The following is a 144,179-nucleotide window of genomic DNA, read 5'->3' as shown; positions in this document are numbered from 1 at the left end:
CTGTTGTTCTCTCTCTCTGTCTCTCCCTCTCCCTCTCCCTCCCCCTCCCTCTTTCTCTTTCTCTCCCTCTCCCTCTGTGTGTGTGTGTGTGTATTCCTGTTACACTGTTCTTTGTGTTGTGTCTCCTGTGTTGTGATAGTTTTACTGTTGTGTTTTTGCATACCGCTTGGAATTTTTAAAATGTGAAGCAGCTTAGAAAATGTTTTTTAAAAAAATAAGTCAATTGCTCCCATTAACATTCAACACCAAAAGTCCCAGAGGAATTTTGGGGAGAATTTGGAGGAGTAAATTGTTTCTAGTCCTAGTCAGGGTGTCTGTGTCAGGAGTTGCATCTGCAATCCTTTGTAGCCAACTCCTTTTTCACTAATATCCTTGGTTCTCCCCTCCGCACAGGGCACTGGAGTTTGAAAAACTGCAACAAGTTTTATTTATGGAAGGTGTTGAGTATTGAGTCAAAGGATTTTATATCTGCATTACTATTGTCTGTATGTGCTTTAGGGTTAAGTAACTGCCTTTTGGTTCCAGAAGGTACAGCTACTATTGGTTCATTTAAGCTGCTGTATTTGGATCCTCTGTCTTATTGGTTTCCTCCAAAAGGCAGCACTGTGATTGCCTGATATTGTGCCCTCCAAAATGTATCCCTTTCTAGCTAGTCCCCTGTGCCTATAAATGTAGCCTTCCTGCCCTCAGAGTCAGTCCTGTTTTGCCCTGAATAAAGAACTGTTCTATTGAAGATGCGTATCTGGACTTCTTAAGCCACGACACAACAGAAGGTGATAGCTAACTACATGATTCCATTAAATGTGTAGTTTGGCTTTGCACATGATCATTATTTTACTTCAAACAAGGGAGAAGGAAACTCAGAACCCAGGAGCCAGATGTGAACCTCCAGTCCCCTCAATTGTTGGTTCTTATATTGACATCTCTCTCTCTTTTGGCGATCACTTGTGGCTGAGTGAGTTTGTCTTCTATGAATGCAGTCTTAGCAGTGTGTCCATAAATGACAGTGGAGGCCAATTTTGTATCTGCACATCCTTCCACAATGGGGACATAGGTTTCCTGGCAGGAGTTGATCACGATTAGGATTTGCCAAATGTGCTTTACTCAGGGGTCAGCAAACTTTTTCAGCAGGGGGCCGGTCCACTGTCCCTCAGACTTTGTGGGGGGGGGGGGAATATATTTTGAAGGAAAAAAATGAACAAATTCCTATGCCCCACAAATAACCCAGAGATGCATTTTAAATAAAAGGACACATTCTACTCATGTAAAAACATGCTGATTTCCGGACCGTCTGCGGGCCAGATTGAGAAGGCAATTGGGCCGCATCTGGCCCCCGGGCCTTAGTTCGGGGACCCCTGGTCTTACTCTTAGTTAGTTTCTCCCTTTTGTTCTGAATTCGTGCTTCTTCAAAATCCATGGCGCCTTTAGTAGAGGCTGTTCTTCAATTGGAGAGCTCGCAGGCCAGTGTTTCCCAATTTTTGGTGCTTATACTACTTTTTTAAAAGGTTTGCCTTAAGAGTGTATTTAAACCTCTTTTGTTGTCCGCCAGTATTTCACTTTCCATTCTTAAGTTCGGAGTAGAGTAGTTGCTTTGGAAGACGCTAATCAGGCACCCAAACAATATGGCCAGTCCAACGAAGTGGATGTTGAAGAATCATTGCTTTGACACCGGTGATCTTTGCTTCTTCCAGTACACTGGCATTCCCTCGCCTGTCCATTTAAATAGTTTCTACATGTAGATAAACTCCCAGAACCCTTATTTTCCCTGATCTTCATTCCTCATTCTGAGGAAGGGCTGCACTTCAGTGGCAGAGCTTCTTGGGTTGGGAGATATCCCTGTTTGAAACCCTGGGGAGACTATTGTTGTGGCCTGGCCCAGCAGACTCGTCTTACATCCTTATGCCAATGAGCAAAGAGAATATTGAGCAAGTTGGGCCAATGCCAATGAGCAAAGAGAATATTGAGCAAGTTGGGCCAATGATCTGACTCAGTTTAATGCAGTGTAAACCAGCTGGCAACTTCTGAGGCAGCTCCACAAGCTATCAATACTTATCTGATTTATTTGCTGCTTAAGCTCACATCCTGCCTTTCCACCAAAAGATGCTGCCCCTTATCAGGAGGCAGTGTAGAAATTAAATAAAATTTGTGCTCCCCTGAAATTAATCCCATATAGCTTGCCTCACGCCTAGTGGCTCAGAGTACCGGAGAGAGAGAGAGGAAACGTCCCATGTGAACATAAGGTAAAGCTGAAAACTCATCCCTCAACCACTTTCCTTACTTGAACACTTCTTCCCTGTTTCTCCAAAAATAAGACGTAGCCATAAAATAAGCCGTAGCAGGATTTTTAAGCATTCAAGGAATGTAAGCCATACCCCAAAAATAAGACATAGTGATAGGTGCAGCAGCAATGCCGGCCGTGGCTGGCAGGAGGAGGAGGAGGAGGAGGAGGAGGAGGAGGAGGAGGGGGGGAAAATAAGACATCCCCTGAAAATAAGCCATAGTGTATTTTTCTGAGGAAAAATAAATATAAGACGGTGTCTTATTTTTGGAGAAACACGGTTGATTTCATCCAGATTGTTGGCTGTTGTTTCCATTTACTTCTCTGCAAAATGTGCCCAAACATTGGACGGGGGTGTAAGATGATAAGCATAGGTATAAAGTGAGTAAAACTCTAAAATGTTTTTTTAATATGATACCACTAAGCAACAAATGTATGGCATTATTGGAAAGACCAGCACAGACAAGCCCTGGAGGTCATCAGGAATCCATCCCCCGAGGCATGGAGTGTGGGTTGGGTGTCCTGCTATCTCCCCAAACCTCATCTTGAGAGAAGGCTGCTGCTTTAAAAAATATCCACAAAAAAACTGGGCTGCTGTCAGCAGCACGGCAATGTCCACTTGCTCACAGCATGGTGACCATGATAGATAGCACTGTGTGACTCGGGGATGCGTGGCTGCCATGCGTGCCAGTTGGTATTAACTGTTCGGCTCCTCCAAAAGATTGATTTCTGTCCTGCTGTTAGTACAGAGGAAGCAGCGAGACAGGGCAAAAAGCAATCAGACTCCTTCCTCTTGGCGTTTTTCTCTGGCTTCACTGACTATTAAAATAGTCAGGGGAGTAGGGAGACAAGATGTTCACCCAGGAGGCTTAAAGTGGCTCTTGCATTTGTTCGCTTTGTAAAAGGAAAATATAGATCTGGTGCAGGGCAGAACCCTAATACAAATGCCTCTCCTCCCCCCCCCCTTTTCCCCCAGGAAAGGGCTGTAGAAGAGCACGTGATTTGCATGCAGAAGGTAATTTTGTTCCTCGGAGGCCAGAATAATGTGACTGGTCCTGGGTGTTACATGCCTTGACTTGTGGGGTGGTTTTGTTGTTTAGTCGTTTAGTCGTGTCCGACTCTTCATGAGCTCATGGACCAGAGCACGCCAGGCACTCCTGTCTTGCACTGCCTCCCGCAGTTTGGTCAAACTCATGTTCGTAGCTTCAAGAACACTTTCCAGCCATCTCGTCCTCTGTCGTCCCCTTCTCCTAGTGCCCTCAATCTTTCCCAACATCAGGCTCTTTTCCAGGGAGTCTTCTCTTCTCATGAGGTGGCCAAAGTATTGTAGCCTCAGCTTCAGGATCTGTCCTTCCAGTGAGCACTCGGGGCTGATTTCCTTCAGAATGGATAGGTTTGATCTTCTTGCAGTCCATGGGACTCTCAAGAGTCTCCTCCAGCATCATAAATCAAAAGCATCAATTCTTTGGCGATCAGCCTTCTTTATGGTCCAGCTATTGCATTTTGATACTCTGCCCCCAAAAAGCAAAATGTATTGGGCCAGCCCTGCCTATCACTGAGCACTTGTGCCTCTTCCTTTGCCCTTCTGACCCTTGGAGTAACTGATAGCACCAGAAGGAATTCTGCTTTTGCATCATTCAGGGAAATCTCTGTATATGACATAATTGAGCAACTGCCCAAGCTGAGGAGGATAACTTCCATGCAGTCCTGGAATGTCTCATTCGCTCCATTAACTCTAAAGCCTGGAAGTCACGGTCCTATGCGTGCTTCCCTGGGTGCAAACTCCACTGAACTCCATCAACAAAAACCGATGTTCCTCCTTTCTCATAGTGCTAGAACTCAGAGCCATCCACTGAAGCTGAACTTTGGTAAATTCAGGACGCACAAAAGAAAGTGCTTCTAGACACAAGGCATAGTTAAATTCTAGCAACAGCTATCAATTTGGTTGGCCTTAAAGGAGATTTAAACCAATCCATGGGGGATATTGATGGCTACTTAGCATGGTGGCTATGTTCTGCTTCCGCTCTTGTGAGTAATCCTGAATGCACTGTTGCATCGGCACAATGAGTCAGTGCATCTGGCTGTTAGCCAAAAGGTTGGTAGTTTGAGCCCACCCAGGGGCAGCTGCGGGCAGGATTCCTGCATGGCAGGGGGCTGGGCTGGATGACCCTTGGGGTCCCTTCCAACTCTTCAATTCTATGCTATTATGAATATAAATGTAAGCAAGCAAAGTAGCACCCACAAAGGGAGAATTAGATGCATGCTTATCACCTCCATCTCAGTCAACGGGCTAGGAGTTGTGTGTTTTAAAAAAGCAGATAAAAGATTAGACCACATCTATAAAATTGATGCAGGTTTTATAATGCATATTATAAACCTTCAGAGTTACAGGTAGGTAGCCGTGTTGGTCTGAGTCGAAGCAAAATAAAAAAATTCCTTCAGTAGCACCTTAAAGACCAACTAAGTTTATATTTTGGTATGAGCTTTCGTGTGCATGCACACTTCTTCAGATACCCTGAAGAAGTGTGCATCTGAAGAAGTGTGCATGCACACGAAAGCTCATACCAAAATATAAACTTAGTTGGTCTTTAAGGTGCTACTGAAGGAATTTTTTTATAAACCTTCAGAGGATAGTCTTTCTGTAGTGCTCATTTTGATTATCTGGTAGTTTTATTATAATATATAACAGTACCAAAACAATGGTTGCTATTCCTCTGTTTTTTTTTATTGCTGTGCTGACAACAACAGCAAGACCCAAACAAAGGTGGTAAAGGTGGGCTATACATTTATAAATAAATTAGCAGCATTTTCCCATGTAATGATGTAAGTTGTGCAGAAATGCTTCGACAAGCCACTTCCATATATTATAGGGCACATGTAAATATGCAAATCAAAGGAAGGTCTGAACACTTCTGAGCAGCCCTTATGATGGCCTGACAGCTATGTTTTTCTCTGGTCTTATTAAAGGCATTTGGAAAATTAGCCTTTATCTTAATGCAGGGAGTTGACTCATATAGGTGGACCCAGCTCAAACTTTGGCGTCATTTCCTCTTGCGACCCCATGTGACAACACATCAAGAAGGCTTTCATGGCTGCTTGTTGGCATCCTTTAAGGAAAGGTTAAACCAGCTGGGTACGTTTAGCCTGGATCAATAAATAAATAAAAGATGAAGGGGAGACATTTTTGAAATTATTTTTATAAGAATATTTCTAAACCACTAGGTCAAAATCTCATGTAATAAAAAACATGATGGCCACCTTCAAATTTCTGAAAGGCTGAGAGTGGAAGGGCCAGTGGACAGAAATGGCAGGAAGTTATTTATGGCTACACAAGAGGACAGGGGTGGGAACCTTTGGCTCTCCAGATGTTGCTGAACTACAACTCCCATTATGTCAGGAGTATGGGAAGGAGTCAGGCTCTGGGGCCTGTAGTGCTTTGCAGGACTGGGGCCTGCCTCAGCTTGTGCTGGAGAAGCAAGGCGTGGTCACACAGGTGGAGACCTCAGCTTGTGCTGGAGAGGCAAGGAGTGGTCACTCACGTGAGGCCACTTGATACCTCACTGCACCTGGTGGCAGGAGCTGGGAGGGATAAAAGCTCAGCATTTCCCTTCAGCTCTTTGCCACAGCAACGCTTTCCCTGCCTGGTTGCATCTGGCCTCCTGCTCCTTGGACCCTTGCCTTGCCGACGCCTTGATTCTTGCTCCGTGGACCCTTGCCTTGCCGACATCTTGATCCTTGCTCCGTGGACCCTTGCCTTGCCGACGTCTTGATCCTTGCTCCGTGGACCCTTGCCTTGCCGACGTCTTGATCCTTGCTCCATGGACCTTCACCTTGCTTCTTGTTCCTTGAACCTTCGCCGTGCTTCTTGTTCCTTGAGCCTTCGCCTTGCTCCTTGTTCCTTGGACCCTTGCCTTGCCGATGCCTGGATCCTCGACCCTTGGACCCTTGCTTTGCCTTCGCCTTGCTCCTCGACCCGTGGACCTTTGCCTTGCTTCTTGTTCCTTGAGCCTTCGCCTCGCTTCTTGTTCCTTGAGCCTTCGCCTCACTTCTTGCTCCTTGGACCTTCGTCTCTGCCTTGCTCCTTGACCCTGCAACTGCCTGCGGCTGGTCCCTCAGCCCTGCACCTGTTCCTGCTTCTACTCCACCATCTTGCCTCTGGTCCTGACGCCCGCCGACCGGACCGTGACACATTAGCCCCAGCAAGCATGACCAGTGTCAAGGGGCTGTCAAGCGGGCCCAGGTCAACCACAGGGCAGGCAAGCACAGGAGGCACGGAATGCAATTAGCTTTTTATTAACGGAAAATAACAACACAATAGAGTCCTCTGGTTTGTCTTAATCCAGCTGAAATGTTGCTGGAATTGACCACTAGCCCAGCCCTTCCTCCTCTAGCCTCTCACTCTGGATCCCTCCCAAGCAGACGGGTGGGCACAACAATGTGAAGGGCTTCCCTGGATCAGGGTAGCAGAGGGGGAGGCAAGCCAGCAGGACTGGGACTGCCCTGCTTCTGGGTAGCAATGGCAACCTCTGAGTCCTCTCTGTCTGAGTCTGCACTCACACTCTCGGCCTCTACCCCGTCCTGGAAGACCCTCCTTCTCCTCACTGCCCCCCCCTTGATCGCCCAAAACCCCTGCTTCTAGCACCTCCCAGCTCCTCCCTTCTGTAAACTGCTCTTCCTTCGGTGTCTCACCACCACGATCCAGGATTCTAAGTCATCGTCTTCTGTGTTCTCCCCTGTGGCATGCAGTCCCCTTGCAGAAGGAAGTGAGGCCAATTTGAGCTGCTCAGAGCTTTGTCAGCAAAAAACAGTGCGCTGGTATTTGTCTGATGCCTGCACCTCTCAGAGGACCTTTCAAGCTTTATTAGTGACGGGCGGGGGGGGGGGGAGCTAGTGCCATGAAAAACAAATAATTTGAAGGGGGCAGCGAAACAGCCCTTTGGCAGAAAAACGAGAACTGCTTGAGTTGTGTCATGGATCTAAGAGTACATCCAGACTGTCACAGTTTCTGGGTGGGATTCAATCGCAAGCTGGCAAATGCAGGTTGTGCTATTAAAGCTGATTGGGTGCTTCCCCCCCCTCCACCCCCACCCCTGAGATCAAACCTTTTGTGATAAAGAAATAATTGCAAATGGGCACTGGAAACTGTAGGGTAAGACTTACTTCGAGATTATTATTATTATTATTATTAATTTATTTATATCCCACCCATCTGACTGGGTTACCCCAGCCACTGTGGGAGGCTTCCAACAAAATATAATGGGGCAAAGGTAAGATACCAGTGTGGTGTAGTGGCTAAGAGCAGTAGACTTGTAATCTGGGGAACCGGGTTCGCGTCTCCGCTCCTCCACATGCTGCTGCTGGGTGACCTTGGGCTAGTCCCACTTCTCTGAAGTCTCTCAGCCCCATTCACCTCACAGAGTGTTTGTTGTGGGGGAGGAAGGGAAAGGAGAATGTTAGCTGCTTTGAGACTCCTTCGGGTAGTGATAAAGCGGGATATCAAATCCAAACTCTTCTTCTTCTTCTAAAGGTAAAGGACCCCTGACAGTTAAGTCCTGTCGCAGATGACTCTGGGGTTGCAGCGCTCATCTCACTTTACAGGCCAAGGGAGCCGGCGTTTGTCTGCAGACAGTTTTTCCAGGTCATGTGGCCAGCATGACTAAGCCGCTTCTGGCGCAACGGAACACCGGAACAAGAGCAGTGCACAGAAACACTGTTTACCTTCCCGCCAGAGCAGTACCTATTTAAGCATGAAACCAATTGTGAATATATATATAAACAGACAATTAAAATTCACAATAAAACAACTTTTTCAAAGTATTAAATTAAACTCCCACAACTAAAATGTGCAATGAAACAAGCCCATTAAAATAGCAAAACAATTAAAACAGTTAAATTAGGAAGACAGAGGCAGGGTAGATAGCCTTATATACCAAGCAAACAACAACAACAACAACAACTTGGGAGCTTAGCTGAGTTCTAACTATGCCTTCGTATTATCCTTGGCATTTCTGCACAGTCATTGCGCAGGAGACCAGGATAGAACAAAACACTAACTTAGGAACTAATTCATTGCCTTTTAATTAACGTTATATACTTATAGAATATTAGGAAGGGTTTCCTGGCTCCTCCAATTCCCAGGCTCCCGCTTGTATTTGGGGTAAAGCCCAGCTTTTACCGCAACTCCTGGATTTTATCCAGTGTTGCTTGATTAAGAAAAAGTTTTGAGACAACAACCAGTTTGGAAAATAATTCCAGAACATCAGTTTTTAAGAAGACAACTCTATGGAGCTTGGCTTAATATTTTGTAGCTGAACGCTTCATTTTTTAAAAAATTAAATAATAATAATCCCCATTCTGTTGTTAACTACAATGGATGCCACAAGCAGATGGTAATTAGTATGTTTGTGACATCAATTTAAGTGCCTTATTTGTGGGAAGCAAAGAAGAAACTACCATTTGTTCTCAGTAAACAGGTTACAATAAGAACAACCACATTAGCAATCAAAGGTTTGGGCCATTGCAAACAGAGAGAGCATCTTGGAAGACATTTATTCAATGGTGACTGTTGTGTTTGTCCGTTCTGTTGCTGCAATTGGGCTAGCCGGCCTGATTGGAAGAGACTGCTCTCTCTCCTTGCCCTTCTAATCCAATTTTGTGTTGTGCTTCAGTCACAGGGCCGGGCCTACCATTCAGCAGGTTGATGCCATCCCCTCCAAGGGTTCCAATTTTCCACAACAGACCCGGAAATACAGAAGCCATCCTGGCTCCTGCTTTGATCCCAGGATGTCCCTATTTCCCCTGCCACCAATGAGCTCGGGGAGAAGGGTGATCCAGAGCTTGTCCTCAGCAATGGCAGCTCATATCAGCTGCTGGAGAGCTGGCAAGGAGGAGGAAGAGGAGAGGCTGCCGCTGCCAACCCCACATGACGTGCTGGATCCAAGGGGCAGGCAGAGGGCAGGAAGAAAGAGGGAGCAGAGTGGAGCTCGAGGATTTAACAAAAATTAAAATACTTTGTCCGTCCGCATCTAGTCTTTCCCCTTTCTGAAATTTATTTATTTATTGGTGTGTGTTTTTCTTTTTCTTTTTTGTAGATCGACCAAAGAATAAAATAAATAAAATTGGGATTAAGGGGTTTTCTCAGGATGGTGGAGGGTGCTGTGTCCCGTTGGTGTAGTGCTGACGGCGATGGACCTTCTTCTGATAGCAAGGTGACACACACAAAAAATGGGGAATCAAGGAGGGTCAGTTGTGGGGAAGGTGAGAAATGTCTCTATTTTCATCTGAGGAACGTTGGCAAGCATGTGATGCAGTTGTCATCATCAGGTGGCTGATGCTGTTGGGTAAAGAGCAGTCGTGAAGTGTTGGAGAACACAAGTAGAGCTCTGTTTGATCAGGCCCATTGTCTTACAGTGGCCAACTAGATCATAGCTGTCAACCCTCCCATTTTTTGCAGGAAACTCCCTTATTTCAATCCATTTCCTGCTGCTATCCCGGATCGTTAGATATCTCGTAATTTTCCCGGATTTCAAAGGAAGCAGCTCCTCTCCCACTCCCTCCCTGCTGGCCAGGGAGGCTCCACTTGGCGTCCCACCCCCCACGAGCGAGCAGCCAGCCGCTGCCCGGTAAAATGTCTCACTCGGCAGCTGGCTGCTCGCTCACTTGCCGAGTGCTGCCGGAAATCGCCTCTGTGCATGCCCGGGCATGCGCAGAACCGATTTCCGGTACCGCTCTGCCCATGTTTGGGCACCGGAAATTGCTTCTGCGCATGCCCGGGCAGAGCCGGCACTGGAAGTCGCTTCTGCGCATGTCTGGACATGCACAGAACCGATTTCTGGTGCTGCGCCGCTGGGTGAAGCTGCTGATCCCTTATTTTCCAATCCGGAAGTTGACAGCTATGCAACTAGATACCTATGGGAAGCCCACAAGCAGGACCTGAGGACAGAGCTGCGTGTCAGGGAACCACCAGGGATCAGCAGAGAGCCTGAAGGATCGGAGTGCGGGATCTCAGACGCTGCCAGAGCCCCAGCACCAAGCACCTGGCAGCTTCCTCCGGAAGCCGGGACTGAGGCTCAGGAGGAGATGCAAACCCTTAGAGATGTTGAGGAGATGGGGGATCCAGAGGGAGGGCTGCAGAGGGCGGACCAAAGCACTAAGAGGAGGAGGCTCAAGGAACCACAGCGCCGGTCCCTCAACTGAGTAGCTCTAGTGGAGAGGGTGCTCCACCAGCACCCTCACCCAACAGAGGAGGGGGGGAAGAGGAGGGACCAATGGAGGGGGTTCAGGGTGCCCCAGGGGTTATGCTGGCAAAAATCGAGAAGGGGGGCGCTTCCGGATTCTGAATCGGATTAGTACAGTCATGCTTTTTGTTGCTCTGTCTTGTACATATGTACAGTGGTACCTCGGTTTAAGTACAGTACACAATTGGTACTGGAAGTCTGTACTTAACCTGAAGCGTTCTTAACCTGAATCAAACTTTCCCATTGAAAGTAATGGAAAGTGGATTAATCTGTTCCAGACGGATCCACAGAGTACTTAAACTGAAAGTACTCAAACCGAGGCGTACTTAAACTGAGGTGTGACTGTATATAATAAAACCCTGTAAAAACCAAGCACGGGGTTTGGAGCCACTTACTTGCGAGGAAGGTACACACATCATTACACTGTGTGTGTGTCATGCAGCCAGCTCTGAGCTGCCTAAGCTAGCTTGCTGGCCTCAGGGGCCAGTTGGGAACACTGCCGCCGCTGGATTTAGCCACCAGTGCACTCATTCATCTTGCTGCATGTGGCATTTTAAAGAGTAGGTGGAGTGTAATAAGCATGAGTTGCATCCAACAGTGGTTTGGCACTGGGACAAGGATGGAGAAATTTTTTTGGACCCAGGGCCAGAGGCAAAAGTGGGTGGAGCAACAGGTGTACAATTTTACTTTTGTACATTAGACTGGTTTCTATGCGCATTCCACATCCAAGCAAGCAAGAGTCATTATCAGAGTTCAGCCAGGCAAATGCACTCGGAAAAGTCAGCCTCCAGTTTTCTTCCATCCTGCCCACACACTACAGCTCTTCCCCATCACAAGCTGCTCCTAAGTGCTGGAAGACCTTCTGGAATAGTGCAGCAAATAGTACAGAGATCTACAGCACTGGCAAAAACCAAGGCACATTGTCTTGTATGGATGGGTTTGCTTTTTCCTGCTGCAAAACCACCAGTGGATTAATGTTGTTGTTGTTGTTGTTGTTGTTCAACAGAGCTTACCTCCGGCTGCACTTCCTGTTCAAGCCAATGATCTCAGCAGTTCCCACTGCAGGACCCAGATGTGGGTAGAGCTGCCCAGGATCCAAGAACTGGCATCGATGCTCTGCGCTACTACCAATGTCGGTCGCAACTTGAGACACTGTAGCTTGAGCTAATTGGCAACACTGACAAGCCAAATGCCAACTCTATTGGGATCCAGTCAGTTTGAAGATCTGGTTCTTAAAACAGAACATATTGTTTCTCCTATAAGAGACCCAAGTCTCGGAGGGAATGTCCAATTCCTGCTGATGAACCTGAACAAAACCCAACTTTGCTAGTCCCAACAGAAGTACTTCATTAGGCACACAAATTATGAATGGCTTAATTACGTTCCTCTAAGTCTAGGGTGGTGGGTCATTGACTGCTTTTCAAAAGATTAAAAAGGAATATTGAACTGCGGGGAGAGAAAGTATCTTTTTTAAACTCGGTCTTTCATGAAAACTGCACACAAAAAAGAACATTCCAAATACAGCTATCATTTTCATATATAGCTTGCAGCTGTGATCTTTACTTTCAAAGAAACACATTCCTATTGTAATCTACTTTGGAAATGCTGTTACTTTCTAGTTTAAAAACTTGGTTTCAAAAAAATTATCTCCTTTCACTAAGGATTTGGGAGTTCAGTGTTTAAAACAGAATCATTTTCTACATTTAGAGGAGATGGAGGAACATGTTCCTTCAGATAATGTTGGACTGCACAATTTGCGATTCTTCTCCCCGGCCAGATATCCCACACAGCACTCAACAGGAGCTCTCAAAACTATAAAAATACTATCTGTCTGATAAGGATGTGGGGAAGGGCTGTAGCTCAGTGATAGAACTCATGCTTTCCACACAGCAGGTTCCAGGTTCAAATCCAGCTATGGTGGCTAATGTGCATTCGGAACTGGTAGGGAGGAAGATAGGGATGACAACAGTAGGTGGAGTAAGAGTCCATTATGGTGGGAGCTGGAGTCCAATGATGCCTGAAGGGCAGCCCAGGTTCCCCATCTCTGGTTAACAGAGTTCGTTTTCTTTCTTAGCTTTCTTTCTTGTGCTTTCATTATTATTTTTGTTGGAAGCCTCCCAGAGTGACTGGAGCCACCTAATCCAGGGGTTAGCAAACTTTTTCCACAGTTCCTCAGACCTTGTGGGGGGCTGGACTATATATTGAAGGGGGAAAAATGAACAAATTCCAATGCCCCACAAATAACCCAGAGATGCATTTTAAATAAAAGCACACGTTCTACTCATGTAAAAACACGCTGATTCCTGGACTGTCTGCAGGCCGGATTTAGAAGGTGATTGGATCTGGCCTCCAGGCTTAAGTTTGCCTACCCATGATCCTAGTCAGATAGGTGGCATATCAATAAGTTATTGTTATTATTATTATTATTATTATTATTATTATTATTATTATCATCATCATCACCACCACCACCACTACCACCACCATCATCCTTGACAGAGCTACCATTAAGCGACAAAGAGAGCAGAGTACTGGGCCATTAGGTAAAGGCAAAGGGACCCCTGACCATTAGGTCCAGTCGTGACCGACTCTGGGGTTGCGGCGCTCATCTCGCATTATTGGCCGAGGGAGCCGGCGTATAGCTTCCAGGTCATGTGGCCAGCATGACAAAGCCGCTTCTGGCAAACCAGAGCAGCACATGGAAACGCCGTTTACCTTCCCGCTGTAGCGGTTCCTATTTATCTACTTGCACTTTGATGTGCTTTTGAACTGCTAGGTTGGCAGGAGCTGGGACCAAGCAACGGGAGCTCACCCCGTCACAGGGATTCGAACCGCCGACCTTCTGATCAGCAAGCCCTAGGCTCTGTGGTTTAACCCACAGCGCCACCTGGGTCCCCTACTGGGCCATTAAGAGCAATGTCCAACGAGGCCTTACAAATAGCGGAGGAGAGGAGGCAAGCAAAATGCAAGGGAGATAGGGAAAGATACAGGAAACTGAATGCAGATTTCCAAAAAACAGCAAGGAGAGACAAGAGGGTCTTCTTAAATGAGCAATGCAAAGAAATAGAGGAAAACAATAGAATGGGGAAAACCAGAGATCTGTTCAAGAAAATTGGAGATATGAAAGGAACATTTCGTACAAAGATTACCATAATCAAGGACAAAAGTGGTAAGGACCTAACAGAAGCAGAAGACATCAAGAAGAGGTGGCAAGAATACACAGAGGAATTATACCAGAAAGACATGGAGGTTTTGTACACCCCAGGTAGTGTGGTTGCTGACCTTGAGCCAGACATCTTGGAGAGTGAAGTCAAATGGGCCTTAGAAAGCACTGCTAATAACAAGGCCAGTGGAAGTGATGATATTCCAGCTGAACTATTTAAAATTTTAAAAGATGATGCTGTTAAGGTGCTACACCCAATATGCCAGCAAGTTTGGAAAACTCAGCAATGGCCAGAGGATTGGAGAAGATCAGTCTACATCCCAATTCCAAAGAAGGGCAGTGCCAAAGAATGCTCCAACTACCGCACTATTGCGCTCATTTCACACGCTAGCAAGGTTATGCTTAAAATTCTACAAGGCAGGCTTAGGCAGTATGTGGACCGAGAACTCCCAGAAGTGCAAGCTGGATTTCGAAAGGGCAGAGGAACCAGAGACCAAATAGCAAACATGCGCTGGATTATGGAGAAAGCTAGAGAGTTCCAGAAAAACATCTACTTCTGCTTCATTGACTATGCAAAAGCCTTTGACTGTGTCGACCACAGCAAACTATGGCAAGTTCTTAAAGAAATGGGAGTGCCTGATCACCTCATCTGTCTCCTGAGAAATCTCTATGTGGGACAAGAAGCTACAGTTAGAACTGGATATGGAACAACTGAGTGGTTCAAAATTGGGAAAGGAGTACGACAAGGTTGTATATTGTCTCCCTGCTTATTTAACTTATATGCAGAATTCATCATGCGAAAGGCTGGACTAGATGAATCCCAAACCGGAATTAAGATTGCCGGAAGAAATATCAACAACCTCAGATATGCAGATGACACAACCTTGATGGCAGAAAGCGAGGAGGAATTAAAGAACCTTTTAATGAGGGTGAAAGAGGAGAGCGCAAAATATGGTCTGAAGCTCAACATCAAAAAAACCAAGATCATGGCCACTGGTCCCATCACCTCCTGGCAAATAGAAGGGGAAGAAATGGAGGCAGTGAGAGATTTTACTTTCTTGGGCTCCTTGATTACTGCAGATGGTGACAGCAGTCACGAAATTAAAAGACGCCTGCTTCTTGGGAGAAAAGCAATGACAAACCTAGACAGCATCTTAAAAAGCAGAGACATCACCTTGCCGACAAAGGTCCGTATAGTTAAAGCTATGGTTTTCCCAGTAGTGATGTATGGAAGTGAGAGCTGGACCATAAAGAAGGCTGATCGCCGAAGAATTGATGCTTTTGAATTATGGTGCTGGAGGAGACTCTTGAGAGTCCCATGGACTGCTAGAAGATCAAACCTATCCATTCTGAAGGAAATCAGCCCTGAGTGCTCCCTGGAAGGACAGATCGTGAAGCTGAGGCTCCAATACTTTGGCCACCTCATGAGAAGAGAAGAATCCTTGGAAAAGACCCTGATGTTGGGAAAGATGGAGGGCACAAGGAGAAGGGGACGTCAGAGGACAAGATGGTTGGACAGTGTTCTCGAAGCTACGAACATGAGTTTGACCAAACTGCGGGAGGCAGTGCAAGACAGGAGTGCCTGGCGTGCTATGGTCCATGGGGTCACGAAGAGTCGGACACGACTAAACGACTAAACAACAACAAATACTGTCCTTCCCATTCCCCTGCCTTTCAGTAGTGGACATAGACAGAAGAATTGGGAGGGGGAGGTTGCCAGGGTTACAGGGGACATGATGTCACCATAGGAAGGGGGGGAGGCATGGCAGTTGTCCCAGTTCATAGTATCATAGAGTTGGAAGGGACCCTGAGGATCATCTTGTCCAACCTGAATATGCAGCTGTCCCATACGGGGATCGAACCTGCAACCTTGGTGTTAGTAGCACCACACTCTAACCAACTGTGCTATCCTTCATTTTGTGGGTTCCGTTGAAGACCAAGGCTATAAACCAAGGATGGGGGAGTGTGTGGCCCTTCAGAGGTTGATGGACACCAACTCCCAGCATGGCCGATCATCAGTGATGGATGATGACATAACCATGCATGCCCTTGAGTGGTTGTGTGAAACTTCCATTGTCTTTTTTTGACACTTGTTTAATTTCCCAACCCTTTGAGAGTTTGCTTCTGCTTATCCATAGACATATGTAAATGAGTCAGAGTGATTCAGTCGTCCTTGTGAAGTGCCTAGCAAGACGTGCCATGCTGTCACCATGAATGTGGAGGGGGGAGGAAGTGAAGTAAATGCTAGCTGAACCCGATGTCCTCATATCTTACTTCACAAACACACAATGAAGCGCTGCATTCAAGTAGACTTGAAGGGTCTGAACCCGGCATTTCATGACTCACATCCACCTCTGATTTTATCGACAGCACCTTGGATTGGAGATTTTCTTTTCTCTGAAGGCTCTGTAGGAAAGGTGGGAGCATGCTATCAATTAACTTACGGAAAGCAACACGACCAGGCTGTAAAATTGAATTTTGCTGGCCTAGTGAAAAGAAGCAAAAGCAGGAAGATTGGCTCTTTGAAAGGGAGCAGGAATGGGATAAGGGAGGGTTTCAGGTCCCCAAACCATCACTTGAAAAATTAGTGGTTAGACAGGAACAACAAAGACAACTAAAGGCAGAATCTTTTGAGCTGGTGCATTCAATCAATCATTGGTTCATTTTATTTGTATGCCACATTTTCACACACACACACACACACACACCCTGCTCAAAGCAGCTTACAACAAAGAAACGAGAATGCATTTCAAACAAACATTTCCAAAACAATGTCATAATAAAATAAAAAAATTCCTTCCACAGCACCTTAGAGACCAACTAAGTTTGTCATTGGTATGAGCTTTCGTGTGCACGCACACTTCTTCAGATACCAATGTCATAATAAACTAGCAAAACTATAACGTAGCAAAAATAACACAGCAAAAATGAAAATATAACATAACAACATTCAATAAACCACATTTCAATACTATGAAACCGCATCTAAAAATCCGTAAGTCAAGGAAACCACATCTAGCCACGAATGGATTTTCCATTCGGATGTTGAAAAAATCGTAAGCGCGTGGCCACTTTTTCCGCTCGTAAGTCGAAAACATCGGATGTTGTGTAGTTTGTAACTCAAGGTCCCACTGTATATTGCAAGATTACTTAAAACAGCATGCAGCACCCAACAGCAAAAATAACAAGGGAGCGTCACAGTTTTGCCTTAGTCCTGGAAATAGCCCTCCCTGTAAATACCCCCACCATGAGGTTAGTGGCCATGGCCTTTTCCAAGTGTCCAATTCAAACTCAAAAGAATCCCTTGCCTGCCGCTGCCTTCTTCACCTCACTGCTCCGAGACTTACCTTGGCAGCTTCAGCATGTAAAATGGCAGGCTGCCATGGACCCAGAGGTCCCCAGCAATCGAGACTCGCAGTCAGCTCAAAACTGGGCTCATATGTACCAGATCTGCAATCTGTCCGTAGATTAGGTTGGTTGAAGAATATGTGATGGTATCCCTCTTTAAGATTCATCCCATTCGTGACAGTAATGGGTTTTTGTTTTTATTTTCTGCATTCAAAGGTATTCACAGCCGTTTATTTTTATTGTATCAGCCTGGTGTGTTGTTGATAGCCCAATAAATGAATAAATATGGTGAGCCACAGGTTCCCTATCCCTGGCCGAACCCTATGGTTTGAAACTGGAGCTAAGGCACTGCTGCTGGCTTTTTTATTATTTTATTAAATCCTCAGCAATCACAGCTCTTGAGGGCTTAGGAATTAATTTAAAATAAATTGGACACTCGATATTTTTCTCTAGGGAAAGACACCCGTGAAAAGCAAATGACTTCAAAATATTTGCTTTTGTAACTTCCAATTGCAGCACTAACCTCAAAGATTTTCTAACAATGGATGCTCCCAAATGAGTATAAGATATGATACAATGAAAGCCAGTGTGGTGTAGTGGTTAAGAGCGGTAGACTTGTAATCTGAGGAACTGGGTTCGCGTCTCCGCTCCTCCACATGCAGCTGCTGGGTGACCTTGGGCTAGGCACACTTCTCTGAAGTCTCTCAGCCCCACCCACCTCACAGGGTGTCTGTTGTGGGGGAGCAGGGGAAAGGAGATTGTTAGCCGCTTTGAGACTCCTTCGGGTAGTGATAAAGCGGGATATCAAATCCAAACTCTTCTTCTTCTCTTCTTTTACAATGCTCAAAAGTTACAAAATTGATTGCCTTTAACGGAAGAACCTACACACAGCTCCTGAACCTGATTGGATGAGGCATGGATCTTGTTATTATACAAGAGAAACGAAAGCTGCATTCTCTGTTGAAAGAGCAGGAATTGAACTTCTGAGGAATCTGTGTGGTTGTTTGTAAAAGCACCCAATAATTCCTAGTTCTGTCACAAATATCTCATCAAATCAGGATTCAGCTGATGAGTCAGAACAATTTATCTAATTCTATAACTCACGTAATAACTGCAATTATCACTTGAGCATCTGAATGGATAGGGCTGCAGTAATCAGTAATATTCTAGTATGTTGCCACAGATCTTCACTACTTGATCAATGGTTACTTACTGAATTTTCTTATGCAACTGACCAACATAGCACACCTAGTCCAATTTCTCCTTGTCCACCATGCCTACAAAAGGAAAAACAAAATAAAAATAAAAATAGATATAAACTATATTATATATAGAAAAGGGGGAGAAATGAATGAATGAATGAATGAATGAATGAATAGCAAAGCAGACTAAGGCCACATCTATACCAGACATTTAATCACAAGAGCAGGCGCCAGCAAAAATCACGATACAGGAAAAATCTCGAAACTAGCAAAGCTCCATCCTTATTTCAGATATTTGATATACTGTATAGATATATTGAGATGTTTATCACAGTGTTGAAGACCAGATATTGCCCTGCCCTACAACACACCCAGTGTACTTTATTCCCACTTTTGAAGAAGGGGGGTGGGAAGAGATTGGTGTATAATTGCTGCTTTTTGATGTATGTTGACTTCACTGCAGTTGTGGGTTTCAAACTACCTGAAAATTAACTCCATGTGCTCTCCCATAACCCTTCCTCCCAAACTAAGTTTCTTGAAGGTAGGAAGTTTAACAACCACCCCACTATTGAACAAATAAATATTTAGATGTGGCCTCTCAACGGGGATAAATAAGCACACCTTCCTTGGATTATTGACATTCCTTCATGCAAAAACCGTCTGATCTCAAAATTTTCTGTCCTTTTGGTCCACAAGGTTGGAAAACAAAAGGATCGGGAAAGGATCAGAAGGCAGAATCAATGTTCTGAAATCTTCGCATGTCAGAGCTGGAGAACAGCTGGAGAGGAGTCAGAAACCAGGAACCCTGGACAGTAGGACAAGGCAGAAGGGCATGTCAGATCTGAAAAGGAAGGCAGGGGAGGAGGCAGAAGCAAGCAGATACAGTAGTCGGAAAACAGGGCAAAGGGATAAAAGGAATAACTGGAACATTGGATAATTTAATAGCTAGCCTAGGTGGGTAGAGTCCAGGACCTAAAGGTACTTCACTATAAGAGCTGCAACTTGCTGTGCATCTGCTCGTCACAAGGCAACCTGTTCCCAGAGTTGCCCCATGAGTGGAATTGCTCATGACAGCATAGTGTAATATGTAATTACTGTTGGGATCCCAGAAGCCAATACCCAAGTTTTGGGCATGCATTCTTTGTTGAGAGAATCCCAGCAGAGGTTTAACATTGCAAAACATGCAGCAAGGGAAAGCGTGGACATTTAGGCTGTAAAAAAATCTTTAAAATGTGCCCTTCCAGGGAACCCCAACACGGCCACCTTTTAAAAGTTCTTTCCAAACTGTTACACTTTCCTAGAGATAGACCACACATTTTGTAAGCTGCAAAATGGTTTCTAAGCTATTGGTATAGATCAGGCATCCCCAAACTGCAGCTCTCCAGATGTTTTGGCCCACAACTCCCATGATCCCTAGCTAACAGAATCAGTGGTCAGGGATGATGGGAATTGTAGTCCAAAACATCTGGAGGGCCGAAGTTTGGGGATGCCTGGTATAGATAGAAGAAATGGCTCATTTCAGACGCCATTCTGGTCTGAAACAAAGGAGGCTGGTGAAAGCGATACAGCTGGCTCAGAGCTCCTTACATACCGATATTCACATGGAGACTGCAATAACAAAAGGCTTGGCTACCTATTTTCTCCCAAGGTGTGGGGAAGTGGCATAGGCTATGCCTGGCAGGACAGCTTACTCTATGGTTTTAACCCCTTCATGCATTCTGAGACTCAAGCATGCTGGTTATTTATAACAGAGGCATGTTTCTTGCTCTGTTCTGCATAGACAGTCAGCTCTTGACGATTCACACAAGCTGTTTCACAGGCTATAAGGTTAATAAATCCTTGCCAACTGCAGCAGTACAAGCCATTTCTTCCCATCATTAAACTGCTGCAGCCTGTGATGCTACCCTATTTAATAGTCATTAGAGCTGTCTTTTGATAATTGTTACACCATGGAGCTGTAGCAGAATCTTTATTAATTAGCCCATTACAGGATCAACAAAAACGACTTCAGTGTTATTCTGAGTGGGCGAATTCTCTCCTCCCCCCTCCCCCTTCTCTTTATTGAAATCCAGGCGTTGTTAGCATAGTAAGCAACAACAAAAAAGTAGGGCATAATTTAATTCTAGATGATGAGGCTAGCAAATATCAAAGCCCACAAGGGAGTTGTGTGCCACAACTTGTATCAGAATCCCCCCAAGCTCTGCTGTTAAATCCTTAGAGAAATCTAAATTGCGATGCAGGTGGTATTCCTACTGTCTAGTTTGTTCTGCTCATTTCCCCAGGTGATGCTGTTCTCCATCTATTCTCTTTCTATCTCCCACAGTGGCAGCAAATATCCATCACATACATACAATTTATAAGGGAGTGGGTGGCGCTGTGGTCTAAACCAGTGGTCCTCAACCTTGGGCCTCCAGATGTTTTTGGCCTACAACTCCCATGATCCCTATCTAGCAGGACCAGTGGTCAGGGATGATGGGAAGTGTAGTCTCAAAACATCTGGTCTAAACCATTGAGCCTCTTGGGCTTGCCGATCAGAAGGTCGGCGGTTCGAATCCCTGCGACGGGGTGAGCTCCCGTTGCTCGGTCCCAGCTCCTGCCAACCTAGCAGTTCGAAAGCACGTCAAAGTGCAAGTAGATAAATAGGCACCGCTGCGGCAGGAAAGTAAACGGCGTTTCCATGCGCTGTGGTTTCCGACCCAGTTTTCTGTTGCACCAGTAGCGGTTTAGTCATGCTGGCCACATGACATGGAAAGCTGCCTGTGGACAAACGCCGGCTCCCTTGGCCTGAAGTGAGATGAGTGCCTCAACCCCATTGTCTGGATTTAACTGTCCAGGGGTCCTTTACATTTTTACCTTCTTTTTAAAGGTAAAGGTAAAGGGACCCCTGACCATTAGGTCCAGTCGTGACCGACTCTGGGGTTGCGCACTCATCTCGCATTATTCGCTGAGGGAGCCGGCGTATAGCTTCCAGGTCATGTGGCCAGCATGACAAAGCCGCTTCTGGCAAACCAGAGCAGCACATGGAAACGCCGTTTACCTTCCCGCTGTAGCGGTTCCTATTTATCTACTTGCATTTTGACGTGCTTTCGAACTGCTAGGTTGGCAGGAGCTGGGACCAAGCAACGGGAGCTCACCCCATCACAGGGATTTGAACCGCCGACCTTCTGATCAGCAAGCTCTAGGCTCAGTGGTTTAACCACAGCGCCACCTGGGTCCCATCGCCATCTGGGTCCCTTTTTACGATTTATAGATTTATCTAGGATTTACAGACTTTTGTCCCCAAATGAGATTTATAGGCATCCCCACACAAACATTGCATTCATCTGAAAATCTGTGGCTCGAAGAAGAACACAGGTGTCTGCTTGGAGCTGTTGCCAGACCTTCTGCTTTGAGCCAAGATGGGCAAAAACAACAACAAAAAAACCCTTTTTTATTTGAAGCTAGATTTCCAAAGGTTTGATTCTTTCAACTTACATTCCTAACTTACAAGTCTGTCTTCAACTGTAAGCAAGTTGGGCTTGTATTGATTCGAGTTTCTGCTCTGTTTTCTTTTTTTAAAAAAACTTTCAAGTACTTATCTGTTATCTTTCATCAGTATTGGTTCGACAATCCATGTCACAGGGATGACACGAACTATCTCAGACTAATCATTCTGTACCTCTGCTAGGGCTTGTCAGCCTCCCTTAATTCAGTTACCTCTGGGATGGCATGGTATTTTCACTTAGGAAACAAATTGATTGGGCTGTCAAGTTCTGTAAAATAATTTGCGAAGCTTTCTCAGGGCTTCCCATCACTGTTTTTCTGATTTTTTTTAAAAAAAAATGGAGAAATGCTCTAAGACTCTTTAAAGCTCTTATGATTGTCAGGGAACAGTTTCACTCCAGATATCTCATCCATGAGTCAGTCATCAGATCATAATCTCCGGAATAGATCGGTAATACCTCTGCTGTGTGGTATTCCCTCTAGTCTTTAAAATATGGTAGGAAGATGAATGAATGCAAAAAAGGAGTTTCAGTAAAAAGGAAGCATATATCAGGCATCCCCAAACTTTGGCCCTCCAGATGTTTTGGACTACAATTCCCATCATCCCTGACCACTGGTCCTGTTAGCTAGGGATCATGGGAGTTGTAGGCCAAAACATCTGGAGGGCCGCAGTCTGGGGATGCCTGCCATACATTAACATGACCTCTTGGTAAATTACGGAGATGACTTCAGCGATCTTCAATGTTGGGTCTCCAGGCGTTCCTGGACTACAACTCTGGAGGGTAGGACTCGAACCAATGGATTCAAGTTACAAGAAAGAAGATTCTGACTAAACATCAGGAAGATCTTTCTGACAGTGAGAGCTGTTTGACAGTGGAACGGTCTCCCTCTGGAGGTTGTGGACTCTCCTTCCTTGGAGGTCCACAAGCATTCTCAGTGCAGACTTCTTTTTTTGCTGACAGAGTATACACATCACTACAGGAATGTTATTTAAATGTCTATTACCTCATTGTGGAAAAGTAACATACAGTGGTACCTCGGTTTACAAACTTAATCCGTTCCGGAAGTCTGTTCTTAAACAGAAACCATTCTTAAACCGAGGCGCGCTTTCCCTAATGAGGCCTCCCGCTGCCATTGCCCTTCCACCATTTGACTTCCGTTCTTAGACTGAGGTAAAGTTCGCAAACCGGGACACTACTTCTGGTTTTGCGGAGTTCGTAAACCGAATAGTTTGCAAACAGGGCTGTTCTTAAACCGAGGTACTACTGTATAGGGACGCAGGTGGCGCTGTGGGTTAAACCACTGAACCTAGGGCTTGCCGATCAGAAGATCGGTGGTTCGAATCCCCGTGACGGGGTGAGCTCCTGTTGCCCGGTCCCAGCTCCTGCCAACCTAGCAGTTCGAAAGCACATCAAAGTGCAAGTACGGTAGATAAATAGGGACTGCTCTGGCGAGAAGGTAAACAGTGTTTCCGTGCACTGCTCTGGTTCGCCAGAAGCGACTTAGTCATTCTGGCCACATGACCCAGAAGCTGTATGCTGACTCCCTCGGCCAGTAAAGCGAGATGAGCGCAACCCCAGAGTCATCTGCAACTGGACCTAATGGTCAGGGGTCCCTTTACCATTTACCTTTACCACTGTATAAGGTAAAGGTAAAGGGACCCCTGAGCATTAGGTCCAGTCATGACCGACTCTGGGGTTGTGCGTGCTCATCTCGCATTATTGGCCGAGGGAGCTGGCGTACAGCTTCCAGGACATGAGGCCAGCATGACAAAGCCGCTTCTGGTGAACCAGAGCAGCACACGGAAACACCGTTTACCTTACCTATTTATCTACTTTGACGTGCTTTTGAACTGCTAGGTTGGCAGGAGCTGGGACCAAGCAACGGGAGCTCACCCCGTCGCAGGGATTTGAACTGCTGACCTTCTGATCAGCAAGCCCTCTGCTCTGTGGTTTAACCCACAGTGCCCTTACCATTGTATAAGTAAACGCAACTAATCAATCATTAGGCTGAGGTGGGGTTTTTTCTCCCATAACTTTCAAATTAGGGAGGGGAAACTGTGGCCCTTCAAATGTTGCTGAGCATCGCTATTCCTAACCACTGTCATGCTGACTCAGGGTGATGGGAGCTGGGAGCCTGACAACAACTGGAGGTTATTGGTCCTTCAATCTTGTTCCAAGCTGCGTGCCGATTAGTTGGGTGCCCTGCCGAAAGTTCCTTATTCAGCTTGTTCTTGCAGCTCACTTCTCTTCCCCCACAGCTCCTTGAGGATGAAAACCATCTTTAAAAAAAACGCAGGCGATTTAAAATGCCTTGAAGCAACCCAGAGGAGAGACTTCAAGAAAAAACAGGCACCCTCTGGGTATGTGGGTTTCTAAATGCCTTGTCTCATTTGCAGCAAATATCAATTCCTCCAGGAACGCCCTTCAGATAAGTATTTGCATAAGTAGCCTGATAAAACATTTTCAGTCAATAGAAAGTTGCCTGGAGGGGAGGGGAAGGGGGGGGGAGAACCAGCTACTCAGTCCCTTTCATCCTTCTTGAAGAACTTGTCAGAGCTGCTAGTAAGAGAACCACTAAAAGCAACAACGGCAAAATTCCATCCACCCCCCCCCCAACGCTTTTGTGAATCACATCGCTCCATGAACAATGAGAATGCACCACTACATCTGGTGTATGTATAAAAATTTGATAATAGTGTCATTAGCTTCACTCAGAGAAGAATTTGGATTTGGATTTGATATCCAGCTTTATCACTACCCGAAGGAGTCTCAAAGCAGCTAACAATCTCCTTTCCCTTCCTCCCCCACAACAAACACTCTGTGAGCTGAGTGGGGCTGAGAGACTTCAGAGAAGTGTGACTAGCCCAAGGTCACCCAGCAGCTGCATGTGGAGGAGCAGAGAGCGAACCCGGCTCCCCAGATTACGAGTCTACCACTCTTAACCACTACACCACACTGGCTCTCAGAGGGGAAACCAATCTCATTTAGCATCGAGCTACGGCACCGCAAAAATATTTTGTGTTTCCAACAGGTAGCACCTTTGAGGAGTAACCTGGGTCTCGAAAATTAAATCAATCCTGGGCTGCTCTCAGAACACACTGTCTGGAACCTCCCCAATGCCACATCCCCAAAAGAGACTTTCTTTTTTGTGACAAACAAGCCAAAGGGGGGGGGGACATTCCACTTTCTGGATTGCTGTCATTTGTTTCCCCCTTTTTTTTGCCTCGTCTCACTAAACAAGTATTGAAAGTCGATCATCACCTACGACGTTGGTGAAATTGAGCAGAAGCGGACAGAAGGTTTTGCACCGCTATCTGAAACACTTCCATCTCAGAAACTAGTTTGGATTTATAGATAGTTTTTGTACTCAAGGTCTGCTTTAAAAGCAAGATCGAAAGGAGTGTTCGCCAAAGAAGAAGCAGCAGCAGCAGTGCTGGAGTCAAAGGCATCTCTCCCAGCCAGCCTTCAGCCGGCCTGCCCAAGATGGATCTGTCCTTGTTCTCCTATCCCAAGCCTCCTGCAAAAAAAGACCCTAAACTCTTCCTGTGACAACACACCTTTTACCCTGGCAACCTTCCACATGTCCTGTCTCTCTTTACACCTCAGAGCAGCTAGGACGGACAGTTCTCTTGCATTGCCAATGGCCCTCACTGGCCCTGTATTTTTTCTTAAGGGCCCTAGCTTGTCCAGGTCATTTAGCACAGGCTAGCTCAGGAATTCCTCTGCGGCTTGGATTTTCCCTTCCTATCCCAAAATAATCAAAATCCCATCCATTTATTAATTTATAGAGTTTAGCAGGGTTCCACCCCACAAAACCTATAGCAACGACTCTCGCCTTCCCGCCAGTTTCCCCCATAATCTGATATAGTTTCCTGATAAAGGCTAGCTGTCACAATTTTTTTTACTGGGAAACTCAGAACCCCCTCTTTCCCTTAATATATATATATATATATATATATATATATATATATATATATATATCTCTGTAGCCATGGCCCTGGGGGAGGAGGGAAATAGCAATAACAAGGCAACTCTGATTAATGTTGTAGGTACAGTAACTTTTCCAATTCACATAACGCAAAGAGGAATGGGATTTTAACATATTCCCCATAGTACAATGTCACTGCGGGGTTCCGACATGGGCTGCTCCTTTCTTTCCCCTGTTCAGTCATGTTGCATACCTTTTACCGATCTAAAATTTCATTTGAAACTTTTGGATTGATTCAGCCCATAATTAATCGTTACAGGCCTGACTGGGAGAAACACACACGAAAAAACGTATTCCGTAACCAAAACTGCAGCTTTCCTTGCCAGCATGGTGTCATCTAAGAAGCTTCTCAACAAGAGAAAATTGTGGGATGTTGGAGAGAATGCCTGCTTTGGAATAGATTTAGGACAACACTGTGTAATTCAGAATATATTCTGAGGTTTAGCTTTTTTTTGCAGATCACCTCTCCAGGAGCTCAGAAAAGCACCAGGTTGGAGATATGGAAATGCTGAGCTGAAATACTTGTGAAGCAGGATTAAGAATCTCTTTTTTAAATTATTTATCCGGAGGCACTATTGCAACTCTTTGGGCAGAAATGGATTTTTAAAAAAAATTAATAAAACATGGAATGCTCGCAGGTAAACAAAAAGCCAGCTGGGAACTTTCCATTTCTTCAAAACTTGGCGAGGGAACAAAACAGATCTAGCAGCAATTTTTATGTGTGTATAGGGGAGGGAGGCAGCTTAAAGTGTTTACAGACCAATATTTTTCGAGGCTGCAAAAGATTTATTCGTGGTTCCTTTCCCAACCGTGACTTGGATGCTGCCAGAAACGGCTGAGATTGTGTCTCCCCCCCCAAACCACACACACACACACACACACACACACACACACACACACACACACACTTTAAATTCAAAAATACAAACATCGAGTTCATTTTCTAACATAGGTCTATTACATAAATTGCCTCTATTGAAATAAAAATGTGGATCATTACTCTAAACTTCTCTTTACTATATATGAATGCAGTTAGAAAATTTATATTCTAAACATTATAAATTCCCACAAACTCCCCCTCACCCGTGCGTGATGTCAAAGTTTTACTTCTTCCATCTTGTTGTGTTATTTCGATTTAGCAATTGTTCAGTTATCCTATTATTCTTTTCTTACTTACCCCTGTGAGTTTTAGAGCTTAAAACTGCAAAAAAATAATAATAAAAAAAAAAATCTCATCTCCAGGTAATAAGTGCACCCTTCTCAAAACGATTAGTTTAAGCTCCTAATAATTTAAATATTTATGCCTGCAAGTGGAGATGGAAGATGAAGATAGGGTAATTTATGACACGATGTGTATTCTTCACTAATATAAAAACCAGGGAGAAAAAAACAAACCACTTACAACTAACAGGCAATAGACTTACTCGTTTTTATCCACTGATTCATTGTTGCCCTGAAGCTCTTAAGATCCATTTTGCATTTAGCTGATAATGCACGCCTTACACAAATGGGCAACAAGCGACGTGAGCTAATCTTGTGTGGAAACCTGCCCCCCCCCCCGGTTTCTCAAACGTTTTCTTCCCCATGAAAGAGGCTCCTGATTTTCTGCCTCCTTAGCAAGGTGCCTTATAATGTCTTTATAACATGGATGGGAAGCTTCAGTTCCAGGGGCCGATTGCATCTCTGTCTGGCCCTTGGGATGCTCTAGAGCAGACACCCCCAAACTCCGGCCCTCCAGATGTTTTGGACTACAATTCTCATCTTCCCCGACCACTGGTCCTGTTAGCTAGGGATCATGGGAGTTGTAGGCCAAAACACCTGGAGGGCCGCAGTTTGGGGGTGCCTGCTCTAGAGGCTACACCTCCTTCCTCTCTCCTCAGGCTCCACTCCTCACCAGTCGCCCTGCTTCTCTGTGTGTCCTGTTGCCTGGCTGGAGTCCTCAAACTCAGATGATGACTCCTTCTCGCCTGGATGGAGGATGGAGAGGGGTGGGTGAGCATGGGTGGGTGGAAACTCCTCTTCTCTGCTGCAGAGAATGACAGCAGAATGTTCCGGAACAATCCACTTGCAACTCAGGAGCAAAGCGACAAAAATTGAGGGGCGGCATACCAGCATCCAGTTCTTTCCTGCTCTTTTCAAGCGGGAATTGCGAGGTAATGGAACCTTTGAGAGAGCCAGTGTGGTGTAGTGGTTAAGAGCGGTAGACTCGTAATCTGGGGAACCGGGTTCGCGTCTCCGCTCCTCCACATGCAGCTGCTGGGTGACCTTGGGCTAGTCACACTTCTCTGAAGTCTCTCAGCCCCACCCACCTCACAGAGTGTCTGTTGTGGGGGAGGAGGGGAAAAGAGATTGTTAGCCGCTTTGAGACTCCTTCGGGTAGTGATAAAGTGGGATATCTTCTTTGGAAAGGTTTGGGGAGCAGCAACGTTGTTCGGCGATGTTCGATGTTGTGCCACACCGCACAATACCGGTGTGAACGAAATGTGGCACAGCATGGCAGCGCATCGGTCAAAAAGCCAGTGTTTTCTAATGCAACAAGTTATTGCAGTGCAAAAGAAATGTTAGGAAATGGGACAGAAGCTAATGAAATACTCCGCATGTCTCTTTTCCTACAGGAAGCAAGGAGAGGGTTGCCATGGACAAGAGTGAGGGAAAGAGCCCATGTACCAGTCGCCTGGTTTATAGTTCGATAATCTAAAACAAGTTTGTTCCCCCCCCCCACTCGAATAAAAAATATGAAAAAATGGGTGGAACGTAACAGTGTGGTTGGAGGAGGCTGGCATCAAAACAACTCTCTTGCAAAAAGGAAGAAAGACCCTTTGGAAGGGAAAAGACAAGACCATGTCGCTGGGGGAAACCAAGAGGCTCCAGAGGCTTTAGCAATATAGCAGCAGCTTGTTCTATCTGCACGTTTCTGCTGTGAGCTCACCCAGAATTACTTCCCCAGAGCAGCAAATAACCACCGGGGAGTATCAGCAGCCAGCCAGCCCTACGGTATGTCCTGAAGATTCCTTCCCTCCTGTGTACACAATTTCCAGAGCAAGGCAGCTTTTTGGCAGTTATTTGCCATGTTGTTTCAGTGTCAGAAGTTGCTCGTCTCTACCTCAGAACAGTGAGGTGTGCTGTCTTAAAGTGAAAAAACAGGGGTGCTATTTGTGTAGCTGTAGCACCTTTAATGGTCCACCTCCGTCTGAGAGTTTCCTCCACCTGGGTGACCTCCTTTCGCTTAAGACGACAAGCAGATACACACCACACATTGAAAGCACACCAAACAGGCATTTAAAGGACATGGCCTCAAAGGATTCTGGGAGCTGTAGTCCCCCCCCCTCACAGAGCTGCAATTCCCAGCATCTTTCACAAACCACAGTTCCACAGCTGGGGAAGGCTGGTCTGACTTAAGCTACACCTGTTGCATGTTGTATTCATTTAATTCTTCTTGAGCCCCTCGAGTATTATCTTAAGAGCAAAAGAGTGGCCATTGTGTGTGTGTATTTTAAAGGCATTTTATAAGAGTTTTGACATTGCAGTGGATGTGGTTGAGATTACAGAATGTTTGCTGCTCGCTTTCCAGCAATATTTACCATCAGGCAAGGTGATTATGGACAGGATGGAAGAGAAATTGCGCAAGGGCTATAGACAGAACAGACCACTATTTGAAGGCTCCGAACGGATTCAAGTTACCAGAGAAGACATTCCGACTAACCATCAGGAAGAGCTTTCTGGTGGCAAAAGCTGTTCTGACTCTCTCGGAAGGTGAGAGGCTTTTAAGCAGAGGCTGGGTGTTCATCTGTCGTGGATGCTTTAGTTGAGATTCCTGCATTGCAGGGGTGTGACTAGATGACCCAACTCTACAATTCTATGGTTCTAAGGTATCTGCAAATGGCAACTTTTTTGCCTCAAAATATTGTCAAATGACGGGCCAGTCCTACGGCTGAAAAGCTACCCTAAAATATACCGGTACTGGTTGCTTACTTTGAAGGTCTATACCGTGCATCCCCCAACTTCGGCCCTCCAGATGTTTTGGCCTACAACTCCCATGATCCCTAGCTAACAGGACCAGTGATCGGGGAAGATGGGAATTGTAGTCCAAAACATCTGGAGGGCCGAAGTTTGGGAATGCCTGGTCTATACTGTCTTCCAATCAAATGATCCCAAAGGCAGCTTACAACCAACAGGTAATCTCTTTCTCTCTCACTCATTCACACATGAATAGTTATTAGTCCTCTGGATGACAGAGGAATCCAGAACGTGTCGCCCTTTGGGTCTGGAGCTGAGTGTCTTTTCAGGCAGGGAAGAGGGAAGCCAACTCCGTCAATGGATGTGGCCAGGCTGATCTCTTCCCTTTCCACAATATTCTTCCCTGGGATGACAGGGGTGCAACCTCACAGGAAGCTAACTTCACACAGTGAGTCAGACCACTGGCCCATCTACATCAAAATGATGTCCACTCTTGATGGCCAGCAGTTACCCCAAGATTTCAGAAAATGGATTTCCCAGTCCTGTAGTTGGGAGATGGTGGGGACTGAGCCTACGACCATCAACCCAAGCCTCTGCCATCAGCCAGACTGCCTCTCCCAGTAGACCTTTGTCCCTTGACTGGCGATGGAGGCCATAGCATGCATCCCTTCCCCATTGCACCCTGAAGGTCCGTCATGAAAGGAAAGGAAAGCAGATCATTGTGTTTCCATTTTTATTTGATACAGGCCAAGTAGGGCTACCGAACACATAAACTCACAGCCCTCTGGCCCAGCATCTGTGAACAAGCTACATTAAAACAGCTCAGAATATAGCCCACTTAAATATAAATTCCCATATGGCATATAAACATAATTCAATTGTATTCAATGCTTTGCGAACATAAAAAAAACACACACACACACACCAGCGGAATAGTTTCCATTCATCTTACTTGCGGGTGATTATTTCTGTTCCAATCTTTAAATACATGTCAGAGTCAAGTTCTACAGTCATTCATTAGTGCCATCTGCCTTCATCTAAGCATCTCATCTCGTTTGTAACATCTTTTAAAAAATTTTTTACTACGTCACTATTTCATTTTAAAAAGAATATTTTTGCTACATTTAAAGATCTTTGGCAAGTATTCCCCGGAACTTTTATTTTGTACATGCCAGCTGCTCTGGTTTCAATGCCTTTAGACCAGCTGAAGCCCAACGCACAACACTAGAATACAAGAGTAGTGCCATCGACACAAGAGGCAATACACCTGTGCAAAATCTGCTGTCAATCAGCAAACCCAGAAGTAGCCAGGTCCTACACAGTAGGAAATACACTGAAAAATACACAGTGCGAACACTTTAAATATTCGCACCTACAGAATGAACTCCCAGGCGCCACACGGTTTCGAATTAAGCCATTTCTGTCGGCATTTTCGAATACGCTAGGCGGGAATTAAGGAGAGGAGTCCCTCACACCTCAGGCGGTGCCCAGGAAAGCAAGCCTGACCAGCTGGCCAAGCAAGGGGAATAACCAGATGAGAAAGCATTTAAGCTTTGCTGGTAGGGCGGAGAGTCTGCCACACACTCCTGCCAAGGTTGTCGGCATGGAATCCTCCCAAGGGTCAGGGACTAAACGCTCCCGATGCCCTGGATTTTGGAAGAGGGAGTCTATTTTACAGCGGAAGGTGCTGGGGATGCTCAGGTCTTGAGAATTCTCCCCCTAGCCCTGTTTACAAAAGGCACTTGTGGACTTACCAAACATGACTTTCTCGGCCTCGCCATCCAGGTTGTGTGGGCCAAAGACTACTGCCAGCCGAGCATTTAAGGGCTCAGGCCTTTCAGTGCATTAGGAGCAGGCTTTGCGCATCCGTCTCCAAGTGGGATTTATGGGGCAGGGAACAGATTAGCCAAGTGGATCCGGCAGCTTTATATCCCCTGAAGCCACACAGAGGCTTGCCAGAACCACGGGGCGAGGGAGAAATTAAACTCGGCACTGCCTTCGCTAGAGTTCTCAATCTGTTTTAAAGTCTTTGCCCAGCAGGGGTAAGCCAACAGAGTGCGCTTCAGGTGTTGCACCCCACCCCACATCTCCCCTGGCCGTTGGCCACTCAGGCTGGGCCTGATGGGAGTTATAGTCGGACAATATCAAGAATGCACCATGTCGGCAGATGCGCAGAGTAGCCGAGACGAGGGCTGAAGTGAAGGAAACGTCAGCCAACCTGAGGTTCTGAACATTAATCGGCTGTGTTCGGGGTGGAAAAGAGAAAAGGTCGGATTTCAGGATCAAAGCAGGGGAAGCATGGATCTCTCCCCATATGCCGCTTAGCTGCCAGCAGCAGCCCTAGATGCAGAGCACCTGGGGAGCAAAGTGACACTTTTGCTCATGGTGGGCATTCTACCAGCTCCGCAGGCTTTTTCCGGGATTGCAGATCTAGGATTAAAGAAGCGCACAGATCTAGTGGGGAGAAAGCATTTTCGCAGTAACATGCATTTTCACCAACTCAGTACAAAGCGGTTGCTTTGCAAACCAGGGTTTTTGAACCATCATGCGTGGTGACGTGTAGCCTCCAGGTATCTTATACAAACAGCCCGGGGGAAGAGCGTGAGTGGAGGCAGGGAAGAAGAGTCAAAAACATTGATGCTTTATGTTTTTATCACGCAGTGCAGGGTTTCCCAAAAACTTGGGTCTCCAGCTGTTTTCAGACTACAGTTCCCATCATCCCTAACCACTGGTCCCTCCTAGCTAGGGACGATGGGAGTTGTAGTCCAAAAATAGCTAGAGACCAAAGTTTGGAAAAACCTGGTGTAGTGGTACGCATGGAATGAACAACATTAGTGCCGCTGTTAACTGTTGCATAGGCTTTTTTTCATTTAAAAAGTGCAGGACCAACACGACTATAGTTTTAAATGCAATTCAACACACACACACACACACACACACACACACACACACACACACACACACAGGCAGGGATCCTGGACAGGACTTGAAGCAGGATGACTACAGAAGCCCCACTCTGTGGCATGTAGTGTGAGCACTCAATTCATACACACAGAATTCACACACTCCCCCAGTTTTAGGAGGGGAAAGGGTCACATGAATCAGGCCTACACTCAGGTGGGGGAAGGTGGCACAGATCCTGGGGGCCAGGATAAGACCCCCTAGCTGGATTTTGGTGTGATCTGGCTTTTTTTTTTAATGAAATAGGGGGTTCCATCTCAGCTGCTGATGAAGAGAAGTTAAAGGGGCCTGTAATATAGAACACCCCCAACGTCATTTGAACAGGGCAAAAATCTAGCCAGTGTCTTCCTGGGCAAGCTTCACTGAAATTAAAAGGGATCATTTCCATGGGAGCTTACAGAAAAGGAGCTTCGAAAAGTATGGAGAAGAACACTGATCTCAGCATATAAACTGGCTGCACTCTTTAACAGGATTACAACAAAGGAGAGATCTTAGGAAGGACGAGTGCAGCCCCAAGTTAAGAGCCCTTCAACATCTGAAGTCTACGTAGTTTCAACACAGTTCAAAACTCTAGACTCCTTCCAATTATGCCCAAGGCGTTTACATACAATCGAAAATCGTTTCCTCAAAGCAGAAGTGAGTGGAAACCTCGTGAACTTGTGTTACTGTTGTTTTTTTGCTTAAAGTAGAATACTGGAGAAATATCTCCTTCGCAATGTACAGCGCTCAAGTACAAAATATAGGAATTCCTCTATAGTGTTAGGAATAAAATAGAAAAAATATACAGGAGCTTGCAAGTTTGTCGAGTCAAAATTCAAGTTACGACGGAGAGAGAGAGAAAAAAAAACATTTAAAACAGGCTTACATGGGTACTCATAATTGTGGTTCTGCTCCACTAAAAATAACTAAGCAGACATTGCACGTGCAAAATCTCATCGCAGCAGAGGTTATTTTTGTTGTTTTGCGTAAACAGGTTTTAATATCTTCATCACTGCAATTGAAGACACGATTTTGACACATTTGGTCTCTCTTTACCCCATGCTATGGAACCTGTTCATTTAGTTATACTTCATTTCATGGCCAGGGAAAGGCAACTGCAGGGAGGAGCTAGCTCAAAACCCGGCCCCTGGTGGAGCAGAAGCTACTGAGTTGGTGCCTGTGGCTAAGCCCCATAACCAACGCAACAGAATTCACATTTTTAAAGCACATCTGTATTCTCTCAACTGCTGTGGGGCTTGAGACGGAGAAGATCTTGGACAGGCAGATTGTGGCCAAACAAGACAATGAACGGGAAAGTCGTTGGTTTGTGACGGCCAAACATGGTGTCAGAATAGTGTTTTGCTCTCTGGTCCCATTTGCAAAGAAACATGTGGAAAGCCATAAGGCTTTGAAACAGTGCTCTTCGCGAGGTCAAATGGGAAAGGAAGGAATGCAAAGTCCTTGGGCCCGAACAACTTGCACGTTGGGACAGGAGTGGCTTTAGGTTCTCCAGAAATGCACCTGACAGGCTCCCATCTCCAAACCTTCACATTCAGAATTTTTTGGTTCTCAAAGGAGTCCAGAACGAGGAGCTCCGGAAAGTTCATACTTTTCCAAGGTTAACTGGCGTTCCGGCCAAGTGCGAAACATTGAAAGAGCCCGGAGGCGGCTCTGTAGCGATGAGAGAAATCAAAGAAGCCGGATAAACTATCTCTTTCACGGCCACGTACGTTCCGGTTACGAATCCAATCACCCCCATGGAGGCGATGCAGACGTCTTTCAGAAGCATCCACAAATTTTGCTTCTCCTTGTAAAATGTGAGGATTTCGACCAGCGGTGGCAGGATCAAGGCCAACGTGCTGCTGCTGATGGCTCCGACGAGAGAGATGACGATGTCCAGGCGAGGGACTGAAACAGCCAGAACGCCTAAGAAGAGAGGAATGGGAGAGAGGGGCATGTTATTTTCAACTTTAAAATAAGGTATCTACGTGAAACAGAAGTGAACAAGTTGGAGCTCTCAGAGCTGAAGGATTCTGGGGGGGTCTGAGAAAGCAGAGCTAATTCACTGCCAATAGCCTTAGGCTGGATGAACCTGTCAATTTTCCTTTCTTATTTTCCCATTGTAGGGTTCCATTTACCATATTTCCACATCAGTTTGCAAAATAAAAATCCTCACAAGAATTCGCCAACGTTTCCCCTAACACAATCACTTCTGCAACGGATTTTGCCTGCTGCACACATCTTTTCTACTAAATCTTCTCTAGCAAAATGCACATTGTATCTTGGCTACATCAATACATGCATTTTTGTGCATATTCTTGGGTCGCAGAACTGCACTGCAAAATTTGGAGAACCATGAATTCTGAAGGATGCCTAAAGTTTTTGTTCTCCTCACATTGTTTCCAGCAGTATGAATTAGGTCGACTTGCATTAAAATGCGAACTAAATTTAATTACTTCGTCATCCCTACCACTGGACGGCTAGCAGACAGCTTCTTTCCACAGAAGGACACAGGTCAAATGGGACCATTCCATAGAAATGTGCAAGACTTGACGTTAGAAGGAAAAGTCTCCTGACTCAGATGTTGTGGGGAAACAGATCTGGGTATTATCGGCGTATTGTAAGTGCCTCCGCTATGGAGGTGAGAGGAGATCACAGAAATGTTTATTTCTCTCTGCTTTATGGAAGAGACAGACAGACAGACCAAACGGCCTTTGGGTGGTTCGATGGAGGAGTGGAATTCTGTTGCTTCAATTCAAAAGAAATACCAGTCCAAGTGTGTTAAGCCTGAAGCCATATTTAAGTCTACAAATTATGCCCCACAGGAAGGTGGTAAACACGCCAATATATGACGTACTTAAATTTTAGATAAATCCCACTTTATCTCAGATGTTTGATGTGCAGAGTGTAGAAATGCAAAACCAAGAAAGAATCCCACCAACAATAGCAAATCCAGGGCACACCATGTATCCCAGCTCCACAACATTTAAAATCCTAGCTATATCATCCCCACCTCTGGGTAACAAATTTGACAAGCAATATTTGATAAACCGTCCCCAAATCTCTTACCCTTCTCTGCTGGGAGGGAAAAAAAGATTATCAGCATCAGCATTTTTTGTACGGTACTGTCATGATTCAGATGTCTGTATAGCATGAAAATTATACAAATTGCCCCAGCAGGTGAACATCAGTTATAAAGTAATCTCAGCCTCTTTTAATTGGGCATGAAATCAAGGTTTTTCTATAAAATGAGAAAATTCATCACGAAGTGCACTTTGCTAGCACATTTTTAATTCCGTTCTCCCTCCACAGAGTTTGGGGGCAATGTGCAGGGATCTCTCCAGCAACTGATTCCTCACGACAACCCTGCGGGGTATAGCAGCAACTGGAGCAAGGTCACCTAGCAAGCTTAAATGGGTGGGGGTTGAAATTGAACCCAGACCTTCAGATACACCAGTTCGCACCTTTCGGTGCAATGTAACTTCCAAAGCAAACCGCTACGCATAATGACCCATCTGCAGCCGATATTACTATGCAGAAGCCTTGAGACTCAATACATATATTTGGGGAGGGAGAAGGGAAAGAATGGACGCCGGTCGAACAGAGGGCAAGCACTAGGAATTTATGAATGAAACCGTTATACACAGCGTCGTTTGAGCCCAATAGCGTAGCCCCTCCAAGGCAACTTAACAATTGTTAACTGTTGCAATAAATTCAATTAAATCTGAGAGCACCGAACAATTTTTAAAAACTAAGGAGTTGTCTTTTTCACCACAACAGACTAACAGTGCTAGTAAAAGGTAAAGGTAAAGGGGCCCCTGACCATCAGGTCCAGTCGTGTCCGACTCTGGGGTTGCGGTGCTCATCTCACTCTATAGGCCGAGGGAGCCGGCGTTTGTCCACAGACAGCTTCCGGGTCATGTGGCCAGCATGACAAAGCTGCTTCTGGCAAACCAGAGCAGCGCATGGAAACAGCGTTTACCTTCCCACCGGAGCGGTCCCCATTTATCTACTTGCACTTTGATGTGCTTTTGAACTGCTAGGTGGGCAGGAGCTGGGACCGAGCAACGGGAGCTCACCCCGTTGCAGGGATTCGAACCGCCGACCTTCTGATCAGCAAGCCCTAGACCAGGGGTCCCCAGACTTACCGAGCGGCGGGCCGGTGCCCGCCGCGCCGCCCGGTGGGCCGGACGGCAGGGGAGTGCGCGCGCAGCGGGCCGGAGGGCGGGGGAGTGCGCGCCTGTGCGCATGCGCACACGCACACGGGCGGGGAAAAAATCGCCGAAAATCGCTTGTGCGCATGCGTATGGGCCTCCCCCGACCCGGAAGTGCACCAGAAATGACCTCTTCCGGGTCGGGAGAGGCCTGTACGCATGCGCACAAAGGATTTTCGGCGATTTTTTGCCGATTTTTTAGATTGTCGCTGCGCCGCGCGCCGTGAGAGCGGGCGGCGGCAGCGGGCGGCGGGGGTCGTCGCGGGCCGGATTGGAAGGCCGATTGGGCCGCATCCGGCCCGGGGGCCGTAGTTTGGGGACCCCTGCCCTAGACTCTGTGATTTAACCCACAGTGACGAACCCTCTCTAAAAATTTCTCAAGAGAATGCACTGCAGTTTTCCTAAATACATTATCAGAATCAGAAGGCTGTTGCCAAATCATTTCCTGGGTTCGTCTGAATAAATGTGGCCTAGTCAGCACTCCCTGCTCAGGACCTGCTCAATCTCACGGGTCCCTTAGCTTTATCAGGAGCAATGGCAGCAATGATTGGGGGGGGGGGGACTGGCGGCCTTTGGACTTCTAAGCCCTTCTTAAGGAGATGTCTCAGGTTCTAGACCTGGCAGTGCTATGTTCTAGATCTGTGTTTCTCAACTTTGGGTCCCCAGCTGTTGTTGGACTACAACTCCCATCGTCCCTAGCTAGCAGGACCAATGGTCGGAGATGGCGGGAGTTGTAGTCCAACAGTATATGGGGACCCAAGGTTGGGAAACGCTGCTCTAGATAGCTTTCCCTCAGACATCTCTCTCTCTCCCTGACCTCAGACTCAAGTCAAACTTGAAAACACAGGGGGTTTGGAAACACGGGGGCAGTAAGGCTTCCCTTCTGTGAGGAAAACAGGAGCAGCCATCAAGCAAGTGCTGAACCAGCATTGTTACAAGTCACTTTTAAAAAAGGAAGGACTTAATTAACTGCAGAAGTAATTACATAAACAAGTTTAATATAATTAATTAGAGTAGGGACCTGCTATTCCCAGCAGGACTGCAGAATGAGGCCAGAGATGACTCTCCTCTGCCGTTACATCGCTAACTGGAAACGGCGCATTCCTGTTTCACAATTCGCAGACCCCATGTTTGCGAGCGACAGGACCAGAAATCTGCAACAGGGAGCCCTCCCATCTGCCATAGATATTTTCTTCTATGGTCTCTGCCCAGCTGGAAAGAGACCCTCCTTTGGACTAAGACTTCCCAAACTGGCTGCCTTTTCGGAGTGCTGGTAGCAGCTGTGAGAAATCTCTTGTCTCTCATGCCCTGACCTCAATTGGGACCTGGGCCAAGCCCAGAGGATCTCCCACAGCCCCTCTCTACCTGGGTCTAACGGTGACACAGGAAGATATGTGTCAGGGGGCGAAAGACATAGGGATGTGTAAGCAGGTGGGCTAGTCAGTTTGGTGGGTTTGCAAAACTAATTCGCTTCTGTTCTCTCTCAGACTTGTGATAAATAATCTGAGGAGTGGAGTTCTGAGAGACTAGCTCCATGAGGCAAGCCCTGTTTTTATATTCAGGTTAAAAACAAACAAAAAGCAAGTGTCTTTTCTGGGTTTTGTTCCCAAAAAAGAAGGGAAGCCACAGCTCACCCTAACAGTACCTCTAAGACTTGTCCTTTCCTAGTGTTCACAAATGTGTTCTTTTACATTGGCAAAGCAAGCAAAAGGGTCAAGCAAAGGAAAATGGTTTAAAAATGCAGTACTGTACTTATCTTCCCAGTTATGAAGAGTAATCGCCAAGAGCATGCAAGGGATAGAAAGCCATTTTTCAAGGCTCATAACAGATTGCTTTAGATACAGCCCCGTACCCCACGCACCACCAAAACGTTCACTTTTCATTTTTATTTATTTGCACCTGTCCCCAAAAGATAGAGGGCGAATAACATATTTGTTATCTGTTGCTGAAAGCAAATTACCACAATTCATTACAAAACATTACCACTGGGCATTGAAACTAGAACCAAGGTTGGCATTTGACAGATGGAACAAATAATCAAGCCAGTTGTGGCCAAAATGAAAATCAAATGCAGCCTTGGAAGTTAGCTGGGGGAAAAATGGGAGCAGATTTCAAAAAGTTTCATGAGCCTGATTATTATTACCCCAAAATGTGCAACGTGAATAATGATAAAGGGTGTTTATCTCTTGATAAGACCAAACTCTCAAGAAAGGACAAATCAGAAGTCCCTTACCTTGCACATCGAACCACCTTGCACAAAACTTTAGCGTTAAGTACAGAAGAACTACTTTTCTGGATAATATCAGTGCTCAAGCATCTAGTCCAGTACTTTGTTTCCCAACAATCAAGCACGGCATGCAGTCAACAGCTCTGGCCACACTAAAATATTTACTCCTCCGAAGAAAAAGATTCCATTTAGCTGGACAAATGTACAGTGTGAGATAGGGACAGAACAGAAGAGGATGTGAATTCTGCACAGGTGCCGCTGTTTACGTTGCAAAGGAAAGACATTCTCCCCATCCTTCAAACGTACTGCCTTTACTTCAGGCGGAGCCCCAACACTGAAAATATGTTAGGGATGGGGAAATGGATCCAGCCGGTGGGCCAGATCCTTACCTCCCCCCATCTCTGTGGGCAAATCTGGCATGTGGTCAATCACTTGACATGACAATGATCCATTTTTTGCAATGAGTTTTGCAACCATTGTGGCTTTTGTAGCATTCTGCACAGAATCCCCCCACAATGATCTGACCACTGGGGTTTGCTCGCAAGGGCCTTGCAGGCCCCCAAAATCAGCTGGTCATCAGCACTTTGCCCCCTTTTGGTCCAGCTGCACCGTTGCCTGCCCCACACTTATAGAATCATGGAATTGTAGACTTGGAAGGGACCCTGAGGGTCATCTTGCCTCCAGTAATGCAGGAAGAAACAGGAGAAAACAAACTTGTTCCATCCTCCATGGCACAGCTTTTTTTAGATATTTGAAGATGGCTATTGGATTTCCTCTCCTCTTATCCAGGCCGAACATACCCAACTCCCTCAACTGTTCCTCATCAGGCTTGGTTTCCAGACCCATGATCAACCTGGCTGGCCTCCTCTGCACACATTCCAGCTTGTCAATATCCTTCTTAAGTTGTGGTGCCCAGAACTGGACACAGGACTCCAGGTGGGGTCTGAGCAAGATGTCAGGTATAGAGCAGGTGTGTGTGTGTGGCTTGGTCAAAATGGCCTCATAGGCCAAGTTCTTGGGAAGCTAGTTGAGCGTTATTAGGCCTGCGGGGCCAGGGACTCCCCACCAAGGAAGCTGAGTTTCATCGAGCTCCGTAACTTGTCTTCAGGACAACATGCAGCATTCAAGCCCAAGATGTCAAAAGGAGGAGGAGGAGAAGCCACCCACATAATCTATATTCTCTTTCAAGATTACAGCATCTTTGTTAGATGTCCTTCAAAGGGAGTAAATGAATTCAATCTGCTCCACTTTTAAATATTCAGTACTATACATTTATTCCATAAGTACTGTTCGTGTGGGGGCAGAGTGACAGTGAAAAACACCTCCAGCAGGAGTTATAATTACCATCATTTATCCCTTAGGCTTCTTACATTATCATTTCATAACCAAAAAATTTACATCTCTTCCTATTAGGGGTAATTAAAAAGAAGCCAATAACAGGAGAACAGGGGATTAAATTTTTTAAAAAAGTATTCTACCCAGTTCTCTCAACAGCAGAGGATTATTTATAAGAGTAGCCAGAAAAGTGATGTTGATAGTTGTGGATAATTTATTTTCTCTAATTGCCACCTTAGGAGTAATGTGTATTTAATAAGATAAGAAGATTTTTTTAAAGAGTTCTGAAACATGAAGGACTTCTCTGGGAGCCTCTGGCAAGAACCCCCCCCCCCAAAAAAAACCTTATTAATTCTCAATTAACCTTCAACTCTCTTCGCTGTCACTCTGAGGAGTCCATTAAAAAAATGGGGAACACAACTACGCCAGCGGCCTCTTGGGGCATTCTGTCGGAAAAGCGGCACGTCATGACTTACGACGGATTGAAACACTGCTTTGTTACACCGGTTTGAAAACAAACAGGCAAATCAATATGCATTTGTTCTTAAGGGTGTGTGTCAGTTCCGCGTGTGCCCCAAATTATGAAGCAAATTGGTGAATCGGAGAAGGTTCAATATCCAATTATGGCATCCCACTTGCACAACAAACTCCAGAGGGTTGAAAGATCTCTACAGAGCTGCAGGACATTATGGCAGGAGGAGTAGGAAAGGAAACCCACGGCATCCACTGGCCCAACACTGGATCTTGCCCACGCAGTTCAAACCTAGGCATGTTTACTCAGAAGGAAGATCCCTGGCATTCAAATGGACTTATTCTCAGTTAAGCATGCCTGTGAGTGCAGCAGATTTCTGCAGTTCAGTTGAATAATACCCTAGTGGCCCACAGGTTGGAACCAGCCTCCAAAGGACACCCACCCCAGGTCCCCCTACCACACTTTAAATGAAGCTGCAGTACAAAGTTTGTCTGAACTTTGGTCCCCTCACAGGGCTACGATTGCCACAATTTGCCAGGAAGGGGGATTTGACTGTTAAACCACACAGAGAATTATAGCTCTGTGATGGAAACAGGGGTCTCCTAACAACACTCAGCTTCCTAACAAGCTACAGTCCACAGGATGTTTCTGGGGGGGGGAGCCATGATTGTTTAAAGTGATTTGGGGTAACTGTGCCCCTGAAGGACCAGGTGTGCAGCCTGGGAGTCATTTTGGACTCACAGCTGTCCATGGAGGCGCAGGTTAATTCTGTGTCCAGGGCAGCTGTCTATCAGCTCCATCTGGTACGCAGGCTGAGACCCTACCTGCCGGCGGACTGTCTCGCCAGAGTGGTGCATGCTCTGGTTATCTCCCGCTTGGATTACTGCAATGCGCTCTACGTGGGGCTACCTTTGAAGGTGACCCAGAAACTGCAACTAATCCAGAATGCGGCAGCTAGACTGGTGACTGGGAGAGGACGCCGGGACCACATAACACAGGTCCTGAGAGATCTACACTGGCTCCCAGTACGTTTCCGAGCACAATTCAAAGTGTTGGTGTTGACCTTTAAAGCCCTAAACGGCCTTGGTCCTGTATACCTGAAGGAGCGTCTCCACCCCCACCGTTCAGCCTGGACACTGAGGTCCAGTGCCGAGGGCCTTCTGGCGGTTCCCTCATTGCGAGAAGTGAGGTTACAGGGAACCACACAGAGGGCCTTCTTGGTAGCAGCACCCGCCCTGTGGAATGCCCTTCCATCAGATGTCAAGGAAATAAGCAGTTATCCTAATTTTAAAAGACATCTGAAGGCAGCCCTGTTTAGGGAAGCTTTTAATATTTAATGCTGTATTGTTTTAATATTCGATTGGGAGCCGCCCAGAGTGGCTGGGGAGACTCAGCCAGATGGGCGGGGTATAAATAATAAATTATTATTATTATTATTATTATTATTATTATACTGTTTAATGCATAGTGGCCTCATTCCTACAATTTCCTTTCCCCACAAGCACCTTTATGCAGATGCAATCAATTAACTGATGAACTGGCAATCTCCTATGATGTGTAAACTAATATTTCTTTAATTGGACAGCAGCCCCAATATATTTATCTCGTTATATACAGATCCTGCCTTTCTCCAGTAGACCTCAAACTCCCATCCTCGTACTGACCAGACCAAGACTAGAAACTGGGTTTCAGAGGCCTCATTTTCATCAACGCAATGCAAGAATTTATCATTCATGGCAACTACCAAAGAAAGCAGGAGTTTATGGTTCCAATGAGAGACATAAATTCAATACCAGTGTGCCCCATTTTCAGTCTCTGGATACAAACTTTGTGTAGCCAAAAGGGGAATCTCACATGTACAAAAACAAGAAACTAGTACACCCACACTCACACAAAGAGCAAACCTTTAAAAGAATTTCTAACAGCTACCTTGGCATTAGAAACATTTAAGCTTCCAATCCCTTCTTTAAAAGGAATTTCTTTTTTTTTTAAAAAAAAAAAGCACCACACAACATCAGAAGGCCCCGAAGAGGCAGGTTTTCAGATAAAATCTTTAATTAAAGTTTAATTTAAATCTAGTATTATATATTTACTTTTCCTGAATAATTAATCAATGAACAGAAAAAGGTAATAGGATTTTGCTCGCTCTCTCGCTCGCTCTCGCTCTTTTTGCTGATATAAGAGACTCTGAAGTTCAATGTCAACATAAAAGGACACGTTAAAAGGAGACAATTACGCCAGTGTTTGGTTTCAGCATGGGTGTTTGAATACTGGGGAAGTATCGGCTTTAAAAGGTCTCAAGGGTTGCTGGAGATTATTAGCTCTGGAAACCCTGCTATTACCAAAAAGAAAAGAAAAAAAGAGTGGGGATGACTCAGCAAGACAAGAAGAGTACGGGTCCTTCAATATGGCCTCCCAGGTCCTCAACACAGGGAAACAGAAACAACAGGAAACCCACCCAGCTCCTGGGGAGTCACACTCACAACCAGTAGGTTGCATTCACCTTGGTGAGTCATAAAATTGTGCAGGGCTATGATAACTCAGGATCCAGGTAGATGTAGAGTGCTTGGTTGTTGTTGGCATCTGTCTCAGGAGACAACAGAGGAGTGCGCCTGTCAGGGGGACTCAGGGACCCTCCCCCAGTCATCCTGACCAGCACTTCACCTAGTGACAGCACAAGCAGCGGGTCAGGAGGAGGGAATGAGGAATGGAGCGGAATGGAGAGGGGGCTCCAAGACGTATCAGAGCCTCTGCACTGACCCAGCTGGCCAGAGGAGGAAGGACAGCGCAGCAAGGTGTCGGAGCCTCTGCAACGCTCCAGCCAAAGGACGGGAGAAGGAACGCAGCCAGGGACGTAGCCAGGATGAAAATCAGGGGGAGCAAGGGGCGGACCAAGGGGCGGGGGGAGGGGCCACAGCAGGGCAAGGAAAGCTCCCTTTTCCCTTGCCAGTTTTCCCTCCTCCCGCCCTGGCGATGGCGGAGGGGGAGGAGGGGATCGGAGCAGCCCAATTTCGGGCTGCTCCGACTCCCTCCTCCCCCTCCGCGATCAGCAGGCGCAAGGGGGCGCCAGGATCAGCCTGATTTCGGGCTGCTCTGACTCCCTCCTCCCCCTCCGCGATCGGCAGGGGCGAGGGGGAGCCAGGATCAGCCCGATTTCGGGCTGCTCCGATCCCCTCCTCCCCCTCTGCAATCGCCAGGGCAGGTGGAGGGAAAGCCCCAGAGCCGCGCAAAGCGGTTGCCTGGCTTTCCCTCCGCCCGCTCCACAGCCAGCCAGGGAGAAGGGAGATGGCACCGGGCGGGCAGCGGGGCAGGCTGGCCAGCGGCCCTGCTTCTAGGGGGGGCAATTGCCCCCTCCTGCCCCCCTGCCTACGCCCATGAACGCAGCCCCTTCCGGCGCCCACGTTGGGTCATGCACCCAGACGTAGGGGAAGGGGGCGGCGTTTTGGGGTCCCCAGACTATTATGCTGGCGCAAGAACAGACAAGAGCCATTGATTCTGATTCTGAATCAGACTAGGCAGTCATGTTTTCTGATGTCTCTGCACTGTAAATAGTACGCACAATAAAGCTGTTAAAGACAGAGCAGACTGGAGCGTCTTTACTCGAGAGTAGCCGCAACAATCCCCTGACAGCGCCTTTGGGGTGAAGCCAAACTGCTGGAAGGTTACAGCACCTGCTGTGGCTGTAGAGACGGATATGGGAGAGACATGTAGGGTTGCAAGGATAATAAAATCAGACAGGGTTGAGGAACCTGTGACCCCCTAGGTGTTGTGGGACTCCAACTCTCGTAAGCCCAGCTAATTAACTAAGAAGAAAAAGGCAGCTAGGGAGGGCTTGTGGGAAAGCCAGCCTCTTGCAAAATAGCCCTTTCTAACTTTTTCCAAAGGGAGGAAATGCATTATCTAAGAGGATTCGCATTTCAGATACTTTTGCAAGGATCTTAAGGGCACGTGCAATATTATTTCTAGCACCCTCCTGCATGGCTTGGGGATGTTATGATATGAAGGAAGACAACAGAAGATTAGAAGAATAGCAAATGTGACTTCAGGCATGTTAGGAGAAAGCGAACGCCATAAACCCAAGTTGTTTCCACCACACGCCATTAAAAATAAAACAAATGAACAGAGGTTTTGAAAATCAGTTTTGGCAGCCTGGTAACCAAAATTCTCACAGCTCTTACAAGGCTTATATGCAAGTACTGAATAATATCAGAGATATGCCTAGAGACAAATGTTTGTTAAAATATTTAATGTTTCCACACCTAACTGAATCTCCTTAAAAATGCAGAAAGAATGAACCGTTTTCATTTAAGATGCAGCTAGTCAACAGTGTGCAAAAAAAAAAAAAAAAAAACACCAACCCAACTCTTCAGAATATGAATTCTCCTTCCAATGGCATACTGAGTCATTGGCAGAACTGAGTTGTACACAGATGCAGAATCAGCACCCCCCTTCTGTCTTGGCTTATGCAGAGGGTAGTACTAAAAGGGCAGAAAGATTTCATTCTACAGTCTTTATATTTAACTGTCAAAGTGGGGAAGGGGAAGGAGAGAATATCAAGTGGGGAGGGGGAAGGAGGGTAACATCAACATGTGGAGGGGATCGGTATCTCTATCTCTGTATATATATATCTATGTTTGTGTGTGTATTACTTACAATTCTCTTGCATGCTTGTTATTTACGATCTGCAGCCTTGACTTTTACAAAGTTAATTAGGACATTAAAAAAAAACAACACACACATATACACACAACGCATTGTGTGGTGGGGAAAATCTGTGGACAGGATTCACCTAATGAGAACCTGTGCAAGGACTTCTGCTCACACATAGGGGCTTACCCCCTGCAACGCCCCCTGAAATTGGAAGCGGGGGGCAGTCAGGAGAACCCCCAGAATAGTTCTCAGGGAGAGGAGAGAGGTGGGATCAAGATGTGATGCTTGCCCAGATGCAATGTTGCATCACTGTATTCTACCCTGTTAGATTTTGTCCAAACCCACAGACTGAGTCACGTGGCACTTGCAACACCCCAAGACAGTGAGTCTGTAACGGGATCGAAATGTCTACAGGATTTTGTCTAGCCACAACCTAGTTTATCCTTGCCAGCTTTGATCAACTCATTAAGAATCAGGACACTACGAAACTGAACAGCCTCCTCTGTGTATCATAGAAAATGGAACTGTGCCATCACATTCAAGGGGTGGTCTTAATATTCAGGGTTTTGCTATTGTGCACCAGCTGACTGTGCTCTTCCCATGTAGCCTTTGCAAACCCACCAACTCACAGCAATAAATTTTGGGCTACAGTTCTGACAACACAGAGGTAAAAAAACTTTGCTGAAATTTCACAGCTAAGCAACATGCCCCTCAGTGGCATGTACCAGGTTGAGCACCAATCAATAAGCTTCACCATCACTCCATCATTTCTAAGCCCACCCTTGAACGGACTTCAATAAACAAACAACAATTTCAAGCTTACCTGTGCAACAGCTTAAACTCAGCTATGCTTTGCAAAGGAAGAGTGTCTTATGGAATCGCTTTGAGCTTAAAATTCACTTCCACCAGTACTCAAGCATGTACCGTGTTTCTCATATTATAAGACATGTCTTATATTTATTTTTTCCTCAAAAAAACACACTATGGCTTATTTTCAAGGGATGTCTTATTTTTTCCCTCCTCCTGCCGTGGCCGGCATTGCTGCTGCGCCTATCACTATGTCTTATTTTCGGAGTATGGCTTATATTCCTTGAATGCTTAAAAATCCTGCTATGGCTTATTTTATGGGTATGTCTTAAAATATGAGAAACAGGGTAGTTTAACTACTACAGAGTTGCTGCAGCACAGAACCGGGAAATACAGTCAAATTAAAGCTAGCTGATGATCATAGAAATCCAACATGGTGAACACTTTAAATGGAAGAACAGTTAATCTTATGGCTCTAAACAGCAACTTGGTGTGTTTCTGGTACAATCCATTTACAGAGTTTCTAAGAACCCAATAACAAAAGAGGCAATAGCATTACTTTTGATTTGGATAGCCAATGTCGAGTTCCTATGAGTGATACTGGACCAGAATTTCCATTATCCATAGCTGCCAAGTTTTCCCTTTTCTCACGAGGAAGCCTATTCAGCATTAGGGAATTTCCCTTTAAAAAAGGGATAACTTGGCAGCTATGCCATTATCCCAACTACTGACCAGGCTGGCTGGGGCTGGAGAGTCCATCAGCACTGGGGGTGCATCATGTTGGCTGCCCCTGTCCCACTGGATTGGGTAATTAGACCTCTGTTCAAATGCCTACTCAGCCTTGCATCTCACTGGGAAAACCTTTGACACGTCACCCTCTTCCAACCTGGCTAGGCAACAGCAAAAATGGACTATGACAGGTCTTTTAAGTGAGAAACTGTTTCTTGATTTGGTCATGGCAAGGTATGTCTTACATTTATTGTCTTTCATGCCACCTTCTTCATCGCCTGTAGCATACCACCAACAAAATACAAAAGTAGGGGAAATGTTTTTTTAAGCTTCTGCTCTACGAGGCACAACATACTGCTCTTGACCTTCACTTGGGAATTAACCCTCAAACTCTGCTAACGATCCAGAGCAGCATGGAGCTATAACAAGAACATGAATTTTCCAGACTACAGAATGGCAATCCATTTTAAATGGCTTGCTATCGTTTATGCCCTGACTCAGAAAATTGCCATGGCATGCGACGCATATTACCCTGCACGTGTACGATACTGTCAACATTGCACAGCAACAACCATGAATTAATCTGGCTTGTGCCTTTCATGCACACTTTCAAACACAAGGCATGTTGCAGTCTTGATAGAAATTCAAACAAGTGTATTACATTCATGGCCTTGGGCTGGCCACCCAGGGAACTACAGGGCATCGGGCTGTAGCTGCGCATGGCTCAGGACTGAGTACCGTGTTTCCCCCTTTTTAAGTCGTAGCCATAATATAAGACATAGCAGGATTTCTAAGCAGTTGTGCGATATAAGCCATAACCCAAAAATAAGACATAGTGATAGACCCTTCCCCCCTCCCGCCAGCCAACTCCCCCCCATAAAAATCTCTCCCCATTTTACTGTCGCTCCAAAGACATGTATTTCTTTTAAAAGCTTGTAAAAATGCACCGTAGAGCCGTTGCTGCAGCCTCGTGATTTCCCCTCCCGTTTCTGTAAGCATTTTTTTAAATACAGTACCTGTAAAAGGATTCCAAAATATTTTTTTTAGCTAGGCTGTGTGAGCTCTACTTGGTGAAGAGGATAAAAGTGGCATTTGCGGTGGGGAGAAGATGAAAGCACGAGGAAAAAAAGAGGGGCGATTGAAGACGCTGCCTTCCCCTTTAAGGAGAGACTCTGTGTTCGCGTCTCTCTCCCCCCCCCGCCTGCCTCTCTCTCTCTCTCTCTCTCTCTCTCTCTCTCACACACACACACACACACACACACACACACACACAGCCCACCTCTCGCTTCCCCTCCAGCTTTCCCCCTTTTAATAGCCTTTTAAAAAGTGAGGCTTCTTTTTTCTTTCTATTGCTTGTCTGTAGAGCTTCCCCTTTAAGGATTTGTACCGGTACCGGGATCGCTGCCGGTGGCGCAGTCCTTGCCTTGGGGATTAAGGACTTTCCCCTTCTCGCTGTTTAGGAGCTGCTAAACACTGCCCTACACCCTACACAAAAGTTAACATTTTGTGGGTAAGAGAAACACGGACGGGTTGTTAGGACCAGCAGATTATCTCACCCCGCTTTCCTGCTGGCTCAATTGCTACTTAATTGCTACCATTTACCATCTTAATTGCTGCTCAGCTGGCTTCTTTGTTTTCTACAGTATCTCAGCCGGTAGCCTCTTTGCTATCAGTGCTACAAAGTGCTACATTGTTGGAACTTTCCCTCTTAAGTCTTGGGCAGTTGGCTGGCTGGTAGAAATCCTTATTTGCGTTACGTATAGGCTACTGCTACGACTGCATCACACAGATAGATTCCATTATACTGTACTGGTTTAAATTTAAGAAGCTCCAGTGTAGCAGATTGCTATTAAGTGAGTCCCCACCTGGGAGGAGAGAGAGAGAGAGCAGCCCTTCGGAGGAGCTCCCTCCCTCCCTCACAAACATCCCAGGGCCGGGGAGAGAGGGCTGGGCCAGCGATGCACACACCTCCCTTCCCTCAGACTCCCTCTCATGGAGCTTGGTGGTGGCTGTTGCCCGTCATTTTCTTTCAGTCAAGAGTCCTGCCCCGCAGGGAGCCAGTGAGCAAGAGGGGCACTGCTCCTGATGTAATAAAAATACCGGTAAGACATTCCCTGAAAATAAGCCACCCAGTGTCTTTTTGAGGAAAAAAAGTTATAAGACGGTGTCTTAAAATGTGGGAAAGACGGTAGCAAGTAATGGACTGCTAATACCAGGTTCCTATAAGCGAGTCCAGGCAGTAAGCACAGATTCAGGACCTTGGAAAGCTCCCAGGCAAGAAAGATGTTTCCATGGTGATCTGAGCAACCCAAAACATCTCGTGAGACTCCCAGTCTTCTGCTAGCAAGTGTTTTTTTAAAAAACTATCATAGACTTGGCGGACAACCTTGCACACTGGCACTCCTTCCATCTTCCATCTTCTCTAACAGCAATATAGAGCAAAGGGCCTTGCAGCTGCAAATTTTTGCTTTAGGAACCCCAGCTCCTGAAAAGCAGGACAGCCTATGGAATGGTGAACAAGTGCTCTCCTTGAACCGCCTAACTTGCCAGGAGAGCTCCCTTACTACAGCATCATAGAACTGGGGCCACAAGGATCATCTAGCCCAACCCCCTGCAAGGCATGAATATTTCATCCAACATGGGCTTCGAACCTACGACCCTGAGATTAAGGGGTCTGTCTCATGCTCTAATCAGTTGAGCTGTCTTTATGAATTATTTTGCATCAGCAAAAGAAAGACAGCCTAGGAAGCTGCCTCATATTATGCCAGACCATTTTTCCATCTAGCTTGGTATTTTCCTAGCCCAACTGGAGATGCCACGGATTGAACCATCGAAAGTATGTACTCTACCACTGAGCCTAATGTTCACCATTCTTCTGGGCCCCTCACTATGGAAAGCAAGCACAATCCAATACTGAATGAGTTACTGTATATTCTGGTGTATAAGACGACTGGTCGTATAAGACGACCCCCAACTTTTCCAGTTAAAATATAGAGTTTGGGGTATACTCGCCGTATAAGAAATACAACCCGGCGTATAAGACGACCCCCAACTTTTGAGAAGATTTTCCTGGGTTAAAAAGTAGTCTTATACGCAGGAATATACAGTATTTTCAGTATGGAAAAAAACCATTGTCCACGAGAAACTTGACAGTGAAGCACTCTTTCCCTGTGTGGAAGAGGACAAAATGCTTCCAGCGCGAGCCAGTTCATATTTTTGGCTTCCCACTGTATTAGCTTACAACGGTTGTTGTATAAATAGCTTAATACAAAAATAGATTATCTGAGGCAGTAAATGTAACAAAATCCATAAGGTCTCTGCAGCTTTCTTGGGTAACCTTGTTTGTTGAAGCTAGACTTTAATAAGCTGTTGTGGTTATTTTCGAACACCCCTCCTGTCCTCTGTGTAACCTTACATCTCTTTGGACTCCCTTGCCAGTCCACTCAGCTGTGTACACACTCATGTTGGAGAAGGGAAAGTGTTACGTGTCCCTCCACAAAAAAGGAGAGGGGAGTATTTAAAGAACTGAACTGCTGACTCCCAGTTCCTCAGTTATTTAAAGGCAAGATTAACTTTGTACCCACACTTAGGGGCAGTGTGTAGCTCTGCAATCACGGGTCTTAAGAGGCACACAACACTCTTAAACCCTCTGGCACACTGACTGCGTAGCATTCCAGATAACACCACACTACCAAGCGGGGAGCCACCACAGAAAAGGCCCATTCTCGTGTTGCCATCTCACGTGGTGGAGGCACACAAAGAAAGGCCTCAGATGATGATCACAAGTAAAGTATTGCAGTCTGGAGCCATTTAAGGCTTTGTAGGTCAAAACTACATTTAAGGCTTTGTAAGCCACCTCATGAGAAGAGAAGACTCCCTGGAAAAGACCCTGATGTTGGGAAAGATTGAGGGCACTAGGAGAAGGGGACGACAGAGGACGAGATGGCCGGACAGTGTTCTCGAAGCTACGAACATGAGTTTGACCAAACTGCGGGAGGCAGTGCAAGACAGGAGTGCCTGGCATGCTCTGGTCCATGGGGTCACGAAGAGTCGGACACGACTAAACGACTAAACAACAACAACAGGTCAAAACTAGCACTTTTAATTGGGCCCGGAAACTAATCATGCACAAATGATAAAAAATTTCTCCAATTTAGTTAACAATCAATGTGCTACTACCTAGGACCTCTCCCCCCCACCCCCAATAGCTGTGTGCCAGTGGACATGGACGATGTAAATTAAAGTAAATTAAAGAGTGCCTGGGTCAGGGAGAGGGATCAGCCAACAGTGGCCTTTTCACTGAAATTTTTTATCTCCAGCAAAAACAGAAGGTGAGGGTAATCAGTGATCTCTTGGTTAGTCACCAAGGAAAACTGGAAAATACAGCTACAAAGAGAGAAAGGGAGGAGGAATGGTATTTACAAGTTAACCTTTATTCAGAGCAGACCTTTTGAAATCAATGCACCAAAGTTAGCCATGGCAATTACACGAGTCTAGTCTGAGTAAACGTTATCTGAATTCAACGCCAGGCTTTCAATGGAATCTGAGTTGAGCAATATATGGGCCTTCTGGTCTAAACCTGAAAAAGCCCCCCCCCCAAATGTAAAGAACTGCCAGAAGACCCCTATTCAAGCCTTATCCTGAACCCTCCAGACAAAGAGCCCCAACACTGTCCTGTCTCCTAGGCATCTCAGTCTGTTTATGGCCCCCCTTCCCAAGCTAGTGCTCTCCAGATGTTCTGGAGGGCCATTTCCATTGTCTATGACCACTAGCTGTGCTCGATGGGTATCGTGGGACTTTGGGTTCAAAACATCTGGAGCAAAATGGGCTGGGGAAGGCGGATTTAAGGCATGGTTAATTCCAAGATAAGACACAAATGAGGAAGCTTTCTTCTATGTTTAACCCCATTCATTATTATGTAAGAGTGAAATAGTTTCAAGCTGGCTTGTATATCGTATTACAGAGCACAGTGCTAAGCTTATTTTAATGCTTCGAGGCATTTTTTAATGTAATTTTTGGGAATATTGTTAATGTAATATTACACCGTTGCTGGTAGTTTTTAAATTAGCAGCTGCAAGCTGACCTAGACCCTTGAATGTGAGCAGGGTAGAAATGATCTGGAATGAGAAAGATAACTCTACCTTCATTTTATTACGCCTCGAGGACATAGGCAGAGGCATTTTCAATTCTTCTTTGAGAGACTTCTAAATAGTTATTTCCTAATTTTTAAATCATACAAGTCCCTGTGTTAAATATTTAAATATCCATAAGCACATTTTATCAATCCCCCAAGCCCACCCCTAATTGATATTTCCTCTAGGCAATAAACCTATTCCCACAGGATTTCATGCGAACAATTTATTTTTCTAGATCCTTTAGAATCCTCTGAACATCGTATCCGGCTTGTTATCATCGCTTTTGGGTAGCAACGTCCAAAAATGAGAGCCAGTGTGTTGTAGTGGTTAGAGTGTTGGCCCAGGACTGGGAATCCAGGGTTCAAATTCCCACTCTGGAATGAAGCTCACTGAGTGACCTTGGCGTAGTCACTGCTTCTCAGCCTAACCAACCTCCTCATCCAGTTCCTTCACAAGCAATCTGAGGTCTTGCCTATCTTTGCTCCGCCCTCTTCATACCTCTCCTGGTCCTGGGAAACTGGGAGAGTGGAGCTTGTTGCAGCAGGAAGGGGAGACAGCCTGGCTTCCTCACCAACCCGACTCAGCTCTGCCTCTTCCTCCCCCCCTCCTGTCAAGCCTCTTAGAATCATAGAATCATAGAGTTGGAACACACAAGGGCCATCCAGTCCAACCCCATGCCAAGCAGGAAACACCATCAAAGCATTCCTGACATATGCCTGTCAAGCCTCTGCTTAAAGACCTCCAAAGAAGTAGACTCCACCACACTCCTTGGTAGCAAATTCCACTGCCGAACAGCTCTTACTGTCAGGAAGTTCTTCCTAATGTTGAGGTGGAATCTTCTTTCTTGTAGTTTGAATCCATTGCTCCGTGTCCGCTTCTCTGGAGCAGCAGAAAACAATCTTTCTCCCTCCTCTATATGACATCCTTTTATATATTTGAACATGGCTATCATATCACCCCTTAACCTTCTCTTCTCCAGGCTAAACATACCCAGCTCCCTAAGCCGTTCCTCATAAGGCATCGTTTCCAGGCCTTTGACCATTTTGGTTGCCCTCCTCTGGAACACGTTCCAGCTTGTCAGTATCCTCCTTGAACTGTGGTGCCCAGAACTGGACACAGTACTCCAGGTGAGGTCTGACCAGAGCAGAATACAGTGGTACTATTACTTCCCTTGATCTAGATGCTATACTCCTATTGATGCAGCCCAGAACTGCATCGGCTTTTTTGACTGCTGCATCACACTGTTGACTCACGTCAAGTTTGTGGTCTACCAAGACTCCTAGATCCTTTTCACATGTACTGCTCTCAAGCCAGGTGTCTCCCATCCTGTATTTGTGCCTTTCATTTTTTTTTGCCCAAGTGTAGTACTTTACATTCCTCCCTGTTAAAATTCATCTTGTTTGCTTTGGCCCAGTTGTCTAATCCGTTAAGGTCATTTTGAAGTGTGATCCTGTCCTCTGGGGTATTAGCCACCCCTCCCAGTCCTCTGGTTCTGGACTGTTCTCTGCCACAGCCTCTTCCTGCTCACTAAGCCCTGTTACCTCTTCAGCAGGAGTAAGCTAGGCTACAGTCCTTTCCTTGGCACCTAGTTTTCCATGGGCAAGCAACAGCAGTTCGACCGTGCCATCTCCCCCTTGCCATCAGAAATGGAACAGTTCAGGAAACATTTCACCGCGTGATCTCTCGCTCACGTAGTTCAGGTCTTCAACACAGGAAGTTCAGCTAACTTTCTTGCTCGAGATTCTCTGCGGCAGTTCAACTGAGGTTCCCAGCGCAAGTGTGTAAGAGAACAGAATCAAGACAAGGTTTCATTTCCTCCTGCGGCAATATGCAATTAAAAAAAGGAGCAAGGAGGGAGTGTCTGAGGGGGAGTTGCAGAGGCAGCGATATGAAGCTTCCCGACAGGCTGTCAAAGAGTCCGTGGCTCTAGAAGATTGTATCACCTCCTGTGTTTCTGTGAAGATTTAAGTTTCTCTCTCTTCTGTATTTCCCCATATTGTTTTTTTAAAAAAATCCCCCATTGCACCAACCTCCCACCCCACCCCCTGCCCACGGCATGGCCATTAAGAGGAGATTGGAAGTTATAGCTTCCATTTTTGTTTATCCACAGTTTAGTGTTAGGTCCAAACTTCTAAACTGTGGTTAATCTGAACTATGGCTTCCTGAAGCAAGTCAGTTCAGCTATTGGTAAGTAGTTGCACATAACCTTGCTCACATCAACTTGCAGAGAAAGCCAGAAGCGTGAAGTTGCATAAATGCAGAGGCTGCAAAAAGGAGCAAGGCACCAATCTGGGTATTTGGCAGCAACATCCCACCCCCGCTGGAAGATATGAAGCACCGACTAAAAGACAATCAAGTTACATTTGCAAGAATTCTCCCAGATACATTAGAAAGTCTAAGTTGATTATGTCTCAAGAGCATTGCCCGGAATTGCAGATTATGAGAAGTATTCAAAAGCAGTGACAAATGCTTAGAGGTGCGCCTTCTCTCTCCCCCCTCTCCCGAAACATTTAAGGGTTTCAGCTATGCAACAAAAGCATTTCTTAACTCTCTGGAGAAGAGTATTTATATAGCTCTAAGTGTTTCAAACTGAAACTGAAAATTGAAACAAACAGGAGCTGATCACTCACTTAGAGTTTCACCTAAGATACTAACAAAAGCAAAAGCTGACAGGGTCAATTTGTTTGGTGCTACAAAACAGCATGCAAGTTTTTTTCCTGTTTTTTAAAAAAGTGGAACCTGTAAGAAAATGCTGCAGTGCAGAGTGTGTTCCTGTTCAAGGTTGCTGCCAGCCCGCCAGCCCCTTTTCCTGCAGATGGTGGCAGGCACGGAATTAACTCTTGCCAAAAGTACACTCACAAGTTAGGAAAAGGGTGTGCACCCGATGAGGCTGTTCCTGCAACAGAGGCCCCACCCCTGACCTTGGCTTAGGTATCTCTTCCACCTGAGCTGCACGCAAGCAGGTGAAGACTATGCCTGCATGTAACCTTCTGCTCCTCTCGCTTCAATCCTCTACTGGTCCTGGGAGACAGTGGAGCAAGAGAGGTGAGGGCAGCAGGAGGAGGCACGGAAGCCCTAGATTCCACACTAACCTGGCCTCTCTCTCCCTCCTCCCTCACCTGTTCTTCACTCTCCAGTCCTGCAGCTTAGAATCATAGAGTTGGAACACACCACAAGGGCCATCCAGTCCAACCCCCTGCCAAGCAGGAAACACCATCAAAGCATTCTTGACATATGCCTGTCAAGCCTCTGCTTAAAGACCTCCAAAGAAGGAGACTCCACCATACTCCTTGGTAGCAAATTCCACTGCCGAACAGCTCTTACTGTCAGGAAGTTAAATAATAATAATAAAAAAATTCCTTCAGTAGCACCTTAAAGACCAACTAAGTTTTTATTTTGGTATGAGCTTTCGTGTGCATGCACACTTCTTCAGATACAGTGAAATGGAAGTTTCCAGGCACTTATGTAGAGAAGGGGTGGGGATGGGGAGGGGGGATCACTCAGAAGGGTGGTGGAAATGGGTGATTGACTGACTGATAGCTGTTGATGACCGCAAACGACTGCAAATGGTTTTGCATGAAAAAGCAAGGGTTGAGATGGCTGAAGATCGCTTATCATGTATAATGAGATAAGAATCCGATATCTCTGTTCAAACCAGGTCCCTCCATGGTTTTGAGCTTGGTGATAAGTTGCAATTCAGCAACTTCTCTTTCCAGTCTATTTCTGAAATTCTTTTGTAGTAAGACAGCTACTTTGAGATCTTGTATAGAATGTCCTGGGAGTAAATATACTTTTCCCAAAAGACCAGAGGCCTTTCTGTTAGGACTGATAGGCCAAGAGATAACTAGGGAGGATAGTACCCTTTTCTTATATGCGACAACCGCGGCGAGGACATTATTAGCCCAAAAATGGAAAACCCAGGACTTACCGACAATTGGAGACTGGCAGACAAAGATGATTGAATATGCAGAATTAGCGAGACTGACTAGCAGGATTCGAAACCAGAGGGAGACAAGGTTTCTAAGGGATTGGAGTAAATTTGTGGACTATATGGAAATGAACTGTAAAGGTTTAAAGACACTTGCAGGCGTGAAATAAATCCTACGAATTGACCCTAAAGATTAGATACAAAGGAACTGCGAGATAAGAACTGATTAGAAAACCTTTTGAGGGGAGGGAGGGAAGTCAAGCTCGGCGGAGCATGTTTTTTGGGGATGTTTGTATTTTTGAATGTTTGTTTATGTGTTTGTTTGTCTTGTATAATGTTTTAAATGTGTTTATTTTGGAAAATTTAATAAATAATTATATAAAAAAAATAGAATGTCCTGGGAGATTGAAGTGTTCTCCTACTGGTTTTTCTGTCTTCTGGTTCCTGATGTCAGATTTATGTCCATTTATCCTTTGGCGTAGGGTTTGGCCTGTTTGTCCAATATAGAGAGCTGAAGGGCACTGTTGGCATTTGATGGCATACACAATGTTAGAGGATGAGCAATTAAATAGTCCTGAGATGGTATGTTGGATGTTGTTGGGGCCAGTAATGGTGTTGTCTGGGTGTATGTGGCAGCAAAGTTGGCATCTGGGTTTATTGCAGGCTCTGGTACCAGTGTCCATGTTAAGTCTGGTGGTTGTATTATTGTGGGTGAGGAGTTGTTTAAGATTGGGTGGCTGTCTGTAGGCAATGAAAGGTCTTCCTCCCAGAGCTTGAAAAAGGGAGCTGTCATTGTCCAGGAGAGGCTGTAGATCTCTGATGATGCGTTGTACTGTTTTAGCTTGGGAGCTGTATGTGATGACTAGTGGTGTTCTGTTATTTTCTTTTTTGGGTCTGTCTTGCAGCAGGTTCTCTCTAGGTATCTGTCTGGCTCTGTTGATCTGTTGTTTAACTTCATCAGGTGGATATTTTAGTTCTAAAAAGGTTTGCTGTAGATCTCTTAGGTGAGATTCTCTGTCTGTAGAGTTGGAACAGATGCGGTTGTAACGTAAGGCCTGGCTGTATACGATGGATTGTTTGGTATGTTTGGGATGGTAGCTAGAAGCATGTAGATATGTTTGTCGGTCAGTTGGTTTTCTGTATAAGGTGGTGTCTATATGTCCATCCTGTATTTTTATAGTAGTGTCCAAAAAATGTATTTCTTGCATAGATTGGTTCATTGTTAGGTTGATGGTGGGGTGAAAGTCATTGAATGTCTGGTGGAAGGTTTCCAGGGTCTGTTGTCCATGTGTCCAGATAATAAAAATATCGTCAATGTATCGCAGGTACAGGAGAGGTTTGAGTGGGTAGGAGTTAAGGAAACGTTGTTCTAAATCTGCCATGAAGATGTTGGCATACTGTGGGGCCCTGCGGGTGCCCATGGCTGTGCCGCTGATCTGGAGGAACAGGTCATCACCAAATTTGAAGTGGTTGTGGGTAAGGACAAAGTGGCAGAGTTTGGTAGCAAAGTCCGCTGTGGTTTTATCTGAAATGGTGTTCCTTATGGCTTGTAAACCATCATTGTGTGGGATGTTGGTATATAGAGATTCCACATCCATAGTGGCTAGTATAGTATTGTTAGGAAGATTGTTCAAATATTGTATTTTCCTCAGAAAATCTGTGGTGTCACGTACGTAGCTGGGAGCACTGATAGCATATGGTTTCAGAACAGAGTCCATATAGCCGGAAACAACATTAGGAAGAACTTCCTGTTGTCAGGAAGTTCTTCCTAATGTTGAGGTGGAATCTTCTTTCTTGTAGTTTGAATCCATTGCTCCATGTCCGCTTCTCTGGAGCAGCAGAAAACAATCTTTCTCCCTCCTCTATATGGCATCCTTTTATATATTTGAACATGGCTATCATATCACCCCTTAACCTTCTCTTCTCCAGGCTAAACATACCCAGCTCCCTAAGCCGTTCCTCATAAGGCATCGTTTCCAGGCCTTTGACCATTTTGGTTGCCCTCTTCTGGACACGTTCCAGCTTGTCAGTATCCTTCTTGAACTGTGGTGCCCAGAACTGGACACAGTACTCCAGGTGAGGTCTGACCAGAGCAGAATACAATGGTACTATTACTTCCCTTGATCTAGACGCTATACTCCTATTGATGCAGCCCAGAATTGCATTGGCTTTTTTAGTTGCTGCATCACACTGTTGACTCATGTCAAGTTTGTGGTCTACCAAGACTCCTGCATCTGGCTCTCATCTCCCGCTTGTTAAAAGTCCCCCCATTTTGCCAAGTCAGCCTCCAACCCCAATTTCTCCTGGTGCCCAGGGACGTTTTACTTTAGAGCAGTGTCTCCCAAACTTTGGTCTTCAGCTCTTTTCAGACTACCATCACTCCTGACCACTGGTCTTGCTAGCTAGGGATGATGGGAATTGTAGTCCAACTAGCCGGAAACCAAAGTTTGGGAAACACTGTTTTAGAGAAAAGGCAAGGTGGCGTGTTAGAAGTTCATGACGCCCGGGGTCGCTTTCAACTCAATTCTATTAACAGTGAACAAACTAGTTGGTATATAGTGTGTACACACACACACACACACACACACACACAGAGAGAGAGAGAGAGAGAGAGAGAGCACCTTTACTTCCATTATTGGACCACCACATGCATCTGCAATCAGTTTCAATATTGCTGTTACGATGCTGAGAACTTATTCCACATTACAACTCAGCCGTCTATAAATTTACACGTGGGGCCTCTTTTCAGGGGCTACACTGGAAAAGACCCAAAGCATCTGTCGCCACTTTGCCAACCTGAGAACAATCTCCTGACACAAAAGCCAAGCTTGCAACTGAACTGAGATGTTACTCCTCCACTGGCGAAACCAACAATCCCACCCTCCTCATAAACAGACAACAGAGAAACTACAGCCCACCCTCCTCCCGAGCTTAATTGATGCTACTGGGCATCTCTATATCTGGAAACCGCTCCGTATATTTTAGTTAAGTATAGAGGACCAGCCTCAATTGCTCAACAAGCCATAATCAGCATGTTGAGGAGTTTCCAGTTGTGCCTGGGCTTCTCTCTCTCTCTCTCTCTCTCTCTCTCTCTCTCTCTCTCTCTCTCTTTGGAATACTGCATTTCCACGCAACAGCTGCATGGTAGAAACAATACTGTATAGAGAATGCTGTGGATAAACATTTTTTTTTTTGAAAAAGGAAAAGGAGCTGTTTCAAGGGTTGGCAGAGCAGCTCGGCATTAAATGATTAATGTACCCTTTTGGAAACCCAAGGTGCTGCACAAACAGAATGTCTCATTACGACACCCCCCGAGGTGCTAAGTTATTGCGTGGAAAACACCAAGGCAAGAGAGGCAGAAGGGCCACAGCTGAGTGACAGAGCAGGTGCTTTTGAAGGCACAAAGTCCCAGGCCAAATCCCTGGTATTTCCAGTTAAAACCTTCCAGGCAGCAGGCGATGGGAAAGACTCTCTGCCTAGACCCTGGGAACACAAACACAAACACACACACACTGTGCAAATGCAACACTCAGTTGGATAGCTCAGTACAGAGGACATGCTCTACATGCAGAAGAGCCCCAGACCCAATGCACATCATTGTAGGTGAGAGATGGTGAGACAGATATTTCTCTGCTGCAGACTAATCAGTGTTAGAAACTCAGATATAGAAGCTAGGTAGGTGCCAAATGGCTCCTTAAAGCAAGGTTACAGTGGCCAAAATAGAATGTCTACTTGCCATTTGGGGGCAAGACAGCTCTAAAGTCTTGTTTTTCAAATGATGGGCTGAGTGTGATTGATCCAGCGAGTTCAGATGACAACCTTCAGCTAGGATAAGAACTTTGAGAACTTAAGAAAAGTCACTTGATCCACATATAGATTGGCCTGTTCCTATCTCTTTTTCTTAATGGGGACTGTTCCTGCTCAGACTGCGCAGAAAAAGCGGTTTGGCTCCAGAAACTCATTCCAATTGCAAAGATAAAATGTAACTGAGAGAATTCTACAGGATGGGGTATTAGTGTGTGAAAACAGTCCAGATCCAACGATCCCCAGATGGTGCAATGTCAGGCGCCATCCTGCCACCCAGGCAGGAGCAAAATGCGCATGGCACCTGGCTAATTTCGAACACCGGCTGCAGACCTTGGACAGTTTCTGGCCAGTAAGAGTAGAGGACACTGGGCAAGAATCAGTACAAGGCAGCTTTATATGCAGATACCAAGCCCTAGCTCACCTGCCTTCGCCATTGCTGCCGCCACCCTTGCCCTCTCTCTGGGTAATTACATATTTTCCCTGCATTTGGCTAAAGAACCCCCTATTCTTACTACTGCCTCTAGAGAGGATGACAGACGTAGGAACTAAATCTGCTTAGAGTACTCCAAGGCCCCATACCAAGCAAAACTGAACTATCAACACCTGGCAATAAAATACGCTGAACGCCTGGGTTTTTGGTGAAATAACTGATGGTGTCTGTGTGTCTGTGTGTCTGTGTGCGTTTAAAGCCACTGAAATGCTGCAACGAGATCAAACTCACACCAAATTAGAACTGATTCTTACCCATACTGTGGAGTCCTCTAGAGCTTTAAACGTGACGCATTCGAAGAGCTGGTTTGCAGTCCTCCTTTGAGGACTTTTCCTGAAGTTTCGATTTGTATGCCGCCAGCTGTGCCAAATAATAAATTAGCTTGGAGAGTTTTATACAGTGAGGTGGCTACATCCCTTTTCCTCCACATCGCCTGTTGACAACATTAAAATTTTAACTAAGAGAGTAATTATACAGTCTGTGCCCCTCAAGGAAAAGGCAATCCAACCATAACTGGTAAGGCACAAACAACTCATTTTAATGTGCATCCAATGAAGATTCAGCTTCTGGCCATTAATAATAAAAGGCATGGTAATAATAAAAGGCATACATGATGTTTCACTGTAAGCTTTTTCTCACATGCAGAAAATTAAACATGAAAATGCTTAACTCCTTTGCAACGGAAGTTTGCAAACTAATGCGTATTTTTAAAATCTGAACTGCAGGTAGCCAATGCGCAGATGGTCAATTTGAAATCTGGGTAAGAGTCATGGCCTGGTTCACATGTCATGCTAAGTCAAACCATGGTTTTGTGTGAATGTGCAAGCAGACAGGCTCCAGGACAGAAGAACGTGGCTGCTTGGCTCCTCTTCTGCTTATTTTGGGCTCATGATTCACTGGTTCAGCTTACCCCAGACAAACCACAAGCTGTAATACCTTGGGCAAACCTTGGTTACAGCTTGTGGTTAGTCTGGAGAATGCTAAACGATGGCCCCATACTAAGACAAACCATAGGTTAATACAGTGCAGCAGTTACGTACACTCCATCTGCTCTGCCGAGAGACACCAGCTTCGTTTGTCTAATTCTCTCACTAATTCTCTCACTAATTTCCATTCTAGCTGGCCATTATGTTTAACTTTGAAGAACTGGTGTCTGAGCTCAACTCATTTTCTTCTTTCCTCCTCATCCCCTTTTTCCTTCTGTATTGTGGCTTTTAGCCTATGGGCAGGGGCTGCCATGTTCTGTGCTGATCTTCAGCCACGTTTTTCAGCTGAAGAACGCTTTTAAAACCAACAAGATGTCTCTCCGGTTCTTGAGACTCTGCGAGGTTTCGTACAAGCTTCAAGCAAGATCTCGTGGTTCCTCTCACACGTCTGGAACAGAGCATCTTGGTAGTAAGGGCCAGTGGTCAACTGACAGGTGGATTTGCAGACCCCTTACTAAGACCAGTGAATTTAACTGAACTGTTGGTCACTCAGCTTTTCAAATATGCTCCACACATTGCTGAAAACTTCTTTTTTAAGTTTAAAAGTTCCACTGAAACTTTTCCACATCGGCTATTAAGTGCGCCCCTATCAGAAATGCCCAAACCACAACCAGCCAAATTGCAAGTTGTGTACATTTTTAAAAACGAATCAAAATGTGTTATTAGAGGCCGTCGAAAGCATTCTGAGAGAAGTGCAGGGATGAGGAGGAGAAGCAAACAGCTGCAAGAACTGCCAAGAGAGTAGGTACAACCCTTAAGGTATCTTCAAGATTTGGCCTAATGCTTTATCTTCTTTAAACAGCTCCCCAGCAGGCTGACTTCTCTCTCCTGCAAGGCTAATATAAACATGGGAGGTGGGATCCAAATCCAAATTAAGTCCTGGGATAAGCCGCCCAAAGCAGTGTGCTTGCAATCTCTAACGCTCCCCGAAAGACAAAAGCATTATTCTTACACATGCACCTGTTGCATGAAATGTTAAAGGGAGCATATCGTTAAGTCAAGCTAGCTAACTTTTCTGCGGCAGCCAGCATTCCATGAGAAAGGCTTAATAAATCGAACAGAAAAACCAAGCTGGGCGTGGAGGCATCTCGGCATTTAATTACCAACTTTTTAAAAACACTCGTGACACCTTAGGCTGCCGTCTTAACCACTGGCCTGCAGCAGGAGGTCTAGGTGGAGTGGCATTGCCACTGCAGCATCCACCACCCTGCGAATTGTACTGGCCAGAGATCATAGAGCTGGAAGGGACCCCAAGGGTCATCCAGTCCAACCCCCTTGGCAATGCAGGAATCTCAACTAAAGCATCCATGACAGTTGGCCACCCAACCTCTGCTTAAAAACCTCTAAGGAATCATAGAATCATAGAGTTGGAAGAGACCACAAGGGCCATCCAGTCCAACCCCCTGCCGAGCAGGAAACACCATCAAAGCATTCTTGACATATGCCTGTCAAGCCTCTGCTTAAAGACCTCCAAAGAAGGAGACTCCACCACACTCCTTGGTAGCAAATTCCACTGCCAAACAGCTCTTACTGTCAGGAAGTTCTTCCTAATGTTTAGGTGGAAGGAAGGAAGGGAGGAGAGTCCACCACCTCTCTTGGGAATCTGTTCCACCGCTGAACAGCTCTTACTGTCATAAAGTTTTCCCCTGAATGCTTAGTCAGAATCTCCTTTCTTGTAAGATGAAGGGGGGGTTGTCTGTAGGAAAATGCCCCTTTGCTGAGCCAGCTCCCAGGCTGGTGCAATATAGCAGCCCGGATCGGCTGGCTCAGGACCCAGAGGATTGTGTGTCAGCACAGCTGCGCCCCCAAAATCTCTGTTTTTTGGGGGGGGATCTGCCAGTGGTAGTTTCCACTCATCTGCTGCTTGGGCAGTTGCACTGGGCTGCTCACAAGCAGTGGTGGATCTCAATGACAGCAAAAGCCAGCAGAACCAGCCAGGGCACCTCCTGTCAGTTTGCATTTCTTGGTGCAGGAAGTATTGAGCTGATGTGTAGAGATCTTTCCTATTCTAGTTAATTCCAGAGGTTCTGGAAGCTCCTCTGCATGAAAGAAACAAGCTGAAGGTTCATGATGTTTGGGTTATTCCTTCAGAGAAGCCGAGTACAGCTGGTTTAAACTGGTTCTTTCAGTCAAGGTCATGCTCACAATAATAGTGAGGCCAGAAGGAGCCTGGGTTTCACTTTCACTTTCAATCTCTTCTCCTTCTGATGTGGTGTTCTGCTTAGTGCGAAGGTTTAGACTTATTATAAGTTATTGTAAGTTTTAAGTCAAGTCTGCTGCAACTGGATTTCTTATGGACAGCGCCAACCCTGAATGTATTGGATTTGTGACCGTTATGCTCGCTTGCCTTCAGTAGCAGTAAAGCTCTGCTGGATGAAATATTATTTGCCTCCGGTCTACTTTTTGGGAATCCTGCAACGTGTTTAAGTTGTTACTCTGCTAACTATACGTCTGAGTTCTGCTCTGGATCAATATTGAGTAGAATTTCAATGACACCTCCACCCCATCCAAATCCCCTACACAGCATAGAGAATCTGAATCATGAATTACTCTGCCCATTAATTACTAAAGGCTGCAGACCAGTAACTCAGGTGTCTCTGCACAGTTCCTATAATAGGCAACTCAAGAGATTAGAGATTTATAGGAGGTGCAACAGCTGAGACAACTAGATTTGTTGGCAGATCCCTATAGGGTACGGAAGACCCTTCTCCGTAGAATCTTGCAGAGATTCCAATCGATGTTTGAATCAAGACTCCTTTAAAAAAAACAAGGATAACCTGCCAAAAGAAGCAGAAAGAAAGTGTACAATAGGGAAAATGAGTGTGGAGTTTGGCATTGCTAAACTGCCATTAAAGGATAGGAATTTGCGCTGGAGAAAACAAAACCATGCAATTACGTTGTAAATTTCTGCTATTTCACACAGCAGAATGTCTGGCGAGAGATGGCATTAAAAAGCAGGCTCAAGAGATAAATACCGTGTAATCAAATGGTGGTTAAGTTGAATGTCGAATAATTAACACTGCCCTTAATACAGCTGAGAGTCACAGTGATTTCTTCGTCCTCAGCGGTGCAGAACATAATCTACAATTCTGAGAGATTTGTAGCACCAAGCAAGAAAAGTAAACCAGGAAACTCAGAAGTCTAAAGGGCTTTGGAGCCATGGATTTTCAAACTGAGTATTGGGGGGGACTGGCGGTCTTCAGGCGCTTAGCCTCCTATTCTTCCGATTGTGGAAGTTTATGGCTCAGTAGTGGCAGATAAGATTATCCTGGGTTTGGTCCAATATGACCTTTCACCAGGCAGCTAAAAGAGCCAAGAATCTCCTGATTCTATGAATGGCATATTCCTGTGTAAAAGGACACTTTTCCGCACCACAGGTCGATCACCCTTGAAATATATACAAGGCAGAGGAAAGATAAAATGGATTCTTCGTGTAGATCAACAACAGTTTGACGTTTCCAACAACCAAAGTGAGACCAAAGCATGCTCCATGCTCCAAGGCAGGAGTATGCCACGAGGCAAGTCAATATGGAAGTCTTATTAGATACTGGAAAGATCGAGAACCCCTACTTAGGTAGGATATGGGGTTCCTTCGTTATGCAATCCTTCGTTATTTTGCATATGCAAAGTATAAGAGCAAGCAATACTCAAGTTGACGGGGTTTTTTATCTGCATAAGCACGGAGGACTAATCCACAGCCTCCAATCCTGCTTCTTGCATGCTCACCTAAGATAACCACCAATCCGAAGAAGAATTTGGCAGGGAGTCAAAAGAAACTACTGTGTGGGAGAGGGGGAAGAGAAGTATCTAAAGCAGGAAGAGATTAGAAAAATCAGATGGGGAAGGAAGGACACTGTCCAAGCATGTCAAAATGCCTTTCTAATCCAGCCAACACAATATTCCAGAAGATTCAAGCTGGCTCAATACGTTAAATGCATGAGACCTGACAAAAGACTGCCTTGTATCAAAATTGAAGGCACTCGTTGCCCACCATGGGTGCTTTTCAGAACTCAACACCACTTTATTCAGTGAGTTGAGAAATTCATTAGCAACATGAGAAGCTGCCTCATTCCCTTAGGGTCTCAAGTCAAGGGTCTTACTATTTATTTATTTATTTATTTATTTATTTATTTATTTTTGCGCCCAGCCACTCTGGGCGGCTTCCAACAAAATATTAAAATACAAGGGTCCGTTAAACACTAAAAGCTCCCCTAAACAGGCAGATGTTTTTCTCTTTGACATCTGGTGGGAGGGCATTCCATAGGGCGGGTGCCACTACCGAGAAGGCCCTCTGCCTGGTTCCCTGTAACTTGGCCAAACTTGATTTATGTGGCAATAGAGAGAGGGGCAATTTCAAGCATAACTTCAGACAAGTGCACTTATTTACAGCTTGGCGGGTCAAAGCTCAGTGGTGGCACTTGCATTCAGAAGGTCCCAGGTTCAATCCCTGGATAAGACTGAGTTAAGTATGTTTCCGAGCACAATTCAAAGTGTTGATTGCTGGCCTTTAAAGCCCTAAACAGGCTTGGTCCACTATACCTGAAGGAGCGTCTTCACCCCCATTTTTCAGCCCGGACACTGAGGTCCAGCTCCGAGGGCCTTCTGGCGGTTCCCTCGCTGCGAGAAGTGAGGTTACAGGGAACCAGGCAGAGGGCCTTCTCAGGCCCCTGCCCTGTGAAATGCCCTCCAATCAGATGTCAAGGAAATAAACAACTATATGACTTTTAGAAGACATCAGAATGCCGCCCTGTTTAGGGAAGTTTGATGTTTGATGTTTTATTATGTTTTTAATATTCTGTTGGGAGCCACCCAGAGTGGCTGGGGAAACCCAGCCAGATGGGCGGTGTATAAATTAAACAACAACAACAACACATAGACTCCACCAAACTATTTGAGAAAGTCTACATCTAGGGACGCGGGTGGCACTGTGGTCTAAACCGCAGAGACTAGGGTTTGCCAATCAGAAGGTCGGCAGTTCAAATCCCCGCGATGGGGTGAGCTCCTGTTGCTCGGTCCCTGCTCCTGGCCAACCTAGCAGTTCGAAAGCATGTCAAAATGCAAGTAGATAAAGAGGTACCACTCCGGTGGGAAGGTAAACGCCGTTTCCGTGCGCTACTCTGATTCGCCAGAAGCGGCTTAGTCATGCTGGCCACATGACCCGGAAAAACTGTCTGCAGACAAATATCGGCTCCCTCGGCCAGTAAAGCGAGATGAGCGCCGCAACCCCAGAGTCGTTCGTGACCGGACCTAACGATCAGGGGTCCCTTTACCTTTACCTTTACCTTTACATCTAGTTTGGTCTCAAGTTCTGACACAAAACAAATCTCTCACAAATTCGCTGCCCACAGTGTAATTATTCAAGTTCTGAAAGATCTTTACACCCTTTTCTGCTCAACATTCTTTTCTTTAGGTCATTCATCTGTAAACAAAATGAATTCTATTCCCACTACAGATGCCAGCATAAAACGAGCCGTCAAAAATGAGCACGGCCCTTCCATTGACATTTCCTAGTTGCCTCCCACTGTTGCACAGATGAATTAAGTTCTCTCAAGGACTTTAAACTGAAGCCTCAATGCATACTGGTTCCTATTTACATCCATATCCCAAGCCTTTTATTAAATGGAACCTCAAGTTTCCCACTCCAGCAGTAAAATAAAATAAAAATCCTGCTGCAGTTCATAGTAAGATTTACGGGTTTAAGTACAAGGGATGCCCAGACATCCATTTATATGTGAAAAAAACTTACTGATTAAAAATAAATAAGATATCTGGTGCCTTCCAGATATTGTATTAGAACTCTGTGCTGCATGGGGCTGATGGGAATTCTTGTCCAAAACAAGCTGGAGGGCACCAGGCTGGGGAATGAAGTCCTAATTTCCCATATTTTCTACCCTTCCACAAATGACAGGCACAAAGTGATTTCAGCATCAGTGCACACTCCCTGCCTTTAGTTTGCCTGAGACCATATTATACAGGATTTTAATATCCTCCCCTCCTCACATCCCTAACCAGCATTAACTGCTGGTTGCGCAGTTTGCTAATTAAAATACATGAACAGAACAAATAAAAATTCATGATAAAAATTCTGCCAAGGCAAAAGTAGCACTGAACAGCTTTCAAAACTTGATATACCTGGACATTCATGCTGCTTCCAAGGGATGTAAACTGCTTTAGAATTCCCCTTTCCTCAGGCAACAATTCTTAAATAAAATTTCCTTATACAAGCTCAATTCAATTTTTAAAAAAATCCCACACCAATTTCTTTTAAATATGATTAGCTAAGCTTACATTTATGGGGAGAAAGTTACTTCCCCCTCCCAACTTTCCAGTAAGCAAAGCATGCATTAAAAAAAAAATTAAAAATATGCCTGCATCTTGAAGTTTCAAGTGCTGAGCTGTGTTGAAAGTATTTAGATTTTTACAGAGAAAGAGAATTAAAGAACTTAGGCGGCACATTTAATAACAGTTAAGGAAACAAAGGAGGTGGAGGGGGGAGGAGAGAGCGCTAGGATGCATTTGTAGCGGAGTTGATTTGTTGTAAACAAATCTAAGGGTGCAAATTTGAGGCACAAGAATTCATAATTTCACATATTCGCTCAGGGGGTCTGAACTGGCAGCATCTGACCAGGAAGGAGAGACAAGGGGGTAGGGTGTTTCCACAGTGCACAGCTTGATGAAAATGTTGACCCAGTGTGCAACGGCTGCTCAGAAGGCAAAACCCATGCTAAGGATTATTGGAAAGGGACTGCAAACAAAACTGTCCGTATCATAATGCCATTACGCAAATTAGGCAACATCAATAGTATTATTAAAAAGGCCCACCAGAGGTTGCATTTCTTGCGTCAACTAAGAAAATTTTATTTGCCCCAAGAAGTGTTGATCCAATTTTACAGAGGTACCATTGAAACTGTTCTCTGTAATTCTACTACTGCCTTGTATGGCACAGCCTCCAAGATGGACAAGAAAAGGCTCCAACGAGCAGTAAGAATTGCAGAAAAGAATTGCAGGAAGCTCTTGCAGCCAATTGGAAGCCACGGAAGCCCCGTCAGATGTTCGGGTTCCAAAAGAACGCTTGCAAACTGGAACAATCACTTCCGGGTTTGCAGCGTTCGGGAGCCAAAAGGGACGGAGTTCCAGGGCATTCGGGATCAAAGGTATGACTGTATTTTAAAACATGCAAAAGTTAAAATACTGTAACAGATTAGAATGACACAATTTCACAATGGCTACCACCAGTTGCTGGGAGCCACAAGTGCAGGGGAGCACTCAGTACCTATTTATGGGTTTCTGACTGGTCACTGCCAAAAGATGACACTGGACTCAATTGTGCTTTTGGCACAACCCATTTATTTTTGAAACATTTAACCCACCAAGGTAGCTCTCAGAAAAAGAATTTATAAAACAAAACAAAAAAATGCAAGTTGGAAAAATAGTGCTGGCTCATGGTTGCACTAAATAAATGCCAAAGTAAGTTTCTGCAGTAACTCAGCAAAGTAACTCAGCAATGGCCAGAGGATTGGAGAAGATCAGTCTACATCCCAAGATCAGTCTACATCCCAATTCCAAAGAAGGGCAGTGCCAAAGAATGCTCCAACTACCGCACAATTGCGCTCATTTCACACGCTAGCAAGGTTATGCTTAAAATTCTACAAGGCAGGCTTAAGCAGTATGTGGACCGAGAACTCCCAGAAGTGCAAGCTGGATTTCGAAAGGGCAGAGGAACCAGAGACCAAATAGCAAACATGCACTGGATTATGGAGAAAGCTAGAGAGTTCCAGAAAAACGTCTACTTCTGCTTCATTGACTATGCAAAAGCCTTTGACTGTGTCGACCACAGCAAACTATGGCAAGTTCTTAAAGAAATGGGAGTGCCTGATCACCTCATCTGTCTCCTGAGAAATCTCTATGTGGGACAAGAAGCTACAGTTAGAACTGGATATAGAACAACTGAGTGGTTCAAAATTGGGAAAGGAGTACGACAAGGTTGTATATTGTCTCCCTGCTTATTTAACTTATATGCAGAATTCATCATGCGAAAGGCTGGACTAGATGAATCCCAAGCAGGAATTAAGATTGCCGGAAGAAATATCAACAACCTCAGATATGCAGATGACACAACCTTGATGGCAGAAAGCGAGGAGGAATTAAAGAACCTTTTAATGAGGGTGAAAGAGGAGAGCGCAAAATATGGTCTGAAGCTCAACATCAAAAAAACCAAGATCATGGCCACTGGTCCCATCACCTCCTGGCAAATAGAAGGGGAAGAAATGGAGGCAGAGAGATTTCACCTTCTAGGGCTCCTTGATCACTGCAGATGGTGACAGCAGTCACGAAATTAAAAGACGCCTGCTTCTTGGGAGAAAAGCAATGACAAACCTAGACAGCATCTTAAAAAGACATCACCTTGCCGACAAAGGTCCGTATAGTTAAAGCTATGGTTTTCCCAGTAGTGATGTATGGAAGTGAGAGCTGGACCATAAAGAAGGCTGATCTCCAAAGAATTGATGCTTTTGAATAGTGGTGCTGGAGGAGACTCTTGAGAGTCCCATGGACTGCAAGGAGATCAAACCTATCCATTCTGAAGGAAATCAGCCCTGAGTGCTCACTGGAAGGACAGATCCTGAAGCTGAGGCTCCAATACTTTGGCCACCTCATGAGAAGAGAAGAATCCTTGGAAAAGACCCTGATGTTGGGAAAGATTGAGGGCACTAGGAGAAGGGGATGACAGAGGACGAGATGGTTGGACAGTGTTCTCGAAGCTACGAACATGAGTTTGACCAAACTGCGGGAGGCAGTGCAAGACAGGAGTGCCTGGCGTGCTCTGGTCCATGGGGTCACGAAGAGTCGGACACGACTAAACGACAACAACAAAAGCCCAAAATGTTCTAGCCTTTACCTTAGAAAAAGGAGGGTATTCCAATATTCCAAGACTTCTGGAGTTTGTAGTTCTCTCATGTACACACAAACACACTGCTGCTGCTTATTTGTGGTTCTATGACAGCACCAGAGACCTACATAGTGGTCATCTTCTGAATTAGGCATGGATGTCTGACAAGAAAGCAATTAGTCCATCAAGCTTCATCTGTCAAGTAATTTCCAAGCCCCCAGTTCATTGTCTGCTATCATCATCATCATGCTTACGAATCCATTCTTTCCTTAAAAGTTTCTTCCCTTCCCCCCCTTTTTTAAATTAAAAATAAGGCCTATTTCAAACAATGGAAAATAATTTCTGAGCTCACTGCAATCATAGCACATTTTCTCAGCTTAGAAAGAGCCCAGCTTACCAAAGATGCAAAGAAGAACAAAGTGTAGATTCAATATTCATTTTCATTCAGACACAAAATCTAAATTACGTTCATTAGAGCCTTGCCAATTATTTTATCATTTGCATTCTGCCAGAGATTGGTTGGGAGGAATGATTTGAGGAATTGGAAAGCGCCATTGTTACATTTCCGCGACTCCACTAAGGGATAATGGCACTTCCAGTTTCCAAACGGCTTTTAATCACTATCATTTTTTTTTCCCCCACAAGTTTTGAAGCAGAGTTCCTCAAAGTAAACATCCTTACATCTAGGAATGTGTGTCATGTGATGTACAAAGGAGGGCAAAGAAAAGCGATGGGATCTCCCTGAGTTAAGGAAATAGACACATTCCTTATTCTGATTAAATTCATGGGTGGAAAAACTTGAACACTCCATGTGGTCAGTAAGGATGCAAAACCCACCCGCTCAGTAACGTTAGGAATCTGACCGGTCAAAAAAGATTTGGTCAACTAACCTATCAAGCAATGGGGAGGTATTTCCATAGAATTTAAGATTGTTACAATAAATATATACTTTAATGATCAACTGGTTGGACAAAAGCAATTAGTTTCCTTGATGTGGTTTGCATAATCATTCCTGGCTTCATAAACTATGGATTGTGAAGCCAAGAACAAGCATCAGGAACAAAACACACACACACTCTCTCTCTCTCTCTCAGCCAGTGTGGTGTAGTGGTTAAGAGCGGTAGATTTGTAATCTGGGGAACCGGGTTCGTGTCTCCGCTCCTCCACATGCAGCTGCTGAGTGACCTTGGGCTAGTCACACTTCTCTGAAGTCTCTCAGCCCCACCCACCTCACAGGGTGTCTGTTGTGGGGGAGGAAGGGAAAGGAGATTGTTAGCCGCTTTGAGACTCCTTCGGGTAGTGATAAAGCGGGATATCAAATCCAAACTACTACTACTACTACTACTACTACTACTCTTCCTCTTCTTCTTCTTCTTCTTCTTCTTCTTCTTCTTCTTCTTCTTCTTCTTCTTCTTCTTCTTCTTCTTCTTCTTCTTCTTCTCCTCCTCCTCCTCCTCCTCCTCCTCCTCCTCCTCCTCCTCCTCCTCCTCCTCCCTCTCTCTCTCTCTCTCTCTCTCTCTCTCTCTCTCTCTCTCTCTCTCTCTCTCTCTCTCCTCTCCTTCCCTGACTTTAGTACTAAGATCCTGCCTTGCATTAACAAGCAAATTTCCAGCTATGCTTGTTGAACCAGAGAACCCTGGCTTAATACTTACTGGCCAACTAACCAGAAAAACAAGTCAGGATGTGATCAAAGATGAAAACCTTAAAATGTGATCAAAGTTTGAAAACCTTAAAATGGCTCAGGATTCAAATATCCTCCATTACCAAATAGGTAAGAAACAGAAAGCAGTTCATAACTGAACTGACTTTTTCTTTTGCAAATTTTCCTTTAATCAAATTGTTACCTAATTTTCAAGCTGCACAGGGTTTGTTTTTTTCCTTCTTCTTCATCATCAATAGATTTCAGTTTCAACTCTCCAACGGTCTGAATTTACCCCAAAGGTGCGTCCTTCCATTGTCCCCTGAGACAACCAGTTACTAAAGGAATGTTGTTTAATTTTTTTTCTTAATTGTTAATTGTTATCTTAAGCTCTGTTTTGTGCCACCCTGATAACCTTGGGTGAAGCGTGCATCACAACTACCTCCAAATAAATAAATCGCAAAGTTGTAAAGTTGGAAGGGACCCCAAGGGTCATCTACGCCAACCCCCTGCAATGCAAGAATCCCAACTAAAGCATCCCTGACAGATGGCCACCCGACCTCTGCTTAAAAACCTCTAATGAAGTAGAGTACAGTGGTACCTCGGTTTACGAACACCTCGGGTTACGAACTTTCGGTTTACGAACCATCGAAACCCGGAAGTAAGTAACCCGAGGTTTCCGAGGCCCATGAAGGCCTCCACGGAGGCATCGGAGCGTCCGCGACTGGGACGCAGCCAAGGAAGCGCTCTGATGCCTTCACGGAGGCAAACTGCGCAGAAAGAAGCCTTTTCCCGATGCAAGTGCCCTGCACTGCGGCCGCGTCTCAGTCAAGGCGGCTGAGTAAAGCGCGGGAAACCGGGGGGGTTTCCCTTTGGAAGCTCTTACCGCGCGTTTAGAAAAGGGCTCCCAGCAGCAGCAGCAGTGAGAGGCTTGGCGAGTCGTTTCACTGCACGGCGGTGGTGGTGCTCGCAGCTCTCCTTCCCTCTCTCTGCGGTGCTGGCTGGGCAACCTTCCTGAAGCCTCCTCAGAGCAGCCGCCGCCGCCACCAGACGCCAGGACTGGCCGGGGTGGCTCGCGGTGCGTCTGGCTTTGGTTGGAGCGGCGGCGGCGATGGCGGCTTCTCTCAACCGCAAGCCTCTCCACTCCGCAGGGGCGCAATGGTGAAGGCCCGGCCTCGCTTCTCTTGACCCCTCCGCGAGGCCGGGCCTTCGCCGTCGCGCTCCTGCGACGTCTCTCCAACTTCGCCGTCGCTCTCCTGCAGCAGGGCTCAAGAGAAGCGGACCTTCGCGCTCCTGCAACGCCTCTCCACAGGAGTGCTACGGCGAAGGTGGAGAGACATCGCAGGAGCGCGAAGGTCCGCTTCTCTTGAGCTCTCCACGAGGCCGGCTCAAGAGAAGCGGGCTTTCGCGTCGCGCTCCTGCGACGTCTCTCCACCTTCGCCGTAGCACTCCTGTGGAGAGGCGTTGCAGGAGCGCGAAGGTCCGCTTCTCTTGAGCCCTGCTGCAGGAGAGCGACGGCGAAGTTGGAGAGACGTCGCAGGAGCGCGACGGCGAAGGCCCGGCCTCGCGGAGGGGTCAAGAGAAGCGAGGCCGGGCTTCACCATTGCGCCCCTGCGGAGTGGAGAGGCTTGCGGTTGAGAGAAGCCGCCATCGCCGCCGCCGCTCCAACCAAAGCCAGACGCACCGCGAGCCACCCCAGCCAGTCCTGGCGTCTGGTGGTGGTGGCGGCTGCTCTGAGGAGGCTTCAGGAAGGTCGCCTGGCCGGCACCGCGAAGAGAGGGAAGGAGAGCTGCGAGCGCCGCCACCCCCGTGCAGCGAAATGACTCGCCAAGCCTCTCACTGCTGCTGCTGCTGGGAGCCCTTTCCTAAACGCGCGGTAAGAGCTTCCAAAGGGGAAAACCCCCCCCCCCGGTTTCCCGCGCTTTACTCAGCCGCCTTGACTGAGACGCGGCCGCAGCGCAGGGCACTTGCATCGGGGAAAGGCTTCTTTCTGCACAGTTTGCCTCCGTGAAGGCATCAGAGCGCTTCCATGGCTGCGTCCCAATCACGGACGCTCCGATGCCTCCGTGGAGGCCTCCATAGGCCTAGGAAACCTCTTGGTAGACAGTAAATTTTTGTTAAATTGCTGCTTTAGGGGGTGTTTTTCATCGTGTGGAACGGATTAATCCTCTTTCCATTATTTTCAATGGGAAAGTTTGCTTCGGTTTATGAACACTTCGGTTTATGAACAGACTTCCGGAACCAATTGTGTTCATAAACCGAGGTACCACTGTACACAACAAACGAGAGTCCACTACATTTCAAATTAAAACCAGAGTATAGAACAATCCACAATTCAACTGATGAAATCAAAATAATCTCTCTCTCTCTCTCTCTCTCTCTATATATATATATATATGTAAACTAGCCATGCCCGTTAGTATCCACTTTTCACCAAAACCGCTTGACCAATTGTGTTCAAATTTTGACACAATGCCGCGTGCGAATATGAGAGTGACCCCGTACTGTTTTCAAAGACAGGTGTCACATCTGTGCCAGGTAAAAAAAACCAAACCCCGTGTTTCAAAACACACCACTCAGATGAAAATGCATGCTGGGAAAAGAACCAGGTAGCAAACCATCACCCTCTAGTGGCGGCTACACTGGTACTACACCTATAAAACCTTCCCTCTCAACAGCACCTCGGCTCCCGTTTACATACTAGGCAGAAGCCTTTACAGACTAGACCAAATGGAGGTACTGACTCGCCTGGGTGGGGGTTGGGGGAGGAGGGGACGGGATAGGTCAGGATACGGTGGGACCAGTCACAGGGATGAGCCGGGGGTGGGGGGGAAGAGGGGGTGTGATACGTCATGGGTCGGGACAGGGTGGGGGGAATCACAGGGATAAGCCGGGGTGGGGGGGAGGGGCGGGATACGTCATGGATCAGCATAGGGTGGGGGGAATCACACGGATGAGCCACAGCAACGCGTGGCCAGGCCAGCTAGTATTAGTATAAAAAAAAACAGAACAATTACAAAAATAATTTTACACCTGCTTCCTGAACATGCACGAATTCTATCAGAATAATTTTCAGATAGTTCCCCCACCCCACCTGAGCTCGAAGCATATTTGCAACATTCATAAGAACCGCAGAGAGAATTACCGAACTCAGTACTCTCAAGAAGCATTAAATAAAGAGATGGTGGGAGTACAATTGAAGTTAGGTTTTGCATACTTTATGTGAATGATTCATGGTGGTGGTGGAGATTTTTATGGGGGGGGAGTCTCAAACATTTTTCCACCTCTCCCTTTCTGAAACAATAAATCTCTCGGTTTACTTATCACATTTGCCTCCTGCCTGTCAACTCAAGGTAGCAGACACAGTTCCTATCCAAACACTGATGAGATTAAGGCTGCGTTCACATAGAAGTTTATTCCGTTTCTGTTAATTTCTGCATAATATTTGCACTTTCACACAATATGAGAGTCACTTCCAGAAATCCCGCAGAATATTGGGGAAGTATAGTGTGGATTTCTGTGTTAATTCCTTCGGGGGGAGGACACACATCTGCAGCCCCCTTAACCCAGAAAACGTGAAGAGTAAGGAGACAGAATTTGGGGTGGTATCCCAGCATACAGTTCTTTCCTGCTGTTTTCATGAGTGACTCATGGAGGAATATGACATGTGAGGTGGAAGGGGGGACAGCAATGTTGTCCAATGACGTTTGTTGTTCTGCCACACTATGCCCATTGGTGTGAATGAAATTTAGTGCGACGTATCAGTCAAAAAGTCACGGTTTCATAACACAACAGGCACTGCTTTGTGAAAAGAACATTGGAAAACAGGGCATACGTGAAGCCTGGACTTTTTGCGTGCACATCAGATAGATGCTCTACCACCGAGCTGTAGCCTTTCCGTGTGAACTGATCATAAAGAAAACGTATGCCGATTGCATCAGCAAGCAATATTAAATGGTGGAGTGGGCGAGCAAGGTCTGTAAGCATTAAGGTGATGGGAAAGAGGAACATAATACTGAGAAATAATGGCTGGAGGAGCAAATAAAAAAGGTGTTTCTAGGCATCTGCTTACTTGCACAAAGTCTGGCTGTTATACTTCACTTTCTAAATACCATACTTTTCCGTGTATAAGACTAGGCTTCTTTCTTTAATAATTATGCTAAAAAGTGGGGGTCGTCTTATACATGGATAGTGCATAGGGTGGACATTTGATTGGTTGCTGCCTTGGCTGTCAGCGGCTATTGGGCATGTTATTGGTTGCTGCGTCAATGGCTGTTGTTGATTGGCTGACACTGTGGCAATTTGGCAGGCAATTAGCAGCTTCTGCCGGTGAGGGGACAGAGAGGCGGTTTTTGCAATGTGTGAGGGTGAGTGATTTTTGGCAAACCCCCCCTTTAAAAAAGCTCAACAACTCCCCCCATTTTCTTAAATATTTCCAAAAATAAGGGGGAATCTTATACATGGAAAAATACGGTATCCTTCCACTTTTCTAACTACAATAATGTGCAGTAAGAAAAGTGACTGGAAATTGCACTGGAAAACATATGGGATAGCAACCTCTAGCTGGCAACGTGATATAACCTTCTTGCAAATGTTTCAGGATGAATGCTTAACCAGAGACATAGCGCCATATAAACTCTATACAGATTTCATGCAGTATGAATTCTCAAAAAAACCCAAAAAAAAACCCACCACCCGTTTTTCCAAAGTGAGAAACTAATCAAAGAACTAGAGGACTGGGCATTTCCCCAAATACAGTTTAAACAAAAAGTGTAATTTAGGTTTTACAGACTATCCTTAATTCCTCTCCTTGTGCCACTAAAATGATGGTTACCAGAAGCTGTGCCACTATCATGAAAAACCAACTTTCAGAAGGGACTGCCCACCTCGCTCTGCAGTTTAGGATCTTCATGGCAAGAAATCTCTGAAGCACTTGCCTGGAAGTCAGTCAAACCTGCTACACAAGTAAAGGCTTCAGTGTTCAAATGCAGAGTTCAAATCAAATCACTGTGAAATGCACCTGGAGCAAACTGTTAAGATATTTGGGGGGCAGGCACAAAGAGAGAGAGAGAGAGAGAGAGAGAGAGAGAGAGAGAGAGAGAGAGAGAGAGAGAGAGAGCGCAACAAAAGCAGATGGAAGGGGAGAGGATAGGAGAGAAATAAATTATTGGCACCTTCTGGTTTTCTACTCATGCAAAATGCATGCAGCACACGTGTTCACTGACAGCCATGTAGATATTTTAACAGGGAGTTTATCCCAGCAAACGCATTGAAGATTAGGCACGTAATTTGTCCTGGTTTGCCTTCCAGCCCCCTCCCTTCTTCCTTTGTTGAATAATAATAGTAATAAATCGCTCAGTGCACATTCTAATGAAATGTGCTACACATGCCTTTGGCAGCATCCAACTCACTCATTCCATCGGCACAAGGATTACTGCTAGCACAACAAATCTCTCCCCCACCACACACACACACATAATCGATTCTAAGGGATACCCCAATGCTCTGGAACAGATCTGAGGAGGGTGGGGCACAAACAGGGAGTGAGGAAGGAGAGTTCTACTGCTGCAAGCGGTAATCCTTTTGCTGATGGAATGAGTTAGCTGGATACTGCTCAGTTACTTTGGCCATAAGTTCCACAGTTCACAATTCGGTTTAGACTGCTCAGTGTCACCTCTGCCCTTTCCTATGCTGTAAGATCACTGGCTGAGTCCCTATTCCAAGTACCAAATGAGGAATGGTGGCTGGCTAAGAGTTTGGGCCTTTTCGGTGGTGGCCCCAGTTATGGAATGTCTTCGCCAGAGAAGACCACCTGGCTCTGACTTTAAATGTATTTTTGGCACCAGACACAGTGCTATAGTCCAACAGTATTTTAGCTTTGCAATAGGTTTAGCTTCTGTGCTGTCCCCTGGTGTTTTTTTTTAATTTTCTCTTGCTCTAACGAACCCAGTTTGTTTGATCTTATAGCTGTGTTTCAGCTGCATGTTATGCACTTACGGTTTATAACGTTGCTGTTCACCCTCACCCACGACCCGGAGAACTGCCAACAACGGGCAGCTGATAAATAAGTAATAAATAAAATTCACCTCCCTTCCCATTTACACCAGTGTGAAGGCCTTGGGCAGAATATATGGATTATGCATTAACTGCCCTTGATCTTCCTTTGCTCCCTTTTGGGGGGGGCAGCGCGAGGCGAGGCTCGTACGTCACGCCTGAACTTTGGTTGCATCACTGTTGGTTTGGAGAGGCCGCTGACGCATCCGGGTGTATCTGACGGCCTACGCAGCAGGTAAAAGCTTCCCTCCTCCCATGCCAAATCCAATCACGTCTCCCTAGAAGATCATCTTGACACAAATGCACACAGCATAATCGAGTTAAGCTGCGCAGAAACCAGAACAGTTTGAATGCAAAGTGGAAAGATACTCGACCGGCACCTCTTCTCCAAAGGGCTTCGCGACTGTGCCAATTGTCCTGCTGCAATAACAGAAGTCACGATCAAGTCTTTAGCTTATTTAACATGGCACCATCAGATGAGCAACAAGGGGAACAGGAGAAGAGCCGTTGTAGAATTCCTACAAATTATCACATCTCTCTCTCTCTCTCTCTCTCTCTCTCTCTCTCTCTCTCTCTCTCTCTCTCTCTCTCGTGTTTGAGCTGAGCACATAGCTGCCAAGTTTTCGCTTTTCTCGCGAGGAAGCCTATTCAGCATAAGGGAAAATCCCTGTAAAAAAGGGATAACTTGGCAGCTATGGCTGAGCATCTTAGTTTTATCAATCCTGATGGGCCTTCGTGGAAGGGGAAAGCTAAGCCGCAGCAAATCCACACACTGGAATCTTCCAAGCTGGACCAGTGAAATGTACTCTACATAAGACTCTCCTTGAAGAGCCCCATGTGAACTGGTGATCTGTTTTTTAAAAAAATTAATGTGGTTTTTATTGTGCAGCTATCTATATATAATTGTGGCAAACTACAGGGTACAGTGGTGCCTCGCTAGACGAATTTAATTCGTTCCACGGGTCGTTTCTTATAACGAAAAATTCGTCTAGCGAATCCCATAGGAATGCATTGAAAAAAAATTGATTTTTTTTTGTCCATAGGAACGCATTAATTGAATTTCAATGCATTCCTATGGGAAACCGCGATTTGCTAGCCGAATTTTTCATAAAACGAATTCGTCTAGCGAGGCAACCTCCACTTGAAAAATCCTTTCGTTAAGCGGTAATTTCGTTAAGCAGGGCATTCGTTAAGCGAGACACCACTGTACTGGTGTTTCATTATATGTATATAAAAAATGAAAATAGAAACCAGCTGCAACAAATCCCGCATTGTTCTCTACAGCCACAGCAGGCGCTGCGACAGTCGAATCCAGATCACATGAATAAAGTACACACATCCGAAAAGCTGCAAGGTTGAATTGGCTTTAAGCTCAGAGCCGGGCTACATTATAAGGGCACGCTGCAAACACTGCATGCAATGGAAACATCTCCACGACCAAAAGTTAACAGCAAATCACATGAATCCAAACATGTTCCTTGATGTGTCTGTGTTCACAGGACAGGTGTGGGCATTTGGCTACATTATAGAGGGGAGCTTAAAGTTGAGTCAAATATCAGTAAATGCAACTTAAATACTAAATTCACTAGGCCCCAGTGAACCCTTTCCTCATCGCCCAAGATTTTGCTTGTCAAGGGAAACCCAAAAAAGTTAGCTTCACATCGGCCTTCTGGAACCTAGGACCTTCCAGATGTTCTGGGCTGCAATTCCAACCAGCCATCAACCAGGGCTGATGGGAAGTGAAGTCCAACACACCTGGAAGGCACAAAAGTTGGGGAGGTCTGCCTTGCACACAGCCTCGTACTTACAAGTTGAGCAGACCAAGAGCGCCCTGACCGCCAGCTCGCAGAACAGCTTCAGCTTCTGCTGCACTCGGGAAGCAACGGCCGGAACGAGGATCTCAGCCGGGACATAGAACTGAATCGAATAGGTAATGAAAATCCCAAAAGAGTAGAGGATCTTGACCATATGGTACAACCTGTTGGAGGAGGAGAGAAAGCCACACGTTTGGACAAAACTCACGCTGCTCAGAAGGAGAGAATTGGGAAGAATTGTTGAAAAGATAATTGTGTGGGGGCATTTGTTTTTTGAATGTTTGTTTTGTTTATTGTTTTTTGTGTGTTTATTTGGAAAATATAATAAATTGCTTTTTTAAAAAAAAAAATACTCTCTTCCCTCCGGTAATTACAGGTCCTAGTTATGCCATAACACGGTTGTCTACACTGATCAAGTCCCGTAGTTGAAAACCTGACTTTGTCCTTTATTTCCCTGCCACTGCTCACCTTCTTACTCATCGTCTTCCCAATGCACTTTTTACACAGTGATGGGTAGCATTCAGATTAGCATTCGGGAGCGGGAGGTGAATTAAGATCCCCGAAGGACACTGGAGTTCTGCGAAGTTATGTTTCTGCTTACCATGCATGCGGCAGGTTCAGAGTGATGCTGCCTTTGATTTCGTCCCCAAAGCACATATACCCCAGGGTGGCCAACGAGACGTACAAGGTCATCACAATCGCCATGCCAATGTTGAGGGCCAATGGGAAGCGGTCGACTTCTCTCATCCTGTTCTGGAGGGGGAGGACCTGAGAAAGAGAAAGGGGGAGAGAGAGAAGGCAAGGTAGGCAAGAATGAATGATCAAAGAATAGCTTTTTTGTTTCTTGCTACACGTTTTCAGAACCATTAATCCAAGCTATCTCAAAAAAGAGGGGTTGGGGGGGGGGGAGGTTGCATGCAGAAGCCTCCTCAAGCAGAGAAGAGGAAATGGGTTTCATCCAGTGTTAGAAACTCAGGTATATAAATAAGCTAGGCACCAAATAGCTCCTTAAACCAGGGTTACAGTCACAGAATGTCCAGTGGCCATTCTGGGGGCCAGGCAGCTTGGGAGTTTTCAATACGGCTTTTTTGGTTGCCGAAATTCATTCCGATTTGAGCAGATAAAATATAACAGATAGAAGTCTACAGGATGTATTGCAAGTGCGAGAAAACAGCCAAGATCCAAGGATGCACCTCCAGATGGGGGAGACGTCAGGGGACAGCTATCCTGGTGCCCGGGGGCATCTTCACATGGGCCACCAGTGGCCGGTGCAAAACTGTATTCAACACTGTGCAAGTAGCGTTTCCTGCTCATGCAACAAGATCTCCTAAGAACATTAGGAAAACCTGCTGCACCGGGCTAGTGGAACATCTCATCCAGCATCCTGCAAACTCATTGGTCAAACAGATACCTATTGTAAAGCCCCAAAGCAGGGCCTGAGCAACGGAACTTCGCCTTCCTCGCCTCTCCCCATGAGCCCATCTGCTTGTGGGGGGCTTCTGTAGCCTATTTTGAGGGTGCAAAGCAGCGGTAGATGAGAGGAGGGGGGTTTATTTCGCATGCATTCTAGTTCTAACTGTATCGAACCAGTCTGCAGTTTTTGCATTTTATTTCCATCCAACCTCACTGGTTATAACCCAACCCATCCCTCTTCAGGTACACTGAGGGTTGCACTTCCCGCGCCTGTTGAAGCAGATTCCAGCCCACAAAGCCTTATGCTGAAACGAAAGTCTTTTTTAAGGTGCCGCAAGGCTCTTTGCAGTGAGAAACAGCAAAGCCTGAGCTACAACATGCACAAAAATAGGAGGTTTTGCCTTAAGATATGCAATCACTGTGCTGACAAGGGAATGAAAGGATTCTTCTTTTTAACAGATAATCTTCTAAAACCAATTTTGTTGTTTGCATTCAATTTCATTATGCAGCTAGCCTCGCACTCAGCGCACTGACAGCAAGGAGGGTCCCATCCCCCCCCCCTTCTTCTCCTGCATTTCAGTTTCAGGCATATGAATAAGTTGGCTTTTCCCAAAAACCATCAAAATGAAATTATCCAGGTGGTGCCCAAAGAGAAGCAGGTGACGCATAAGGAATGCGTTCTAAGGCAGCCTGTCAACTGCTGAGAAAAATGAGCCATGCAGGAATAAAATTAACCAGCTTAAGTTAGAGTTACTCTTGGTGCTGGCTGGAAGGGTAAACCTTACCTAGCTATAACCTCTTAAAAACATAGCAAATATTCATCTTATCTTTGATCAGTTCCCGAGCCAGACTGCAGGAGTATTTCACAAGGCAACTGTACTGCAGAGGTGGGGCAGAGAGTCCACTGGGCTCTACTTGGAGGACAAACCATTTAATCCATCTCCCAGGCACCTTTGAGCAATTCTGTAGTGGTTTTCAAACAGCTGGGAAACATTTAAAAGGCCATTGTGATTTAAGTGTGTCAGTCCACAGCTGGGGAGCCTGTTCCTCGAGGCTTGAAGATCATACTATGTAGTATGGGACCCAACAGTAGTGAGTGAGAAACCACCACAGGTATTTTTGGTTTCGTATGAACTCTTCCCCTCCTTCACACGTAACTGGACTTCCTCTTCATTTGAGATGTTGGGCTCAATTCGTTTAACCCTCTGCACAGACCTAGTTCACACAAAACTCCAAACCATGGTTTGGTTAAAGAAACCTTGAGTGGTTGTCCCACAGATGATCAAACAAGCTCTGGCTTGCTTCTCCAAAGCTTAGCTTATTTTTTTCCAGCAGTTCTTGCCTTACGACTTTATCATCCGGCAGTCATCAGGGGGAACAAACCACAGGTTAAAGGGGCTCAGTTCATTTGCAACGTCAAACTAAAGCTGGCCTGTAAACCAGCAAACCATCGTTTCAATCTGTTGAAAGTGAAGAAACCATAGTTAAGCTGCCAGGCAGATGGGACACATAATACTAAACAATGGTTTGATAAACTAGTTCAATGAACTATGGTTTAGTGTTATGTTTGAACCAGGCCACTCAGGGAATCTCTCTCTCTCTCTCTCTCTCTCTCTCTCTCTCTCTCTCTCTCTCTCTCTCGTTCTCATGGCTCATCAGATAATAAACCACCAGACTCAAAAGACCAACAACATATTGGTGGATATCAGGTAACATGAGATTAGTTGTCAGTAGAACGCGTCCTCCCCTTCATGGATCAATGCCTTGTCGTGGCGAAGGGGCTTGAATAACTCAGAGAAGCTATGAGCTATGCCATGCAGGGCCACCCAAGATGGACAGGTCATAGTGGAGAGTTTTGACTAAACGTGATCCACCTGGAGAAGGAACTGGCAAGCCACTCCAGTATCCCTGCCAAGAAAACTCCATGGACAAAGACAACAGGCATATAAAAGTTATGACGCTGGAAGATGAGCCCCTCAGGTCGGAAGGCGTCCAACATGCTACTGAGGAAGAGCGGAGGACAAGTACAAGTAGATTCAGAGCTGATGAAGCGGCTGGGCCAAAGCCGAAAGGACGCTCAGTTGTGGATATGCCTGGAAGCGAAAGGAAAGTCCGATGCTGTAAAGAAAAATATTGCATAGGAACCTGGAATGTAAGAACCATGAATAGAGGTAAGCTGGATGTGGTCAAAAATGAGATGACAAGAATAAATATCGACATCCTGGGCATCAGTGAACTAAAATGGAAGGGAATGGGTGAATTCAGTTCGGGTGACTATCATATCTACTACTGTGGGCAAGAATCCTGTAGAAGAAATGGAGTGGCCCTCATAGTCAACAAAAGAGTGGCAAAAGCTGTAATGGGATGCAATCTCAAAAATGACAGAATGATCTCGATACGAATCCAAGGCAGACCTTTTAACATCACAGTAATCCAAGTTTATGCACCAACTACCGGTGCTGAAGAAAGTGAAATTGACCAATTCTATGAAGACCTACAACACCTTCTAGAAATGACACCAAAGAAGGATGTTCTTCTCATTACAGGGGATTGGAATGCTAAAGTAGGGAATCAAGAGATAAAAGGAACAACTGGCAAGTTTGGCCTGGGAGTTCAAAATGAAGCAGGGCAAAGGCTAATAGAGTTCTGTCAAGAGAACAAGCTGGTCATCACAAACACACTCTTCCAACAACACAAGAGACGACTCTACACATGGATATCACCAAATGGGCAGCATCGAAATCAGATTGATTATATTCTCTGCAGCCAAAGATGGAGAAGCTCTATACAATCAGCAAAAACAAGACCTGGAGCTGACTGTAACTCAGATCATCAGCTTCTTATAGCAAAATTCCAGCTTAAACTGAAGAAAGTAGGAAAAACCACTGGGCCAGTAAGATACAATCTGAATCAAATCCCTTATGAATACACAGTGGAAGTGAGGAACAGGTTTAAGGATTTAGATTTGGTGGACAGAGTGCCTGAAGAACTATGGATGGAGGCTCGTAACATTATACAGGAGGCAGCAACGAAAACCATCCCAAGGAAAAGGAAATGCAAGAAGGCAAAATGGCTGTCCAACGAGGCCTTACAAATAGCGGAGGAGAGGAGGCAAGCAAAATGCAAGGGAGATAGGGAAAGATACAGGAAACTGAATGCAGATTTCCAAAAAACAGCAAGGAGAGATAAGAGGGTCTTCTTAAATGAGCAATGCAAAGAAATAGAGGAAAACAATAGAATGGGGAAAACCAGAGATCTGTTCAAGAAAATTGGAGATATGAAAGGAACATTTCGTACAAAGATTACCATAATCAAGGACAAAAGTGGTAAGGACCTAACAGAAGCAGAAGACATCAAGAAGAGGTGGCAAGAATACACAGAGGAATTATACCAGAAAGATATGGAGGTCTCGTACACCCCAGGTAGTGTGTTTGCTGACCTTGAGCCAGACATCTTGGAGAGTGAAGTCAAATGGGCCTTAGAAAGCACTGCTAATAACAAAGCCAGTGGAAGTGATGATATTCCAGCTGAACTATTTAAAATTTTAAAAGATGATGCTGTTAAGGTGCTACACCCAATATGCCAGCAAGTTTGGAAAACTCAGCAATGGCCAGAGGATTGGAGAAGATCAGTCTACGTCCCAATTCCAAAGAAGGGCAGTGCCAAAGAATGCTCCAACTACCGCACAATTGCGCTCATTTCACACGCTAGCAAGGTCATGCTTAAAATTCTACAAGGCAGGCTTAGGCAGTATGTGGACCGAGAACTCCCAGAAGTGCAAGCTGGATTTCGAAAGGGCAGAGGAACCAGAGACCAAATAGCAAACATGCGCTGGATTATGGAGAAAGCTAGAGAGTTCCAGAAAAACGTCTACTTCTGCTTCATTGACTATGCAAAAGCCTTTGACTGTGTCGACCACAGCAAACTATGGCAAGTTCTTAAAGAAATGGGAGTGCCTGATCACCTCATCTGTCTCCTGAGAAATCTCTATGTGGGACAAGAAGCTACAGTTAGAACTGGATATGGAACAACTGATTGGTTCAAAATTGGGAAAGGAGTACGACAAGGTTGTATATTGTCTCCCTGCTTATTTAACTTATATGCAGAATTCATCATGCGAAAGGCTGGACTAGATGAATCCCAAGCAGGAATTAAGATTGCCGGAAGAAATATCAACAACCTCAGATATGCAGATGACACAACCTTGATGGCAGAAAGTGAGGAGGAATTAAAGAACCTTTTAATGAGGGTGAAAGAGGAGAGCGCAAAATATGGTCTGAAGCTCAACATCAAAAAAACCAAGATCATGGCCACTGGTCCCATCACCTCCTGGCAAATAGAAGGGGAAGAAATGGAGGCAGTGAGAGATTTTACTTTCTTGGGCTCCTTGATCACTGCAGATGGTGACAGCAGTCACGAAATTAAAAGACGCCTGCTTCTTGGGAGAAAAGCAATGACAAACCTAGACAGCATCTTAAAAAGCAGAGACATCACCTTGCCGACGAAGGTCCGTATAGTTAAAGCTATGGTTTTCCCAGTAGTGATGTATGGAAGTGAGAGCTGGACCATAAAGAAGGCTGATCGCCGAAGAATTGATGCTTTTGAATTATGGTGCTGGAGGAGACTCTTGAGAGTCCCATGGACTGCTAGAAGATCAAACCTATCAATTCTTAAGGAAATCAGCCCTGAGTGCTCCCTGGAAGGACAGATCGTGAAGCTGAGGCTCCAATACTTTGGCCACCTAATGAGAAGAGAAGAATCCTTGGAAAAGACCCTGATGTTGGGAAAGATTGAGGGCACTAGGAGAAGGGGACGACAGAGGACAAGATGGTTGGACAGTGTTCTCGAAGCTACGAACATGAGTTTGACCAAACTACGGGAGGCAGTGCAAGACAGGAGTGCCTGGCGTGCTATGGTCCATGGGGTCACGAAGAGTCGGACACGACTAAACGACTAAACAACAAAGAACGCGTCCTGTCCTAATCTTAGGGCACCAATAAAAGAAGATTGTAGAGAAAAGAGAGTCATTTGCAGGGATAAAATATAAAGCTGTCCAAAAGTTGGGGGGGGGGGGAGAGACACCTCTGACAAGTGGCCGCTTGCTTTTAACTCTAAGCGTCAATAAGACTATTTGCATCATCTCTCAAAATCCAAGTCAGTGGCATTTTGAAGATGATAATCCTGTTCTTTAAAAGACAGGGAAGGAAGAAGAAAAAAGTAATTTAGCAGCCACTCAAGAAATCCAGAGCTTGTTTGCTTTCTATAAAATAACATGTTCTCTCTGAAAAACAGAGATATCCCCAATTTTTTGAAAAATGAAACTTTGGGAGGCATCCAATTCAAAGAAGTTTCACATCTAAAAGAAATTAAACATGTTCCTTTCGCTTAGCTCATCATTATCTAGAACACCTCCCGGGGAGCGGGGGCAGGGAATTGCAGAAGTTCAGTTTTAAACAGGATGCAAAGATCACCCGAGTTCCTTTCAGCAGGAAGGAGCTGCCTTTAGGAATGTTAAAAGCGTATCTCAGCACGAGTTCAGAAAATTGGAACAAGGTATTCCTACGTACCGGTAGTGCTTTACAAAGATAATCTGCCTGACTTCACCTGTGCAGAACGAGCACCGTGCAAATTTTGTAGACAGTCTAGCACTTTCTGGAAATATCTAGGAATAGCTCTTTGCTGGGAATCATTTGCGGTGAAAGTTAGCTATTAACATGCTTTGGGGAGGGGTGGTCTTCATAAGGCCACCTGAACTTATTTAATCCAGCTCAAAGATGTGGAGTTAGAAAACAGCAAAAACTGAAGATCAATCCTCGCTTGCTACTTTTCTACTTACAGAGGGCGTTAAAATATACCACTTGCCGCGACCTGCAGATTGAGGTAGTATTCTTCAAGGGCAGCAGTACCACTTGACTGTTGATCAGACAACTACCTGGCTTTTAGAAGACATCTGAAGGCAGCCCTGTTTAGGGAAGTTTTTTTAATGTTTGATGTTTTATCGTGTTTTTAATATTCTGTTGGCAGCTGTCCAGAGTGGCTGGGGAAACCCAGCCATATGAGCGGGGTATAAATAATAATAATAATAATAATATCTGTCAAAAATATTAAGCAAGATACAGTCAGGTGTCTGGAACAGCCCCAAATAAAAGGGTGCAAATATAAGAATTATTTCCAAGTACGGCTGGAATATATTGCATGAAAAACTTTTGTTTCCCTGGTTTCCCTCCCCACCCTTCCTCCTTCCCCTCTTATAATTTGCAAGGAGTTAAAGAGGGTTGACAAGACTGAAACACTGCTGTCAGCTCCTACCATCAATACTCCCTCAAGTCATTGTCATGACATTTAAACTTTACAAGGTTAAGGTCAGAAGGTAACCTCCGCCCGTCACTCTGCAGTGACAGCACCCCACTGAGACACAGCTGTCAACCCTCCTTTTTTTTGTGCTGGAAATTCCCTTATTCCAGCGCCGTTTCCCGCTGCTATCCTGGATTGTTAGATATACCGTAGACTGTCCCCAGGACAGGTGAGGCTGCTGCTGATCCCTTATTTTCAAATCCAAAAGTTGACAGCTATGCACCCAGAGCTCCCCTATATACAATTCAAAATACAGAGGAGATTTAAGAAAGCCAATTTAAGTCTGAAGCAACGTCCTAAGGCTGTGCCAAGTCCTGTAAATGGAAGCCATCGGCTGAAAGGCACAGATTCAGCATTTAAGCTCTGGCACCTCTTATTCCAGCAGTGAGGTTTTGCTAAGCAATGTGGCCAGGCAGAAACAAGAGGGGGGGGGGGAGAGAGAGAGCAGGTGAATCAGCTTCCAAGGTCCACAAAAGAGGTCCAAGCAAGCAGTTCTCTTAGTGGTTTCACAACCAACCACCCTTTCCAGGCTCCCCAAGGGAAATAGGAGTCTCACGCAGCACCCTTAGCAAACTACAGTCCACAGGATTATTTCAGGGAAGCAATGAGAGTTAAAGTGGTAAAATACTGCTTTACATGTGTAGTACAGATGGAGGCCAAGCCAAGAGCATCAATTTAAAGTCCTGCTCTATCACTGGGCTCCGAAACAGATCTCGCAAGCTTCTGAATGGTCTCAAGGGGTTATTGTAATGATGCCCGGTTGCTTTCTCATGAGTAAGACGCTCCAAACTCTGTGCCTGGTTTTTACAGATTCTTATTACATACATATGTATAAGACAGAGCATCAAAATCCATGACTGTCCTAGTCCGATTCAGAATCTAACCTGCATGTGGATTATCAAATGATCAAGGAATCTCTTACAATGAGGCTATGATTCTATTTGCCTGCTGTTACTGGGCAATTACTAGCTTTCAAGTTTATTACAGGAAGACAGGTATCTCCTGTGGAAGAGCCTGGGTTTTTTCTTTCCTCCTTTCTTTACCTCTCGCCCCAAAACTTCACGCTCATCTCTAGTCTTTGGCCCAAATTCTTTCCAATGTTTTGACTAATAAGTTTCACCTTCCTGCCTCGCTCCCGGCAGAGCGGCATGCCAGAGTCTGAGCCCACCTGAGCTCAGCTGCTCTGGAGACCTTACAGTACCACCAAGCCCCGGCCTGCTATCAGGGAGTCCTAGGGGAGAAACAGCAAACCCTATTCCCTCATTCCAGGAGAGATCTGCAGCCTGCTGTGGAAGCTACAGTTTGGCATCTGCTTCCACCGAGAGAAGGAGAAGCTGGCACAATCTGCTTCCCACCAGATTCTTCCACTCTCGGCCCATGCATTTTTAAGCATGCCATTTTCAGCCCTAAACACTAAAAAAAAACCCACGTCATTCTTAGTAATAATAATAACAATAATTTATTATTTATACCCCACCCATCTGGCTGGGTTTCCCCAGCCACTCTGGGCGGCTTCCAACAGAAGAATAAAATAATCGATTAAAGATTAAAAGCCTCCCTAAACAGGGCTGCCTTCAGATGTCTTCTAAAAATTTGGTAGTTGTTTTTCTCTTTGACATCTGGTGGGAGGGCGTTCCACAGGGCGGGCGCCACCACCGAGAAGGCCCTCTGCCTGGTTCCCTGCAACTTGGCTTCTCGCAACGAGGGAACCATCAGAAGGCCCTCAGTACTGGACCTCAGTGTCCGGGCAGAACGATGGGGGTGGAGACGCTCCTTCAGGTATACTGGACCGAGGCCATTTAGGGCTTTAAAGGTCAGCACCAACACTTTGAATTGTGCTCGGAAACGTACTGGGAGCCTGGATTCTGAACTCGGCGCCACACTCAGGGCTTCTAAGTCATCGCGGCATGCACACAGCACGTGATCTACGCTCAAGGAGCAAAAGACGAGTTAATAACAAATTTGGTAAGTTCACAAAGGTAAGAAAAGGAGGGGACTGGGCAAGGAAAGTTGCCATCCATCTTGCACCCTTAGCATGGCAAGTTGTTGTATACCAGTTCAGGCCATTGGTGGATCTCGTTCATAATCATCTATTTCAGCTGCCATCAGTTCTCCAGGGTTTCATGCAAGGTTTTGCCCCAGCTCTACCCAGAGATGCCTGGGAACTTTTTGCACACAGAGCGCATGCTCTACAACTCAGCTGAAGCCTTTCTCTTAGAATAAAAGCCTCTTGTGCCTTCATGGAAAAGCACTAGCAACAATTTCTAGATCCAGGCTGTCAGTGTTTTGTGGGAGTGATTGAAGTGCATACTGGAAATTTAGGTTTGCACAATCAATACAGATTAAAGCACCCTGCTGACTTGGCACAACACAACCACCGGAAAATTTTTTTTTTTTTTTGCAATAGGGAAATGCACTGAAAATTGTGGGGCGAATCTTCCCTATCAAAGGCACACACAAATTTGGGGGTCTCGTGTACCCTGAAGGACTAGTTCTGGCCACTGGAGTAAAACAGAGGCCAATTCTGTTTTCCCCGAGATGGTGCAGAGATGTGTTTCAACTGCCATTGCCCTAATAGTCTTAAATTCTAAAACGGCACTTACCACTCCTATTCCTTCAAAAGCGAAGACAGCCGTGCCAAAGAAAAGCGGGTACCTCTTCCAATCAGCCACTAGAGGCAGTTTTCGAGGAATGGATAAACCCTGGCAAGAGACATCATAACAAAAACAATATTGACTTTCTGTAGTCCATTATGCCAACCCAATACAAGCCTGTCTGGAGCATTCTGGAGCATTGAAGTTTCTGGACAGACTTCAAGGACAGCCCCACATACTGAGCATTACAGGCATCCAACTTGGAAACTGTGGGATGGAACACTGGGGCAGACAAGTCACAACAGTTCCTAGAGTGTCCACTAACAGGAACTCACCTGGAGGGACACCTGACTACAGGTCAGTTCCTGTTCCCTCAGACATGCAAATGAGTTGGATTAGACAAAAGCCCTAGCCTGCAATCACTCTCTCTCTTAGATACTTCCTCCTTCGATGGGAACACATCTCAAGAGAATCTCCAGTTAGCATGGTTCTCACTCTAGGCCTGCAGCCAAGAGTGAGACCAAATGGAGTCTTACTTTACTAAGTAGTCTCTAGATGTATATGTACTTGTAACTTTTCTAAGCAAGCCTGCCTTTCTGAGATTATGCTGTAACTCAGGATGAAACTGTAAGTAAACTCTATCTTATTTTATAAACACTGTGTTGTGTATTTCTTTTAAGAGGGACAAAGGGGACCTTTGCCAGGAAGTGTAATATTGAACTATAAAGTGTAATATTGTTATAGAGATTCTAGCGAATCTAACGCACATGCTTTGCTGCGCACAAAAGGGGAATGTCACTCTGCTGATATTGGAAGCTTGCTAACACAAGCTTGGATAGGATCTATCTAATAATATATCCTAATCCACATCCCTAACATTCCCATAAAGGGTTATTACGGCCCAGGACTGCGTATTTTTGTGTATTTTTGAAGGATTGCTTTGGATTGTGACTTTGAACTGAGTAGGATTTTTTCAGTTAGAACTTCCTGGTAAGCACATGGTCTATTGTTCTCCAGTGTGCCTAGGGGATTAGCTACCCCTCCCCTCCCTCAGAGTTTACAGCACTGAGAACTCAGAGGCAGTGAAGATTATTTTGCATTTTGAGATATTTTTAGAGATTTTGATTTTGGAATTTTTGAGAAATTTTTAGAATTTTGAGATTCCAAGATGGCTTTTGCAGATTTTGATAGTGGAGTTAAGCCAGGATTCATGGCTCTAGATGATGACAATTATGTATTTTGGAAACAACGCCTGATAGCATTTTTAGATGCAAGGAATGTTTTGGATGCCATTGAAAAACCTATGCCTACTGGCACAACAGCAGAGGATTTAGCCAAGATAGCAACTTGGAAACGCATGAACAGCGAGGCCAGATACATAATTTTGAGTGGACTTCGCAACAGGCATCTAACATCAGTTAATAGCAAAGATGATGCAGCTAAAATCTTAAAAGATATTGAGCGCAGGTATGGAGCATCTACTAAGAACTCCTACAGGAATTTGATGAGCAAATTAACTGCGCTGAGGATGAATTCAAGAGAAGAATTCACTGACCATATCAGCAAATTTAGTGAAATTGTTCAGAGGATTGATCTTACTCCTAAAGCCCTTGATGAAGAAACAAAGGTTTCATTTTTGATAGCATCTCTAGGACCAAGCTTCAGTTCATTCAAGAGTTGCATGGATCACAAAAAGGACCTGACTTTTGAAGAACTGATTGATCATTTGAGAGAGGAATGCAGAGATTACCTTGATTCTTTAGAAAGGAATACAGGGAGAAAGGACACTAATTATGCTTCCAAGCATTTTCAAAGGTCCAGACAAACGCCAAAGGAAATAATTTGCTTTAACTGCAATTTAAAAGGGCACATGGCGAAGGAATGCCGGGCACCTAGGAATAAATCCCGCCCCTTTCCACCAAAAGGCGAAAAGAAGGGGGGTCGTGGGCGTGCAATGATATTGCAAGAAAGAAATGTAGCTTTCCAGAGCTGTGAAGGAAAGCGCAATAAGTGGCTTCTGGACAGTGCAGCAAGCAGCCACTTCTGTTACAAAAGGGAATATTTCAATGAAATAGACAATAATAAACAGTCTGAGATTGAAATTGCTGATGGAAATGTTATAAAGTCAATAGGTGCAGGATCTTTGAACTTGAATTTCAAAGTGAACAATGAGTCTTTTGATACTACAGTGAGTAATGTTAAGTATGCACCAAAGCTGAACTGTAATCTAATAAGTGTGTCTAGCTTGGACAAGAAAGGTTTTGAAATTATATTTAAAAATGGACAATGCAATGTGATAAAAGATGGTGAAGTGTTTATTCAAGCCAAACTAATCAATGATGTGTATGAGATTGATATTTCAGAGAATGAGTCTGCAAGGGTTGCACAACCCAGCAGAAAGGATCAACCAGATCTGGAACTCTGGCACAAAAGGCTTGGACACAGGGATACCAACCTTATCCTGAAAATGCAGAAGGAAAATCTGGTAAAAGGTCTACAGGTAAAGAATTGCAGTACACCAATGCCAAACTGTACAACTTGCATAACTGAAAAGGCAGTCAAGCCTTCCTTCCCACGTTGTACAGAGAAGAGAAGCACAAAAGTCATGGACACTGTTCATACTGACCTATGTGGTCCGCTGAATGTACCTTCCCTAGGAAACAATAAGTACATTCTGATATTTATAGATGACTTCTCAAGATATTGTGTTGGATATTTTCTAGAGGAAAAGAGTCAGACACCGGAATTGTTCAAACTGTACTTAAACATGGTGAAGAACAAATTCCAGAGAGCTCCTTCCACCTTAATTTCGGATAATGGTGGAGAGTTTTGCTCACGGCAGATGAAGGCCATCATGGCACAAGAAGGCATAGCACATGTAACTACAGTTGCTTACACGCCTCAACAGAACTCCATTGCTGAGAGAAAGTTTAGGTCTATTATGGAGATGACAAGGTGCATGTTAAAAGAGGCCAACTTGTCACAGAAGCTATGGGGTGAAGCGGCGAATACGGCGATTTATTTGCAAAACAGATTGCCTACAAAGGGTGCAGAACGCACACCATTTGAACTTTGGCACGGGAGAGTCCCAAGTCTGCAGCACATACGTGTGTTTGGAAGTGTCTGTTATTACCACGTGCCCAAAGAGCGCAGACACAAGCTTGACTCCAGAGCAAAAGCAGGTATCCTGGTTGGATATGCTCCTGGAGGAAAGGGATATAGAGTTCTAGATCCAAAGAGTGGCAGAGTAGACCCATACCATGTGGTTCATTTTGATGAACTAGGAAAGTTTGATACAAAGAACACTGTTATTGACTGTTCTAGAGAGTCACCAGATGAAGAGTTTATAAGTTTTCCTTTAGCACAAGGAACTAATATACCTTCTAGTGTCACAACACCCCCTACAGGCGACACCCCAGAAGACGCAGAGGTCCAGACCCCTGGCGGCACCAGAGACGAAGAGGAGGAGCTGTACGTGGACATGCCAGCGTTGGAGGAGGATGAGGATGCTGATGCGGTTGCACAACCAGAGGTCAGATGCTCATCCAGAACCAACAAGGGCGTTCCGCCACTACGACTGTCCTACTTTGCAGGGTCGGCGTCTCCACCAGAACCTTCCACTTGGGAAGAGGTAGAGCAGATGCCAGCCACCGAAGCCAGTCTCTGGAGGAAAGCCGCGCAGGAGGAGATTGACGCACTGCACAAGAACAAGACCTGGACACTCACAGAATTACCTGCTGGTAAGAAAGCAATTGGGAGCAAATGGGTGTTCAAGGTTAAAAGGGGTTCAGAAGGGGAGGTGCAACGTTACAAAGCAAGACTAGTGGCACAAGGTTTTTCACAGCAATATGGCCACGACTATGACCAAGTCTTTGCACCGACAGTGAGATACAGTAGCGTAAGATTACTTTTAAGCATCGCAGCATCTAAAGGGATGGAGGTGAAACACATCGATATAGCTACTGCGTTTTTGCATGGGGAAATTTCTGAAGAAATTTACATGAAGCAGCCTAAAGGTTTTATAAAGCCAAATGAGGCACATTTGGTTTGCAAGCTTCAAAAGGCACTGTATGGTTTAAAACAAGCAGCCAGAGCCTGGAACTTGAAATTGCATGGAATGCTGGTGAAACTTGGGTACAAGCAAGGTGAAGCTGACAAGTGTTTGTACACTAAGCAGAGTAATGGACAATTTTCTTATATTCTTGCCTTCGTTGACGACCTTTTAATCGCAACGTCAAATGACAGGGATTATAAAAATGTAGTCCAGCACCTCAACAAGGAAGTGCAAGTGAAGGAATTAGGACCAGTTGAGTATTACCTCGGGATTCAAGTGGAAAGAGAACAGGATGGTTCATTTCTACTCAATCAGAAGCAAAAGATAATTGAACTGTTGGAGAGTATGCAATTGCAGGATGCAAAACCCGTCGACACCCCGATGGCTACAGACTTCTTAAAGAACCAAGAGGATTCGAAGCTGCTGCCAAACAACACAGAGTATCGTTCAGCAATTGGTAAACTTTTGTATTTAGTTACCACATGCAGACCTGATTTAGCCAATGCAGTAGGGATTCTCAGCAGGAAAGTGAGTAGTCCCACTGAGCATGATTGGGTTGGTGTGAAGAGGGTGGTTCGATATCTTAAGGGTACAATGGATTGTAAATTAAAGTTACCAGCTGTCAGTGACCCTAAGCTCATTGGGTACACTGATGCTGACTGGGCGGGTGATAATTCTGATTATAAATCCACAAGCGGGCATGTCTTTATGTATGGGGGCGGAGCTATCACATGGGGCAGTTATAAACAGAAATGTATAGCTTTATCGTCTACAGAATCGGAATATGTTGCGGCTACAGAAGCGTGCAGAGAGATTTCCTGGCTGGACCAACTCCTAACAGACTTTGGCGTGGAGAGAAAGGAACCTATAAGCCTGCTGGAGGACAACCAAAGCTGTCTAAAGCTGGCGCAGAATGAGAAGTTCCTAGCACGCTCAAAACACATTGGGGTCAGGTACCACTACGTTCGCCAGATGATACAAGATGGACTTGTCGAACTGTCGTACTGCTGCACATCGGAGATGACAGCAGACATCCTAACAAAACCCCTGCCAAGACAGAGTTTCCAGAACCTGCGTGTCAAGCTGGGACTCTTGGGTGGTTGAATAAAGTTGCTTATGTTTTGTTTCGTATGTAATGAATGTTGTGAATTGCCTGAGAAGGGGTTTGTGGGATGGAACACTGGGGCAGACAAGTCACAACAGTTCCTAGAGTGTCCACTAACAGGAACTCACCTGGAGGGACACCTGACTACAGGTCAGTTCCTGTTCCCTCAGACATGCAAATGAGTTGGATTAGACAAAAGCCCTAGCCTGCAATCACTCTCTCTCTTAGATACTTCCTCCTTCGATGGGAACACATCTCAAGAGAATCTCCAGTTAGCATGGTTCTCACTCTAGGCCTGCAGCCAAGAGTGAGACCAAATGGAGTCTTACTTTACTAAGTAGTCTCTAGATGTATATGTACTTGTAACTTTTCTAAGCAAGCCTGCCTTTCTGAGATTATGCTGTAACTCAGGATGAAACTGTAAGTAAACTCTATCTTATTTTATAAACACTGTGTTGTGTATTTCTTTTAAGAGGGACAAAGGGGACCTTTGCCAGGAAGTGTAATATTGAACTATAAAGTGTAATATTGTTATAGAGATTCTAGCGAATCTAACGCACATGCTTTGCAGCGCACAAAAGGGGAATGTCACTCTGCTGATATTGGAAGCTTGCTAACACAAGCTTGGATAGGATCTATCTAATAATATATCCTAATCCACATCCCTAACATTCCCATAGAAACGACTACGGTCGCAGCCCTAAGCATGTCTTCTCAGAAGTACAATACCACTGGATTCAATCGTGCTTACTCGATACGATATGATAATCTTTACTGCCACTGTCCTGTGCAGAACAACAAAATTACGTGCCCAATAGTAAGTGACTTCTGGGAAAAGATTTATAATGAAATGAAGAAGGTGTTGAAAAGCACATTTGTCAAAAAAAACCAGAAGCATTTCTATTGGGCATAATAGGCAAAGAGATCCCAAAGAGAAATGTAAAAAAATTTATGTATGCCACAGCAGCGGCTAGAATGTTATTAGCAAAGAACTGGAAATCCCATGAAATACCAACAATCGACGACTGGCAGATGAAGATGATGGAGTTTATGGAACTGGCTGAGATGACCGGAAGAATCCGTAACCGGGGGGAAGAAGCGACAGAAGTAGAATGGAAAGATTTTAAGATGTATTTAAAAATATATGCAAAAGTTATATATTAAGATCAGAATTAGGTCAAAATTAAACTGTGGAAATGAGGAATATGTTATGTGTATGATGCAAAATAAGATTATATGAGGTGATTATATTGGTATAGAAATTGCTAAAATGATGCATGCTAGTGAACCACAGTGGACGGGAGCCCGAGGAGGTCCCTTTATAAAATGTGAGACGAAAATTAGGAATAAGTATTTGCTTTTTTTGCTTTTTGTTTTTTCTTTTTCTTTTAGTGTCCTTATTGTAATGTATTTTTCTATTTTTCTGTTTGTGTAAAAATGCAATAAAAATTATTACTAAAAAAAAGAACAACAAAATTGAACTTCTACATCAAACTTACAACCATCAGCCTACTATTTAAAAAAAAAATACGTATCGACTCGCTACCCATCCCACCTATACATAATTAACCCCCTAAAAAACTCTAATACCCCTCCTGATTTACCCCCTAAAACTCTGATGCCCCATAACTGAATACAGACCCTCCCTCACAGACTGCCTTTCGCTGCATTCAAAATCGAAATCGCTCTTGGATAGAAGCTATTTCTTTATGACCCTATACCTCCTTCCAGAAGGCAGAAGCTGAAGGAGATCATTTCCTGGGTGCACACTATCCTGCACAATATCTGCAGCTTTCTTATAGCACCTGGAGGCATAGATTTGATCCAAAGTAGGAAGAGTGCACCCAAATTATCCTGTCCGCAGTCTTTACGACCCTGGACAGCGCTGTTCTTTCCCCAACCGTGCAACTCCCAAACCACACAGACAGACCATAGGTTAATACACTTTCTACAGTAGAGTGGTAAAATGCCCTCAGCAGGTCCTTTGAGAGATTGTTTTTCCGGAGGATTCTCAGAAAGTATAGCCTCTTCTGTGCTCTCTTCATCAGGTCTTTGCTATTTGCTCCCCATGTTGGATCATCTCTCAACTCCATTCCCAGAAATCGAAACACTGAGGCCTGTTGCACACACTTCCCCTCGATATTAAGTGGTTGAATATTCAATGTGCATTTCCTAAAATCCACAATTACCTCTTTTGTTTTCTTTAAATTAAGGAATATTGTTTTCCCTGCACCACTCCACCAACTGCTCAACTTCCTTCCTATAGACCGCCCCCCCTCTCCAGCCGTAATTAGACCAACCACCATTGTATTATCTATATTACTCCCCAAGGAAGCAGAGCTAGGATTGCAGCCTAAGGTATGAATAACTGAAGTTAGCCCCGATTTATCCAGGAAACTAGATACAAGTAGGTAAGAGGCAAATCTGGACATCTTCTAGGTGCGTTAGTAGGTGGGAAACTACTGAATATGTGTGGAAGAGCTGGGCCATTTGAGTGCACTAGCACAGCCCAATGGCAAAAAATCTCCACTGTTGGAGGACGGAAGCTTCTGAATACCAGCTGCAAGGAACTGCGACTGGGGGGAAGTGCTATTACGCTCAGGTTCTGTTGCAAGTTTCCCATAGCCATCTCATTGGCGAGAACAAGATGCATGGGTCACTGGTCTGATCCAGCAGCCAGGTTTTTCTTATGTGGAGTCATTTAGTACCAGTATACCAAAATTATACTCTACATAGGCTGGGTGATATCTGGTTTTCAACATCATGATATATCACCAGCTAAACATCGCGATACAGTCATACCTTGGTTGTCGAACGCCTTGGTACTCATCTACTTTGGCTCCCGAACGCTGCAAACCCAGAAGTAAGTGTTCTGATTTGCAAATGTTTTTTTGGAAGCCGACACGGCTTCCGCGGCTTCTGATTGAGTGCCGGAAGCTCCTGCAGCAAATCAGAAGCCACACCTTGGTTGTCGAATGTTTTCAGAAGTCGAAGGGACTTCCGGAAAGGATTCCGTTCGACATCCAAAGTACGACGGTATACAAACATATCACAACGTCTGAAAGAAGGATGTAACTATCAAGAGGCGAATGGGCAACTACTACTACTTAGGGGTCTAAAACCGATACATTTTACTTATCTTTAACACAAAGCTTTCCAAACTGTGTGTTGTGACCTGTTAGTGTGTCTGCTGCAGTGTGTAGGTGTGTCGGACGAACACTCCTCCCGGGGCTGGAAAGGGGTTAGTTTAACCTCTGGTTTGCTAGTAAAACTGAATTACTGCGGTGCAAAATGATGCGTGTCTAAAAAGTGTGTCACCAACATGAAATGTTTGGAAAGCTCTGCTTTAACGTATTGTTACAACTGTTATTTTATAGTACACAGCAACAGGGGCAGCAGGAATCATGAGAGAAGCGATGACTGGCTTCACGGTTTTTCCCATACTGTATCACACTTTTTTACAAAGCACACACACACATTGCGATTCGCTATGTATCGCCATGTCAAATATTATGAAACCGATATCCACTATGTGGATTTCAAACCATTTTGGGGCAATGTATCAATACATCGCCCGGCACTACTCTACCTAGACTGGTAGCATCCATACCAAATGCTTGGGTTCGGCGCATGCCAGGTTTGTGTTCTACCTGTTAAAAACGCCCAACTATAATTGGGGAGTGGGGCAGGGGGGTTCCTGTGCAAGGCAAGAAGCACACAATCTTGTGGTTGAAATCTTGGGCCCCTTAAGGCTCGCTAATGGACAAGTCAGCATTGCCCCTTAAAAATGCACAAAGAAAAAGGTAATTGCCCTGTATTTCCTAAGTAATGGAAATGTGGTGGTGAATCACGATGACCTTTAAACAGATGAGTGAATCTGAACAAGTCGGCTAAAAGGTCGTTGTCATTCAGCGGTGTTGGTTCTGGCTAGCCACCGGATGCATCACTCAGAACTGTCAGCTCCTCTTGTTGTTTTCACTAATCTCCATCCACCCCCTAACCCACACACAACATGGGGCTGAAAGTTTCATTACACATATGCAATGAAGATGGGCTGGGAATTAAGCCGAGACTTTTTCAGTTGCAGGAGACAAGGCTATTGATCAGAAGCTGCTAGTCACAATGGCTACTGAGTGCTTCCAGGATAAGAGGCGGCATGGTTCTGAATGCCAGTTCCTTGGGAACAGCAGCAAGGCAAGGCTATTCCCTTCATGCCCTGCTTGCTGTGGTCTGAACCAGTGAGCCTCTTGGGCTTGCCGATCGGAAAGGTCGGCGGTTCAAATCCCCACGACGGGGTGAGCTCCTGTTGCTCTATCCCAGCACCTGCCAACCTAGCAGTTCGAAAGCATGCCAGTGCAAGTAGATAAATAGGTACTGCTGTGGCGGGAAGGTAAATGGCATCTCCGTGCACTCTGGTTTCCATTACGGTGTCCCGCTGCACCAGAAGCGGTTTAGTCATGCTGGCCACATGACCCGGAAAGCTGTCTGTGGACAAACACCGGCTCCCTCGGCCTGAAACCGAGATGAGCACTGCAACCCCATAGTCACCTTTGACTGGACTTAACTGTCCAGGGGCCCGTTACCTTTTACCTTTCTACCTGCCATCTGGTTGGCCAGATGTGGGGAAAGGAAGAGTGGACTGGATCAGCCTTTGCTCGCAGCCCGCAGGGCTCTTCACACCTAGCTCTGTGTATGCTTCCAGCTAAAGCAATCCCAAAATGGATTATCACCCGTGAGGCAAAGCGCAGCCCCCCCAAGTGTGACGCTGGGAGGAAGAAAAGAAAAATGAGTGCAGAAGCAGGTCCTTACTCACCTGGATAACATATTGATAAATGATTACAAGACTGATGGCCATGGCTATGTTTGCGAGAAGTGAGAGCACAGACAGACTCCGAAGATCGCGGATGAAGACCAAGAGGATAGTAAAAGGGAGAAAACACAGCATATATATTCGCAGGTCAATAGTCCTTTTGTCCGAGGGGCCACTGATTCCTGTGGCGTTCGCACCAGATTTATTTCCAACAATCCCTTCGTGAACCTGCAAGAAACAATACGGGTTATTTTTAAATGACTGAAATTAGCACGGGTTGTAGTTTCAAAATGAGGGAAATGCCTTGTCTTCCCAGGAGAGGGCACCTTTATGTTCAGCTCTTAAGACCAGGGGTCGGCAACCTAAGGCCCATGGACCACAAGCGGCCCATGGGGGTTGTTTAACCGGCCCATGGACACGCTGCCACCCACTCCGTTGGCTCCCATGCACGGAGCAGAGCGGGGACCGGCTTCCGCGATGCTGGCTGGCTTCCCATTGGCTGCAGGAAGCTCCTGCAGCCAATGGGAAGCTGCGCACACCTCCTCCGCACCGGACAGAGCGGCGGAAATAGTGTTTGCGCATGCGTGTGTGCGTGCGCACTCCAGCCCATCTGTGGGACCGTGAACCAGCCCAAGCCACAAAAACTTTGCCGACCCCTGTCTTAGACCTCCTTTATGCCAATTAGCTATCAGGGTAAGCTAAAGGTGCTAGTTCTGGTGTATAAAGCCCTGTAGTTTGGGGAGGGATACCTGAAACATCATCTCACCCCTTAAATACCCAATCCATCACTGACAAGCTGCAGCCTTTTCGTTTTCTGCACAGTTGCCATACAACCAAAGAAATCTTGGTCAATCAAAGCGAGTTTTTGCCTGTGAAACCTGCACACATTTGATTCTGGACAATAAAAACAAGTTCCGAAGGAGGAAAGCGTGCAGTGTTTTGACACATGCATCCCAGACCAGGCGGCACCTTAGGAGAGGCATTAGCTCCTGTGGATGAGTGCCTCTGAGATAGCCTTCCCCATCTTGGTGTGCTACAGATGTCTGGAACAAAACAGCAAGCATTGGCTGGTTCAGCTGATGAGAGCTGCCATCCAAAAGTATCAGGAGAGCACCAGGATGGGAGAATGCTCTTCTAAGACATTAAAACTTTCCGGTAGCAGACACCAGGCATGTGTGTATGTGAATAACGATTCTCTGAAATAATGATCATCAGGGTGCAGAAATGGGAATCGTTTTTTAAATGTCAGCCGTGTAAAAATAACATGCTGCCCATGATACCTTTCATTCATTAAAAAGCTTTTTTTATGATCAACCAGTATCAGTTAACAGTCAACTTTAAAAGGTTCAAGCCCCACATTGGGTGAAAGATTCCTGCATTGCATGATCCGAACAGCTGAGGGGGAAGTGGGCAAAGAGGCAGAGTTCCCACCTCCGCTCTGTTTAAAGGGGGTGAGGCCCTGCCCCCTAGCCGACCTTATTGGTCAGCCTGAGCGTGACGTGTGCGGGAACTCCCTGCACGTGAGGGGCTGGGCTCCCAACCCCATCGCGAGAGTGCAGAAGGGTCCCGCCCACAACACCACCTCCGTTGGGATGCGGAAGTGGTTTTCCTGCATTGCATGGGGTTGGAACGAAGATGACCCTCGTGGTCTCTTCCAAACTTCTCGTTGCCTGCTCCAAAGACAGCAGCTCAAACAGCTTTGAATGCTTGATGTTTTATTATGCTTTTTGTATTTGTTGGAAGCTGCCCAAGGTGGCTGGGGCAACCCAGTAAGATGGGCGGGGTACAAATAATATTGTTGCTGCTGCTGCTGTTAAGCAAAATGGTTGCACTTCACTAACTTCAAGGATGCCATGTTACATGACGGGCAAAATATCCGATTTGCCAATTGCAGCACAGCCAGGACTGAAAAGCAGACAGCCTGAACAGAGACACACACGCAGGAAGTTAACAAAACAACCATGAAAGAGCAACCCACCGCCTCCTCGTTCTCCCACATTTCGTCTGGGGCTGAGCAAGTTTACTGCTGATTGTGATAAGATGATTGGTAGACGTGTGACTCATCTTCTGCCTAACCTAGTCTCCTTCGCAATGTCAGACTCAATATCATCAGCCTCTCCAACCACTCGCTCACCATCACTTTGAAGCAATGGCAATTTCCTCCAGTGCGTCACATCACAGGGTTAGTCATGTCGGGCCAGGCCATGGTAAACATTATCCCACTCTCCCCACACAGAAGAAGAAGAAGAAGAAGAAGAAGAAGAAGAAGAAGAAGAAGACGACAACGAAGAGGGGTTTGGATTTGATATCCCGCTTTATCACTACCCGAAGGAGTCTCAAAGTGGCTAACATTCTCCTTTCCCTTCCTCTCCCACAACAAACACTCTGTGAGGTGAGTGGGGCTGAGAGACTTCAGAGAAGTGTGACTAGTCCAAGGTCACCATGTGGAGGAGCAGGGACGCGAACCCGGTTCACCAGATTAGGAGTCTACCACTCTTAACCACTACACTACACTACACCACACATAGTCAGAAATAACTTGACAAAACAATGCTTCCAACATAGTGATTTCGTCATGCAAGATTGTCGTCCATGCAATAGTCTTGCTGTCCTCAACACTGTCAAAAAAGAGGGCTTTCTTTTTTCACATGACTTACACCAAACATTATACTTAAAAGCTTACATGCAGTCTGTGCAGTTGTACCGCCTAAGGTAGTCAATGGCGGTAAGAGCAAAAGAAGCCTGCAAATAATGCAAACAACCCAACAGGCAGGCAGCCCTAAGACTGGCTCTCAAGTAGGGTTGTGGACAAGTTGCAGGAAAGGCTCTGAAGGAGCTCAACACTCATGAAAGGTAGCAACATCCTTCCCAAACAAACCAATGGCAAAAAGGAGAGCAGAGATGGCTTTCCGAAGCCGCTGGGGTAGCTTATGGAAGCTTGGAGCAACATTCAGATGAATAATGAATTGCTATTAGTATTAATAGGTGTGCGCAGCCTTCACTCTCGGGCAGCTCCGAAGTACAGCAGAATACTGCAGGACACTGCCTGAAGAACAGAAATGAGACAGCGGCTTGGTAGCAAAAGAGCCCTTGCTCGTACAAAGTGGGGGTCTCCAATTCCCCTCGTCCCCCAACTGCAGCCCCTTGATCTGTGTTGTTAGCACACCCTTGCAGAAAGTCCCTCGGACTTCCAGAGGGACCACTTTTCAGGGGGCACCCAAGGCTGCAGCAGGAAAGGGTGAGTCTAGAGAGCCCCACTGCGTAAGTGTAACTCTGTCTGTGGTTCTTATTCAAGTCAGTAATGGCAGCAGCATCAAAAGGAAGACCACAAGTGCTATAGAGAAAGATGTGGGGGGGAGAGGGAGGGAGGGAGAGGGAGAGGGAGAGGGAGAGAGGGAGAGAGGGAGGGAGGGAGGGAGAGAGGGAGAGAGGGAGAGAGGGAGAGAGGGAGAGGGAGAGGGAGAGGGAGAGGGAGAGAGAGAGAGAGAGAGAGAGAGAGAGGGAGAGGGAGAGGGAGAGGGAGAGAGAGAGAGAGAGAGAAGGCATGATGCTTTGCTTGACACAAATAATCCTGGGGTGGGTCTGCAGAACATGGCGCGTAGCCAAACTACAGAATTCACTCCTGCAAGCTGCAGTGATGGCTGCCAGCTTGGATGGCTTTGAAAGAGGATTAGACAAATTTGCAGAGGAAATAGCTGTCAATTCACAGCTAGGTTCCCGCTCCACTGTTAAGACGCAGCATGCCTCCAAACACCAGGTACGGGGATTTGCAGGTGTGGAGAGTGCTGTCATGCTCAGGCCCTGCCAGTGGGCTTCTCGTGGGCATCTGCCTGGCCACAGTGAGAACAGACTGCTGGCCTAGATGGACCTTTGACCTGACCCAGCTGGGCTCTTCATGTGGAACTACAGATATGTGCACCTGGCCATTTTTCCCATGTGCCCCAAGTGTTTCCGCATCAGTAATGAATTCGGGGGAAAGTTGGGTGGATGTGATCTTGGTTCCTGGGTAGGAATTAATTTGGGGAAATAAGGTGACTTCTTCTAATCTAGACCAGGCACCCCCAAACTGCAGCCCTCCAGATGTTTTGGCCTACAACTCCCATGATCCCTAGCTAACAGGAGCAGTGGTCAGGGATGATGGGAATTGTAGTCCAAAACATCTGGAGGGCCGAAGTTTGGGGATGCCTGATCGAGACCAATGTTTCCCAATGTTGGGTCTTCAGCTGTTTCCGGACTACAACTCCCATCATCCCTTGCTAGCTAGACCAGTGGTCAGGGATGGTGGGAATTGTAGTCTGAAAACAGCTGGAGATCCAAGGTTAGGAAACACTGATCTAGACATAAGCTGGGAGCAAAGAAGGGGGGGAAACTGAATTGATTTTGGAGCAGAACCTATTGGGAAATAAACAGAGGAGGAAATGAAGAGGAAGCAACTTGGGACAATGTGGGTCTTAGTACCCATCTCCAACTTCTGCAGTGAAGCGGTCTGTTTGTTGTCAGAGAATAGATTTATCTCTGGTGTGTGTTTCTCTGGCCATCTACTGAAGGCAAATGAGCATAATGATCACAAATCCAATACTGGGGTGGGGTGTCAACAACTTGCTTGGGGTCGATTTGCAGAGGTAGCCGTTTAGTTTGCCTTTGGCGACAGTTTTCATTTCAAATTTCCAACTATACATACAAATCAGCATTCAGATTTTATGAAAATGAAGTCTTTAGGCCTGTGCCCAAAATACTGCAAAGACCTAGCAACACTCTTGACTGCTTGGGTGGGAACAGCTGGTGAAAGGGCCCACTCTGCTCCCTCTTATTCTTTGCAAGTAATCAGCAACTGCCGCTGCTTACCTTCTCAACACAAAAGGAAAATGGAAAAGGAACAGCTTAACGCTTAAGCCAAGCTGAAGATGCTGTTCAGAAGAACAACACAGACAGTTTTCACCGGTGTTACATGTGGGCGTACGCAACAGCTCTTTTGAACAGCAGGTGTAAGAAGCAGCCAGAGCTAAGCTGTACCCACAAATTTCAGTGCAGTTGCCACAGCAAGAAACAAAGGAGGCCAAATTGTAGGGCATTTTTATGAAAATTGCAGGACATTCAGGCCTCACCTTCGTCAGCCTCCCAACCATGGTTTGATGATCGGGAACAAGCCATGTGCTCAAAGCGCTCCCCCCTCCCCTTCAAGTTCTCACCAGGGCTGGGCAATATATCGCCCAAAACTGGTTTGTACACCATATTGTGAATCGGTTGCATGATTTCTGACCTGGCAATAGATCGCAAACAATGACATGTTTGTGTGTGTTTGTGTGTGCTAAGCCAAAATCACAATGCGAGAAAAACCGTGAAGCCAGCCAGTGCCTCTACATAGCTCCATCCTTATTTCAGACATGGAAGTATATCGGTATATCGCCATGTTTAGCTGGTGATATATTGCAATGTTGAAAACCAGGAATCACCCAGCCCTTGTTCTCCATTTATAACAGTCCCCTCCTTTTGTGTTGCATTTCAGATTATAAGCTCCTTGGGGCAGGATCCTATCCTCTACTACTTTACAAAGGTCCATGTCCAATAATTGTTTCATTATTACTCGCTGGTGTTTAGTTTTACTGTTTACTATTAGATTCTGATGGATTGTTTAATGTTGGTTTGTTTGATATAATTTGTTTACTGTAAAGTTATTGTGACTTTTTTACTATTCCTATTAATGCTGGGTGTTTTATTATGTGTTTGTATGTGCTGGAAGCTGCCCAGAGTAGCCTGGGGCAACCCAGTCAGATGGGCGGGGTATAAATATTAATAATAATAATTAATGGCACTGTATAAAGGAAGAGGAGGAGGAGGAGCAGCCTGGTTACTCAATCAGGCCCAAAAGCCCAACTAGTTCAGTATCCTGTGGTCATCTTGAGCACAGTAACAATTCCCAGAAACAGGTATTCAGAAGCAACACCCTTTCCATTACTCCCTCCTTCCAGTACATCAGAGAAAGCCGAAGGAAGAGAGTAATTCCTCAGACATTACAGGTTCACCATGCATTTGCTTTGCAAACAGAAGAGTCTCTACCAGCACGCGGAAGTTCATTGCGGAGGAAGGCGGCACCCATGGTTTCGAATAGAGATACTGTGACACAAGGGACGTGGAACAGCAATTTACATTTTTTTTTTACTATGGGTAGTTTACTGTGGTTGACAAGTGCACACTGGAAAAAAAAGTTTTCCCTTTAAGAAATAGAATTACATTTACTGTAATAGCCATTCTGATAGCTAGCCCTTTGGCTCCCCCTACAGAGTCAATATTCCATAACAGCAAATCTTCTGACATGAATACGAACTGTCCAGTCTTATCCATGCTGACTGGCAGTGGCTCTCCAGAGTCTCACAGAGGAGTCTTTTCCCAGCCCTCGAGATACAAAGAACTGAACTTGGGATCTTTGGCTTGCAAAGAACATCCCCTTTCACTATGCTATGGCTTCCGAGTAAAACATGAACTGGATTGAACTGGCGGCGACTTTTCTCAGGTGGGCCTTTTCAGCAGTGGCCCCTCATTTGTGGGATGCCTTCCTGGCGTGCTGTACCTTTATCAGGAGGAATTCGAAAACATTCCTGTCTACCCAGGGATTGGATGGCTGAAGAATACTTTCCCTAGCAACCCCAAGATCACTGGAGGAAATAATGTTTCCAGTTGTAACAGCTTTCAGAATGTGTTTGGTTTTGTTTTTTCAAATTCCGCATCCTTTTTTTAACCCTGGGCTCCTTCAGGAAGACAGGTGCAATATCAATTCCATGGATAAATTTATTTGCTTACTTGTTTCACGTTTTCTGCCAAGAACACGATATAAACGCTGCAGAAGCCCAGCTGTGTAATCACAAGGAAGAAGTCCACAACATATCTGCAGTGGCGCAACGAGAGAAAACTCAAGTTAACTAGTGTTTAACTGCGGGGAGGCAAAGATTTGGAGGTCACATCCAATGCACTGAGGAGTTGTATGCAATCAAATGAAGCTTTTCCTGCAAAACAGCAATTTGCTACCTTCCTTCTGGAGCGCCTACACTGACTAGGCAACGTACATAAAATCAAAATACAGTGGTGCCTCGCTAGACGAATTTAATTCGTTCCACAGGTCTTTTCTTATAACGAAAAATTCGTCTATCGAATCCCATAGGAATGCATTGAATTTTTATTTATTTATTTATTTATTTGCCCATAGGAACGCATTAATTGAATTTCAATGCATTCCTATGGGAAACCGCGATTTGCTAGACGAATTTTTCATAGAATGCATTCGTCTAGCGAGGCAACCTCTACTAGAAAAATTCTTTCGTTAAGCAGAAATTTCGTCAAGCAGGGCATTCGTTAAGCGAGGCACCACTGTATAGTGGTGGGAAAATCTTCCCTTTTTTTCTTTCTCTTTTTAAGGAAGGGAAATGGAAACAGACCAGTTAGTCAGTGCAAGGACAGAGATATGTTTCTCTTAAAACAGGCATTAAATCCAGGTTGACGTCGAGCTTTCCTAAACCTGTTAGTACTCCCTGAACCACAAGGATCAAAGTGTTCAGTGAAGTCTCCAGGCAGATTTCACACCCGCGCAAGAGAGACCGTTGATGGGTTGGTGTTGTGCACATTTGATTAACAGGGCAAATCAGGGCAAATACAGGGCAAATTACAGGGCAAATACAGGGCAAATTTACAGGGCAAATTTACAGGGCAAATCAGACAGGGACGACTCAGCAGAAGGCCTGGGAGCAAACAGGGGTGCAGCAGTGCTAAAGCAAAGCTATGCAGACCTCAGTGGATGAATTAGAGATCACTGGGAGTCTTCAAAAGGGAGAGTGGGGAGAATACAAGCATGGTGGGAGCAACACTTGGGTGATGTTTCCAATCTCTGATTCAGAATTTGGGAAATCTTTACCCATTTTTAGCATGTGAAATTTCAAGCATGAGTGTGATAGACAGGATGTTCAGCTTGGACCAGAAACACACGTACACTGTTCCAAATTCCTTGGAGAGGGTGGAGGAATGGATATATTATGAATTCATTCTGGGTCCATGCCAGAAGTATATAAAAGATGTGCTGATCAGTTCATCAGTTCATCAGTTCATCGAGCTAATGAGTAGTCGTGCAGAACCGGTTAAGCAAACCCACATGATAGATGCTAATACAATTTACTTTGAAACTTTTTTTTTTAAAGGTACTGGCGATATGAATCTTGGATTCTGTAACTTGTCCTGAGTCATCACAACAGGCTCGCTTCAGCCCATGTTGATATAAAGCAGCCCTCCCCGGTTGTCAGGGCTGTACTGAGGAGGAATGGTGGGAGCCACCCCCTCCCCCTAATCCAGTTGCAACCCTTCAAGGACCCCACTTCAGTACGGAGCAGTCAGATTCAGAATACATCCACTCTCTGCTCGCCCCTGCTTTCCATTCCCAGAGCCATACGATTCAGTAATTGGGGCATGCTAGATACTGGATAGCTCAGTCGGTAGAGCATGAGACTCTTGATCTCGGGGGTTGTGGGTTCAAGCCCCACCTTGGGCAAAAAGATTCCTGCATTTCAGGGGGGCTGGACTAGATGACCCATGTGGTCCCTTCCAACTGTACCGTTCTATGATTCTAGGTCACAGCGCCACAGTGCCTGCAATAACAATATCACTTTTGCCGGCGTTTGCATCAGTAGGCTGTGAATGCCAACTCCATTACCTAAAATGCATCTGCATTTGATTAAAGGTAAAGTGACTAAGGGACCCAGGTGGCGCTGTGGTTAAACCACTGAGCCTAGGGCTTGCTGATCAGTGACGGGGTGAGCTCCCGTTGCTTGGTCCCAGCTCCTGCCAACCTAGCAGTTCGAAAGCACGTCAAAATGCAAGTAGATAAATAGGAACCGCTACAGCGGAAAGGTAAACGGTGTTTCCATGTGCTGCTCTGGTTTGCCAGAAGCGGCTTTGTCATGCTGGCCACATGACCTGGAAGCTATACGCCGGCTCCCTCGGCCAATAATGCGAGATGAGCGCGCAACCCCAGAGTCGGTCACGACTGGACCTAATGGTCAGGGGTCCCTTTACCTTTACCTTTACCTAAAGTGACTAGGTTATCGTGATCCGTGGAGATCTTGAAGGATGCCTTTTTTGGGGACAAAAGAGCCTGGGGATTTTGCCTACATTAAACTTACGCCTCCCCCCAATACCCTGTTTCCCCTTTTTTAATACATAGTCATAAAGTAAGCCATGGCAGGGTTTTTAAGGATTTGAGAAATATAAGACATACCCCGAAAATAAGCCATACTTCCACGCCGCGGAAACCAACCCCCACAGGCACCTCCACTCACAGAGTCACTCCATGCGGCCGGCACTGCAGGAGCGCGATCAGCTGTGAAGCGGCGCTCCAAGAGCGTCCCTACTGCTTCCGTGCTTGCCGCCACCGCTGGGCTCACTGCTTCTTCCTTGCCTGGCCCAGCCAAGGAGCTTGGAGCGCCCTGCAGCAGCGGGCGGAGCGCCTGAGCCAGCGGCCTCCGCCTGGCCTGGTCAAAGACGCCTGCCGCCCCGCCACCCGGAACCAGTGGCTGCTGCAGCACCGAGCACTCAAGAGAGCCCAGCGGCGCCCTGAGCCATAAATACCATACCGGCAATAAAAAAATAAGACACCCCACCGAAACTAAGCCACCCTGTGTTTTTTTGAGGAAAAAAAGTTATAAGACGATGTCTTAAAAAAGGGGAAACACGGTACCTATTTTTTTTTTATGAAACCAGCAACACAACACCACCTATATGAGCTGCAAAATTCCCTTCCAACACGTAAGGGCACCTTCATTACATAACTTTAGCAAACTACGAAACATGTCTTTATCCTGGCCTTCGAAGCCTGTGATTCATAATTTTTCATACCCACCCTAGCCTTCTGATTGTAAAAGGTTTTATCTGAGACACTTTATGCCGCTCGAGTCAGGAAGAGAGCAGAGAGAATTGCTGTAGACCCTTCGCATCCTGGTCATCACCTGTTTGATTTACTCCCATCCGGACGTCGGTACAGGACTCTATATACAAAAACATCTAAGCACAGGAATAGCATTTTTCCTTGTGCCATCAAATTGTTGAATCTGTAGTTGTGGGCGGAAGGGAGGCCAGTTGGTGGTATGGGGTCTTTTCGCTGTGCTGTTGTATTGTGAGGGGAACAGTGTTTGTATGAGGTACGTTTTTTCTTTACATTGCAATGTAGTCGAAGCAAAATTCCAAGTATGGTTGATACTTGGCCAATAAATTATTCTATTCTATTCTATTCTATTCTATTCTGATCGGAACATTATATTTTTGCACCCCCTCCTTATGGTGAAGGGTAGGCAAGAAACCGAATAATAGCAATAATTTAATACCGTAGCAACGGTGTAGATTCTGTGTACTGTTATTTATCTACAGTGGTGCCTCGCTTAACGAATGCCCTGCTTAACGAAATTTCCGCTTAACGAAAGGTTTTTTCTAGCGGAGGTTGCCTCACTAGACGAATTCGTTTTATGAAAAATTCATCTAGCGAATCGCGGTTTCCCATAGGAATGCATTGAAATTCAATTAATGCGTTCCTATGGGCAAAAGAAAATTCAAAAAAAAATTCAATGCATTCCTATGGGATTCGCTAGACGAATTTTTCATTATAAGAAAAGACCCGTGGAACGAATTAAATTCGTCTAGCGAGGCACCACTGTACTGCGTTCTCATCCTATGGGATAGCTCAGTTGGTAGAGCATGAGACTCTTAATCCCAGGGTCATGGGTTCGAGTTCCGTGTCAGACAAGAAGATTCCTGCATTGCAGGGGGTTGGACAAGATGACCCTCAGGGGTCCCTTCCAACTTCCCTTCCAATTCTATGATTCTATCCTACTTTTCAGGAAATGACTGCCTCCCAAAGCAACTCATATTGGTATTGAAGGGCTCTACAATCAGACTTAAGAACTGAAAAGGAAAATGCAAGGAGAGTGGAGGGTGATAGAGGAGGGAGATCAGTTTCAAATTCTTGTAGAAGCTTACCTTCCCCAAGAAGCTCGTTTCTGCAATACGTTAAAGGGACCCACTTCCATTGCATAGCTAACTGTGTCGCTATACCCTAAGGTAGTTTTTTTCAATCTAGCATGAACGAGAAAAGAAAATACTGATTATTTCCCAACTACTGTACGGTTATTGAACAAGATGCAACTTTGCAGAAATGAGTTTCGCCTTGCTTTAAAAAAAAAAAAAGCACTCAGCCAGCAAACAAAGTCCAAATTGACTAACATGCATTTCAAATTAAGCAGGTTAATTGAAATGGGGCCATCGAGAACGGATAATGCCAAGAAATGCAGATAAAGCCAGCCCCAGCCATATGGCCACTGCAGCACACTCTGAAGTTATATATAAGCCTCCTTCCAAGAAACCGAGAAGTAAACTAAGGAAGGTATCTTGCAAAGTGGAGGGGAGGCAGGTTTTGACTTCCCTTAAGCCGTCGACAAGCTGAATCAGTTCCAGCGCTTACCTTTGGGATAGGTAATGGCTGCATCGCACCAAAATGTGCATGCAGTGGATGGATACAATCCCAATGAACAAAAGACTGAATGGCCCAAGCTGTGTGGAAGAGGGAAACACAGGCACAGTAAGAAGAACTGCTTCCCAGGACACACACCCTCCAGCCACACCCCTTCTAGCCACGCCCTCTCCTAGGACACACCTCTTCCAGCCACGCCCTCTCCCCAGGACACACACCCCTTCCAGCCACACCTTCTCCCCAGACCACCACCCCTTACTGGCCCTGTTTGAGTGCTTTTCATCTGGCTGAAATGTGTCTAATAATGCTTCTTGCTTTTCTGAATGGAGGATAGAGAGGGTGTGTGTGTGTGTGTGTGTGTGTGTGTGTGTGTGTGTGAGAGAGAGAGAGAGAGAGAGAGAGAGAGAGAGAGAGAGAGAGACTAGACCAGGCACCCCCAAACTGCAGCCCTCCAGATGTTTTGGCCTACAACTCCCATGATCCCTAGTTAACAGGACCAGTGGTCAGGGAGCATGGGAATTGTAGTCCAAAACAATCTGGAGGGCCCGAAGATTGGGGATGCCTGGACTAGACTGTTATACTAAGGTAAAACCCGCATTCATTGCTCTGCCCGTTTTTACTCAGGCCGACCACCGTCATGTGGCCTCTGAAAGCTTGCACAGAAAGGAATGCGGCCCTCAGACTTGAGAACGATTCCCCACCACTGTCCGAAAGAGTTTAATGGGAGGGCGCCTTTGCTTGCAAGCCCATAACCCTGTATGCCAACAGCAAACTCAATTCCTCCGGGTGCCGATCCGGACGTTGCCAAAACGGCACCATCCACACATGGCCAGCAGGCTTGGGAGTGACCCAAAGGTTTGCAGAAGAAGAACAAGAAGTATTTCAGGCGGAAACCCAAGGGGACACACACACACAAAAAAAACAGACAACGGCCACCAAACGCAGCCCAGTGGTGACTGAGCATACTCTGTAGCCGTGGAATGCTCCCTGGCTATTGGGAGGGGAACAGAATACGCTGGAAAAGTGCCTCGAACCCGGATCAGTGTGACTCCACACTGCAGCGCTTTGGGTTGCGTGACTCCTAATCCGAGTAGACCCAAGCGAACCGTGCGTGTTAATTTCAATGGGTGTGTTCCAAGTAGGACTAACACTAGGTGCAACCCTTTTTTTTGCAGGACCCATTTGGGGACTGCTAACGCACAGCTGTCAACAGCAAAATCTAAACAGGACGTTCCCCCCCTCACCGGAACTCGGAACTGATGAGCCACTTACCAGAAGGCCTGCGTTTTTCATTGCAAGCGGGAGGCCTAGAAGTCCAGTTCCAATGTTTCCTTTGAGGAGATGAGTGAGTGTCTGTACAAACCTAAAAATTAGAGAGAGGGGGAGAAACCAACACCTGTAAACTAGGACAATGTAAAACAACTAGAACACATGTGCCCCAGAGGATAGGTCTTCCCTGCAGCTACAGGGAAGATGGGGGGCACAAAGGAATTTTATTTTATTTCATGATTTCAACAATTAAATTTAAGAGTAATGTAATTGAAAGCCGGTGTGGTATAGTGTCAGACTAGGCACTGGGAGAGCAGGGTTCAAATCCCCCCAACTCAACCATAAAGCTCACTGGGGGACCTTGGGCCAGTCACACACCCTCAGCCCAACCTACCTCATAGGGTTGTTGTGAGGATTAAATGAGGAGGGAGAGAACTACGTATCCCAACCCTGAGCTCCTTTGAGAAGAAGGTGGAATATATAAATGCAATAAATATGTTGTATTTTATATACGTACTAGCTGGCCCGGCCACGCATTGCTGTAGCTCATCCCTGTGACTGCCCCCACCCTGTTCCGACCCATGACCTATTCTGCCCCCTCCTCCCCCCCCCACCCCCTGGCTCATCCCTGTGATTGGCTCCACCCTGTCCCGACTCATGACCTATCCCGGCCCCTTGGCCCAGTCTGCAAAGCTGAGCCGAGATGGTGTGGAGAGGGAAGGTTTCCTAGCTGCAGTACCAGTGTAGCCGTCACTAGAGGGCGCTGTTTTGCAACCTCTCCTGTGCTCCCAGCATCCCCGGCTGTCTGAGTTCGGGAACAGTGGGTTTTACCTGCTTTACCTGCCATAGGTGTGACATCTATCTACGCAACCTGTATATGGTCACTCGCATATTCGCTTGGGACATTGTGTCCAAATTTGAACGCAATCAGTCAAGCGGTTTCGGAGAAAAGTGGAGACTAACCCACATGCCCAGTTTACATTTATAGATAGATAGATAGATAGATACAGTGGTACCTCTACTTACAAATAACTCTACTTACGAATGTTTCTACTTACGAATGGAGCTCCGTCCGCCATCTTGGATGCGGTTTAGATAGGGTTGCTTCGACTTACAATTTTGTTCTCCCAATGCATTCCTATGGGATTCGACTTACATTTTTTTCGACTTACAAATGTGCGTTCAGAACGCATTAAATTCGTAAGTAGAGGTACCACTGTACGTGTTTTCTTAAGTAGAAATATGGTACTTACGAAATGCTCTCCGGGTTATCAAGTTGATACTTCTTCTCTGGCGGCAGCAATTCATTTTCATTCTCGTCTTCGCTGTCCGAATTCTGCTCTGCTATTAAAGGCTTCATTACTTCCAGATCTATTAAAACATGAGGGAGAGAAGGAAGGACCCAATATGTTTTGAGATCGTCAAGTTGTTCATCCTGCCAGAAATGTTCTTCAGGCAGCGCAGGAAGCCGCGATGGCCACCAACGTGGGTGGCTTTGAAAAAGGATTATATGCAAGTTTGTGGATTATAAGACTGCCAATGGCTATTAGCCACAATGGTTTCAAGGTAGATGACATTCCCAGCCCTGCCTAGAGATGCCAAGGATCGAACTGGGGAACTTCTGCATGCAAAGCAGATGCTCTACCACTGAGTTGCAACCATTCTCATTATGCTAGGCACTTTCTCACAAAACAGGGGGAGACTTTCTCAGCCATGGCCCCTCATCATGCCATCCCACCCACCAGCTGACCTGGAACCAACTATGGCATCATTTGGAACCAGGCAAAGCTTTCTGTTTACACTGGCTTATCATCATACAGCTGGCTGCACTTTTTCGTACGATCCATACCTCTGAATTTTATAGGATATTTTCAACTGGTGCTTTTCGCTATTTGACTTGCTACCATTTCTTTTTATTGCTTCTGTTATAACCCAAAGTCGACATTTTTTTTCTGATGGGAAGCTTAAATAAAATGAGCAGTGCAGACTCTTGGGTTCCAAATGTTCTTAAACTACAACTCTCATCAGCCCTGACCACTGGTCCTGCTAGGGATTATGGGACTTGTAGTCCAAAAACTCCTGGGGACTCAAGGTTTAAAAACAGGTTTCGTACCTCATCTGCTCTTTGGATAAACTAGGCCATCACCCTCTTTATTACAGGGAAGCCAATGTGGTTCTTTCCAGATTTTGCTGGACTACAAGTCCCATCAACCCTGTCCATTCAGCATGACAGTTGGGAGCTTATGCATAGCTGCCAAGTACCCCGTTTTCCCCGGGGAAACCCCGTTTTTACTTACCTTTTCCCGGTGATCCCCCGTATCACTTCGTCTCCCGTTTTTCTCCGTTATTTTCTCCTGCCGGCGGCCATTTTTTTTCTTTCCGATTTGCCCTTCTATGGGCAGCAAAAATGGCCGCCGCCGGCTTCGAAAGTCGCTTGTACGCATGTCCAGAAGTGCATAGACGGGACTTCCGGTGGCGGCGGCCATATTTGGTGCCCATAGATGGTCTGAGCGACACTGGAAGTTGCGTCGACGCACTTCCTGACATGTGTACAAGCGACTTTCGAAGCTGGCGGCGGCCATTTTTGGTGCCCATAGAAGGGCAAAGCGACACCGGAAGTTACGTCGACGCAACTTCCGGTGTCACACAGCTGCCGGTCCCGGATTCTGCAGTCCGGGACTTGGAAGGTAAGAGCTTATGGGAGATACATACCAGGGTTTCCCAAACTTGGGTCTCCAGCTGTTTTTGGACTACACCTCCCATTATCCCTGACCACTGGGTCCTGCTAGCTAGAGATGATGGGAATTGTAGTCCAACAACAGCTGGAGTGTTTGGGAAACACTGGTGTAAACCAACATCTGGAGAACACCATGTTGCCTAACCTTGCCATATTAAATTTCACTGTGCAGGTTACATTAGCTAGCTATTTCCAATTTCTATCCCGTTCCAAGTGCTCAGGATTGGAAGATTGAAATAATATAGCATACATAAGTTGTGATCACCCCATACCCTCTTCATGAAAAACACATTAGTTGAAGGTCCTATTTCAGTGCCATCTTATCTATGCCTTAATTACAGACGAATTCCGATTCAAATATAGCTTTAAGTATTTCCTCATCAGTGCGTCACAATGGCACATTCTGCTTCAGCATAACAACAGTAAGAATCAAACGCTTTAGAGTCTTACAGTTCAGTGCTTTTCCTCCCACGGCTACCAGATCTTGATTTTAAGGATTCTGGCGCCCTCAGGTGAGAAGGTGGAGCCAGGGAACAACCTGGGGGCCCATGGGGGTAGAGCTTGGGCCAATTTTAACACCTTTTCATGCCCCAATCCACTGGTTAGCAACTCTACTGGAAAACTAGGCCCCATGTCACATAATGCAAGAAAGGTATCCTCAGCCGCTGGATAGCAGCAAGAGGCAATAAGCTGCTGAGTTATAAAGCCTAATAATAATAATAATAATAATAATAATAATAATAATAATAATTTTATTTATACCCCGCCCTTCCCAGTCAAGACCAGGCTCAGGGCAGCTAACAACAAGAATATCAAAGCAAGCCTTAAAGAAACAATTCAATTAAAATGCAGATTAAATACAATGTTAAAATTCAATTTCAAAATTAGGGATCTACAAGTGCAACTTCATTTAAATATCTGTAGGATAAAGCCTTAAAGGGACCCAGGTGGCGCTGTGGGTTAAACCACAGAGTCTAGGGCAGGCATCCCCAAACTGCGGCCCTCCAGATGTTTTGGCCTACAACTCCCATGATCCCTAAGCTAACAGGACCAGTGGTCAGGGAAGATGGGAACTGTAGTCCAAAACATCTGGAGGGCCGAAGTTTGGGGATGCCTGGTCTAGAGCTTGCTGATCAGAAGGTCGGCGATTCGAATCCCTGCAACGGGGTGAGCTCCCATTGCTCGGTCCCAGCTCCTGCCAACCTAGCAGTTCAAAAGCATGTCAAAGTGCAAGTAGATAAATAGGTACCGCTACGGCGGGAAGGTAAACGGTGTTTCCGTGCACTGCTCTTGTTCGCCAGAAGCAGCTTTGTCATGCTGGCCACATGACCTGGAAGCTGTCTGCGGACAAACGCCGGCTCCCTCGGCCTATAGAGCGAGATGAGCGCCGCAACCCCAGAGTCGGACACGACTGGACCTGATGGTCAGGGGGCCCTTTACCTTTAGGATAAAGCCTTAGGGGAGGGTTACACCGGGGTCAGACTGAGTCAGTCCAAAGGCCAAGCGGAACAGCTCCGTCTTGCAGGCCCTACGAAAAGATGACACTCCTGCTAGGCCCTAGTTTCCTGAGAGAGAGCGTTCCACCAGGTCGGGGCTAGTACTGAGAAAGCCCTGGTCCTGGTCTAAATATCTTGGGGGCCTAAGTATCTTTAGGACTGCCTCTTCCAATACCAGCCGACTCAAATCTTAAAACTGGCTAGAGGCTGTGATCCTGGGGTCCCCACTTGGGTTTATAAGCAAGGGGCCTCTTCTCCACAGTGGGGAGAATGACCCCCACCCCCTGAAATGAGGTCCTCTAGGTGATTGTTATTTATCCAGACATTTCAAGAGTTTGGCAACAGAGGGGCTTGATCACTAAAAGCAGCATCACTCCTTCCTAGGAGGTTTTTAAGCAGAGGTTAGATGGCCATCTCTCATGTATGCTTTAGCTGAGATTCCTGCATTGCAGGCTGTTGGACTGGATAGGACGCTTGGGAAGTAAACAACTATCTGACTTTTAGAAGACATCTGAAGGCAGCCCTGTTTAGGAAAGTTTTTAAAGTTTGATGTTTTGCCGTGTTTTTAATATTCTGTTGGGAGCTGCCTAGAGTGGCTGGGGAAACCCAGCTAGATGGGCGGGATATAAATTAATATTATTATTATTCCAATTCTACAATTCCAAGTGAGCTTGCATTATAATGCTCCAGCTTTGTTTCACATATGCTTTATTCACTGGTGTATTTCATTGCTTATTGGTGGTTGTGCATTTCCCTGGCCACCTCTGGAGGAAGGGCCTAAACAACATTCACCGCAGGGATGGTTTCCGCGATCAGCTGTAGCCCTGGCATATCAGCTCAAGCACTCAGCACTCTGATAGGATGGTTTTGCTGGATTACATGGCATTTCTCCCAGTCGATCAGAAGTCTTGGCTACACACAAATCTGCCGTCTCTACAGCCACTTGCCTTGCATTTATTTGGACAGCCTCAGCTGTGGACCCACGAGAAATCTGCAGCCAGACCCAACTAATCCACCTGACTTCTCTCTCTCTTTCTCCAGAGAAGCCACGGACAAATCTGCCATTGTTTAGTCCTGTAGCAGCTGGGCTGTCACGAAAACAATGCATCTGAGCCACCAGTCAGGGTCCATTAAGCTAAACAACACATTGGTCTTTTCAGGCACCCATAAAAGGGCTGCTGGAGTTCTAAAACTTCCGTAGGTGAACTTAGCCACCTTCTGCCTTGGAAAACAGCACCCGAAGCACTGCTTCTGCTTGAAATGTTGCTTATCAATGGCCGCAGAGACATAGAATCACAGAGTTGGAAGGGGTTCTCGAGGGTCATCTAGTACAACCCCCTGCAAATGCCGGAATCTCAGCTAATGCATCCACGACAGATAGCCACCCAACCTCTGCTTAAACCCACAAGAAAAATCCAAAGACCCGCAGGCATAACACAAATCTGGTTCATCAGGTTTTCAACTCGTTTACTCTTGCAGCATAATGCTAGACTAGAAAGCCACACAAGGAAGTTTAGAAACAGGGACTACTCTAGAGTAGAGGGGCCATCTCCTATTTGGATCAAGGATGCAACTCAGAGGGTGGTTCTATGCGTTCATGAGTAGACAAGCCATCACTATGGCCACATCCACACTGAATATTTAAACCACGCTTCTACAATTTTATCAGTAATGGTTGTTAAGGCTGCTGTAGCTGTGGCTTTCTGGGGTCAGCAGCACTGCTAAACTACAGTTCCCAGGATCCTCTGGGGGAAGCATATATGTGGATGTCATCTGTCCTGAATTATTTATTTTGCTAATGCCGCAGAAATAGGCTTCTGATCACTTTGGTTAGAAGATGCGACCTTTCTCCTGTAGAACCGTAACTTAAAACTTCCATTCCCGTTCTTCCAAAGCCACCTGCGAAATTAGGGGACCTTATTCTCAGGTCACCTTTACTTCCAATTCTCCCTCAGCCAAAGTTGACTCTCATTTCCTTCACCTGATGGGCAAAAAGTTCTTCCCCAGCTGACAAAGATCCATTTCCCTAGCAAATGGCTAGTCATCCTTCCGGATTTCCTTTCCACAAGAGTGCAAAAAGGAGTCCCACAATAGTGAATTTTTCTTCATGTGAAATCAATATAAATGGTATCTCTATAATGCGATCCCAAATTATGGTTGCCCAATGTAAGTGACTCACTTTATCCATTAAGATGGGTAAATCTACAGCAATGATGCCAAACCTGGTACATTTCAGAGGAAATGTTTCAGGCACTGAATTTGATTTCAGGGGGTGGGAGCAAGAGAACATGTAAAAGTAATCCATTTAGGTCCTTGATGGAAATGCAGACGTAAAGAGGAGGGGAAAGTGTGTTCAGGAACAAAGGCAACATTTCTGCATCATTTAGCCTCCCCTCTCTTTTGGTCTTCAACTACAGTAATGGACTGAATCCATGTATGCAAATGAGGTGCCGCAGAGCATTGTGGGGCAGCACTTTCTGTGCTGTGCTCGCTGTGACTTGAAGGAGTGTGGGCTGAAGTTAGCCCAGGTCCACACTTTTTTCAACGGAGGCAGCTTCACTGCCGCTGCTGCCGTTTTGCTTCAGCGTCCCTGCCTGTCCTCTCCAGCTGTCCTGCTTCTAGGGGGCAGCTGCCCCCCTACCCCATGCTGGGTACGCCCATGATTGAATCAGTGTACAGTGGAACCTTGTGTTATGTACCGCCCTCCTTACAAATGCTTCGGGTTACGAGCTCCGCTAACCCGGAAGTAGGTGCCCCTTGTTGCAAACTTTGCCCCAGGTTTCAGAACAGTTTCGGGTTACAAACGGACCTCTGGAACGAATTAAGCTCGTAACCGGAGGTACCACTGTAGCTTCAAACTACATTTTTGCCTAGCAAGAGTTTCCGAAAGTCTCCACTCACCTTTCTTTATGTTGGTCACCATCAGCTCCATGCTGTTTCTTTTCCTAATCTATAGCTTTGGTTCTTTTACATATGCATTTCACTTCATTAAAGGTTTACACCAGCATCAGGACCCAACCAATCCTATTTGGCTATGAGATGAAGTCAAATCAGAATGAAGGCAATAAGTGCCACTATCACTCTGAATAGGCTTCTTGATGAGGCCATATAACATGAGGTTTTGCTGTTTGGTGAGCATAACTAAGCCAAGTCAGGGCAAGGGCAATACTCCTGCTTTCATTCTGAATTTTGGGGGCGGGGGGGGGCTCTTTCACAAGCAGTGCTTCCCATTCTGGTTTAGCCCTATTGTTATCCTCTTTGGTACAAAACCAAATGGGGTAGGAAAAACACAGGAAGACAGGGAAGAAATCTAAAATGCTGCTGCTGACCACTTATATTAGCATTTGGTGTGGAAGACTGGGGTAGAATGAACAGGAAAGAGAAAAAAGGAATTAGAGGGGGGCACAAAATAGAAATACTTTATTGTCACTGCACCACTTGTTTACAGTGAGATTCAACGAGCCCCCCCCCCCCAATCTCTAAGTCCTTGTCACTCTGTGTGCTGTCGTACGACCACCAACCCCGAACGTCAGCTGCAATGTTGCTGTCTTCAATTCAGCAGCCTCTCGGCCCATGGGTAGAAACTATTCTTTAACCTGTTGGTGCGGCTTATCATGTTTCTATATCTCCTGCCCGAGGGCAGGAGATTAAAAAGGTGCTGGCCAGGGTGTGAGTCATCCGTGAAAATGTTCCTCGCTCTTCTGAGGCAACGATCTCTCTCGTGATAACATCTAGCGGACTCAATATACGATATCCTGTGCTGTCTTCACCACCCTCGTAGGGACTCTCTGTCCATGGCTGTCAAACCAGCATACCACACCGTAATGCAGTATGAGAGAACACTCTATTGTGGACCGATAGAATGAAATCATCAGTTGGTGTCCAACCTTGTTCTTTTACAAAACCCTATGAAATCTCTGTTGGGCCTTCCTAACCACCTGGGCTGTATTGACCTTCCAAGTTAGGTCTGCACTAAGATGGACTCCCAGATATTTAAAGGAAGAGACTCTCTCCACACAGCCCCCCCCCAATATACAATGGGGCTAGCTCCCCTCTCTTCCTCCGAAAGTCCAACACCATCTCCTTTGTCTTGCCAATGTTTAGGTGTAGATTGTTCTCAGAGCACCATGTGGATACCTTTTGAACCTCCCCCCTGTACGCAGATTCGTCTCCACCTGTAATTAAACCCATTATGGTGGTGTCATCAGCAAACTTAATAATTGCAGTAGATGGGTCAGATGAAATGCAATCATACCGGTATGTATACAACGAATACAGGAATGGACTTAGCACACATCCCTGTGTGGAGTGCCAGTGCTGAGCTTCAGGGAGGTAAATGTAACAGGTCCATTCCTCACTCTTTGTATCCGATCTCTCAGAAAGTCTTTAATCCAATCAAATAAGAGACGCTAGATGAAACCTCCAGTTGGCAAGCAATAGCTGAGTCAGTAGAGCATGTGGTTCTTAATCTCAGGGGTTGTATGTTCAAGTCCCACCTTGGACAAAAAGATTCCTGCATTCCAGGGGGCTGGAATTGATGACCCTCGTGGTCCCTTCCAACTCTACAGTTCTATGATACGAAGTTGAAACATTTGCCTAACCATGCAAATTATCACAGGGTCAATGGAGACAAGGACATGCAAGCCCCATCCCATCCCTTGTGCCCCCCTCCATCCCTGCCAGGGGTCTTCCACCTGTTTATGCAATGAGCATTGTTTGCAAGAACATTGGGGTGGAGTTTACATGCACACCCTTGTCCCCAACCTTACTTGGAGACTCTGCATGTCCAGGCAAATGCCTGAACATGCTTATCCTTGCAGTCCGAGGATCCAGACCCACACCAAGATTAGACTTTATGTATCGTTTACCCAAGTGCCCCAACTGGCTCAACAAGTGAGGCAGGGCCAGAAGCAGGCTCCTTTGCTGAATCAGGCATTTGCTCAAAAACCAATACCAGAATGGTGCTTTCCAAGATTTGCAAACAGTTCTAAAAGTACATGCCCAGAAGAAACTGGACGGTGCTCTTGCAAACAGATTCTGAATGAAGCACCTACCAGTGCAGAGAACAAAAAGCCATTTATTTGACAAAATAAGCATCAATAAGAGCCAGCTATTAATGAATAGTACAGTGTTATATGTTAGCTAATTTATAAAATGATGCATAAAATTATTGTATTTTCCTTTGCAGACCAGACTGAGCTCAAGTCAGCCTATCAGCAGTACCTGAGTATCCCATTTCCTTTTATTTCAAACCATGTGTGCAAAGGTAGCATTTCACTGCAGGGCTTATGAGCACCAGTCATCTGATTGGCGCTTTGAGCAAGCCCAATTTGGACAGCGATCAGCTGTATTATATCGGTACCAGCTGCTATTAAGTGTATAATCGATTATTTTATTCTTCTGTTAGAAGCCGCCCAGAGTGGCTGGGGAAACCCAGCCAGATGGGCGGGGTATAAATAATAAATTATTATTATCAATCAGCTGCTTGGCACCCACAGCAAGCCTCATTTGTCAGTGAACAATTGAGAGCAATCGAGAGTACACTTTTAAGGCTTCTATATCCATCCTTTACAGAAGTGTTTTTACCTGCCCTGCACATATGATGCCAGCTGTGGGACAGGTTTGAGGAAAAACAGCCTCCCAGCACGAGGCATAATTTGGCCCGTGAGCAAGGGGTTCCCTACAACTGATTAAAATGATTAAGTCCATCATACAATTTGTCTAGCAAGTAATTCTTAGTGCAAAGGTGGAAAGCAATCTGTGCAAGAAAAATAATTATCAAACAAGCACAGTAAGACTAGACACCATGCCAAGTATACCAGTAATAAAATATGCAGTCCTGGAAAAGATTATTAATTGTAATGTACTAGCTCTGTGCGGAAAAACCCACATATTAGTAACAATGCACTTTTTATGGCCTAAGCCCAACCCACTGAATGACTTAAGCCAGGCTTCCTTTGCTATCTCAGTGATACACAATTAAGTATTTGTCTCTCAATTTTGTAATCACATGCACGTTGCAGTATCTGCAAATCGATTTAAATCACTAGTCAGTAAGACATGATGTAAATCAGGCATCCCCAAACTCCAGATGTTTTGGCCTACAACTCCCATGATCCCTAGCTAGCAGAACCAATGGTCAGGGAAGATGGGAATTGTAGTCCAAAACATCTGGAGGGCCGAAGTTTGGGGATGCCTGATGTAAATCGTTTTTTTACAAAAAGACTCATTCTTGCTGGTATAATCTTAATATTTACAAACAGATGAAGATTTCATTTTTGGAATAATAAATTTTCAGAGTACTGTAGTTTTTTATGCTTTGATGGTGTTTCCTGCTTGGCAGGGGGTTGGACTGGATGGCCCTTGTGGTCTCTTCCAACTCTATGATTCTATGATTTTACAGTTATATCAAAAATTACTGATTTGGTTATACTATTAAAAATACAAAGACAGGTAATTATGAAATTATTGTTTATATTTGAACAACTTTTCTGCTGTACTTTATTAGAAGGAAAACAACAACCATTTCCTTAACAATTTAAACAATTTATTTATCTAAAACAATAGCATTATAGCATATGTATCCATGTTTGTTAACTGATGTGGTTAAACGATCTTTTTTAAAAAAAACAACTCAGACTGAGTTTTAGCACACATGAAAAACTTAAAACAAATCCTTATTTCCTGATGAACAGCCTTTGGACTATAATGTAACTTAAATAGAAAACTATCTTTAGAATTATTTTTCCTCCAAAAGCATTTTATTTTAAAAATCCGATTTAAATAAAAAAAAATCCATTTTTTTTTATTTTTTTGAAAAAATCATTGATATTTATCCACCCAGATTTTTAACTTGGCCAGTCAGAAGATGGATAAATGCTATGTCTGAAAGAGCAATTCATCATACATGAATTGGGAATGGGACTATGATTATAACAGCAACCCATGTTGCTCAGGTCTACAGAGCACCAGATTAAATTATATTAGGGAAGGCCAAGGAACAAGGTTTGTAGTTAAACTCAGTCAGTGGCTAAGACAAATATGTAAAGCCTTTCAGAAATGTGGAAGATTCATATAAAGCTTCTGGATGAACAAGTCAACCAGACCAGTTTCAGAAATGGAGAGAAGCAGTACTATTTTTCTAGAAAAAAGTGCTGGAACTCACCATGAACTTCTCCCTTGTTCTCTTAGAAAGGCAATGGCACCCACCTAAGACAGGGTATCCCAAACTAAGGCCCGGGGGCCGGATGCGGCGCAATCACCTTTTCAATCCGGCCCACGGACGGTCCGGGAATCAGCATGTTTTTACATGAGTAGAATTGTCCTTTTATTTAAAATGCATCTCTGGGTTGTTTGTGGGGCCTGCCTGGTGTTTTTATATGAGTAGAATGTGTCCTTTTATTTAAAATGCATCTCTGGGTTATTTGTGGGGCATAGGAATTCGTTCATTTTTTTCCCTTCAAAATATAGTCCGGCCCCCCACAAGGTCTGAGGGACAGTGGTGAAACAGTGCTGAAAAAGTTTGGTGACCCCTGACCTAAGAGGTGCCAGAGTTGAGCTCCAATGAGCTCCATCTGGCGGGGGGGGGGGGACCCTGGATAGAAGAATGTTCAGTTGTCGAACTAAGTAACCCAACTGTTCATTTGGAAGACTGATCATGTACCAGTTATGCTTAGCCCGTTCAGCTTGGTCATGTGACCTGGCAACCCAAGACAAGTTAAGCCAGCAAAAAGGGTGGCATAAAACAGACCCTATTTAAAATTTTCATTTTCTCTCTGCCAGGATTAGGTTAGCTCTAAGCCAGCAGTAGGTCCGCTGCTGAACCAAGTTTGAATCTGATGTACGGTAATTTTAAGCCAGTTTGCTTCATGCCACCTTTTTCTGTGTATAGGATTGCTCCCTCAGATTGTGTTTTTAATTATTAATGCTACTTTAATTAAGATCTGTGAAAAGGCTTACAATGTCAAGGTGGAAAAGAAGGATGCAAATATTTTGAATTCAGAATTCAATCCGACACTCTCTTAGTTGGAAGCCAGTTGGAACATACTGTATATAGAATTTCTTGCACGCAAAACAAGCATAGGAGAAGCTTGCTGTTAATAAATCAAGAGCAGTTGGGCTTATCTTTGGGGGAGAAACTGCTTTAAGGGGTTTTACAATCAAGCAGTGGATAAATTTCATGAAATAAATAAATAGTTTATTGTCTCGGCTCAGTGGCTCAGTGCAGGTTGTTTGATGCAGCCACAGTAAAAGCCAAGGGTAGATTTCCATTACCCAACTCCCTCTTGCACAATGCTGAGTGATCAGGTCCAAGGCGGAATAGTCTTAATTGCATCTCAGTACTATTTCCAAAATAAACCTTGTGGCTGTTACATCTATTGTATCGATCACAGGGCAGCAGTTTTAGCTATGGTGTTCACACACACACACACACACACACACACACACACACACACCTACCTTAACACATTGGAAAGACAGAATTCCATTGAAATTTGGGTTGATTAAGGCAAGTTGCTCAGATGGCAAAGCCACACCATGTGAAACAGGGGCAGGATGTGTGTTAGAGCTGGTGCAGCATAACACACACAGACATGGCAAGATCCATCAACACTCGCTGTCTCCTTCCTCGCACCACATTTAAGATGATTCCGAGAGTTACAGCATGCAGAATCAGAGTTGGAAGTGCCCTCAAAAGGTTATGCAGTCCAAGCGCTGACAATGCAAAAGTAGTATACACGCAAAGCAGAACCGTCGCATCCAAATAAAAACATGCACATCCCTTTCAGGTGGCCTCGCTTCTCTGCTTCAAATCACCACTCATGTACAACTTTGTCTGAATCCACCGACCCACTGGATTGCCATATGCCCCAAATTAAAATACAAAGAGACCACTTGCACCCCCACCACCATCCACTCATTGTGAAAAGGGAAATAAATAAATATTCGCCACAAATATTAAAAACTCAGCTACACAATTCTTGAAGAGTGGGCCATTTGGAAACCTGCATGCATTTTAAGTGGGGTCAGTATAACAATTACAGTAACTAGTTAAATGCGTTGGTTCCTTTAAGACAGGATTACTGCAATGCGCTGTTTGTGGGGCTTCTCTAAGAAGCTGCAGTTAGTGCAGAATGCTGCAGCACAATTGCCAACAGGAGTGATGCCTTGTCAGCCTACATGCGCCTACTCAACCGCTTCAATCGGTGGAACCAGCCAACATCACACCTGTTACTGCATTTGCAATAACTCCAATCACTTAGCGCAGCAGTGCCTGCACTTTGGAACTCCCTGCCTATTGAAATCAAACAGGCACCTTCACCGCTCTGTTTTTTTGGCGCTCGCTAGAAACATTCTTGTTCAGGCAAAGCTACCCAGGTGTTTGGAAATTTGAGGTCCCTCATTTCAACTTTTTGCACGTTTAAAAGGAGCTGCCTTTACAGTTTTGTCTTTTGTAAACCGCCCTTGAGGGTTTTGCAAACCGCCTTGAGGGTTTTGTTTTGTTTTTCACAATCAAGAGGAGTATAAATCTTATTAAATGAAATAAATACAATAAAAATACGGTTCCCCATCCCCTCTTTTTAAAAAAACACACTGCAACCCCCCTGCAAGAGTTAAAAGCAAAGGCGGATTTTGCTAACTCCAGCTCAACTGCACACTCCCGAGGCTGCAGCGCCAGCCCAGGCTAAGCTGGGGAAGGGGCTCGGTTCAAACCTGCATCCCCCACACCCCTCCAAACAGGATGGTCTCTCCCGAGTCCTCTGATACATCAAACGCGAAAGGGGCAAACCATAACGGGCGGAGAGGGGTGATATTAAAAAAATGGAGATAAAAACACTCCCCCCCCCTCTCCGTACTCCCAACACTTCTCCCCATTAACGATCAGAGTTACTTCCCCAACCACCCATTCAATCCCCTCCGCCACCCGGCAAACAAAGGTACGTACCTAATTCTTCCCTTGCCGCCGTCTCCATCTCTGCCCGCTCTATGGTTCGCTCCACGACTCCTTCCGCCAATGTGGAGACCCAGCGCCGCAAGCTGCGGCTGCGCATGCGTTTACAAGCCGGTTCAGGTTTCCCCTCCTCCCCACCCTCCCGCTGGGAACGGCTTACCATAGAGGCGCATGGGGGCTAGAGAGGGCACAGGAGAGACAGTCATCTCTCTGTGTAACTTGCATGGTGCGGAGGGAGGAAAATTCCAAAGCCAGCGAGGCTCTTTGAAGTAAACCCTAGAACAGGCATCCCCAAACTGCGGCCCTCCAGATGTTTTGGCCTACAACTCCCATGATCCCTAGCTAACAGGACCAGTGGTCAGAGATGATGGGAATTGTAGTCCAAAACATCTGGAGGGCCGAAGTTTGGGGATGCCTGCCCTAGAAGGTCCTTTTCTTTTTATTGGCTGTTGTGGCCCAAGACAGCTGTTTTCTCTCTCACATCCAACTCCAAATCTCAGGGATACTATGTGCCACAGTGATTCCCTAGTGTCTGCAGGGAGGTGCAGCTGCCCCCCAAATCAATAAAAATCAATAAAAATACAGAGCAAACCGAGGTTCTTCCCCCCCCCCAAATCCCGCCCCCCAAGGAAGTGGAGAACCAAAAGAAATGAGAAATGAGGGCACAGATTTGCAAAAATTATGTAACTGCTAATTTATATGTCTTGATGCAAATGTAGAAACAATGAATGAAAGAGCTGCTGTCAGTCAGATGCTTGGCTGCTGACTCACAGCCTTTCTCCCAAGCCAGGAAAGTAGAAACTATTTGAACTGGCTTTGTTCCACATTCTAAAGATAACCTATGACCCTAAGGCCTTTATCTTTTAAGTCATTGGAATGAATGTACTATTGCTGCTGCTGCTTATTTTATGTACTTTCCATTGTTGCTGTAACTTTCTTGTTTTCTCCTGTTTCCTCATCAAAATGGAAATTTACACTCTACTTGTTTTCTTTTTTGATTTGTAGACAGGTGTTTTAATGCTGAAAGGGAGCAGTTAAATGAACGGGAATTGGTTTTGGAGTCAGGATTTGGAGTGGGAAATTATTTGGTGAGAAATTAATTGGAAGCAACTGACATGGGTGATCATGGGATGGGTTGCAAACTAATTTGAAGAGTTTATTTGGAGGTGAAAATAATTGGCTTCTGTGAAAATTAAATTCTAGTCATTGTTTCTAAATGGACATTTATACTGTTAGGATTGGAAGGTGAGTCTGGATGTCATCTTTGGGGTCTTAGTCAAGCGTGCGGTTTTATATCTGTAAGATGGAATTCTGTAGGAACACAGGCTACTAAAGTGGTCAAAATCAGTGTCTTTGGTAAGTTGAAGGCTCTAGCCCAGTCTGTTAAGTATCTCTTTGCATGACCAAAGAGTAGTGGCTGGTTGCCATGGAAACTAACTGGAGATTTTTTTCCAGAAGGGGGTAATATCACTGGTGAGTGCAAGAGAACAAGAGGCTTGGACCAGTGTCTGCTGAAGCTGGGAAGTCACATAGACCTGACTTGGAATCATAGGGTTGGAACAGATCACGAGAGTCATTTTCTAGTCCAACCCTCTGTAATGCATGAATCTTTTACCCAGCAAGAGGCTCAAACCCACGACCCTGAGATTAAGAGTCTCATGCTCCACCAACCAAGCTATCCCAGAGTACTTGCTCCTGTTCTCACAGTAACTAACCAGATGCCCCTGGGAAGCCTGAAAGAACTGGTGCCTATGTTTGATTCTCTTCCCCCTTCCTTTCCCTCTCCATCCATTTCCCCTTTTGCGTCATGTCTTATTATTGTAAGGTTGTGGGCAGGAACTGTCTGGTTTTAAGCAAGCCTCTTTGCAAGTCTTTTCAGCTGGAGTAAAACAAAATGCTTGAAATAAATAAGTTGTCTCCCTCTTTTTATTTGTAGAAGTTGCCTCCTCCGTCCCCCTTCTGGAGCTCCAGCTTTTTGTGAAATGGGTCTGTTGACTCCATGCCCCATCTTCTAGAAGTTTCTGGTATTTTAGAGGGTTCACGGTCTCTGCATTCAAAGTAACCGTATGCAAGAGTTTCTTCACCCACCATCATTCCTGAAAAACAACATTACCCAGTAATTAGAATGCTACAGCAAAGGCTATTAAAACCTGACACACTAACGAATCCGTTCACCCCACAGCTTTAATTCTCCCTGGTCTGTGGTCCTTGCTCACAAATGCCAGTTACATAAAGCGGTGTGTTGGCAACCCACATAAGCAGAATAAAAAAGATACACTGACATCTATTGTCTTGCTGGTGGAATATTAATTGGCTTCCGATGCATGCAATGAACCACCTCTTCTGCTTCCGCCTCCTTTTTTCAAAAACAACAACAACAAACTCTTATTTTCATAAAAGCCTCTCGCGTTAATGATGGGGATAATCCATATATTGTCATGAGTTTTGCCTTGTATTTTGCAGAATCGTAAATAGTAATTAGGGTATGTCTAACACTTGAAACTAGACTCAACTCTGGACTATTAAAAAGAACTGCGTGGGAAAAGATGAATCACGCTTCTTTATTTTTTGTATTATAGAGCAGGGATGAGGACCCTCATGGCGGGGCTGAATGTGGGCCTTCCTATCTAGGAACTCTTTCCTCTCACCAGCCCTACTTCATGCCCTCCTTGAATGTCTTTGCCCGACTGGCATAGGTGCTTGAACTCAATGCCTCTTGCTTGCTAGTAGAAAGCTACTTCAACAAAGGTGAAGCTTCCCTCCGTTGCTCCGCCGACTTTTGCCTTTGGCTCCGCCCACCTCAGGTCTGTGGCCCTAGGAAGTTGACTCAGAGGGGAACGTGGCCCCTGGGCTGGAAGAAGGTTGTCACCATCCCTGTTACATAGAAGCAGAACATGCTTGCGTCACTAGAGTCATGAAGTCTCGGTAGAACTCTATACATAAAAGAGACAGATCACATACCACTTTTAACAACTAGTGCTTCCTTGAAAGATTCCTGGGAATCATAGGCGTACCAAGGGGGTCAGGCGGGGCAGCTCCCCCCCCCCCGAAGCAAAAAATTAACATACTTTACAGACCATAACCAGCACTTTTCCCCTCCAAAAACTGAAGTGGAAAAGGGCAAACGGGAGACGTGCTTTGCTTTAGCGAGAGCCGCTTGGTCTCCGCTTGCTGGGGGCGGGGCGAGGTGGGAACACAGCTGTAACAAAAACACATCAAATAAATAAAGCAAAGTGGCTACCGGTAGTTAAGCAGTTAAGACAATGGAGCAGATATCGCCTTTCAGGCAAGATTTGATAGCTCACCACTTCACCCTATTGTTCTTCAGTGGGAGTTGTTAATGAGCATTCAGGGATTGCATTAAGAGTTCTATTGGCGATTTAATGAGGGTGCAGAGGATTCAATTTGACTGAGGTGGCTCTGCAAGGCTAAAAGGAAGTGAATAAGAAAGGGGGGGCTGTAGCTTTGATAGACACAGTGATGTTTATAAAAAGCAGTGGTGTTCCAGTCTGCCCCTCCTCCTGCATCTGTATACTAATCAAGCAGAGAGAAAGCTGCTTACAAGCCTCCTGTACAGGCATACCGGTATCTTCCTCTTGCTGCAGAGTTCCAGCATCACAGCGTCACCCAGAGGCACCCACAAATGTGAGTTATCCCTCTCTCTATTTCTTCCATCCTTAATAAAATACTGGGGGGGGGGCAGCAAGTAAGCCCCACATAGAAAGCCCATCAACATGGGGGGATGACTCTTTCAAATACGGTATTTACCAGTAATTGGGGGGGGGCACCTAGACCTCTAGAAGTTGGCTGCTATGCCTAGGACAATTCAAGAAAGCAGATTGATGCATATGCTATGGTAATATATCAATAGAATCATAGAATTGTAGTCGGAAGGGACCACAAGGATCATCTAGTCCAAACCCCTGCAATGCAGGAATTTTTCCCAAGGTGGGGCTTGAACCCACAACATGGTTGAAATATTATGCTGATATGCAGCAACGCCTCGGAGCCATCGTGACTGCGGCCGCGACTTGCCTCGCCCTCGCCCACCCTGCCACCCCCTCTCGCCTGCCCGACCCTCCCGTCCTCTCCAGCCAAGCAGGGTAGCCACCGCCAGCCCCAGAAGCACAAGGTGGCCGCTGCCGCCGCCACTGCCACTGCCGCGATGTCATCGGGCCCACTGGCCCTGTAGCCCCGCCCACGTTCCCACTTCATGGCCCCTCCCCTCCCGTGCCTTGGCCCCGCCCCTGAACGACCATGGCTTCCCCCCCCCAGTTTTGACCCTGGATACGCCCCTGCTGGGAATTGTAGTTTATTGAGGGTACCGAGGGCCTTTTCTGTGGTGACTCCCAAAGTGCAGAATGCTCTCCCTAGAGAGGCTCGCCTGATGCCGTCACTTACGTGGCTTTAGGTGCCAGCCAAAAATGTTCCTCTTTACCCAAGCCTATGGCTATTAAATAATCTATGGCTTGTGAAAGTAGGAGTGAGTAAACTGTTATGATGACTACATTATTATTAGGTTGTCCGTCAATATGTTTTTTATTATGTTTTTATCATCGATGTTCTGCAGTGTGCTTTTAATGTTGCACACTGCCCTGGGATCTTCTGATAAAGGGCGGTATATCAATTGCAATTATTATTATTATTATTATTATTATTATTAGGCCCTATTTCCCTCAGAGAACTGCAGTTCTCACAGTACGTAGTTTAATTACCAACCCCCCTTCTCAAGGAACTCAGGGAACATACCTCAATACTATATGATATCTACATGTGACTCATTCCCGTTTTTTCTGTCTGGCCTTGTCTCTTCTTCCCTTCTCCATCCTCTCACATGACTAGAAAAAGGATCTGCACAACAGCAGGTCCATTGACTTTAGTCCACAAGTTTGTATGGAGCATTGTTTGATCTTTGCAAATATGGCAGTCCCCCAAGAGTCAAGACTGTTGAAGTAATTTGCCTCCCGCTGATCCAAATTGTTTGCCACTCAACCAGGATGCGGAACTCTCCTGGCACAGCCGGAGTCCATTGTCTTCCTTAGCCTGACCTGCTTAAAAGATCACTGTGTTTTTACTCTCCTTCCTCCCTAAAAAGAATGTGTATAGAGTTTTAAACTGGTTCAGCTAAATCCAGGTCACATGCCCAGGTGCTTTCAATGGACTGTATTGTTACAGATTTAGAGGTGCTAGAATTTAATTAAGGTTTGAGGTGTCAACGCTAATTTCCTTGGAGGTGATAGTTACTCATGTGTGTATTATGCCAGACCTAATAATGTTGTATTCTTCAACATCAACTTTGTTGGACTGGTCATGTTGTGCGGACGCCTGATGATCGTCTCCCAAAGCAGCTACTCTATTCCAAACTTTAAAATGGGAAGCGTAATGCTGGTGGTCAACAAAAGAGGTTTAAAGACTGTCTCAAGGCAAAATTTTAAAAATGTAGTATAAACACCAACAACTGGGGAACACTTGCCTGCGAGCGCTCCAGTTGGAGAACAGCCTTTATCAAAGGTGTCATGGGCTTTGAAGGCACTTGAACTCAGGACAAAAGGGAGAAACGTGCTAAGAGGAAGGCACGCTTGACAAATCCACACCGTGATCAACTCCCGCCTGGAAACCAATGTTCCCACTGTGGAAGGACGTGTGGATCCAGAATTGGCCTCCACAGTCACTTACGGACTATGAAAGTCAATTTTACTCTGCTACGAGTGATCGCCAAAGAAGATTTAAGCTGTGTGCTAAGCCTTGTTACTCTTTTAATTGAGCCAAGTGTTAACGCTAACAAACTCAGGTAATTTCCTTTTGAGGTGATTTGCAGATCTGTGGGTTTCCTGCCTCCCCCCCAAAAAAACTGTGGGTTTGGTTTAAAAGACAATGTCATTGTTTTAGGGGAATTTAGGGTTTAGATTAGAAATGACACTCAGGAGTTAAGGAACAAAGTTACTCAGCAGTGGGTTAGAGACAGAGTAAAAAAAGCAGAATGCTGATGTCTGTTTTGAATCCAATGCTTTGGCTATGGGAGAAGCCAGAGCTTCTTGGAATATAATGGTAGAAATCTCTCCATGGTAGACTTATCTGTTAATAAACCAAATACATCACAGTCTTCGCTGCCCCTCACTAACGGTATCTAAAAGGAAACACAAACCCTGGGTTAAAGTGCACCTGTTACCCCTGGTATCTCACACCACTTGGAGATTTGGGTGTGAGCCATTGTGGTGTAGTGGTTAAGAGCGGTAGACTCGTAATCTGGTGAACCGGGTTCGCGTCTCCGCTCCTCCACGTGCAGCTGCTGGGTGACCTTGGGCTAGTCCAACTTCTCTGAAGTCTCTCAGCCCCACTCACCTCACAGAGTGTTTGTTGTGGGGGAGGAAGGGAAAAGGAGATTGTTAGCCGCTTTGAGACTCCTTAGGGTAGTGATAAAGCAGGATATCAAATCCAAACTCTTCTACTTCTTCTTCTTGCATGTAATAGTATGAAATCGCCAGAGTCACTTGCTGTGTTACAAAACATCTGCAGGGAAGGCATTTTCCCTGGGGAGGGGAGAAAACTTTGAACCTTTACATAAATAGTCACATCGTGTGTAGCAAGCATCTGGTGGTCAATGTGTGAAACAGGACGCAATATTTTATTTTATTTTGTAGATTATGCTTTATTTGAGTTTTTTTTTAAGAATAAAAGCATAAAACCCAGTAAAACAGTGTTATGCAAATAGATACCAATTTAGTAATACTGCAGCAGGGTACAATCTTATGGGTCAAGGAAAGCCTGGGATAAAAAATATGTCTTTATAGCAGGGACACAAAGAGAAAAGCAATCATTTTCCATTCGCAGAACTCATTCACAAAAAAATCATCCTTCATTCACAAAAAACCTGCACTATCTCCCCCCGCCGCCTTGTGCTTTCTGCATGATAAGACAGAAATTTAAGCAGCAGTTCTTTGGGAAAGCATCCCTTTTTGAAATCAAAAGTTTCTAACAATATATTTAAATGCAGTCATTGAGCGACTTCACTCAGCAATAACCCATCGCTAATGAGCTCTTAGGGACACGGGTGGCACTGTGGTCTAAACCACTGAGCCTAGGGCTTGCCGATCAGAAGGTCGGCAGTTCAAATCCCCGTGACGGGGTGAGCTCCCGTTATTCGGTCCCAGCTCCTGCCCACCTAGCAGTTCTAAAGCTCGCCAAAGCGCAAGTAGATAAATAGGAACCGCTCCGGTGGGAAGGTAAACGGCGTTTCCATCCGCTGCTCTGGTTCGCAGACCCGGAAGCTGTCTACAGACAAACGCCGGCCTCCTCGACCTATAGAGCGAGATGAGCGTGCAACCCCAGAGTCGGCCCCAGAGTTGGAGCTAATGGTCAGGGGTCCCCTTACCTTTACCTTTTAATGAGCTCCCACCAGAACAGACATCATGACATCTTAGCTGTGTTGCCCAAGAAATTAATGCAAGGCGCGCCATATGCACCAAATGAAAACAATCAACCATTATTTATTTATTTAATGAAGACTCTAGTTCCCGTCATGGTTGCCAATCTGCTGTTGTTGCCGACAGCATTTTGAGATACTTTCAGCTGGCTCCTGGAGTAGTAGCAGCCAGGACCAATATTCAACTCTCTTGCTGGTTTAATTTAAGCTCACTTTGACTTCCAGCAAACAATCTAGGTGCTCCAGATAAGGCACATGGCATTCCTTGGCAACTGCCTAATGGTTTCTTCACTCTGCACTCCTCTGCAATTTTAAGGATTCTTAGAAATATTTGGATTCATCTTTGTTTCTCAGAAAACTTATACCCCAGCCTTCCAACGCAGTTGGAACTGTTTGCAGCAGTTAAAAACGGAGCCACCCCAAAGAGATAAATTGGCAGTATAAGAACAGAACTAGATTTGGCAGAGGTTAAAATGAGAGTCCAAAACATTTTTTAAAAAAATCTTCTATCCAAAAAGTTTCAACCACTTGTTAAAAAAAAAAAAACGCAGCAAGAGTCAATAGCACAAATGTTGCAAAGGTGGAGCACAAAAATTTTAAGCAAAATCTGAGGTGTATTAGGTAATTGTTTTGTTTTGTTTTTAATGTGGTGATCTGTCATGAAACAACCCCACTGAAGAAGATAACAGTGGTTACTCCGACCTCGTTTTTGGTTGCAAAGTTCAAGCTTCAGGGCCCTCGAAATGTTGGTCTTCCACTGACCCTCCTCTCCATCCTCTGAATCTGAACTGCTCTCTGCTCCAGCCTCTTCCTGCTCACTAAACCCTGTTGCCTCTTCAGCTTCTGATGCCTCCACCTCTGTGTCGTCTCCCTCTTCTTCTCATTACACACCATCGTCCCACCACCAATCCCTTGGCTCTGAGCTTTCTTCCCCTGCGGGTTCCCCAACTGCATCCAACCCGTCTGTGACCTCTGGCGGCAGTAGGTGCACCCATCTAACCTAGCGTTTCTTCTGCTCTCGACAGTGCAATCTCTCGCCTCTGCAGCTGGGAGAGCATTGCAGCAACAGCATAGCTGCCAAGTCTCCCGTATTCCCCGGGAAACCCCCGTTTTTCCGGCTGTCCCCAGCCGAAAAAACGAATTTTTTTGTTTTCCCCCAGTTTATTCTGGCGCGATGGCCATTTTGGAAGTGGGCGGAGCATGCTCAGAAGCGACTTTTGATGCTGCTTTGCCCAGTTCCAAAATGGCTGCAGCGTGACTTCTGGTGCGGCGGCCATTTTGGAACAGGGCAGAGCAGCATCAAAAGTAGCTTCTGAGCATGCTCCGCCCAGTTCCAAAATGGCGGCAGCGCTACTTCCGGCATAGCTGCCAAGTTATCCCTTATTTTAAGGGATTTTCCCTAATGCTGAATAGGCTTCCTCGCGAGAAAAGGGAAAACTTGGCAGCTATGACTTCCGGTCTTCTACTTCCGGTCCAGTCCCTTATTTCTCAGGCCGGAACTTGGCAGCTATGCAACAGTGTTCTACCTTACATGACAGGACTGCTTGAAATTAACTTCCCCACCTCCTGTGCATGTTGTAGATGTTGCAGGATGAAGGAAAGGAGGGAGGGAGGGAGAGAGAGAGCAGTTCTTACAGCACAGGAAAAACTGGACATGATATTTAAAAGTTTTAAATGGTTGCCATGATGGGGGAGCACAATGATTCCTGGGCCAAAAACCTGAACTTACTCAGTCAGTAGACCATGGGTAGGCAAACTAAGGCCCGGGGGCTGGATCCAGCCCAATCACCTTCTAAATCCAGCGTGCAGACGGTCCGGGAATCAGTGTGTTTTTACATGAGTAGAATGTGTCCTTTTATTTAAACTGCATCTCTGGGTTATTTGTGGGGCCTGCCTGGTATTTTTTTATGAGTAGAATGTGTGCTTTTATTTAAAATGCTTCTCTGAGTTATTTGTGGGGCATAGGAATTCATTCATATATTTTAAAAAATATATACTCCGGCCCCCCACAAGGTCTGAGGGACAGTGGACCGACCCCCTGCTGAAAAAGTTTGCTGACCCCTGTAGAGCATGAGACTCTTAATCCCAGGATCATAGGTTTGAGCCCTACGTTGGGTGAAAGATTCTCGTATCACAGGGGGTTGGACTAGATGACTCTTGTAGCCCCTTCCAGCTCTATAATTCTATGATTCTATTTCCCATCACCCTGTTCTGAAAAGTGCAGCTACTGTACTTTGGGTGGGCCTTTCTACAAAAGATCTCTTGGAGAAAACATTCAGCTGTGCTGCTTGCATCCTAACGCCACCCTTCAAGGTGAAAAACGGTGACTCAGAAGTGGACCAGCCATTTTCTTCTCAAAGCAGCTGTAATTCAAAGTGGGAAAATAATCAATTCTAATTTTCTCCCAATTACGAGTTAGGCACAAACAATTTTGGAGTAATTGTGTTAGAAGTGTCAAGTGGGGAGGAGGTGAAGTCCTAGGGGTGGCGTTCCTTTTCAGCCTGGCCAATTCACTTGCATTCCATACCAGGCCTTGAAAGACCTGTATTTAACATTCAGTTTTGTGCACGACTCAAAGTTATTAGGGATTATTCATGCAAATGTACAGCTTGTTGTGACGTGGGGTTTGTGATTTCAGCTCTCTTGACAAAACATGCTGGAGACAGTTCTCTAGTAACAGCTCTTTATTTAAGTGAACAAGACTGACTGTGAGGGCAGGAAGGCTACATTTATAGGGACAGGGAACTAGCTAGAAGGGGATACATTTTGGAGGGAACAATATCAGGCAATCACCGTGCTGCCTTTTGGAGGGAACCAATAAGACAGAGGATCCAAATACAGCAGCTTAAATGAACCAATAGTAGCTGTACCCTCTGGAACCCAAAGGCAGTTACTTTATCCTAATGCAAATACAGACAATAATAATACAGAGATAAAATCCTTTGACTCAATACACAACACCCCTCCCCCCCTAGTGAGCACAGCAGACGTAATCCCTCAGGTACTGTGGGGTCCTACAACTTCTACTTGATCTCCTGACAACAGGTGTTGCAGGTTCTGGATTGGGTGTTACCTGTGGTGGAGGGGCTGCTATAGGGGTTTCGTCAGGAACAGATGGAGTCCCAGACATCTCAGGGTCCCCTACCTGTACCTCGTCATCCTGAGGACTAGTAGACCCTGGTTCATTTGCTGAAGCCCCTGGTGACTGCACCTCTGGGCCATCTTCACTCTGGTCTCGCAGCTGTGCGTCATTAGCCAGGGATGAATTATCTGACTCCTCCCTGCTGAGCGCCCGGCGCCTCAGCTGATCTATATGTCTCTTCCAAACTTGCCCATTTTCCAAGGTCACATAATAGGACACAGGTCCACTAGCCCGGGTGATCACACCGGCCACCCACCGTGGACCTCGTGAATAGTTCCTCACCCAGACCAGATCTTCAGGGGCGAGATACCTTGTTGTGTCAGTCTCAGCCTGGGGGGTTGCTCTTGAATTACGGTTTGGCATTTTATCTGGGTGGACATAATCCAGCACCGTTACCAGTCTTCTACCTAAGAGCAGCTCGGCTGGCGACTTGCCCGTCGCAGTACACGGCGTCGCATGCTGCAAAAATAACATTCGTGCAATGCGAGCCGACCAGTTACCCTCCATTAAGCGCGCAATGGATTCTTTGGCTGTTCTTACCATGCGCTCAACCTGCCCATTGGAGGATGGGTGAAAGGGCGCGGATGTGACCCCTCTTATGAAGTTATCAGCCAAGAATGCCCTGAATTCTTGGGATACAAAAGCTGCCCCATTATCTGATACAATGGTCTCAGGTAACCCGTGGGTTGCAAACAGCTGCCTCAACACCTTGATTACGGCAGCTGATGCCATGCTAGGGACCATCGCCACTTCTAACCATTTGGAATATGCATCAACGATAACCAAAAAGACCTTCCCTTGGAATGGCCCAGCAAAATCTATGTGCAGCCGGCTCCAGGGAGTCCTGGACTGCTCCCACCAGTGGACTGGTGCTCTGGCCACTTCTGGCCGCACCTCTTGGCATGCCTTGCATGTTCGTACCCATTGTTCTATGTTCTGGTCCATTCCAGGCCACCACACATAACATCGGGCTAGCGACTTCATCCTGACCATTCCCGGGTGTCCCATGTGAAGCGTCTCAAGAACCCTGTTTCTCAGTGGTGCTGGGATGATCACCCTATCTCCCCATAGGAGACAACCCTTATGCATGGACAATTCGTGCTGCCTTGTCGCATAAGGCCTGAATTTTTCTTCATGCGGACCACCTGGCCACCCCCTCCCCACCCAAGTGAGCACACGGGAGAGAACAGCATCTTTCCTCGTTTTCTCAGCTATATCAGTAGCTGTTACAGGAGCCCCAGGAAGTGTTTCTAGCATCATAATGTGCTCCGCCGGAGCAGGATCCTCATTGCTCCCGCCAGGAAGGGGCAATCGACTCAGCGCATCAGCGTGGCACAACTGTTTCCCCGGCACATGGGTCAAGGTGTACTGGAACCCATTCAGGAATATTGACCAACGCAACATTCTGGGGGAGAGAATTTGTGGCGTTTGTTTGTTTGGGTTGAACAACCCTAACAGTGGTTTGTGGTCCGTTTCAATGGATAAATGGCGACCGTACAAATAATCATAGAACCTTTTGATTCCTGACACAATTGCTAGTGCCTCTTTATCAATTTGAGCATAGTTGCGCTCCGTGGGTGACAACGTACGGGAATAGAAAGAGATGGGCTTTTCCGACCCATCCGGTTCCCTATGACTCAGCACAGCCCCCAGGCTGTATTGAGAGGCATCACATGCCAGGACCAGCGGCTTCGACTCATCATAATGAGCAAGGACGCTCCTGCTACTCAGCATTTCTCGCAAGGAGTCAAAAGCCTTCTGCTGCTCCCGCCCCCAGCGCCACACATTCTTTTTCTGCAAAAGTCTATGTAATGGTTCAGCTACCGAAGCTTTCTGGGGTAAGAATGAATGATAAAAGTTAATAAGTCCCAGGAATGACTGCAACTCCGTCTTGTTCTGTGGTCGTGGTGCCTCGATGATGGCCTTAATCTTAGCATCTGTGGGGTGGATGCCTGATGCATCAATTTTAAACCCCAAGAAATCCAGAGTTGGCACCCCAAAACTGCATTTTTCTTTTTTCAGTTGCAACCCCACCTCCTTGAACTTGAGCAACACTGCACGGACACGCGCAACCAGTTCCTGTGGGTCTTTTCCAGCAATCAAAACGTCATCAAAAAATGGCAAGACCCCCGGCAGACCCCTTAACAGGCGTTCCATGAGCCCTTGAAAAATCCCTGGGGCCACACAAACTCCGAACTGTAATCTGTTAACTCTGAACGCCCCTTTATGTGTGACAATAGTCTGTGCTTCCGCTGACTGTGGGGTTACTGGCAGCTGTTGGTAAGCTTGTGCCAGGTCAATTTTGGCGAACACCTTGCCCCCAGCCAGTTTAGCCAACAGATGTGATACGACTGGAATGGGGTATGAGTTTCCCCTGAGTGCCTTATTGATAGTACATTTGTAATCTGCACATATTCTGACTTCCCCATTTGCTTTAAGGGGCGTGACGATTGGAGTCTCCCACTTAGCAGAGTCCACGGGTGAGAGAACTCCTTGCTTGACCAATTTATCCAGCTCTGCCTCGATCTTGGGTTGCAGTACAAATGGCACTCGCCTTGGTTTGAGTCGGATTGGGGCCACCCCGGGGTCCAACTCGAAGTCAACTGGGGGCCCTTTATAACAACCCAGTTTTCCATTAAAGAGACCAGCAAATTCCTTGCATAATGTCTCACTCATCTCAGGGCAGGTTTGGATTGAATTAAGCCCTGAGATACTCAGTCCCAGGGCGGGGAACCAGTCAGTGCCCAGGAGACTGGGGCGACTGCCCTTCGCAATCACCAGTTTGAGTACAGCCTGTTTGTCCCGGAACTGTACTCTCACGGCACACATTCCCATAACATGGATGCGGCCTGCTGAGTACGACTGCAAGGTTGCCGGGAAGGGCTCCAGAGGGGGCAACTTACCCCTGGAGAAGAATGTCTTCGCGTTCTGGTCCGACACAATGGTGAATGCAGATCCAGAGTCCACCTCCATGTCGCACTGCTGACCCTCAATCTTCACCTTGACGTGTGCCTTGCCTTGCGCTGGAAACTGCACGGCCCTCCCGTTGATCTCCGTTATGTAGTGGCAGTCCTTTCGAAAATGAGTTGCTGTGGGCGGTCTGCGATGCTCCAGTATAGGTGCTCCTGTTGCTCCTGACGCCGCCGATCTACAGACCCTGGCGATGTGACCTGTCTTCCCGCACATCCGGCACATAGCATCCCTGAAACGACAACTCTTCCGCCCATGGTTTCCGCCACAACCTGGGCAACTGCCTCCGCGATCTTTGTGCACTGTGCAGGCCTGACGCACCAACTCGACCCCACGGACTGGGCTCTGGCTCGGAGTAGCCTCTAGCTCGTCCATGGCATGCGCAACTTCTATCTGTGGCTTAGTGGCCTTGCGACTGGCATCAAGCTCCTCTCTTTCATAATTCTCTGTGGCGGTGGCCTCCTTCAAGGCTGAAGCAAGGGTAACCTCTTCTTTAGCCACGATGCGTCTTCTGGCTTTCTTGCTGCTCAGACCACCAATAAACCGATCCAGGAGAGTCTCTTCCAGATTTTGGAAGCCGCAGTGCTGAGCGAGCTTCCGGAGTTCAGCCAGAAATGCGGATACAGACTCCCCAGCATGCTGCTGCCTCTTATGGAACTCCATCCGCCGGGCCATCTTGGTCTCAGTAGGCGCCAAGTGGCTTGTTAGGCAGGCAAGAATATCTTGGAGAGATGTCTCACTCAGCTTCGCTGGAGCAAGTAATGCCTTGGCTAGCTTGAAGGTCTCGGGCCCACAGTAGCTCAGGAATGTGGCCCTTCTTTTGCTGGCATCGGTGATCCCTTGAGCCACTGCGAAGAACTCGAAGCGTTCGACGTAGTCTTCCCAGGTGTGGGGTTCTGATGGCTGGAAGGGCTCCAATACCCTTGGACTCTCCATTGTCCTAGCGGGCAGGGTCGTCTTCTCAGCTGGCCAGTGAGTCTTGTTCTCAGCTGCAATCCGGACTCTGAGGCAGGGTTGTGTTTAACCACTCCTCAGCATTCCGGATCCCATCCTCGTCGCCAGTTGTTGTGACGTGGGGTTTGTGATTTCAGCTCTCTTGACAAAACATGCTGGAGACAGTTCTCTAGTAACAGCTCTTTATTTAAGTGAACAAGACTGACTGTGAGGGCAGGAAGGCTACATTTATAGGGACAGGGAACTAGCTAGAAGGGGATACATTTTGGAGGGAACAATATCAGGCAATCACCGTGCTGCCTTTTGGAGGGAACCAATAAGACAGAGGATCCAAATACAGCAGCTTAAATGAACCAATAGTAGCTGTACCCTCTGGAACCCAAAGGCAGTTACTTTATCCTAATGCAAATACAGACAATAATAATACAGAGATAAAATCCTTTGACTCAATACACAACACAGCTTATTGGCATTCTGAGTCATTCCAGGCTACTCAATGTAACTGGAAATATGAATAGAAAATGTTTGTGCTGCAACCAACTGGGTTCTAGCACTGGGGATGAGGGCAAGGGTTGTTTTTGTTGCTTATGGCTGGAACTTGGGCAAATAGTGTGTGTTTTTTCCTATTCACTAGCTCAGCATCCAACATCCTGGTTGACCCCACCATGATTACGTCCTCTCCCAAACCCCAAACCATACATGGGTCAGCTTCTTCATCCTGATCAATCTCTATGGGCTTATCCACACCAGAGCGTACTCTGTGTTTCCTGCTGTTTGTGTTGCGTGTCGAGGTACCAAGACTTCCCACCAAATAACTCACACTTCACACAGAATTTAAGTTTAAGGTTTTGGGCATTAATTTTGGCCACAACTTTATTTAAATACAACTAATGTAGGTTCTCAGAATAATTAAGTGAAGTGTTATATCTATCCTAGAGTGGCTGCAGGTAACCTCTAAGATGATGGTGTAAATCAAAGCTGTGGTCCCCAACCTTTCCCCGCCAATGGACCTCTTGAAAATTACTGATGGACCCCCTTAATGGGTTTTCTGCTTGTACCAAGGGGAGCACGCTGTGCTAGATGCTGTATCATTTTTAATTGTGTTTTTAATGCTTCGTTCCTTTCTTCCATTATATTTTATTACATGGCAGTTTGAACATAATGGAGTGCAAACTGCAACACAATAAAATACAATGTAAAAAAATAAAATAAAGGAAGGAAGTGATGAAAATACCATTAAAAATCGATATGAATATTGAATACGGACATGCCACGGACCACGTGAATGAAGTTTGTGGACTATAGGCAGTCCCTACAACTTGGAAAGCAGTTTACCCTTAGAGTCGGAATTGAAAGGTGAAGGGAGATGAAGGGTTTCTCCTCCTACTTTCGAATTGCAATAAGGAGGAATGCACCTATTCCCAACAGCATCAAGAAGTTTGTGTTTTGCATTTTTTTGAACTTTGCACTCCTCTTTGAGCTTTTTGTCCTCCTACACTAATACCTGAATGTCAGCAATCAGGTTTGCTTGCTTACGTAGAGTTGTTAAATGTCAGTTATATAAGCTTTCATTTTGGGGTGGTGGTGGGTAGTAGGAGCAGAGAAGGAGACTCTTTAACCCCCCCCTCCACAGCTGTATTTACTTCCCACAGCCGCTTTTCAGCGAAAAAACGCTCTGCAGCGTAACACACAGCACTTAAGAGCATGACGGCAGCCACTTTTGAAAGAAGCTGTGCTGCGAAGTTAACAATTTAATGCTGCGGGAAAGGGTGCTGTTATTGTTTTTTATTTCTACTTGACATCACAGTTCAATGTAAAGCGATAACAGAAGCTGTTTTTGTTCAGGCAAAGAAAATGCACATGGCATCAGGGGGTGCAACTTAAAAATAATAATAAATCGCACATACATCCCATAAATGCTTATTCATATGCATACCTGGGATTCACTTATACTTTCAGAAGCCTGTTTCACAAGTGATATATCCATCTTCTGGGAAAATGGAACATCTGCTAAATTGAAATTCAAATGTGAATGTTACCTTTGTACAGCAGGCTAGTTTCTACACACAAACACACACATCCACCTCTATCCTCCACCGGGCAGGCAAGGGGCATTGTCGCAGTTCCAGTCAGGAAGAAAAAACACCTCAGAACAGTCGGCAAGGATTGTGGCTCAGGAATGAGGCATGGCCTGTTGAGGGTACTGGGGGCCATATAAGAAGGCCTGGGGGGCATATTAAGCCTCCAGGCCAGAGGTTCCCACTCCTGGTACACACACATAATCTGAGAATAAGCCCCGTTGACCTAATGGGACTTATTTCTGAGCAGACCCATATAGGCTTACACTGCAGATATCCATCCTCGTCTGCTTTTTCTATCTAAACAAGTCCCTTCATCTGAATAGCAGCAGAATATATCATGGACCTACATCAGAGAGCAGGTAAAATTTATATGCCTTGCTTTTAACCAGCAGCCATTAGAAACACAGCAAATGGGGACTATTTGGATAATTTGACCGTTATGTGATTCGGTGAGCATCTTCCTTCAAGATAAAATGTGTCCCACCACAGGAACATCATCTTTAGAGGGCTTTGAAGACACTCGAACTCAGGACGCAAGGGAGAAACGTGCTAAGAG

General features: G+C 45.6%; 1 protein-coding gene and 1 long non-coding RNA gene across 4 annotated transcripts; both read right to left on the bottom strand.

Annotated features, from left to right (window-relative positions):
- Positions 1-30,374: 30,374 nt before the first annotated feature.
- On the bottom strand, positions 30,375-127,181 carry SLC36A4 (solute carrier family 36 member 4). Of its 3 annotated transcripts, XM_060273883.2 has the most exons (11): positions 127,048-127,181; positions 114,122-114,239; positions 112,872-112,962; positions 111,591-111,679; positions 111,110-111,205; positions 106,901-106,985; positions 100,106-100,330; positions 90,143-90,241; positions 80,374-80,540; positions 79,767-79,936; positions 30,375-34,524 (listed from the first exon to the last, which is right to left on the bottom strand). In XM_060273883.2, the coding sequence occupies exons 1-11, from the start codon at positions 127,151-127,153 to the stop codon at positions 34,202-34,204; spliced, it is 1,569 nt and encodes a 522-aa protein (XP_060129866.2). In that variant the 5' UTR covers positions 127,154-127,181; the 3' UTR covers positions 30,375-34,201. The 3 variants fall into 3 exon arrangements, with proteins under 3 accessions (XP_060129866.2, XP_060129867.2, XP_088524542.1); XM_060273884.2 differs by lacking the exon at positions 79,767-79,936 and having other exon boundaries at positions 127,048-127,163; XM_088668416.1 differs by lacking the exon at positions 90,143-90,241 and having other exon boundaries at positions 127,048-127,163.
- A 1,788-nt stretch (positions 127,182-128,969) lies between these two features.
- LOC148686040 (uncharacterized) lies at positions 128,970-131,901 on the bottom strand. The gene is made up of 3 exons (XR_015949731.1): positions 131,803-131,901; positions 130,122-130,252; positions 128,970-129,149 (listed from the first exon to the last, which is right to left on the bottom strand). It is a non-coding gene; the product is annotated as an uncharacterized LOC148686040 (long non-coding RNA).
- Positions 131,902-144,179: the final 12,278 nt, after the last annotated feature.

This window comes from Zootoca vivipara, chromosome 4 (assembly GCF_965207765.1).
Source record: "Zootoca vivipara chromosome 4, rZooViv2.hap1.1, whole genome shotgun sequence".
Taxonomy (NCBI): domain Eukaryota; kingdom Metazoa; phylum Chordata; class Lepidosauria; order Squamata; family Lacertidae; genus Zootoca; species Zootoca vivipara.
Note: the sequence above shows the minus strand (reverse complement) of the source record. Positions and strands in the feature narration are given on the sequence as shown.

Coding starts and splice junctions, on each gene's coding strand:
- SLC36A4 (XM_060273883.2), bottom strand. CDS start 127,153: ATGCGCAGCCGCAGCTTGCGGCGCTGGGTCTCCACATTGGCGGAAGGA. Junction 112,963..114,121: donor GATAACCCGGAGAGCATTTC/GTAAGTACCATA, acceptor TCTAATTTTTAG/GTTTGTACAGACACTCACTC. Junction 90,242..100,105: donor TTTATCAATATGTTATCCAG/GTGAGTAAGGAC, acceptor GTCTCTTGCCAG/GGTTTATCCATTCCTCGAAA.